At 40.6% G+C, this 144,179-nt stretch overlaps 4 protein-coding genes and 1 pseudogene across 6 annotated transcripts; 1 reads left to right on the top strand and 4 right to left on the bottom strand.

Annotated features, from left to right (window-relative positions):
- Nucleotides 1–6,003: 6,003 nt before the first annotated feature.
- Nucleotides 6,004–7,983, bottom strand: KDM4F (lysine demethylase 4F). The gene is made up of 2 exons (XM_064375302.1): nt 6,669–7,983; nt 6,004–6,578 (listed from the first exon to the last, which is right to left on the bottom strand). Exons 1-2 carry the CDS (start codon nt 7,981–7,983, stop codon nt 6,004–6,006), a joined length of 1,890 nt encoding a protein of 629 aa, XP_064231372.1.
- Nucleotides 7,984–23,947: 15,964 nt separating this feature from the next.
- KDM4E (lysine demethylase 4E) lies at nt 23,948–25,420 on the bottom strand. Its single transcript, XM_012455442.1, has one exon. It carries the CDS (start codon nt 25,418–25,420, stop codon nt 23,948–23,950), a length of 1,473 nt encoding a protein of 490 aa, XP_012310865.1.
- A 9,522-nt stretch (nt 25,421–34,942) lies between these two features.
- Nucleotides 34,943–35,274, bottom strand: LOC105719483 (PHD finger-like domain-containing protein 5A; annotated as a pseudogene).
- Nucleotides 35,275–46,166: 10,892 nt separating this feature from the next.
- Nucleotides 46,167–71,234, bottom strand: KDM4D (lysine demethylase 4D). 3 transcript variants are annotated; one of them, XM_012454654.2, is made up of 5 exons: nt 70,803–71,141; nt 69,173–69,221; nt 66,885–66,934; nt 65,110–65,157; nt 46,167–48,598 (listed from the first exon to the last, which is right to left on the bottom strand). In XM_012454654.2, the coding sequence occupies exon 5, from the start codon at nt 48,242–48,244 to the stop codon at nt 46,691–46,693; it is 1,554 nt and encodes a 517-aa protein (XP_012310077.1). In that variant the 5' UTR covers nt 48,245–48,598; nt 65,110–65,157; nt 66,885–66,934; nt 69,173–69,221; nt 70,803–71,141; the 3' UTR covers nt 46,167–46,690. The 3 variants fall into 3 exon arrangements, 2 of the variants coding, with proteins under 2 accessions (XP_012310077.1, XP_012310072.1); XM_012454649.2 differs by lacking the exons at nt 65,110–65,157; nt 66,885–66,934 and adding an exon at nt 71,190–71,234 and having other exon boundaries at nt 69,127–69,221; nt 70,803–71,048; XR_010342347.1 differs by lacking the exons at nt 46,167–48,598; nt 66,885–66,934 and having other exon boundaries at nt 64,720–65,157; nt 69,127–69,221.
- A 49-nt stretch (nt 71,235–71,283) lies between these two features.
- On the top strand, nt 71,284–81,531 carry CWC15 (CWC15 spliceosome associated protein homolog). Its single transcript, XM_012454639.3, has 7 exons — nt 71,284–71,410; nt 72,696–72,834; nt 73,401–73,513; nt 73,823–73,911; nt 74,798–74,905; nt 78,824–78,942; nt 81,356–81,531. Exons 2-7 carry the CDS (start codon nt 72,704–72,706, stop codon nt 81,483–81,485), a joined length of 690 nt encoding a protein of 229 aa, XP_012310062.1. The 5' UTR covers nt 71,284–71,410; nt 72,696–72,703; the 3' UTR covers nt 81,486–81,531.
- Nucleotides 81,532–144,179: the final 62,648 nt, after the last annotated feature.

Genomic DNA, 144,179 nt, shown 5'->3' with positions numbered 1-144,179 from the left:
GACCTTTAATATATTTGTGAACAAATACTGGTGACATCACACTTTAAATATCTCAACGAATTAGAAATACGACGCTTTTTTTTTCTGACACTATTGACCTAATTGCTCATAAAAGGCTAGTTCTGCAAGAAGGGGAGAGCTGGGGGAGGGAGAGATAAGGGAAGAAGATTGAAGGGAACCCACACTCCAAATTCTTCAGAAGTGCAGCAGCCTCCATAATTGGTCCAAAGTTTGGGACACCGGGATACACGACCTCCCGGCAAACCCAAAAAGACCTTGTTCTCAGACATACTCATGTCCGGTGGATGAACTCTCAGCTGGTGACACAGAATTAGAAGCGTTCAAAGGTATTACAAGATCTAAGAGGATGAAGAATGTACGGTGAATTTGGTAACCACCACGGACTGGGCAGTGCCCAGGGCCCTTACCACAGGTGCTAACAGGGAGGCACCAGGAGGCACTGTAATTGTAGTGGCCTGAAAATTTGCCCAAAATTCTGAGTTGTAAATGTGACCAATCTCAAGAAGCCCCCACAGAGCAGAGAAGTGGAGTATAAAGGCTGACCACGGTCACAGGGTTGGGGGCCCAGTAGCACCCAGAATCCTTAGCAGGATGCTGGATCCTGGACTGTTCGTCAAAGCTGCATCTGTGGGTAGGGGATTAGGCTCAGGGCCTGGAGGTGTGCTGTCTGTGACCACCAAGGGGCACCTCCTGGGTAGATGGAGCCTGGAGGATTGGCTTCTGAGCCCTCAGTTATAAAGGCTAAGGACCACAACCACATCTGCCAGTTGAAAGGTTCGGACCAAGGTTGACAAAGCCAGGGAGGGCAGTGGGTCCAAGCTAAGTTCCTGGGCTGGGAAGGTACCTGTTGCTTCACATTCGTGTGCCTGGTGTTCCCGTGGCCAATCACAGCAGGCTGAGCGGGTCATGGCCCTGGTGACATGGGTGGTGCCTCAGTCCAGAGAGCCTTCTCAGGCACTTGGGTCTTCCACCAGGTGGGCATCTCCAGGCTGGCCTGTGCCCTGGACTCCATGGGGTCTGCAAGTAATCCCGCTTGCCTGGGTTTCCACAGCTCACGGTACCTGGGTTATAGGATGCCCATGACCGCGTCCAGGGAAAAGGTCACAATGTCTTCTTCAATAATGCACTGAGAGGCCACTTTGCATATCTCATGGTGGCAAAATTCACAGCCTCCTTGAAATTGAAACCATGGTTGAAGTCCGCATGATAGCCATAGGGAAACCATTTAGATATTTCGCCCCCTCCTTGAGTTTTTTCTGCATTCAGCCTTATCAAGTCCAGCAAAATAAATTTCACCTCTTCCCTTCCATCAATTATAGCTCTAAAAGTCATTGCAGTGGTTACCAGCACTAATTCCATAAATTATTGACTGAAATGCCTCAAATACCTCACATTAAGGAAAATGCTGACTTGGGTCTAAAATAGCTAGCTAGTAGAGATTTTTTGAATTTTATTTTAAGGAAGAAATCATTGCTTCCTTACAAGTGTGTGTAAAACAAGACTGTGGAATTATACCAAATGCCTATCAACATCTATACACATGATCACATAACTTTTCTTCTGGTTGCATTTACAGGATAAGTTATATTCCTAGATTTCCTGATTTAAACCATCATTGTCTTCCTGCAATAATCCCTACGGAGTTATTGTATGTCCTGCTTTTAATGTACTTGCATTATCTTAGCTAATATTTAAGTTAAATTTTTTACGTTGATGTTCATAAATGATTTTTGTCCGTCATTTTCTCTCATTCTGCAGCTCACCAGGATTTTTTGTCAATGATGTGCTTATTTTAAAACTTGAAATTTTTTCTCATTTTAAAGGCCTATGAATACTTGAAATAAAAATTTCACACAATTTCTCTGTGAAATTCTCTCATCTTTATCATTTTTGAAGAGGCAGGTCTTCTGCCATTCTTCTGTATTTCATACACAAAAATTTATGCCTTAAATATTCTATTGAGTAAGTTAATTTTTCTAAAGTAGTCCATACCATTGGAACTTTGTGTTGATTTATTGTATTATTTTACAGTTATTCTGACTCATTTTCTGCATATGTGCATATCAATTCCTTCTTGCTACTTTCATATAATTGATCTTTTTCTAACTTGTAAATCAGAAGCTTAATTCAGTTAATTTTATTCTTTGAATGTGATGAAGAAAATAATTAAGGCTACAGCTTTTCTTCAGCATTACTCTAAATGAATCGCATCTATTCCTTTTTTTATGTTATTAAGTTTTATATTTAAAAACACTCCAGTAATTCTTATTGTATTCCAAGCATTGGTATTAACACATTACATATATTAACTCATAGAACTGCCAGCTAAACACAGGAGGTAGGTGCTGTCTCCATTTTACACTGAGGAAACTGAGTCGTAAAGTTATGTGATTTTCAAGGTCACACGAGCTGGTAAGAAAAGCTGGAATTCAGAATCAGGTTATCTTGTTCCATAGTTCATATTCTCAATAGATATTTATTGTTTTGTGGAAATTTTGCTTTAATGGTTTGTACTTCCCTTGAATCTGAGATCCATTCAATAAAACAATTTTAACCTGCCAGGAAAACGACCTGGATGTTTTCTGACTTTCAAAAATATTTCAAATTTTATTGCACGATAATTCAGAATATTTGAATTTTCTTCATTTTGTTTAAAGAAAATATGGATATTTTCTATTCACCCTGATATATTGTCATATTTTGTGATTGATTCTTTGGCAGGATAGGTTGTCAAGGACGTGACCATATTCTTGGGATGCAGCGACCTTGGTGACCCTACAGCCAATGCGATAAGCTTAGCATTCATATTGTAACTGAACTCACTAGAGCTAAGATATCTTTAGTAGGGACTTTCCCTTTTAGAGAGCATGCTCATTTTGATTTTGCCTGTTATCTAACTGATCTTTTGCTCATTACAATAGTAAAAAACATACTCCTGGGTGGAGATTTAAGATGTTAATGAGGCATGGGATGTATGAATAAGCATGTACAGCTACTGTACGTGTTCACCCAGAAGACCACCAGTACATGCTTACTAGTAACACCTGTTACCACCTCCTTATGAATAACTATGTAAAACTCCCATAGTGGGGGTTGCTCCAGCAATAATCAATGCTGTCTTTCTGTAACAAGTGGCCTGCCCTGAATTCTTTCCCTCTCAGTGTGTATGACATATTCTGCACCTAACTTTCCAAATATCCTTTTTCTTTCACAATAAATTACTCTATGTTGTACTTCTTTTGCTGTATGTCTCTTATTTAAATAATTTTATACTAAGAAGACAAAGACCAGAGGTATCACAACAGCTGTCAACAGCACCCGAAGAAAGGAATTTATTTTCTATCATCTGGTTTGTCAATTCTACCTTATTGTTAATGTTGTCTAAGGTTTTCACATCCTTAGGGTTCTCCATTTTTTCTGGCTTAGATGAATAAGGTGACTATTAGTTCATTCTCACTTTGCTACAAAGAATATCCCTGGGTAATTTATAAAGAAAAGAGGTTTATTGGCTCACAGGTCTACAGGTTTCACAGGAAGCATAGCAGTGTCTGGTTTTGGGGAGGCCTCGGGAAACCTACAATCATGATGGAAGGCAAAGGAGAAGTAGGCACATCTTTCATGGTGGGAGCAGGAGGAAGAGAGAGGGTGTAGGCACTACACACTTTTAAACAATCAGATTTGTGAGAACTCTATCACAAGAACAACACTAGAGGGGTGGTGCTAAACCATTCCTGAGAAATCAGCACCGTGAGCCAATCAGCTGCCACCAGACCCTACCTCTAAAACTGAGGACTTCTATTCCATATGAGATTTGAGTGGGGACACATATCCAAACCATATCAATCCTCCCCTGGCCGCGTCCTAAATCTCATGCCCTTGTCACATTGCAACATAGAATCTGTCCTCCTAGACCTCCAGACCTGTGATGGGAAGCATTGCCAGGAAGGTCTCCGATATGCCTTTGGGGTGTTTTTCCTACTATTTTTGCTATTTGTACTTGCCTTCCTTGTAGTGATGTAAATTTCTGCAGCCAGCTTGAATTCCTCCCCTGAAAACATGCTTTTCTTTTCTGCCACATGGCCTGGCTGCAAATTTCTTAAACTTTTATACTCTGCTTCCCTTTTCTACTTGCTTCACTGGAACTAGATGTAAGTTTCAGTTTCAGGTCATTTCTTTGTTCATGAATATGAGTATAGGCTGTTAGAAGAAGAGAGGCTAGATCTTAAACTCTTTGCTGCTTAAAAATTTCTTCTGCCAGATATTCTAAATCATTGCTCTCAAGTTCAAAGTTCCACAGATCCCGAGAGCAGGGGCACAGTGCAGCCAAACTCTTGACTAACACCTAACAGATGTAAACTTTGCTCCAGTTCCCAATAAATTCTTCTTCTCAATCTGAGACCTACTCATGCTGGAATTCCTTTTCCATATGACTATCAGCATTTGGATCACAATATAACAAGTGTTTAGGAAGTTCCAAATTTTCCCTCAACCTCCTGTAGTATTCTGGGCCCTCCACACTCTTCCAGCCTCCGCTGATTACCCAATTCTAAAGGTACTTTTACGTTTTCAGAAATCTTTGTAGCAATGATTTTGCTGGTACCAATTTGCTGTATTAGTTCATTCTCATTGCTATAAAAAAATACCTGAGACTAGGTAATTTATAAAGAACGGAGGTTTTATTAGGATCATGGTTCTGAAGGCTGTACAGGAAGCATAGAAACTTCTGCTTCTGGAGAAGCCTCAGGAAATTTACAATCTTGGCAGAAGGTGAAGAAGCAGGCACATCTTGTATGGCTGGAGCAGAAACAAGAGATGGTGGGGAGGTGCTACACACTTTTAAACGATTAGATCTTGTGAGAATTCTAATGGGAGAGCAACCCCAGTGTGATGGTGCATAACAGTTCACCAGAAACTGCCCCTGTGAGCCAGTCACCTCCCACCAGGCCCTAAACCCAGCATTGGGGATTTACAGCTCCACATGGGATTTAGGCAGGAACACAGATTCAAATGATATCAGTGACTTCAATGTATCTGTGTTTACTGAGTCTCTTTCTGTTTTATATAGTAAAGTCATACTTTATCAAACTTATTTCAATATTCAGGAGTGCTGCAGTTTCATTGTGAAATTTAGCCTTTTACATCGAAGAGAAGACTTCTATGTACCTTTGGGCTTCATTCCACTTAGACTGATATTAAAATTTGTAACTCTAATGTTTGTTCTTTGCTAGATATAATTTTGCCCATTACTTTATCTCAATCAAGTTTCTACATCACTTTTTTTGATACATCACTTTATGTAATTCTAATTTGAAAAACATGTATGAAAGATATTCTTTACATTGCAGATATACACTAGAGATTGCAAATTTAATAAACATCAATAACATTACAAAATATCTCTGGGGCCATGAATTCATGAGCAGACTCAGTTGGTCTAAAGGTCTAGTTTGTGCATGAGCAGTGGATGGCAGCCTGGGTTAAAGGGCATGCTGCAGCTGAAGGATTGTGAGAGGGGCTGTAGCAATGCCCAGTGGAATCCAGGGTCAGAGAAACAGACGACCAGATGAGGTAAAAATGAAAGGCTCAGTCAGATTCTCAGCACCATCCAATGTGAGTCCAAATTACTGTGGGATCTGGACCACAGTAATGGAGGTATCCTGAGGGGACTTCAGCAATGAGTGCTGTCCATGGCATCTGGGCCATGATGAAGGTCACAGGCACAGTGATTAGTAGACAGAGAGTCCCTGAAAGATACTACAGCCACCTGTGGCAACCTTTGGGGAGGGGACTTCAGTGGCTGCTTTGAGCCCTGGTTGTCACAGTAGGAGACAGCATCTGGGGACCTTGGAAATGTGTCAGTAATTGGAGGTAAAGAATCTTCACTGGGGAGAAGCTCAGGCCAGAATTGTGCTGAATGGAGTCTTCTCTGGTTCCTGGGGTTGGCATAAGCAGGAGTTATCACTTGACTTTTGGCACTGTATTTCATGGCCATAGGTCCAGAGGACTGATCATGCTTTGGAGGAAAATGTCCCCAAATTCAGTGGCATATCTCTGTCTGGCTTTAGCCCCAGCAGATGAGTCAGGGGCCCAGGAAATTCTGGAAAACGTCATTGGGAACAGAACCCTAGAGGCATAAGAGTGGTCCATTGCTACAACATTGGCCAGGTTCAGCACAGTTTTCTGGTCCCCACCTGTGTCCCTGGGCAACTTAATCAAAGGCACAGTGACATTGGGAGGAGTGATGAGGACATCAGGAAGATTACTAACAATGCTGTCAAGGGACAGCAGGCACGGGCCAGGGTGCATCGGTTCATCAGGATCCAGTGGGGGCCCCAAGGGTTGAAGATCGGAGGCACAGCAGCAGCCAGAAGGCTTGACAAGATGTAGAAGGCCCCTGCTCAAAGATGTGGGTTTGTCCATCAAAGTTTCATCAGCATACTGGAAGTGAGGTTTGCAGCCTTGAACTCTGTTCCATGTCCCCACTGAGAGGTGCCTCTTGGCTGCAGACTGAACAGTTGTCTCCTCAGTCCCCAGTTCTCGAGGACGACGACCATGACCTTGACTGTGACCATGACCTTGACCATGACCAAGACCACAACCGCGACCTCGACCACGACCAAGACGAAGACCACGACCTCGACCTCGACCACGACCCCGACCGCGACTGCGACCACGGCCACGACAAGGACCCTGCCTTCCAGTGGAAGCGTGAAAAACCCAGGCTGACGTCCCTAGGGTTTGGATTTCAGATTCTGGCACGGCATCGGTGCCGAGGCCCTTTGGGTTGTAACTGAGCCCCGCGGGCACAGTCTGTGTGGGACAGCTGGCCATGTGGTTCGGGAGATGCCTCAGGCCCAGAGCAGCTCTCCTAAGTGCTTTGTCCTCCCTCCAGGTGCTCTCCTCCTGGCTTTCTGCAACCTTGGGCTCCAGGAGATCCACAAGGGCTGAACCTTGTCTGTGTTTCCAGAGCCCATAGCTCTCGGGTTGCAGGATGCGCATGAAGGCGTCCATGGAAAAGGTCACCCTCGCCTCCCCACAGCTACACTGAGAGGCCACTTTGCCATAATCAATCCATCGTGGAGTGGCAAAGTTGATGGCCTCTGCACAGTTGAAGCCATGGTTGAAGCCCGCATGGTAGCCATAGGGAAAGGTCACCATGAACTCCCCAGCCTCCTGAGTCACGCGGTTGAAGGGAATCCCGTTCTCTTTGAGAACAGTAGGGGAGATGAGGGCCACTTTGTGGCGCAGGAAGGCCTCACAGCCCCGGGAACTGCCCGGGAAGAGCTCGCTGGCCAGGCGCTCCAGGCGCTGGCCATGTTCTGGGGGCACTGCGTACCACGTTTTGGGCTCCCCGAAGTGCAGGTAGTTGATGCTGTAAAGGTCCATGTCCTCCGTGTGCCAAGCGAACGTGGTCTTCCACATGCCAAAGTACAGGTAGGGGGTGTTGACGCCCTCGATGACCACCCCACATTCCTGCTCCAGCAGGTCCAGAATTGTTCCCAGGTGTCCTAGGTTCCATTGTGTAGTGTTTCCATCAAACAAGGAGCCACTGATGTCAGCACCATAAATTGGTGAATCGCCGGGGTGGCTCTTCCAGTATTGTTGCTCCAAATCTTCAAAATTCCGGTGTGGGGGAGTCTGATATTTCTTACTGTTTGCCAAATGGCGATACTCCCCGACCGTCATGGCTTTCTTCTTTTTATGGTATTGAGTAAACACACCTCCCTGCCCAGAGGTCACCTGCTTGAGGGGAGTGGTGACTAAGATGTCTTCGATATCATCGTAAGTCTCTCTGGCTTTCCATTCCTTGGGTGGAATTACCTTGGCGAGGCCAGCTTGGTGTGCGCCTTGGGACTCCATGTGAGCAACATATTTGTTGAAATCTGTAAATTCTTCCATGGTTGGGTAAAAAGTCATGATGGTACAACTCGTGTTCTGGGGAAGAGAGTGCACAGACTTCATGGCTGCACACAACAAACAGCTGACTCAAGTTCTTAGGTGCCCTCTGAGTGTTGGGGAATAACGTCTTTCTCTCCCTTTCTTTTTCAAAATGTTGTGGTTTATTTGTGAGGCTCCGCCTGGAGCCTGTGAGTTTCCTCAGTTGGAGATATCACTGTGATGTTTCTCCTGAGTTTCAGGCTTGGGTGTCTAAGAAGCTGCTAACTCCACCATATCTGGGTGTCTCTCCCAGGAAGTCAAAACAATAAACCTGAACAACTGCACAAAATACAGAAGATTTGAAAATACATTTATAATCAGACAAAAGAAATACTCAGCTAGTATTAAGCTAAACTCAAGGTTATACTGTGTTAACATCAGGATATAAGGTCAAATAATAAAACAGAAAAAGAGCAGCATCTAATCAAACTAAGAGGGAAAATGATCATGTTTGCAAAGGAGTGAATTAAAGACTCCACTCAAGAAACTGGATACGTTAACATCCAAGGAAACAGTGACAGTAGAGACACAAGCAGCAGCCATCGCAGAAGGAAACAGAAGCCCCAATAGGAATGATGACAACAACTAAAACGTGACTTTTCTAAAAGATGGTGAGAGGTAAAAACTCATAGGCATGAAGAAAAAAGAAAATGCAGATGAAATGCATTGAGATAACTTAGGGGGCATAGCTAAAAATCTGGTGGAGATGTTTTAAAATTTTTAACTGAATCTTACGAACAACTTGTGGGATAATAATTTTCTCAGTAAGATAAATACCAAAAAGTGTTCCAACAGAGAAATAAAACGACCTACCTTCCACCAAAATCTCACAATTTCTGATGAAAATACTCCAGGACCCAGAGAGAAGGTTTCCTCTTGGTAGCTGCACTCCAAATGAAGCCCCGGGTTGCAAAGACCCTGGCTTTATACCTGCATGGCATCCTAACCCAATCAGTCAGTCCCCAGCCAATGTAATCACGGGGCTGGGTCCAGATTAGGCATCCCACCTATCCATGCCCCTCCCTTTTATTTTACCTTTAAATCAACCCTAGAACAATGCTAAGTAATTAAAAGTCAAGCTGGCTGGGCGCGGTGGCTCACGCCTGTAATCCCAGCACTTTGGGAGGCCAAGGTGGGTGGATCATGATGTCAGGAGATTGAGACCATCCTGGCCAACATGGGAAAACCCCTTTTCTACTAAAAATACAAAAATTAGCTGGCGGTGGCACGTGCCTGTAATCCCAGCTACTCGGGAGTCTGAGGCAGGAGAATCACTTGAACCTGGGAGGGGAAGGAGGAGGTTTCAGTGAGCCAAGAACACACCACTGCACTCCAGCCTGGTGACAGAGGGAGACTCTGTCTCAACTAGTGTATTTTATCATTCATTACCATAAAATATACACAGCTCTGTTGTGAAAACTTAATCAGCACTTACACACACAGAGACCATACATGGTGCCATGTGTGCTGAGATAAATATAAACAGGCTGGGCTCAGTGGCTCATGCCTGTAATCCCAGCACTTTGGGAGGCCGAGGCGGATGGGTCACCTGAGGTTGGGAGGTCAAGACTAGCATGACCAACATGGAGAGACCCCGTCTCTACTAAAACAAAAAGTAGCCAGGCGTGAAGGCTCATGCTTGTAATCACAGCTACTCGGGAGGCTGAGGCAGGAGAATCCCTTGAACCTGGGAGGCAGAGGTTGCGGTGAGCCGAGATCACTCCATTGCACTACAGTCTGGGTGACAGAGCCAGACTCTGTCATATACATATATATATATATCTCAGCTGCACATGGCACCATGTATGGTCTCTGTGTGTGTAAGTGCTGATTAAGTTTTCACAACAGAGCTGTGTATATTTTATGGTAATAAATAATACAATACACTAGTATCTACATATTTTTTTACATCGATGATGTAACCTCATTTTTCTTTCTTATATACGTATATATATGACAGAGCCAGACTGTCTTAAAAATATATACATAAATAAATGTGAATATTCAGTATTAATTCATAACTAAAAAGTTAATGATAATACATACTGCACTATCGTAAGAATTTTGTAGCTCTCTCATGTTGCTATTGCGGTGACCTCAACTGTGCCCCATGTCCACTTAAAACCCTGGGGGACACTACTCCACGTAAGCAAGATTTCTCTTCAGTAAATTGTGAATTGCAGCAAATAGTAATCTTTTCAGGTTCTCGAGTATTTTTCATCGTGTCTAGTGCAATATCATAAAGCTTAAATAACACCATAGAACCCGTAAGGAAGTGTCTCTACTGGTGTTAGAAGTATTCCCAAGAAGCAGAGAAACTGTCATGACAGTACAAAACAGCTGAGTTGCTTGATGCGTGTTGTAGATCGGCAGCGGCTTGCCTGCCATTCCAGACAGACTACTCTAGAGAATGCAGGAAGTAAACTTAAGGTATCCATAAACACAGCACTGTACTGCAAGTGTATTTTCTCTTATTTATGATTGTCTTAAAAACATTTTGTTCTCTCTGGCTTACTCTATTGTAAGAATACGATTATAGAATGTATGTAACAAAAGAAACCCCTGTTAATCAACTGATTATGTTATTGGTAAGGCTTCCAGTCAACAGTAGGCTGTTAGTAGTTAAGTTTTGGGTGGAGTCAAAAGTTACATGAGCAGTTTCAACTGCAGAAGTGTTCAGTGTCCCAATCCCCTTTTTGTTCAAGGGTCAACTGTACGTGTGTCTGTGTCTGGCCTCTGTATTCTGTACATAGATGTATTGTTCATATCATCTCAAGCATCACATTGACAAGGGAGAAGCAATTTGTCTTTTTTTTTTAAAGGAATCATTTTGGAGATTCTTATTTGAGTACCTGACTAACATTTGTTAGCTGTCACTGTGGTCATGTTATTTAATGTGTTCATGACTCAGTTTTGTCATCTGGTAGAGTGAAGATTTCTCCTATTGGTTATTGTGAAGATTATGTGAGTTGTTCTAAACTGAGCAAATTGAGTATTTTTCATTTATAGTCACCATGTACATTAGCTATCTCGAATAATATTCTTACTGTTAGAGATAAAGAGGGATTTCTGTTTATCAAAAGATATGGAGAAAGAAAAATCAGGGATTGTGGGCAGAAATTGTATCACTCATCTGCAACAAAGAGCTAACATCCAGTATACACAAAGGGCTAGCACGGAGACAGCAAACACGGTGGAGAAAAGGCTGAAAGACATAATAACACTTCTGGAATGAGACGATTTGAATGGCCAGTAAATGAATGAAAAAATTGTTCACTCTGATTTGTAATCAGGGAAATAAAAATCCTTTTTGTTTCTTAAGTTTTAAGTGACAAGGTCTCACTGTGTCATCCAGCTGTTGTGCGGGAACGTAATCATGGAAAATGTAAATCTTAATAGGACACCGCCAGGCCCTCACCTAACTGGCTAAAACTAGAAAGTCTGATATTCACCAAATGTTTGCAGACATAAAGAGCAGTGAGCACTCTCATATACAGCTATCCCGTGTGTAAATTGGTAATAACTGTTGAAAAACAATTAGGCATGATAAAGTCTGAATTCACATACAGTTGTCCCTTAATATCCTTGGGTTGAAGGGGGTTTGATTCTTAGGACGCCCCTGAGTATTCTGGAGATTTTCAAGTCCCACAGACAAAGTGGCTTGGTATGTGCAGGTAACATGCACATCCTCCCAGACACTTTAAATCATCTGTACATTATACACGATACAACGTAAATGCTACGTAAATAGTTGATTGTTGTATTGTTATTTTTATTGTTTCTTTCTGAATATTTTTGACCCACAGTTGGTTGAATTCACTGATGCTGAACCCGGAAGTTACAGTGGGCTGCCTGTATTCTGTGACGAGGGATCCATTCCTAGATAAGAGGACACATGAGCTCCAGCACACGTGTCCCAGCGGGTGCAGCCGCACAGAAAAACGCAGACAAGGGAAATGAAAGCAACGAAGCCATTAAATCGTAGAAAGCACAATTCCATGTACAGAAGCCTACACGACATTTTCAAAATGAGCAACGTTTGAGTAGATTTATTTAGAACTCTTCTGCAGAGGGGTTTTGTCTCTTCTCTCCATTTGTTAAATTTACTCATTTAGTCATAACAGCACGAACCCGCAGGTATTTATTTTGTGCTTTGGATTATAACTCAGCAGTACTTCAGTTACTGTGTTGCTCAACTTGATTTGGCCATTGGGAGCTCTTTTCATTGGCTTTTATGCTCCTCTAGTATAACCCCATAAATGCTTCTTAATGCTCCTTCCTTCCTTTCGGGAGTCACTCTGTGGCCCAGGCTGGAGTCCAGTGGTGCAATCTCAGCTCACTGCAACCTCCATCCCCAGGGTTCAAGTGATTCTCCTGCCTCAGCCTCCTGAGTAGCTGGGATTACAGGCGCCCGCAACCACGTCTGGCTAATTTTTTGTATTTTTAGTAAAGACGGGGTTTCACCATGTTGACCAGGATGGTCTCGATCTCTTGACCTCGTGATCCACCCGCCTCGGCCTCCCAAAGTGCTGGGATTACAGGCGTGAGCCACCGCACCCGGCCCATTTGTCCACCTTTTTAACACTTCGAAGCTTGCATCAGTGGCAAAATTCATTTTATTTTCCATTTTGCTATTATTCACATTTTCTTGTAATTTAGTGAGGTGATGACTTTAGATTGGATTTTGGATATCTGAGGGGAAATTTTGTATTTGTTGGTTTTTTATTTTTGAGATGGAGTCTAACTCTGCTGCCCATGCTGGAGTGCAGTGGCTATCTACAACCTCCACCTCCTGGGTTCAAGCGATTCTCAGGCCTCAGACTCTCCAGTAGCTGGTATTACAGGTGCCAGCCACCGTGCTGGGCTAATTTTTGTATTTTTCCTAAAGACGGATTTTGCCATGTTGGCCAACCTTGCCTTGAACTCCTGGGCTCAAGTGATCTGCTCACCTCCACCTCCTAAAGTGCTGCAATCACAGGCATGAGCCCATTTGCCCAGTCTATATTTGATTCTATAGTGCTGACATTATTTATTTGAAATGAACAGATTGACAACCTAATTTACGCCCTCCTGACTCTTAAGGAAATGTGTGCAGCCCAATGCTGTCACCACATTACGTCAACATTGCCTTCATTCCTTCAAGTTAAAAGCCTACAAAAGGTGCTATAAATGTATATGTGTAATGTTATCACCTTTAATTCTAACTCATAGTATGACCCAGACTTGCATAAACATTTCTCATGTGAAAGGACTGGGCTTTTAGCAAACACAATTCTAATCTCTTCTGTGCTTTTGTGCACCAGGCCTGCCTGCATAGCGCTTGAGCGATGCTGGTTACCTGTTAAGGTGGCCTGTTGCAGTGCAGAGTGCTGAGCTGCTTCCTGTTTTCTTCCGATTGCTCCTGAAGATAGAAGCCCTGTCCTGAAGAACAAGGCTGTCCAGTTTATTAAAATGCCTGTCAACTGCTCTTCCAGTCACACAGGCCTTCGAAATAAATAATGGTGCATGGAGTGAGTACATCTAGCTGATGAGAATCACACATTTTCCTCCTCTCTATTCTGATAAATGGCAAATTTGATTATATCAACATATATGAACTTAAAATATGGAGAATGTTACAGAAGAAATGGCTTGGGACTTTGTAAGTAATTATAACACAGTGTATGTTTTTGATCATGAATATTTCTTACTATAGCCATGTTTCTATCATTGAACTAAATATTTCCTTGGTGTTACCTTTTCTCAAAATAAAACTAGAAATACTTTGTAGGAAACGGATTGCTTTATTCTGCTAATAGGCTACTTTCTGCCATTTGTACATTTGGGAAAATTCTTATACCAAGTTTCTCATCAAGATTCAGTTGTAATTTTTAAAAAAAATACCGACACAGTTTAGCTATGTGATTTATTGTTTGATCAGAATAAAGTTTATTTGCACTTTCTTTTCTCCATCTGTGATTTTTAACTTTTAAAGATCTTTTCAAAAAATCAGGTTTTAATTTTTGTTATTACCCCTACTGGGTGTAATTTTTTTTGTAACTGTTTCCACTTATACCTTTCTTTTCTTTTTTTTTTTTTTTAATTTTAATTCATCCAGTTTATTGAACTGAGTGCTAAATTCACTCATTCTTGAACTTGCTGATTTTTTCTTTCAGTTCAATGAGATACTCCTCTTTACGCTATGATCTGACCTTAAATCCTGATACTAACACACCATACCAATATTCCATAATCGATCCATCCTGGGCAGTGGAACTGATGGTCTTTGCACAGTTGAAGCCTGTGTGGCATCAGTAAGCTACTAAGGTAGCTTAAAGCTCAGTATTTTGCTTGTCACACATTTGTTTTGGACTTAACCACACCAGAAATTTAAAGATTTATAATGAAAATACTGGAAAAACGTCAGAGCCCTGTTTGATGAAGACAGTAAACAATGGAATCCTGCAGACGTGGGAACAATTTAGGACTTTCTGGAGCAGGAATGTGAGGTTGTCATAGAAGGGGGTGTCAACACACCCCACCTGTACTTTGGCACGGGGAAGACCACCTTCCCTTGGCACACAGAGGACACGGACCTTGACAACATCAATACCGTCACTTCGGGGAGCCCCTGTCTTGGTATGCAGTGTCCCCAAACCACAGTCAGCACCTGGAACGCCTGGCCAGGGAGCTTTTCCCGGACAGTTCCCAGGGTTATGAGGCCTTCCTGGGGCACAAGATAGCCCTGATCTTGCCCACAGTGCTCATGCAGAATGGAATTCCTTTCAAGCACATGACTCAGGAGGCTGGAGAGTTCATGGTGACATTTCCTCATGGCTACCACACAGGCTTCGACTCCACAGACACCATCAATTTCACCACCCAGGATGGGTAGATGACGGCACTATGGCCTCTCAGTGTAGCTGTCGGGAGGGCAGGGTGGCCTTTTCCATGGGCGCCTTCATGCACATCATGAAACCTGATCATTATGAGCTATCAAAGCTAGCAAGATGGGGCCACTGTGGCTCACAGGGAGCCCAGGGTGCTGGTCACCCAGGACCTGAGTGGCCTCTTTCTCATCCTGGACCTGACCACTTCTAGGCCTGTGGTCCTGGATGTTGGGACCCACCACTGAGCCCATATGTACCAGTTGCAGTTTCCCTGGTGCCCTTTGGCAGCCCAGAAAACTGATGCCCATCCCATGGTGACTGCCCCCAGAGGCTCCCAAGAACACCGCATGACCCATCATCTATCACGGGTCTGTTTACTCTGGTTCCCTGCCTGTCACCTGGCAGATGTGGTCGTGGTCGTCTTCTTTAGGAACGAGGAGCTCAGGAGGGGATCCTCCAGTCTCCCACCAAGTGGCACAGCACACAGAGCTCTCAATATCCAGGCTTAGCCTCTACTTGGGATGGAGCTTTGATAGAAAGTCTTGTATCTCTCAGGCTGTTATGAACACTGGGATAAAAGTATCTTTGTGAGTCCCTGGTAATGCCATTTTAATCACCTTGTAGAAATTCCATATTCTTCCTTGAACATCAGTCATATTCCTTTGCATCTACCTTGAATAGAGATTTGATATACATCTGTAGGAAATTAGTTTTTAATATCATCCTAATTTTACAAATTGTAACTAGATTGAATTTAAATTAAATTAAAATGTTAGATTAAAAATTAATTGTGTCACTTCTCATGAATTTGGGGAAACCATGGACAGGAACATACCGTGTACTCCTCTTCCAAATATGTGAACACTAACATTTATTACCACTTGGGAGAATTCATGGATCTCTCAGTTCTATCCTGGGTCCTAGGTTTAGGAGTCTACAGTTTCTTTCAATATTCCCTCATCATGGATGCCTCCTTGGCTTTGAAACGGCATTTTTATTCTTCAAATAGACAGTAGAGCTTGGGAAAACTTGTGTTCCATATCTTTTTACTCGTGCTGGCGGTAGCTCACTATAGGTACACCGTGGCTCTGTGGGAAGCTGGGCGTGGTGACCAGGTGGCTGTGTGGAGCCAGGAAGCTCTTGCCAGGCTCACAGCCAGGACTGTATGTGCATCGAAGCTCACAGGATCCCTTTACCTGGCACAGAACCGGCAGTGCAAAGCTTGTGGCTTCTCTAAGAGCGAGCGTGGCTGGGTAGTGGGAGCTGCTTCGAGTGGGTGTCCATCTTCCTGGCCGTCTACTTTCAGAGGTTGCCAAAGTCCTGACTGCATCCTTGTAGGGTGAGCGCTTGCCCAGAGAATCCAGAGGCGGGTGTCCCAGGCCCCCGTGCTGAGCTCGGGCAGTGCTTGCGAGAGGGTTACCCAGGGAGTTTTTGTGCCGACCTTGTGTTTCTAGGAGGAAATCGGGAGGGGCAGGCATGGGCTACAGGGTCCAGAGAGGATTTTACCACAGAGTTAGAGAAGAATGTTCTGGTAAAGTCCATTTCTTTTCCTCCTCAGGACAAGCTCCATGAGGACATGGGGCAGGCTTAGGGCCAGGAGCTTGAGATCTAGCCTAGAAGCCATGTGAATTTGGTTAAGGAAAAATTATAGTTTGTACGAAACAAGTTAGAGTAATGTTTGAAAAACTGGAGAGTTTAAGTCACTTTATTGCGTTGAAGACAGAAAAAATCGGACACATGTCAGGATGTAGAAAACTAACAAGCTTAATAATAAGGTACACTATATGCACTGGTGATAGAGAAGACTCATTTTTTTCCAAGGACTAATGAATGATTCACAAAATTTGGCAATCTTTTACAGTGAAAACAAAACATCAGTAACTTATCAAAAGAAAAATACAATAAAATTAGAAATTGATTTTAAAAATAGAAAAGGTAGAGACGCTTTTTCCTGGAAGGTGAACATTCCTTATTGGGCAAACTTTAAGAGGAAAACACGAGCCAAAACAGCCAAGTTCCGCTGGCTTTTCAAAGCTTGGTTTATTTGACTTTGTTAATTCATTGGCTCAGTTCCATAAACAAGTCCCAGTAAGTGAGCAAGACAGTTTTTATTGGCAATGCGTGCTGTGCAGAAACTAAAGCAGAAGGCCAGGAGGAGGCCCACTAGAAGCAGCCCCCACAACACAGCCACGCTCACTCTTAAAGAAGCCACAAGCTTTGCACTGCCCGTCCTGTGCCAGGTAAAGGGATCCTGTGAGCATCAGTGCACAGACAGTGCTGGCTGAGCGCTTGCCAAGAGCTTCCTGGCTCCACACAGCCACCTGGTCACCACGCCCAGCTTCCCACAGAGCCACATGATACCCACAGTGAGTTACCACCAGCAGGAATAAAACGATGTGGAACTTTTCATTGAACTTTGAAACATTATGAAAATGCTGTTTCAAAGCCAAGGAGACATCCATGATGAGAGAATATTGAAAGGAACTCTAGACTCCTAAATCTGGAACCCGGATTAGAACTAACTGGTCCATGAATTCTCCCAAGTGGTAATAAATGTTAGTGTTCAAATATTTGGTAGAAGAGTACACGGTATGTTCCTGTCCATGGTTTCCCCGAATTCATGAGAAGTGACACAATTAATTTTTAATCTAACATTTTAATTTAATTTAAATTCAATCTAGTTACAATTTGTAAAATTAGAATGATATTAAAAACTAATTTACTACAGATATATATCAGATCTCCAGTCAAGGCAGACACAAAGGCATATGACTGATGTTCAAGGAAGAATATGGAACTTCTAAAAGGTGATGAAAATGGTTTTACCAGGGACTCCTACAGATACTTTCACACCAGAGTTCATAACAGCACCATGCACACAGCCAAAAGGAGGAAGCAACCCGGTGTCCATCCGTGGATGTTTGGATTAAACAAAATGTGGTGTAGACATATGATGGAATATTATTCAGCCTTGAAAAGGAAGGAAATTCTGACACATGCTGCAATGTAGATGAACCCTGAGGAAGTCATACTAAGTGAAATAACTAAAAGTAAAAGGACAAATATCCTATCATTGCACTTAGATGAGGTGTCTAAAATAGTGAAATTACTAGAGAAATAAAACAAGGGCATATGAGCAGCTGGGCAGACCATAATGAGTTGTTACTATTTAATGGGTGGAGTCCTAGTCTGTGATGATAAAAAAGCTCTGGATATTGAGAGTGCCACAGTGGTGTCCTTAAAGAAACTAAACTATACACTTAAAAAGATGAAAATGGTAATATGTGTATACTCTATCCCAACAAAGATAAGTAGAAGAGTACAAATGAAAGAAAAAGTTACATTGCTATTTATAAGAACTATTTTCTTTTTTTAAAATTTGTGTTTTTTAATTAAACTTTAAGCTCTGGGGTACATGTGCAGAACGTGCAGGTTTGTTACATAGGTATACACGTGCCATCCCCCCATCATCTACATTAGGTATTTCTCCTAACGCTATCCCTCCCCAATCCCCCACCCCCTGCTATTCCATCCCTAATCCCGCACCCCTAACAGGCCCCAGTGTGTGATGTTCCCCTCCCTGTGTACATGCGTTCTCATGGTTCAACACTCACTTATGAGTGAAATATATGGAGTTTAGTTTTCTGTTCTTGTGTCAGTTTGCTCATCATGATGATTTCCAGCTTCCTCCATGTCCCTGCAAAGGACATGAACTCATCCTTTTGTAAGGCTGCATAGTATTCCATGGTGTGTATGTGCCACATTTTCTTTATCCAGTCTGTCACTGATGGGCTCCACACAGCCCGTCAATGATAGATGGGTTGCTTCCAAGTGTCTGATATTGTGAGCAGTGCCACAATAAGCATACCTGTGCATGTGCCTTTATCACAGAGCGATTTGTAATCCTTTTGGTATATACTTGGTAATGGGATTGGTGGGTCGAATGGTATTTCTATTTCTAACTCCTTGAGGAATCACCGCACTGTCTTCCGCAATGGTGGAACTAACTTACACTCCCACCGACAGTGTGAAACCGTTCCTAGTCCTTTTCTTCCAATGTGAAATTTGGCCTTTTGCTTGATCGTTTTTCCATGTTCCTTTGGTCTGCATTGCTTTGTTCGATGTTAAGATCTCCCACTCCTCTTTGCTTTTGCTACATTTTCCTTGAGTTTTGCCCATTCTTTTGTTTTTCAGTCATTCTGAATCACTTAGTTTTAGGTTTACCCCTTAATAATAGTGAATTTAAAATATGTTTTCAGGATATTCATGTCTTTACTTGGCAGATACATATTAGGAGCAATAAATTTAATAAACAGGAGACCACCTCTGGTCACTTTGCCTATGTATCTGTTCTTCAAGGTTAAAGAGACTGAGACAGGCACAGGCTTGAATTGTGCTTGGCTGCGGCCTTCTTTGGATCCGAGGGTTAGGAGGTTATGGTTAGAGAGACAGCCACATTTGGCAATATATTCAGTAGCCATGGGTTCAAAGGATTAAGATCATGTATCAGAAGGCCTATAGCTCCAAATTCAGAGATGCAGCACTGTCTGGCTTTGGCTCCAGGAGATGAGTCGGAGCCCAGCATATTCTGACAACCACTGTTGGGGCCAAGACCCTGGAGGTATGAGTGATCCATTGCTACAACCTCAGGCAGGTTAAAGGGGCCATGCACTCTCAACAGCATCACCGAAGAATCTTCTCAGCCTCATAATGATGTTGGGAGGAATCAGTGGAACACAGTCAAGGTGATTCAGTGTCCTGCTGCCTGGAGATGTCAGATACGGGGCAGCACACATCAAAGCATCAGATCCAAGGTCTCCAAAGGTTGAAGATGGGACATGGGACACTGCAGCTCCTGGAAGACTTGAGGGATCCTGGGATGCAGGCCTGAGAGATACATACATTCTTGTCTATCAAAGCTCCATTCCAACTAGAGGCTAAGCCTGGGGATCGAGAGCTCTGTGTGCTGTGCCACTTGGTGGGAGACTGGAGGATCCCCTGCTGAGCTCCTCGTTCCTAAAGAAGACAACCACGACCACATCTGCCAGGTGACAGGCGGAGAGCCAAAGTAAACAGACCTGTGATAGATGGTGGACCATGATGTGTTCTTGGGAGCCTCTGGGGGCAGTCACCATGGGATGGGCATCAGTTTCCTGGGCTGCCAAAGGGCACCAGGGAAACTGCAACTGGTACATATGGGCTCAGTGGTGGGTCCCAACATCCAGGACCACAGGCCTAGAAGTGGTCAGGTCCAGGATGAGAAAGAGGCCACTCAGGTCCTGGGTGACCAGCACCCTGGGCTCCCTGTGAGCCACAGTGGCCCCATCTTGCTAGCTTTGATAGCTCATAATGATCAGGTTTCATGATGTGCATGAAGGCGCCCATGGAAAAGGCCACCCTGCCCTCCCGACAGCTACACTGAGAGGCCATAGTGCCGTCATCTACCCATCCTGGGTGGTGAAATTGATGGTGTCTGTGGAGTCGAAGCCTGTGTGGTAGCCATGAGGAAATGTCACCATGAACTCTCCAGCCTCCTGAGTCATGTGCTTGAAAGGAATTCCATTCTGCATGAGCACTGTGGGCAAGATCAGGGCTATCTTGTGCCCCAGGAAGGCCTCATAACCCTGGGAACTGTCCGGGAAAAGCTCCCTGGCCAGGCGTTCCAGGTGCTGACTGTGGTTTGGGGACACTGCATACCAAGACAGGGGCTCCCCGAAGTGACGGTATTGATGTTGTCAAGGTCCGTGTCCTCTGTGTGCCAAGGGAAGGTGGTCTTCCCCGTGCCAAAGTACAGGTGGGGTGTGTTGACACCCCCTTCTATGACAACCTCACATTCCTGCTCCAGAAAGTCCTAAATTGTTCCCACGTCTGCAGGATTCCATTGTTTACTGTCTTCATCAAACAGGGCTCTGACGTTTTTCCAGTATTTTCATTATGTGTCTTCAAATTTCTGGTGTGGTCAAGCCCTATATATTTCAGAATATTTGAAAACAAATGTGTGACAAGCAAAATACTGAGCTTTAAGCTACCTTAGTAGCTTAGAGACGCCATGCAGTCTTCACCCACATCTTCAACTGTACAGAGACAGTGAGTTCCACTACCCGGGATGGAGTGATTCTCGCAGATTGGTATGGCGTGTTAATATCAGGATTTAAGGTCAAATCATAACATAAAGAGGAGTATCTCATTGAACTGAAAGGATTTTCTATCAATGATGTACTTATTTTAAAACATGATTTTTTTTCTCATTTTAAAGGCCCAGGTATACTATGAATGAAGATGTCATACAATTCCTCTGTGAATTTGTCTAATCCGTGTCGTTTTTGAATGGGCAGATCTTCTGCCATCTTTCCGTATTTCATACACAGAAATTTATGTCTTAAATTTTCTTTTTAGTAAGTTAACTTTTCTAACAAAAAATCCGTATCATTGGTGCTTCGTGTTGATTTAGTATATTATTTTGCAGTTATTCTACTTCATCAGTTCCTGTGTATATGCACATCAATTCCTTCCAACTGCTTTCAGTTTATCTTTTCCTAACTTGTACATTAGAAATTAAATCCAGCTAATTCATTCTTTGTATATGATGGAGAAAATACTTGAGGCTGCAGATTTTCCTCACCACTATCATAAATGAAACTTATATATTCCTTTACATACTTTATTAAGTTTTAAATCCAGATACACTTCAATAATGCTTGTGTCCCAAGCATTGATATTAATAAATTGCATGTATTAATTCATAGAACTGCCAATTGAACACATGAGCTAGGTGCTATCTTCATTTTATGTTGAGGAACCTGAGTCGTAAGGTTAAGTAAATTTCAAGGTCACAAATCAGGCTTTCTTGCTGCAGAGTTTATGCATGTGATAGATATTTATTGTTTTGTGAAAATTTAGCTTTTTTGGCACTTGAAGAGAGAAATATTTTTTATCATCTGGTATGTAAATACTACCTTATTGTTAATATAGTTTAAATTTTCCATATCCTTAGATTTCTCCATTTTTTCTGCTTTGGGTGGGTGACTGTTTAATTTGCACATTGCTGTAAAGAAATACCTGAAGCCCGGGTGCAGTGCCTCATTTCTATAAACCCAGCACTTTGGGATGTCAAGGCAGGTGGATTACCTGAGGTCAGGAGTTTGAGACCAGCCTGGCCAGCATGATGAAACCCTCATCTCCACCAAAAATACAAAAACTAGATGAGTGTGGTGGCAGGTGCCAGTAATCCCAAGTAATCCCAGCTACTCAGGAGGCTGAGGCAGGTGAATCGGTTGAACCCAGAAGGCAAAAGTTACAGTGAGCTAAGATTCAACCATTGCACTCCAGCCTGGGCGAGAGGGAAACTCCCTCAAGAAAAGAAAACCCCTGAGATTGGGTGAATTATAAAGATAAGGGTTTTAATTAGCTCATGGTTCTGCAGGCTGTACAGGAAGCATAAGAGCTTCTGCTTCTGGGGAAGCCTCAGGAAACTTACAGTCATGGTGCAAGGGAAGCAGGCACATCAGATATAGCTGAGACTGGAAGAACAGAGAAGGGGAAGGTGGTACACACTTTTAAACAACCAGATCCTCCTAGAACTCTATCACAAGAGCAGCACTATGGGGATAGTGCTAAATCATTCATGACAAACCACCCCGTGATGCAGTTATCTCTCTCCAGGCCCCACCTCCAATATTAGAGGTTAAAATTCTGCATGAGATTTGGGCAGGAACACATATCCAAACCGTATGGTGACTTAAATGTTCCTACTTTTAATCCCTTTCTTTACCCTTGTCTTTTATCTACTATAATTTTTACTTTGTCAAATTTACTTGAATATTCATGACCGCTGTAATTTCATTGTGAAGTTTAGTGTTTTGCATTGTAAAGATCCACGCTGTGTACCTGGTCTCACACAGGACTGCCGTCTATTAAGATCTACTTTTATGTTCGTTCTTTGCTTGGTATAGTTGCCCTATTCTTTTATCTCAGTCACTTTTCTAAATCACTTTCTTTTTTAAAAATCTATTTTATTTATTCTAATTTTAGGAATATGTACTAAGAATTTTATTTTCTTTGCTGGTATACATTAGAGACAGCAAATTTAATAAACACCAATACAGTTACAAAATATCTCTGAAGCCATAAGTAGCTAAGTGACTCAGTTGGTCTAAAGGTGCCATTTGTGCATGAGCAGCAGATGGTGGCCTGGGGTAAAGGGCATGCTGCTGTTGAAGAGAAGCCCTGAACCTCACTGGGGCTGTAGCAATGTCCAGTGGAATCCACAGTCAGAGACATAGAGAACCAGATGAGGTAAAAGTGAGAGGCTCAGTCAGATTCTCAGCATCATCCAATTGTGGGCCCAAATTACCATGGGATCTGGACCTCTAGCACAGTAAGGGAGGTATCCTGAGGGGACTTCAGCAACGAGTGCTGTCCATGGCATCTGGGCCATGGTGAAGGCCACAGGCACAGTGATTAGGAGTAGACCGAGAGTCCCTGAGAGGTACTACAACCACCTGTGGCAACCTTTGGTGAGGGGACTTCAGTGGCCCCTGGGAGCCCTGGTTTTCACAGTAGGAGACAGTATCTGGGGGTCTTGGAAATGTGTCAGTAATTGGAGGTAAAGAATCTTCACTGGGGAGATGCCCAGGCTACAATTGTGCTGATGGGAGTCTTCTCTGGTTCCTGGGGTTGGGATAAGAGAGACACTGACATTTGGCACCGTATCGAATAGGCATGGGTCCAGAAGACTGATCATGCATTGGAGAAAAGTATCCCCAAATTCCGTCTGGCTTTAGCCCCAGCAGATGAGTCAGGGGCCCAGGAAATTCTGGAAAACTTAGTTGGGGCCAGAACCCTAGAGGCATAAGAGTGGTCCATTGCTGCAACCCTGGCCACGTTCACCAGAGATTTCCAGTCCCCACTAGTGGCCCTGGACAACTTAATCAAAGGCACAATGACATTGGGAGGAGTCATGCAGATGGCATCAGGGAAATTACTAGAAGTGCTGTTGAGGGACAGCAGGCACAGGCCAGGGTGCACGGGCTCATTAGGATGTAGTGGGGGCCCTAGGCGTTGAAGATCAGGGACACAGCAACAGCTGGAAGCCTTGACAAGATGCTGAAGGCCCCCGCTCAAAGAGGCACGTCTGACATCAAATCTTCATCAGCAAGCTGGAGCCGAGGCTTGCGGCCCCGAGCTCTGCTCCCTGTACCCACTGAAAGGCACCTCTTGGCTGCAGACTGGACAGTTGTCTCCTCAGCCTCCATTTCTCGAGGACGATGACCACGACCACAAGAACCCTGTCTTCCAGTGGAAGGGAGAAGAACCCGGGCTGATGCCCCCAGGGTAAGTGACTGGGTCTGGGTATGATATGCAGAGCTTTGGAATGTGGATCCAGGCACAGCATTAGTGCCATGGCCTTTTGGGTTGTAACGGTGCCCTGGGGACACAGGCTGTGTGGGACACCTGGCCTTGAGGTTTGGGAGAAGCCTCAGGCCCAGAGCAGCTCTCCTAAGTACTACATCATCTCTCCAGTTGCTCAGCTCTTGGCTTTCTGCAACGCTGGGCTCTGTGTTATCCGCAATGGCCAAGTCTTGCCTGTGTTTCCAGAGCTCGTAGCTCTCTGGTTGCAGGATGCGCACGAAGGCGTCCATGGAAAAGGTCACCCTCGCCTCCCCACAGCTACACTGAGAGGCCACTTTGCCATAATCAATCCATCGTGGAGTGGCAAAGTTGATGGCCTCTGCACAGTTGAAGCCATGGTTGAAGCCCGCATGGTAGCCATAGGGAAAGGTCACCATGAACTCCCCAGCCTCCTGAGTCACGCGGTTGAAGGGAATCCCGTTCTCTTTGAGAACAGTAGGGGAGATGAGGGCCACTTTGTGGCGCAGGAAGGCCTCACAGCCCCGGGAACTGCCCGGGAAGAGCTCGCTGGCCAGGCGCTCCAGGCGCTGGCCATGTTCTGGGGGCACTGCGTACCACGTTTTGGGCTCCCCGAAGTGCAGGTAGTTGATGCTGTAAAGGTCCATGTCCTCCGTGTGCCAAGCGAACGTGGTCTTCCACATGCCAAAGTACAGGTAGGGGGTGTTGACGCCCTCGATGACCACCCCACATTCCTGCTCCAGCAGGTCCAGAATTGTTCCCAGGTGTCCTAGGTTCCATTGTGTAGTGTTTCCATCAAACAAGGAGCCACTGATGTCAGCACCATAAATTGGTGAATCGCCGGGGTGGCTCTTCCAGTATTGTTGCTCCAAATCTTCAAAATTCCGGTGTGGGGGAGTCTGATATTTCTTACTGTTTGCCAAATGGCGATACTCCCCGACCGTCATGGCTTTCTTCTTTTTATGGTATTGAGTAAACACACCTCCCTGCCCAGAGGTCACCTGCTTGAGGGGAGTGGTGACTAAGATGTCTTCGATATCATCGTAAGTCTCTCTGGCTTTCCATTCCTTGGGTGGAATTACCTTGGCGAGGCCAGCTTGGTGTGCGCCTTGGGACTCCATGTGAGCAACATATTTGTTGAAATCTGTAAATTCTTCCATGGTTGGGTAAAAAGTCATGATGGTACAACTCGTGTTCTGGGGAAGAGAGTGCACAGACTTCATGGCTGCACACAACAAACAGCTGACTCCCAACTTCTTAGGCGTCTTCTAGATACCTGACCATGCTGGGGAATGCTTTCTTTTCTCCCCTCTGTTTTTCAAAATGCTTTGGTTTATCTGTGAGGCAGTAATTCAGAATTAAACTTTTGAACAAGTGAGACTTTTAACTGCTTTCTGATTCACCAGGGGGACTCCACTCTAGTCAGTCTATCTTTGTCCAAAGAAGTAGAGTCTGTCCCAGCTTCACCTGCAGCCCTGTGAGCTTCCTCAGTGAGGGTGTCTCTGTGAGACTTCTCCTGATTCTCAGGCTTGGGTGCAGGAGTAGCGGCTAACTCCACCGTACCTGGGCCTCTCCTCTAGGAAGTCAAAACAATACACCTAAACAACAACAAAAATACAGCATATTCATATTTTTTAAGTATGCGTATGACCAGACAAAAGAAATACTCAGCTAACATTAAGCTAAACTAAAGCATATGCTATGTTAACATCACGATATAAGGTCAAATCATTAAACAGAAAAAGAGCAGCAGCTAATCAAACTAAGATGAAAAAATGATCAAGTTTAAAAACGAATAAAGTGAGCATTCCACTCAAGAAATTAGATGTCTTAACATCAAAAGAAACAATGAAAATAAATTCAAAAGCAGAAACCATCGCAAAAGTAAACAGAACATCCAATAGGAATGATGACAAAAATTGAAAACTGAGTTTTCAAAAAACGTGATGAGAAGTAAAAAGCCATACACCTGAAAAGAAAATAAAGTAGAAACAAAGCATATTGTGGTAAGAAACAAGCAGAATAGCTAAAAATCTGGTGGAGATGATTAAAAAATTTTAACAAAATCTTACAAACAACTTGGTGATATTAATATTCTCAGTAGGACAAATATCCAACAGTGCTCCGACAGAGAAATAAAACCACCCACCTTCCGCCGAAAACTCACAATTCCATACGAAAACACTCCAGGACCCAGAGAGCTTTCCTGCTAGTAGCTAAACTCTAAATAAAGCCCCACATTCCAAAGAGCCTGGCTTTATACCTGGGCCACATCCTAACCCAATCAGTGCCCAGCTAATGTAATCACTGGGCGGGGTCCAGATTCGGGTTCCCACCCTTTTATTTTAGCCCCTCCCTTTTATTTTACATATTAAAGCAATCTCGCAATGAAGCTAAGTGGTTAAAAACCAAGGAATGGAAAAAGGAAACTCCAACAAACATTAAAGCAAAGAAGCTAAAGCAGCAATATTAGTATCAATTCAGTTATAGGATTAAAAAGGCACATTTTACAGGTATGGAGGAGAAAAGTTCACGGGCATAGTACAGCGATGAACTCTGTGACCCTAGCCACATGGCACTGACACGTGGAAAGCCAAGACTGAGAGTTGTTGTCAGGTCAGACAGTAAAATACACAGTTTTGATGGGAGTTTTTAACGTTTTCCTTACCAGCGTTCTTCCAGAAACCAATAGAGCAGAGTAGAAAATTAGTAATGTTATTATAATATGTACAAGCTTAAGAACTTTGAGGAGCGAAATTGCAACAATTAAAAAGCAAATGGAAAATGCTTTTCAGTACACAAGAAACATTTTTAATCGATAAATTTACCAATGCAGGATTACAAAGTAAATATCAAATTAAAATTCCATAGAATGCATATACCGAGCACGATCTTGACCAAAGTGAAATGAAATTGAAAGTGAATAATACAAAAGCTGAATCCAACCATATTTATTTGAAAATTCATATTCACATTTCTAAAATTTCATTGATCATCAGGTTGAACTCAACCAGTGAGTAAAAACAAAATAAAACAAAGTATGCAAAACAAAATGAAATGTAAAAATAATATCGGATAAAAAAGCAAAAGGGAATATGTATACTGAAATAAAGATAATTAATAAAACTAAAATCTGATACTTCTAAAGAAAAAAGACATTCTTCGTCCAGAGTCGCTTGGACGGAACCCGGTGGGGTCCCCACCCCGGCCGGCCGCCCACAGACAGCCCTCGGTCCCCTCCATGCCCTCGGTCGCCTCCACGCCCCGCCCTCGGTCCCCTCCACTTCCCAGGGGGACTCTGCTTTAGTCAGTATTTCTTTTGTCCAAAGAAAATAGAAAATGTCATAGTGAGGCAGGTGCCCCAGCTGGAGTCCCAGCTCCAATTCAGCTGCGTGAGTTTCCTCTGTGAGGCTTCTCTTGATTCTCAGGCTTGGGTCTGCAAGTAGCTGGTAACTGCACTGTACCTGGTCATCTCTTCTAGGAAGTCTAAACAATACACCTAAACAACAACAACAAATAGAGAATATTTGAAAATTCATGTATGACCAGACAAAAAAAATACTCAGCTAGTATTAAGCTAAACTAAAGGATAAGCTGTGTTAATATAAAGTTTTAAGGTCAAATCATAAAACAGAAAAACTGGGTTTTTTTTTTTTTTTTTTTTTTTTTTTTTTAGTAGAGACAGGGTTTCTACTAAAAAAAAAAAAAAAAAAAAGAAATATGAAAATTAGCCGAGTGTGGTAGAGCACCTGTAATCCCAGCTACTCGGGATTTGCAAAGGGATAAACTGAGCACTCCACACAGGAAACATCAAAAGAAACAATGAAAATAAAGACACAAGCAGAAGCCATTGCAAAAGGAAACATAGCACCCAATAGGAATGATGACAAAAAACTAAAACTTGGCTTTTCAAAAAGTTGGTGAGAAGTAAAAAGCCATAGGCATAAAGAGAAAAGAAGGTACAAATGAAATGCATTGAGGTAATTTTGGTGGAGATGTTTCAAAAATTTTAACTGACTCTTATGAAAAACTTGTTTGATAATAATTTTCTCAGTAGGACAAATATCCAAAAGCACTTCAATGAAGAAATAAAATGATCTGCCTTCCACCAAAAACTCACGATTCCAGATGAACGTACTCCAGGACCAAAAGAGAAAGTTCCTGTTGGTAGCTGAACTCTAAATTAAGCCCAGGTCCCAAAGATTCTTGCTTTTTTATATCTGGGCAACACCCTAATCCAATCAGTGCCCAGCGAATGTAATCACTGGGCTGGGTCCAGAATAGGTGCCCCATCCACCCATGCCCATACCCCTCCTTTTTATTTTACATTTTAAATCAATCCTAAGAAAAAGTTAGGTGATTAAAAGTCAATTTATGGGAAAGGGCAATCTAGACAAATATCAAAAGAAACCTAGGGTAACAATATTAATATGCAACGTATCTGACCAAGCACGGTGGCTCACACATGTAATCCCAGCACTTTGGGAGGCTGAGGCAGGAGGACCACCTGAGATCAGGAGTTTGAGACCAGCCTGCCCAACATGGTGAAATCCCATCTGTACCTGTAATCCCAGCTACTGGGAAGGCTGAGACACAAGAATCACTTGAACCTGGGAGTCAGAGGTTGCAGTGAGCCGAGATTGTACCAGTGCACTTCAGCCTGGGCAACAGAGTTAAACTTTGCGTCAAAAAAAAAAAAAAAAAATCCCATGTATTTATAGGATCAGAGAGGCACATTTTATAGTTTGAGATCCTGTCTCAAAAAGAAAAGGAAGGAAGGAAGGAAGGAAGGGAGGGAGGGAGGGAGGGAAAGAAAGAGAGAAAGAAAGATTTTTCATTTCCCTAATACAAATGAGAGGCAATTTTTTCACATGTTTATTGGCCATTGGGCTATTCTAACTCATGAAGTGACTATTATGTATTTTGTCCATTTCTCTACTGGGCTTGCTGTCTCTGTGCTAGCTCTTTATATATACTGGATATTAGCTGCTTATTAGATATGAGTAATACAGTATCTGTTCACGCCCCTTGTCTTTTTTTCTCTATATCTTTTGATGAACAGAAATCTCTCTTAATTTCTAATAATAAAACTCTTATTTGAAATAGCTAACATGCATGATGAATATAAAATACCAAACACTTTTCAATTTAGTCTGCATAGAATAACTCATTTAATCTTCATAATAACCTGTAAGAAAAATGTTATCTCTGTTTTACAGATGACAAAACTCAGTCATGGAGACATTAAGAAATTTGTTCAAGGTGATAGAGCTAGCAGGTGTTAGAGACAGAGATTTAAACAAAAATCTCCAAAATGATACCTTTAAGAAAAATACAGATTGTAATCCCAGCACTTTGGGAGGCCGAGGCGGGTGGTTCACGAGGTCAAGAGATCGAGACCATCCTGGTCAACATGGTGAAACCCCGTCTCTACTAAAAATACAAAAAATTAGCTGGGCGTGGTGGTGCGTGCCTGTAATCCCAGCTACTCAGGAGGCTGAGGCAGGAGAATTGCCTGAACCCAGGAGGCAGAGGTTGCGGTGAGCCGAGATCGCGCCATTGCACTCCAGCCTGGGTAACAAGAGCGAAACTCCGTCTCAAAAAAAAAAAAAAAAAAAAGGAAAAATACAGATGACTTCTCCTTTATCTAACTGTGATATTTGAGCTGAAATAAACAATACATTTACATACAGGACACAGGGGCCAGACAAATGTGCATGTAGAGCTGACCCTTGAACAAGGAGACAATGAGGGACATTGACCCTCTGTGTAGTTGAAACTTCTCGAGTAACTTTTGACTTCCCTAAAAACTTAACTACTAACAGCCTACTGTTGACTGTAAGCCTTACCGATAACATAAACAGTTGATTAACGCATATTTTGTTTGTTACATGTATTATATACGGTATTCTTACAATAAAGTAAAGTAGAGAAAAGAAAATGCACTTACAGTACTATACTGTATTTATGGATACCTTCTATTTACTTCATCTGTTTAGAAGATGAACGGTCTGTCAAATGGCTGGCAATCTCACTGCGGATCTCAGTCTATACTATGCATCAAGCAATTCAGCTTTTTTGTAATGTCATGACTTTTCTCTGTTTCTTGGGAACCCTTCCAGCATCACTAGTGGCACTTCGTATGGGTTCCATGGCGTTATTCAAACTTTATGATATTGTACTGAACATGATTAAAAATACTCAAGAAACTGCAGTTTACTGAAGGTATTTGCTCATGTGTGGATGATTAGCATCCCACGGCATTTTAAGAGGATGTTTACAATACCTGAGCTCTCCATAATAGCAACAAGATGTGGCTACAAAATACTTTTACAGTAGTACGGGGGGTACTACAGTTAATTTTGTACAGTTATGATTTAATGCGACATCTTTACGCTTGTTTACATTCATCTCACCTGAAATTGGCACCATGTATGATCTGTAAGTTCTGATAAATTTTAACTTATAAGCCGGGCACAGTGGCTCACGCCTGTAATCCCAGCACTTTGGGAGGCCGAGGCGGGTGGATCATGAGGTCAAGAGATCGAGACCAGCCTGATCAACTTGGTGAAACTCCGTCTCTACTAAAAACACAAAAATTAGCTCAGCGTGGTGGTGCACGCCTGTAATCCCAGCTACTCAGGAGGCTGAGGCAGGAGAATTGCCTGAACCTGGGAGGTGGAGGTTGCAGTGAGCCAAGATCGTGACACTGCACTCCAGCCTGGGTGACAGAGTGAGACTTCATCTCAGAAAAAAAATTTTTAACTTTTAACAACAGATTTGCGTATGTTTTAGGGTAATACATAACATACACTGTTATATACATGTATTTAATGCATTCATGACATATGTATTTTTTATTTTTTCAATATTTCTAAGCCACAAGATTTTTATCACAGATTTTAAAAATTGTTCTGAAAGTCCAAGATATTTACCAATATAGTTATTGAAAAAAATCCACATATGAGTGGACTTATGCAGTTCAAACCTATGTTGTTTAAGGCTCAACTGTACATGTGGGAATCTGTATATAATGAAAGTGGCTTACCAATCCTGTGAAGAGGAATTAATTATTCAATAGGTGATACAATAGTGGCCTTTTTGGGGGAAATGACAGAGCTCTACCTCATACTACTTAGATAAGTAAATTACTGATAGATTAAACACTGGCTGTGCAAAGGAAAACTTTAAGACTATTTGAGAATATATTGAAAAATGTGTTTATCCATTCAAGGTAAGATTAAATGTCCTAAAGAAGACCCAGAAGCACAAACAATGATGGAAACGACTGATACATTTAACTGATTCCAATGTAATAATGACATAAAAAATTAAGAGACAAGACACAGGATAGAATAAAATAAACAATAAATGAGTATCCCAAAAACTTCTAGAGATCAATAAACAAAATAAGAGTCAACCCAAAAGAAGCGGGCGAAGGCTTAGAACAGGCAACCTGAACAAAGAAAATCCAAATGACCAATACATATGAGGAGACGTACAGGATTACTTGTAATTGAGAAAATGCAGTGATACTTAAAAAAAATCAGTTTAGGTAAGGAAAAGGTGAAAAGGTTTGACAATATAAAAATGGGCCAACATATGAGAAAACCACAACAATCAGACTGCTAATGGAGATAGAAATTGTAGACCAATAAATATAGCTGTTCCTAGAAAACAGTTGAAAATGAGTAGAAATATAAACAAGGAACTCTAGTCCTATGTACACAGTTGTTCAATAGTGTTGTTTAAGATAAGAAAGATGTGGAAATGATCTAATCTATCAGCAGGGTAATGAAGAAAATGAGAATTTACACAAATCTATTGACTTTGCTGGAGTCACTAGGATCTATATAATAGCAATGTGTTCACAACTTGTAACATTAAGTTTTTAAATAGGTGGTGAGAGGAGGAGAAGTTGGTAAAGCCACACCTGACATATTATCTTGTCTGTGTAAAATTATAAGTATAAAAGTGAAGAATGTGTAAGGAACACATGATGACTCTTTCTCAGAAATGAAGAGAAGCCTAGAAATAGAGGTCATGAGAGAGGACAAAGATGGCTCTAAACTTGCCTCTAGATAATTCTCATTATCAATATTTCTTGATTTTCTAAAATAGAACACAGCATGGCAAAAGGTTATTATTGAACATGGGCAAACAGCAGAATACGGGCACCGTCTATTAATAAGAGTCGTCCCAATTGAGTGTGTGAAAATAAAGTAACATAGAATTCTAAGTACAATTGCTTGAAGAAGCCCTCCACAACCACATGCAACTCCCTGAGTTTTCTAAAGGCTAATTTAGAAACTGCTTTAGCTGTATTATTGCTTGCTCTTGTTTGGAAAGAGAATGTAAAATACTGATGAAGGTGACTGAGTAGAAACAGGAGTGCAGTAGGAGCAAAGTTTTCTAAAAATTCTTCATGTCCTTATGTTTCTTGTCTTCCCAACCCAGGTTTTCTGTTTCTGTTTTTTTTTTTTTTTTCTTTTTATTCTTAATTTTAAATGTCCCAGGGCATGCATCTATTTGGAAAGAGATTGAGATGTTGCTGAAGCAGATGTTCAATTCTAACCTTCCCAATTAGAATGTGAGCCAAGCTATCAATCATCTGATATTTTCAGAACTTCCTTATTTCTCTGCATTTCCTTATCCATAATCCAGCATTACTACCTAATTTTAATTGCCAATTAATCGCCTCCAGTATAAAAGTGAGAAAGTCTCACCATCCACCAGGGTGGGTGGAAGCAGGCATCCAGATGCAAACTTGAGGGGGCTGACCCAAGGAACTAACACTTCTCCAACAGACTTTCAACATAACCTCTGTTTAGCCTCACTTTTATTCCCAACTCCAGGAGTACCTGGTGCCCAAAATCTTGATTCCTTTTGGTTCTACGCTGGGGATGGTGTTGGTCTCTAGGCTTTTTCCCTGCCAACCTAGAAGTTAACTTTCCAGAGTTTCTTTTTTTCTTTTTTCTTTGAGACGGAGTTTCGCTCTTGTTACCCAGGCTGGAGTGCAATGGTGCGATCTCGGCTCACCGCAACCTCCGCCTCCTGGGTTCAGGCAATTCTCCTGCCTCAGCCTCCTGAGTAGCTGGGATTACAGGCACGCGCCACCGTGCCCAGCTATTTTTTTGTATTTTTAGTAGAGACGGGGTTTCACCATGTTGACCAGGATGGTGTCGATCTCCTGGCCTCGTGATCCACCCACCTCGGTCTCCCAAAGTGCTGGGATTACAGGCGTGAGCCACCGCGCCCGGCCAATTAATATTCTTCTTCTTTTTTTTTTTTTTGAGACAGATTCTCACTCTGTTGCCCAGTCTGAAGTGCAATGGTGCCATCTCAGCTCACTGCAACCTCTGCCTACTGAGTTCAAGTGATGCTCCCTGCCTCAGCCTCCCAAGTAGCTGGGATTACAGGCCCGCGCCACCATGCCCACCTAATTTTTTGTATTAGTAGAGACGGGTTTCACCATGTTGACTAGGATGGTCTTGATCTCTTGACCTCGTGATCCACCCGCCTCGGCCTCCCAAAGTGCTGGGATTACAGGCGTGAGCCACCGCGCCCGGCCCTATCTTTCCAGAGTTTCTTAAGACGGTTCTCACTTTTCCACCTGCCCCTGTGTTGTCTCCTATTCAGTTTTCTCCAGCTTAAAACACATGCAATAAAACATATAGATCTTAGGTCTCCACATCAGTGAATTTTAACAATTATATATGCCCATGTAATAATCACCCAAAACAAGATGTAGGACATTCCACAGTCCCATAAATTTCTCTCATGCCTGTAACTTTCCAGTCAATCCTGACCATAAGTAATCATGTTCTAAATTCTATGACCACAGGTTAGTTGGGCTTATTTTGGGAATGAATACAAATGCCATCACACAATATGTTTTCCCTTGGATCTGGCTTTTTTTCCCCCAAATCGGATTTTTGTAAGATCCTGTTGCATGTACCAGCAGTTTGTTACTTTTTATTGATGAATAATATTTCAATATGCTACAGTTTTTCTATGTATCTGTTCAAAGACATATGTATTTTTCATAGTTCTTGATTTTTATGAATTGGGTAGATAATTAGGGGAAGAACTCCTAGGCGTAGATGACTGCTTAAGTTTATAGAAGACTGACAAACAGTTTTCTTTTTTTCTTGACTACCAGAAAATAAATACCAACTTTATTAATGTAACAGCAACAGAAAGGGTTTCCAGTTTCTCAGGAGGAAAATAACATGATGCCCGCACAAGTGTTTAAAGAGTGAAAGCTTACACAAGTGTTAAACGAGTATATGACTACATTTCTTGTTCTGATAGCTTCCCACTGCACACCAAAGTTTCCTCAAGGACCGAGATGCTGCAAGAACATGTTTTTCACTGGGCATAGCTTCACAGTCAACTTCTCAAGCAGAAGACTAAAATATTATTTCTTTGTAGAAGATCTTGGTTGAGGGAGAACATATCAATATGGAGAACAGATCTTTGTTTCCCAAATTCAAGAAACACCATTAACTAATCTATCAAATTTTCTCCGATAAGGTGTGCCAGAGTGCTCTCTGAAGAATCCTTTTCCATCCCTACCATACGTCTGGGTGAAGGGAGAGGAGGGGCTGGCAGGCGGCCAGTACACTAGCAGGCACTCCCGGTGATGCTCTGGATTCTGCTCTCTTTCTGCTGGTGGTAGTAGGCATCTTTTCTGGCAGTTGCAATGGCTTTAAGGTGGCGGGGAGGAAGGGGCCACCTACCAATCACCTCTTCTTGAAGCCATATTTTTTGCGTTCATAGAAGAGGTCTGTCTTAAAGCTGCACAAATTGACAATCTTTGGGCAGCCATCTCTATCCTTCTCCTGGATGGTGCACTCTTTACAAAAATAGGCATCAGAGACCCCAGGGCCTCCACAGATCACACAGCACCCCTAGTAAGATTCATAGTTACACTCATTACATATGTGCACCAGAGTGCAGGGACACATATAGGAGTCACAAATCACACACTTGCCATCACGTTTTTCACACAGTCTTCCAAAGGCAACACCAGCCTGCTATGGCAAAAGATCAAATCGGGATGATGTTTAGCCATAGTTCCCAAAGAAAACAACACACAGTTTTCAAAGGGGCTGTATGATGTCACGATCTCAGTCAAAATGCATTGGAGAGCCCATTGCTCCAGACGTAGGACTCCTCTCAGAGCCAGAGTGCATGGTTCCAGTAAATCTGGGTAAAAAACTGGGAGTGATCCATCATACCAAAGGCAGAATGTTTCCTGTTTGTCCTTGTGACTTCTAGTGTTCAAAGGGACATGTTTTCACTGTGGGTAGTGGGAGGTCACAGCAATAATTTTGTAAATTGGAAGCTGAGATTCTTATGTGGTCATTTCTCTCTTCGCATCACTGAACGGCCATGCAAAGAAGAAGTATGATTTCAGCGGGGGGCATTGATACTTATTCTCTCATGAAAATCATGCTCTTCGAAACACAAATCTACACTATAGGTGCAGTTCAGGTTCACTACAGAGCACACTCTAAGACTTCAGCACAAAGATCTTTCTTTCCATATCTGAGAAAGAAAGAGGCAGAAAGCAGTTTGAGCATAGGGAAAAGTTGATCTGTGGCTCAGGGCCAAATATAGTCTCAGCAGATCCTGCACACAGCTCTGGAGCTCAAATGGCCCTTCAGGGATGTCCTGAGTTCAGCAGAGAGATGGCCAAGCTTAATGCTCCAGCACTGAGCAGTCACCAGATGTGTGCCGGGAAGAGGCATGGCCTTGGGTGAGGCAGCTCTCTGCAGCTGAAGGCTGTCCGCCTACTGCAGTCCAGGGCCGATGAGGCTTTTACTTATCACATAAACGTTTATTCCTTGGTCGTGCAGGACGCACTGTGGGCCCAGCAGCTCTCTAGGGGTACGCCCTTCCCACGAATGCAGTGTGCTTTCATCTCGTGTTTCCACCGTCTCAGTATTAGCTGAGCATTATGACCCTTTTCAGCCAGGCAGCTCGTTCCCATCCTCATTTGTACCTGGAGTCAGGCTCTCAGCTTCAATTTTTCTAAGAATAAACTTTCATCTCTTGTTATACTAGGAATGACAAAGCCACCTAACCGAATGGGAGAGGCAGGAAGATGTGGGTTTTTCTGTTCTTTATTCAAAACTTTAGACAAGCACCAGTTTTTTTTTTTATTACTTTGGCCTTTAAATTTACAGGTGCTTCAAAATTGAGAGCCTTACTAAAATTCTGTGGGGGCAATCAAGGAAGGCTAGTACTAAGGGGAGGGTGGCTAGCTATTTACAAGACACATGTGAGTTTGTCCACTCCTGTGTATTTTTTTTTCCTTTTTTTGAGATGGAGTCTTGCTCTGTCACCTAGGCTGGAGCGCAGTGGTGTGATCTTGGCTCACTGCAACCTCTGCCTCCTAGGTTCAAGCAATTATTCTGCCTCAGCCTCCCAAGCTGGAACTACAGGCACTGCCATGGCTAATTTTTGTATTTTTAGTGGAGACGGGGTTTCACCATGTTGACCAGGCTGGTCTCGAGCTCTTGACCTCAAGTGATCCACCCACCCTGGCCTCCCAAAGTGCTAGGATTACAGGCCTGAGCAACCACACCTAGCCACTTCTGTACATTCTCAATGCTAACATAAATCTAAGCAATTGCCACTCTCACTTGTATTATTTAGATGCTCTGCTTCTTCTGTCCACACATTCTCCACAGAGTAACTAAGATGATTATTTAAATGTATAAATCACATTTTGTCAACTGCCATTTAAAACTTCCAGTGCCTGTTTGCAATAGCAGAGACTTGGAACCAACCCAAATGCCCATCAATGATAGACTGGATAAAGAAAATGTGGCACATATACACCATGGAATACTATGCAGCCATAAAAATGGATGAGTTCATGTCCTTTGCAGGGACATAGATGAAACTGGAAACTATCATTCTCAGCAAACTAACAAAAGAACAGAAAACCAAACACCATGTGTTCTCACTCATAAGTGGGAGTTGAACAATGAGAACACATGGACACAGGGAGAGGAACATCACACACTGGGGCCTGTCGGCAGGGTGGGGGGCTAGGGGAGGGAGAGCATTAGGAGAAATACCTAATATAGATAACAGGTTGATGGGTGCAGCAAACCACCGTGGCACATGTATACCTATGTAACAATTCTGCACATGTACCCCCGAACTTAAAGTATAATACAATTAAATATAAAAAATAAAAATAAAACTTCCAGTGCCTTCTCATTTCAAGTTAGACACACACCAAATAATGTACTTCACATGAGACCCAGGGCCCTACATGTTTTGCCCCCTGCCTCTCTCCCTCTCTTCCTCTTTCTGTCTATGCCCCAGGCACAAATGAGCTTTGTATTCCTGGAAAAACAAAATCACTAAGCTCCACGGTAGGTCTATTGCACTTGCTGTTCCCTGCAGGTGGGAAACTCTACTCTGGACATCCCAATTTTGTCAGTTGGGTCCCAAAAAGGTCTCTTGTTCTGTGAAGGCTTCCAGGACCTGCAATTCCATCAGCCCCCTGCCCACTCTGCTTTGTCATCCGATCCTGCTTTAGCTTCTGCACAGCACAAACTCCTGATTGAAACTGTCTTGCTCACTTACTGGGGACTTGTTTATTGGGATGAGTCGAATCATTAACAATGTCAAATAGACCTACAGCCTTGAAAAGCCAGCGGAGTTTGGCTGTTTTGGCTCCTGTTTCCCTCTTACCTAAATTTACTTATCAGAGAATTTTAAACTTTCAAGGAAAATGCATCTCTATGTTTTCAGATTTTTAAAATCAATTTCTAGTTTTATTTCATGGTAATTACACTGCATGTTCTCACTTGTAAGTGGGAGCTAAATGATGAGAACTCATAGACACAGAGAAGGGAACTGCAGACACTGGGTTCTACTTAAGGATGGAGGTGGGAAGAGGGAGAGGCGCAAAAAAGAAAAAATATATATACATATATGGTACTAAGCTTAGTAACTAGGTGATTAAATAATCTGTAAAACAAACCCCCATAACACGAGTTTACCTATATAAAAAAGCTGCATATATACCCTCGAACCTAAAATGAAAGTTTTTTTTTTTTTTTTTAAAAGAATGCTTGGCCAGGTGCAGTGGCTCATGCTTATAATTCCAGCACTTTGGGAGTCCAAGGCAGGTGGATCACCTGAGGTCAGGAATTGAGACCAGGCTGGGCAACATGGCAAAACCCCATCTCTGCTAAAAATACAAAAATTAGCTGGTCATGGTGGCACACACCTGTAGTCCCAGCACTTTGGGAGGGTGAGCTGGGTGGATCACCTAGGTTCAGGAGTTTGAGACCAACCTGGCCAATATGGTGAAACCTTGTCTCTACTAAAACTACAAAAAATTAGCTGGGCTTGGTGGCATGAGCCTGTAATCCCAGCACTTTGTGAGGCTAAGGTGGGTAAATTAACTGAGGTCAGGACTTCGAGACCAGCCTGGACAGCATGGTGAACCCTGTCTCTACTGAAACTACAGAAAAATTAGCTGGCCATGGTGGCACACACCTGTAATCCCAGCTACTCACTCGGGAGGCTGAGGCAGGAGAATTGCTTGAACCCGGGAGGTAGAGGTTGCAGTAAGCTGAGATTGCACCACTGCACTCCAGCCTGGGTGACAGAACAAGACTCTGTCCCCCCCAAAAAATTCTTTATCCATTCATCAGTCAACAGACACTTAGATTGTTTCTATATCTTGGCTACTATGAATAGTGCTGCAATGAACATAGAAATGTAGATATCTCTATGAGGTGATGATTTCATTTATGCCCAAGAGAGGGATTCATGGGTCATATAATAGGTTTATTTTTCATTTCTTTCTGAAACCTTCATACTGTTTTCCATAATGTCTTGACTAATCTATATTCCCACTAACAGTGTACAAGAGTTCCCTTTTCTCCATACCCTTGTCAACATTTCTGTCTTTTTTGACTTTAATAGGATAATAGCCATCCTCAGGGGTGTGAAGTGGTGTCTCAAAGTGGTTTGATTTGCATTCCCTGATTATTAATGATATTGAGCACCTTAATGTTTTCCTTGGACAACTATTCAGGTCTTGATTTTTTTTCATTTCTGTTTTTGTCTTTTTGCTATATTGCCTCTTGCTCTGTTGCCCAGGCTAATGGAGTGGTATGATCTCAGCTTACTGCAGCCTCGACCTCCGGGGCTGGAGCAATCCTTGAATAGATGCGACTACAAGCATGTGCCACTATGTCTAGCTTTTTTTTTTTTTTTTTAGTAGAGATGAGGTCTCACTATATTTCCCAGGTTGGTTTTGAACTCCTGAGCTTAAACGATCCACCCGTGTCAACCTCCCAAAGTGCTGGGATTATAGGTGTGAGCCCCCACACCCAGCCCTTTTGCCCATTTTTAGTTGGGTTTTTAGTTTGTTTTCACTATTAGGTTATATGAGTTCTTTATACATTTCTGATTTTTTTTTTTTTTTAGAAAGGGTCTCACTCTGTTGCCCAGGCTGGAGTATAGTAGCACAATCGTACTTAACTATAACCTCAAACTCTTGGACTCAAGCAATACTTCCACCTCAGCCTGCCGAGTAACTAGGACTACAGATGTGCACCACCCCGGCAAGCACACCAAAATAATTTTTAAATTATTTTGTGGAAATGGGGGGGTCTCACTATGTTGCCCAGACTGGTCTCCAACACCTCTCACCTCAGTTTCCCAAAGCACTGGGATTACAGGTGTGAGACATTGCAACGCTTGGCCTAAATTTTGGATATTAATTCCTTTTCACACACATAGTTGGTAAATATTTTTTCCCAATCTATAAGCTGCTATTTCATATTGTTGATTGCTTCCTTTGCTGTGCAGAAGCATTTTCCTTTGTCATCCACTTGCTTTTGTGACCTGACTTTTCAGTGTGATATCCAAAAACTTATTGCCAAGGCCAATGTCCAGGAGCTTTTCCCTTAGGTTCTCTTCTAGAAGTTTTATAGTTTCTGGTCTTAAATTTATGTCTTTTATCTATTTTGAGTTGACTTTTATATATGGCATAAAAAAAGAATGATTTCATTCTTTTGCATGTGAAAGGTAGTTCTATTTTTAGCATTTTGAGAAATAGCCATACTGTTTTCCATAATGCCTGCATTAATTTACATTCTCCCCAACAGTGTACAAATGTTCCCTTTTCTCTGCATCCTCCTAAGATTTATTTTTGTCTTTTAAGATAATAGGATTCTAACAGACATGAGGAGATATTTCACTGTGGTTTTAATTAGTACTTGGTTAGTGATGTTGAACACTTTTTGATATACTTTTGACCCTTTGTATGTTTTCTTTTGAGAAATGTCTATTCATATTCTTTGGTGCATTTTCATTGGATTGTTTTCTTACTACTGAGCTGTCTGAGTTCCTTATATGTTTTAGATACTAACCTGTTATTACATGCATTGCTTCCAAACGCTTTCTCCCATTCCACATGCTGTCTCTTCATCTGTTCATTGTGTCATTGCTTCCTTTGCTGTGCAGAAGCTTTTAGTTTGATGTAATCCCATTTGTCTACTTTTGCTTTTGTTGCTGTGCTTTTGAGGTCATATTCTAAAAATCTTTACCCAAACCATGTCAAGAAGGAACCTTCATAACCATGCAAATACACACAAATTAAATAACCTGCTCCTGAATGATCATTGGGTCAAAAATGAAATCAAGATGGAAATTTAAAAACTCTTCAAACTGAACAACAATAGTGACACAACCTATCAAAACCTCTAGGGTACAGCAAAGGTGGTGCTAAGAGGAAAGTTCATAGCCCTAAATGACTACATCAAAAAGTCTGAAAGAGAACAAACAGACAATCTAAGGTCACACCTCAAGGAACTAAAGAAACAAGAACAAACCAAATGCTAACTCACCGGAAGAAAGGAAATAACCAAGATCAGGGCAGAACTAAATGAAACTGAAACAACAACAACAAAAAAATACAAAAGATAAAATGAAACAAAAATCTATTTCTTTGAAAAGATAAATAAAATTGATAGAACATTAGCAAAATTAACTGAGAAAAGAAGAGAGAAAATCCAAATGAGCTCAATTAGAAACGAAATAAGAGATATTACAACTGACACTACAAAAATACCAAAGATGATTCAAGACTACTATGAACGCATTTACACACATAAACTAGAAAACCCAGAAGAGATGGATAAATTATTGGAAAGATACAACCCTCCTAACTTAAATCAGGAAGAATTAGGTACCCTGAACAGACCAATAACAAGCAGTGAGATTGAAATGGTAATAAAAAAAATACCAACAACAAAAAAAGTCCAGGACCAGACGGATTCATAGCAGAATTCTACCGGACAATAAAGGGAATTGGTACCAATCCTACTGGCATTATTCCACAAGATAGAGAGAGAGAGAACCCTCCCTAAATCATTCTATGAAGCCAGTACCAATGTTATACCAGGAAAGTACATGACCAAAAAAGAAAACTACAGACCTATATCTCTGATGAACATAGATGCAAAAATCCTTAATGAAATACTAGCTAACCAAATCCAACAACATATAAAAAAAAAATCCACCATGATCAAGTGGGTTTCATACCATAGATGCAGGGGTGATTTAACATATACAAGTCAATAAACGTGACACACCATGTAAACAGTATCAGAAACAACAAAAAAGACCCCACATGATCATCTCAACAGATGGAGAAAAAACATTTGACCAAATCCACATCCCTTTATGATTAAAACTCTCGGCAAAATCGGCACAGAAGGGACACACCTCAATGTAATAATAGCTATCCATGACAGATGCACAGCCAACATAGTAATGAATGGGGAAAAGTTGAAAACATTCCCTCTGAGAACTGGAACAAGACAAGGGTGCCCACTCTTACCACTCCTCTTCAACACAGTACTGGGAGTCCTGGCCAGAGCAATCAGACAAGAGAATGAAATAAAGGGCATCCAAGTTGGTAAAGAGGAAGTCAGTACTGTTTGCTGATGATATGATTGTTTACCTAGAAAACCCTAAATATTCCTCCAGAAAGCTCCTAGAAATAAAAAAATAATTCAGCAAAGTTTCTGGATACAAAATTAATGTACACCAATCAGTAGCTCTTCCATACACCAACAGCAAACAAGCTGAAAATCAAGACCCTTTTACAATAGCCGCAAATAAAATAAAATACTTAGGAATATACCTAAACAAGGAGGTAAAAGATCTCTACAAAAAATGCTTCAAGACCCTACTTAAAGAAATCACAGATGACACAAACAAATGGAAACATCCCATGCTCATGAATGGGTAGAATCAATATTGTAAAAATAACCATACTGCTAAAAGCAATCTATGAATTCAATGCAATTCCCATCAAAATACTACCATTATTCTTCACAGAATCAGAAAAAAAAATCCTAAAATTCATATGGAACCAAAAAAAGAGCCCACATAGCCAAAGCAAGACTAAGCAAAAAGAACAAATCTGGAGGCATCACATTACCTGATTTCAAACCATACTACAAGGCCATAGTCACCAAAACAGCATGGTACTGGTACAAAAACAGGCACTTAGACCAATGGAACAGAATAGAGAACCCAGAAATAAACCCAAATGCCAACTGATCTTCAACAAAGCAAACAAAAACATAAATGAGGGAAGGACACCCTACTCAACAAATGGTGCTGGAATAATTGGCAAGCCACATGTAGGAGAATGAAACTGCATCCTCATCTCTCACCTTTACAAAAAAGCCAAGAGGGATCAAGGACTTTAAGACCTGAAACTATAAAAATTCTAGAAGATACATTGAAAAAAACTCTTCTAGACAGTGGCTTAGACAAGGACTTCATGACCAAGAACCCCAAAACAAATGCAATAAAAACAAAGATAAACACCTGATTAAACTAAAGAGCTTTTGCATGGCAAAAGGAACTGTCAGCAGAATAAACAGACAACCCATAGAGTGGGAGAAAATCTTCACACTCTATACATCTGACAAAGGACGAATTTCCAGAATCTACAACAAACTCAAACAAATTAGCAAGAAAAAAAAAATTGATCAAAAAGTGGGCTAAGAACATGAATAGACAATTCTCTCTCTCTCTTTTTTTTTTTTTGAGACAGAGTCTCACTTTGTCACCAGGCACCAGGCTGGAGTGCAGTGGCACAATCTCGGTTCACTGCAACCTCCGCCTCCTGGGTTCAAGCGATTTTCCTGTCTCAGCCTCCCGAGTAGCTGGGACTACAGGCGCACGCCACCACACCCAGCTAATTTTTGTATTTTTAGTAGAGATGGGGTTTCACTGTGCTGGCCAGGATGGTCTCGATCTCTTGACCTCGTGATCCGCCCGCCTCAACCTCCCAAAGTGCTGGGATTACAGGCGTGAGCCACCGTGCCTGGCCATGAATAGACAATTCTCAAAAGAAGATATACAAATGGCCAACAAACATTTGAAAAAATGCTCAACATCACTAATGATTAGGGAAATGCAAATCAAAACCACAATGCAGTACCAACTTACTCTCAGAAGAATGGCCATAATAAAAAAATCAAAAAATAATAGATGTTGGCCTGGGTGTGGTGAAGAGGGAACCCTTCTACACTGCTGGTGGGAATGTACAACCAATATGGAAAACAGTACGGCGATTCCTTTAAGAACTAAAAGAAGAATTACCATTTGATCCAGCAATCCCACTACTAAGTATCTACCCAGAGAAAAAGAAGTCATTATATGAAAAAGATTCTTGCACATGCACATTTATAGCAGCACAAATTGCAATTGCAAAAATGTGGAACCAACCCAAATGCCCATCAATCAACAAATGGATAAAGAAACTGTGGCATCTAGGCAAAACCATTCAGGACATAGGCGTAGGCAAGGACTTCATGACCAAAACACCAAAAGCACTGGCAACAAAAGCCAAAATAGACTAATGGGACCTAATCAAACTCCACAGCTTCTGCATGGCAAAAGAAACAATCATTAGAGTGAATCGGCAACCAACAGAATGGGAAAAAAATTTTTGCAGTTTACCCATCTGACAAAGGGCTGATATCCAGAATTTACAAAGAACTAAAACAGATTTACAAGAAAAAAACAAGCCCATTCAAAAGTGGGCAAAGGATATGAACAGACACTTTACAAAAGAAGACATACATGAGGCCAAGAAACATATGAAAAAATGCTCATCATCACTGGTCATTAGAGAAATGCAAATCAAAACTACATTGAGATACCATCTCACGCCAGTTAGAATGGTGATCATTAAAAAATCTGAGACAACAGATGCTGGAGAGGATGTGGAGAAATAGGAACACTTTTACACTGTTGGTGGGAGTGTGAATTAGTCAACCATTGTGGAAGACAGTGTGGCGATTCCTCAAGGACCTAGAAATAGAAATTCCATTTGACCCAGCAATCCCATTACTGGGTATATATCCAAAGGATTATAAATCGTTCTACTATAAGGACACATGCACACAAATGTTCATTGCAGCACAGTTTACAAGAGCAAAGACCTGGAACCAACCCAAATGCCCATCAATGATAGATTGGACAGGGAAAATGTGGCACATATACACCATGGAATATTATGCAGCCATCAAAAACGATGAGTTCGTGTCCTTTGTAGGGACACGGATGAACCTGGAAACCGTCATTCTCAGCAAACTGACACAAGAACAGAAAATCAAACACCGCATGTTCTCACTCATAGGCGGGTGTCGAACAATGAGAACACATGGACACAGGGAGGGGAGTGCTACACACTGGGGTCTGTTGGGAGGAAATAGGAGAGGGACAGCAGGGGGTGGGGAGTTGGGAAGAGATAGCATGGGGAGAAATGCCAGATATAGGTGAAGGGGAGGAAGGCAGCAAATCACATTGCCACGTATGCACCTATGCAACAATCTTGCATGTTCTTCACATGTACCCCAAAACCTAAAATGCAATAAAAAAAAAAGAAACTGTGGCACATATATATGATGGAATATTACTCACCCATAAAAAGGAATGAGCTAATGGCATTCACAACAACCTGGATGGGATTAGAGACTATTATTCTAAGTGAAGTAACTCAGGAATGGAAAACCAAACATACGATGTTCTCACTAAGTGGGAGCTAAGCTATGAGGATGTAAAGGCATAAGAATGACACAACGAATGTTGGAGACTCAAGGGGAAATGGTGGGAAGGGGGTGAGGGATAAAAGACTACAAATTGGGTGCAGTGTATACTGCTTGAGTGATGGATGTACCAAAATCTCACAAATCACCACTAAAGAACTTACTCATGTAACCAAACACCACCGGTTCCCCAATTACTTATGGAAATGAAAAATTAAAATAAAAAAAAAAAATTTGCACTGCACCAAAAAAGGAAGTTTTTCCTGTTTTCTTCTAGTTTTACAGTTTCTGGTAGGTTTTAACTCTTTTAACTATTTAGAGTTGATTTTGCATATGGTATTACATGAGGGTTTAATTTCATTCTTCTGCATGTGGATTATCCAGTTTCCCTAGCACCATTTACTGAAGAGGTTGTCTTTTCCTCATTGTGTGTTCTTGGCACCTTTAACAAAGATCAAGTGACCATAAATGCATGGGCTTAGTTCTGGGCTCATTATGCTGTTCCATTGGTCTATGTGCTTCCCGTACAGTCTGTGAAACTGTGAGCCAATTAAACTTCTTTTATTTATAAATTACCCAGTTTCAGGTATTTCTTTGTAGCAATATGAGAATGGACTGCAACCCAGCCCCCCTACCTAGCCAGACAGCCATAATGCTCCAACCATCCCCTGAGCTCATTCACCACCACACAATGCCATAAACTTTTTCAAACAATTATGAAGAAAAATACATAATAATCTACACCCACACACATAGGCACACAGGTTGAAAACACAATATTTGAAATAAAATCAGATTTCAACATTTTGGTTACTTTTAATATTTTTGGGAACAAATACTGCTGACAAACATTTTAAGTACATAAAAAACTCAGAAAAGTTATTTCTTTTCAGTCTTTTCAGTCTGGAACTCTACTGACCTTATCTGTAAAAAGGGCCTAGTTTTATGAGAAAAAGAGGGTGGGGAGGGGAAGAAACAAATGGGGAGACTGAAGAGGAATCAGAGCTCAGGATTCTTCATAAATGTAGCAGCTTCCACAGTTGGTCCAGAGGATGGTAGTTGTGTATACCAGGTTACACTAACCTCAGCAAAATCTAGTTCCCAGACACAAACGTGTCCAGTGGATAAAACCTCAGCCGCAGACAGATTTTAGCAATATCCAAAGACATTCCAGGGGCCGGTAGGAAGAACAAAATGTGGCAGAACTGAAAATGACCATGGACTTGGCAGCATCCAAGGGCGTCACCAGAGGGGCTCTTTCATGCATGACCACAGCCCTGCAAACTCAACCAAAGTTCTGGGATGTAAATGTAACCAATTTCATCAAATTTCCACACAGCAGAGCAGTAGATAAAAAGGCAGCCCATGGGCTTAGGGCACAGAAGCCCAGCTGCACCCAGAAGCCTTAACAGGATGCTGGAGCCCTGGGCTCAGTGGTACAGGCTTGCCCATCAAAGCCCCATCCTCAGGCAGGGGCTCAGGTTCTGGGCCCGAGGCTGTGCAAGTCGTACCCAGCAAGAGGGGCCTTTTGGCTGGAATCTGGAGGGTCAGCTCCTGAGCTCTCCGTTTCTGAGGAGGGCGACCACGACCACGTCTGCCATTTGACGGGTGGATAGCCTGTGCAGATGGACCAGGGGTGGATGACAGCGTTGATCTGGGCTTCCTAGAGCTGTGGACAGCAGCAGCGCCACTGACTACAGGTCGGCGTGGGAGTGAAGAGCACACAAGGGTGTGGGAGCGAGTCCCGCTGCGGGCAGCCACGGGCAAAGGGGCACGCCGGGCCCAGTGGGGCGGGAGTTGTCTCAGGCCCAACGCTGCTCTCCTAGGCAACTTGACTTCCTTCTGGGCATTCAGCTCCTGGCTGGCCGGTACCCTGGGCTCCACGTGGTCCACAACTGCCCGGTCTTGCCCACGTTTCCATAGCTCATAGCGCTCTGGCTGCAGGATGCGCACGAAGGCGTCCATGGAAAAGGTCACCCTCGCCTCCCCACAGCTACACTGAGAGGCCACTTTGCCATAATCAATCCATCGTGGAGTGGCAAAGTTGATGGCCTCTGCACAGTTGAAGCCATGGTTGAAGCCCGCATGGTAGCCATAGGGAAAGGTCACCATGAACTCCCCAGCCTCCTGAGTCACGCGGTTGAAGGGAATCCCGTTCTCTTTGAGAACAGTAGGGGAGATGAGGGCCACTTTGTGGCGCAGGAAGGCCTCACAGCCCCGGGAACTGCCCGGGAAGAGCTCGCTGGCCAGGCGCTCCAGGCGCTGGCCATGTTCTGGGGGCACTGCGTACCACGTTTTGGGCTCCCCGAAGTGCAGGTAGTTGATGCTGTAAAGGTCCATGTCCTCCGTGTGCCAAGCGAACGTGGTCTTCCACATGCCAAAGTACAGGTAGGGGGTGTTGACGCCCTCGATGACCACCCCACATTCCTGCTCCAGCAGGTCCTGAATTGTTCCCAGGTGTCCTAGGTTCCATTGTTTAGTGTTTCCATCAAACAAGGAGCCACTGATGTCAGCACCATAAATTGGTGAATTATAGATGCGGTTCTTCCAGTATTTTCGCTCCAAATCTTCGAAATTCAGGTGTGGTGGAGTCCGATATTTTTCACTGTTTGCCAAATGGCGATATTCCCCCACGGTCATGGCTTTCTTCTTTTTATGGTATTGAGTAAACACCCCTGCTTGCCCAGAGACCATCTGCTGGAGGGGAGTGGCTATTAAGATTTCACTGATATTATCATAGGTCTCTCTGGCTTTCCATTCTTTGGGTGGAATTATCTTAGCCAAGCCAGCTCTGTGTGCACCTTGGGATTCCATGTAAGCAATATATTTATCAAAATCATTAAACTCTTCTTTGGTTGGATAAAATATCATTATGTTACAGTTTGGATTCTGGGCACAGTTGGCCTTAGACTTCATACTTTCCATTTAATTAGCAGTAAATGCCCAGTGTTTAGGTATGTTCTGTATAGTTGATGATGTAGGAAAATGCTACTTTTAAAAAAATTGGGTTGGTGTATCTATGAGGTAGCAGGATCTACCAGCCTAAGCCTACTGTTTTTGCAAATGAGATGATAATCTTTCTCAGGCTTGTTTATTCTCCAGGGAGATTCCGCTCCGGGCAGCCACCTTGCCCAGGCGTTGACGTTAGCTGACCCTGCAACTCTTATGTTTCAGTTGCTGCTGGGCTCTGTCTTCTTAAAGTCTACTGAATTACTCAGACCTGGGCAGGGGGGGTGACTCAAATGTAGCAGAGTATGTCCTCAGTGTTTAGAACAAAATCTAAAAGAAAGAATACACAGAGGTTGAAAATTAATATTTGGAAAAAATTATTAGGCATCTATAAATTAAATGCCAGAATGGAATATTAATATTACAAAGAGAAGTTAAAATTTTATAAGATTGATAATTCAAGGGTGGTGTGGAAATGGAAGAGTGAGAATTTTCATACCCTACTAGAGAATGTGAAGCACCATAATCACTTTGGAGAACTATTTTGATGGTATCTTGTAAAAGTGAACATACTCATGTGCTGTGATCCAACTGTTCCACATGCCTAGGAAATGTGTATGGCTGAAAGTCACATCCAATAATGTTCGTAACAACATTGTGTCTGGTAGCCAAACACTGTAAACAACTCAAATGTCCATCAGCAATAAAACGAATAAGTACACTGCAGTATATTCACACAACAGAATACCATATAGCAATGAATATAAACAAAAGCCACATGAAAATGCAGTTTTATAAAGATCAATATTGAGTAAAATTATCAAGACTTAGAAGAATATCTATTACATAATTCCATTTATATAAAGATGAAGAGGAGGCAAAGCAATCTATGTTTGAATCGCTTCTAGGCCTTTTGGCTAGAGTGTAGTAATCTATGTTTGAAGTCAGAGTAGTGGCTACCTTGGGGAAAGATGAGTTGTTGTGGAGGTGGGCTTAATGGAATCTCTTGAGTGAAGTTAATCTTTTCAGAACCTGGGTGCTGGTCTCATACCCATCAGAATAGCTCATTGTGATAACTCATCAAGTATGATGATTTTCACAAATTTCTGTATGTTCATTTACAAATACGGTTTAGGGTGAAAAGCATTAACTACAGCTAAGAAGCATATTTCATTGCATTAAAAGGAAAAGAAAGAATGACTGAAAATAAACTATAATTCAAATGATAAAGGCAGCAAATTAGAGTTAGAGAAAAAAGAATGAATAGTACAGAAATAAAAAATAAAGATGATGTGTTTCCTTAACTCATACTATGGGACTTTGCAGTATTTGTCCCTATCCCTTGCACGACTAGTAGCAGCCCTCTACGGACCAAGCTAGCATGACAGGAATTTTCCCCATAGAGAAGGGCCATTCAAAAGATATGAAGAAAGCAGATAGGAAAGTTCCAGGCAAGGATACCTCAGTGAGAAAGGGATAAGGTTGTTGATGGGACATTAAATCTGTCCTGGATAAAAAAGGAAATGGGAACTTGAGGGAGGTTTGTGAGCTAGATTTCTCTATTTGGTCAAATAATTATGTTAGGACACTAGGAAAGGGAAGCTCAAAAAAGACTGGGATGCTTGAAACAGATTTTTTAAACTAGGGGCAGTTTTTAACTAAGCGTCTCTTTTACTGATATATTGAAATCTTCCTGAGTTTTAACTTTATGCTATTATTCAACTTCAAACTGTTTCTCTCCTCCTACATTCTCCCTCTCAAACTTTCCCTTCTTTCTCAGTTCTTAAGTTCCACTCCTTCCCCAGTATATGAACTCGACCCTTCATCTTCCTTTACTGTCCTGACAAAACTGCGTATCTTTCATATCCTGTAGTTCTGTTGGCAGTCATCACTTCTACCTTATATAATGTGAACAGTGTCACTTATTTAGCACTTCATTTAGCCAGGCCCCTTATTAAGCATTTTATAATATCCCATTCAAAACTCACAACTAATCTCTAAAGTTGGCACTATCATTATCCCCATTTTATGAAGGAAGAAACCAAGGTATAGAGAAATTTACAATTAATAGCTTGTGTTTTCAGTGTCTAGAATTATGTCTTTGCTTGACTTATCTTCCATATAAAAGTATTTCGAGAACATGATCTGTGTGTTGTTAAGCATTGTATTTTCCAAGGATATTGGTATCTTATATATTGCAGGCACTCAAAACATTTTTATTACATAATTAAATGAGTTGGCACACACTTCCCTCTGTCTCCGCTTGATTATACCCATCTTTCTTACTGTTCTCCCTCCTCTCAGGGGAAGAGAAAACACTGCTTTCCAGGGCTAATTTCTCCATTTGAACTCCTTAAATCAACATATCTCACTTGCTCCAGGACTATGCTCAATTAAATAATCAGTTATCTTTCTCTTTATTAAAACATCAGTTATCAACGTCTTTCCTAGTTTCAGCTACTGTACTCACTCCCGCTCTCCCTCCTCTCAGCCTCCTCTCTCTCTGCCTGCCCCAACCCTATCACCCACAAACCCCAGGTTCTTGCCCACACCTTTCTACTGACATTGTTCTTTGTAAACCATCAAACTGCCTCCCAAATTCTGCTCCAGGAGTTACACTTCACCTCTCCACACCACTGGTTCACAGAAAACCTCCTCCTTCATCTTAAAACTTCTCCAACCTCTAGGGCACTGATACTTCTTTTAACTCTCTGGTTCTTTTCTTTCTCCTGGGTTCCACCTCCTCTTCTTCCCCAAACATGCAGACATCTCAAAGTTAAATTTTCCTCTCTCTTAACTTTCTTTCTCTCTTTAAATTTCCTATTTATATTCAGGGCTTCTGTTAGTACCACACTGTTTCCCTTTAAACCTGTTACTTATTGTCATAGCTTTCTCCAATAACTTACTCTCTCCTAAGTTTCTGCTTCCCTTCTCCATCTTGGATGGCCCACTGAGCCCCTGACAGTCAACTGGTTTAATACAAATTGATGATCTTTCTCCTGAAACTAAGTTTCTCCTTTAGATGTCTTTATTTCTACCAAGGGCAATATTGTGTTATCATAGTCACCACTGACTATTACATCTCCCTTTTCCCAGATATATAGTCAATGCCTGTCAGAGGATCCAACAACAGTATACTGTGAGGCCCCAAGGACATCTAGACACCCCAGCGTGTGCTCACTTTATCTTCCTTATAGAAGAAACCAAGGATCTAGCTTGCCTTCCTCTCCTACTTAAAGTTGTCACTACTCAAGTGAGACATTGTGGATGTACAAGTGACAAGATTACCTGTATCATATGATAGTCTCCCAATTTCATGCTAATTTTTTAATCTTAAAAATTATTCTACAATGATTTTATCATAAATTCTTTATATTTTGAAATATAAAATAAAATGTTTCTTTTTTTCTATTAGAAAGCTTACTGTAAAGAAATGAAAAGAGAAAAGTGAGACAATTTAGAAGGTTAATTAAATATCAGAAACTTAAATACCACGCTGAGGGTCTTTCTCTCAAGAAATAACAAAATGCTAACTATGAAAATCACACAAATCTCCATTTTCTTTTGGATATACAAGTAAAATAAGCTTTGGGTTGAGCACTTTGTATTTGTTTTATAACTACATTATTTCTTTGCTACATTTCTAAGGATTCTAGGAAGAATGGCAATGTCTCCTTATACATATAGTCTTCAGATGTTGCACATCAAAAGGAAATACCACAATTTGTAAGTGTGACTGTGTCCAAACAAAACTGCTTAGAATTTGCCAGGTACAATGACAGAGTGATCCTTCAGTGTTCTAACCAAAAGTGTCACTTCTCTATGAGTCTTCAATGGTTGCTTTTGTTGTAAGACTACTTCTTGCTTCTTTCACCTGGAGAGAATATTCTCTACAGCTACCAATAGAAAATAATTACACTGTCACTTGATACTCTTGCATTTTATCCTTATCCACAGTAATCACAATAAGGCAGAATTCTTCATCTAAGAAAAGTTGACAGTTCCGACAATAACAGAGAAGTATTTTCTTCTTACCAGAATAATTTAAAAAATAATACCTGATCCCCTGAAATTAATGGATTTCTGGAAATTAGAAAGTCTTTCTTTGGGTCTTTTAGAAATAATGCGTCCTAAGCTTCTTGCTGTGTATGTGTTGTGGGGTGTTAAACTAAGGAAATTAAGAAATGAAGCTGAGTAAGTTTAACAGTCCCTTTCACTGCAGCCCTTGCCCAAATTGTAGGACAACAGGACAGCCTGTTTGTCTTTCCTGTTGCATGTGTATTTCAAATCTATTACTTAAAATGGGGGATTGTTGACAAAGTGCCTCAGACATTAGCCATTGTTTTCTTCTGACAGTCAATATCTAAACGCTATGTTTAATCAAATTTTTTTCTCAGAAAATATACTACTTATTTAAAATAATTTATAACAATAATATAGTTGATAACTGAAAAAATTCTACTCTATGTAGACAAGTGATTAAACTTTCCCCCATTAGTGGACAGCTGTTTTGTTTTCACTTTTCCATAATTATTACTAATCACTTTTACTTAAATATGTAGTCTGTATTTCAGTATCTAAAAGAGTACATCCTGTAAAATATTGGTTGAATGAAATTTTTTAGATTAGATACTTATAAATGAAACTACATTATAGAATTGAAATATTTTAAGATCTTTAATACACGTTGCCAAAACTTTCCAGAAAAAAACATATTTTACATCCTCAACACTAACCAACTTTACTTTGAAAAAATATAAATTTACTAATTCGTTAAGTTAAAAAGTTAGATCAAGTTTTAATTTACATTTCTTTGATTTACCACTAAGGTTGATTTTGATTTTTTTCATAAATATTAATCATTTGGATTTCATCTTATGTATTGGTACATATCCTTTGCCTGTTTTTTTTTCTAATAGGGTCCTAGGGTGTTTTTTAATCTACTTATATAAATGTTTTATGTATATTAATTACATGAATATTTTACATGTTAAACTATTTTGTTAGATATGTTAATAGTTTTTTTGCCAGTTCGCTATTTAACTTATATTTCTTTAACAAAAATGTTTTTGATATACAATGTTTTATTTTGTTGAATTTATATTTTCTTTTGCAAGGTTTCTCATGCTTTTCATGTTTAGAAAGTTATAATACTTCCCCATCTAGATGAAGATAAATATTATCCTACAGTTTTTTCCTTTGTATATGTTAATTGTACCTTTAATTCTGATTTTAATTATACCTTTAATTTGGAGAGAGGGGTTAACTTTTGAAATTATTGCATGGGTATTGGTGTGAGCATGAGGATATAAATATGATTCTTAGTTCTTTAGAGATGACCTGTTCATTGTGTGTGTTTATTTGAGGTTGTTTCTCTGTCAATGTTAATAGAAGCTTTTCTTTAAACCATATTCTTAAATTTTATCAATCTAAAAAATGAAGTTCTTTAATTCTAGTTATTTTTTTTTTAGTTATTTCTTTGATTTCCTCTACTCCTTTCATCCGAATATTAACTCCTCTTACTTGGATATCGGACCTCTCATGGATTAGACCTCTAATTTTTACCTCTTTGTTTTCCTCTCCCAATTTTCTATTCCTTAACACTACATTTTATCTTCTGAAAAATGTCTTCATCTTTATCTCTAAACTTCCTTCTCTTTGTCTTTTTCATTTCTCCAATCCAATTTTTAATTTCCAGTAATCATTTCTGTTACCTGAGAGTGCCTGCATGTATGTACATTCCTTTTCTTTCTTTCTTATTGTCTTATTCTTGCTTCATGGGAGCATTTCTTTTATCTCTCTAGGAATACAAAAATTTCATTCTCAGCAATCAGACACAAGAAGAGAAAATCAAACACTGCATGTTCTCACTCAAAGGCGGGTGTTGAACAATGAGAACATATGGACACAGGGAGGGGAGCATCACACACTGGGGTCTGCTGTGGGGGACTAGGGGAGGTTGGAGAGGGATAACATGGGAAGAAATGCCAGATATAGGTGATGGGGGGATGGAGGCAGCAAACCACATTGCCATGTATGTACCTATGCAACAATCCTGCATGATCTGCACAGAACCTAAAGTACAATTTAAAAAAAATAGTAAAATCTCAATGGTTTTTGAAATTCTCCTTTGTTTTTCTCCCTGCATGCTGTTTCTTTGAAATTGCCTTTTGTTCATTTTATCTTTCTTTTTTTGCTTTGCTCTCTTTGATATTTAAGGCTTTCCTCAAATGTCTGATGGCCTTTAGTAATTGCTTTATATATAAAAGTAAAGCACAAAAAAGGCACATTAGAAGTTCAGGATACCTGAATGGTTTTAGTGATTATGCTTCCTGCATGATGTTCTAACTGGGCTGTTTCCTGGATGAACTCCTAACACTGGTATTTCTAGAGTTGGTCATATTCAATCTAAAACACACTTCAGTCTTTCTCTTGGAGGGTACTGGTCTGACTTTCCTACCAAATGGCAAAAGAGACTACCATTCCTAAAAGTACCCTACTTGTAAAGGTCACTTTATCCACTCGTTTTCCCTATGACAATCACACTCTCAAAACTATCTGGAAATTCCCGTCCAAAGACCACCTTTTTTCCTACTCTAGAAAATAAAGCTCAATCTTCTGCCAGGGTGGATGAGAGGCCGTTTATCCAGCTGCTTACAGTTGAATGGGAACCTAGGGTTCTGTTTGTTAGACAGACTTTCAACAAATTCTCCTTATCCTCATTTTAGCTGTCACTCCCAGAGGTACCAAATGCCATGACATCCTAAGCCTTTTGGGTTCTGTAGAGACAACTGTGTTGCTTCTTGGCTTTCCTCACTGCCAATTTAGGATTCAACTTTCTAGTATTTGATAAATCAATTTCCAAAACTGGCCACCACCTGTTTGCCTTTACCATTTTCTGCCTTTGTAAGTTCATTTCTTAAAACAAAAATCCTGTTACTGTCACTTTAGTGGGGTTTGGAAAGGGAGCAAAGTAAATGATTGTGTTTAAACCACATCTTTATTGCTTTCTTGTTTCCCAAATTTATCTCTCAATTGTTCTTATACAAACTTAGTTTCAGTCAAGTACACCTAATCATTGTCCTTGAGTCTATCTATGCTTTTCTTCCCTTGCTTCACTTATCTCTTCCTTCTCTTTTCTAAGTCATAAACTGTGCCTTTTTGACCAATCTGAGATTCTCCTATATCTGGGATCCTTCTATACCAACCTCAGACCTTGGTGAGAATTCTATCTTCTATACTCCATGAGTGCTATTAGCCTGGGCCATTTATTTGGTGCTTATTACATTCTGTTGAGGGGGCAGCTCTCCAGAATGTGTCTTACTTGACAAGCAGCCTTCATCTCTAGTGGGCACTTGTCTTAAGGTAATACATCTCTTCCATGAGATGTTTTTGCTTTTCTCTCCAAAATATCTGCATGTCTCTGACTCGAAAGCTTTGATAGACCTTTCTTGATAAGCTGCATGAAAAAAAGGAAGGTAAGGATGGGTGTGGTGGCTCATGCCTGTAATCCTGGCACTTTGAGAGGCTGAGACGGTAGGGACACCTGAGGTGAGGAGTTCAAGACCAGTCTGGCCAACATAGTAAAACCCTGTCTCTACTAAAAATACAAAAATTAGTCAGGTGTGGTGGTGGCCTATAATCCCAGTTACGTGGGAGGCTGAGGCAGGAGAATCACTTGAACCCAGGAGGTGGAGGTTGCAGTGAGCCAAGATCGCACCACTGCACTCCAGCCTGGGCAAGAGAGTAAAACTCCATATCAAAAAAAAAAAAAAAAGAAAAAAGAAAAAAAAAAGGAAGGTAAAAGGGTAACTTTTCCTGTACCCTTTGTGCCTACAAATGCCAATATTTGGTGTGAACTTCTTTTTATGAATAAACAGAGGAATGTTGATATAAAGGAGAAAGACACATGGCTGCAACTATCAGGCATGAACAGCATAGATTAAACTGTGACATAAAACCCAATGTTTGGGGTGTCGCCTTTAAATCCAGCATCTTAAGTATAGCACTATTATTTCATTGCGACATATAATAAATTGAACATGGGATTATTAGCCTCATTCAAATCATCTTTATTCTCATCTGTTGCATGGATACTGTGGCAGTAACAGTGGTATCTGGCAGCAGAGAGAGGCAGGAGCCAGAAGTCTTCCTGAATCCATCTAGAAGGACACACCACTTCACTGAGTTTTAAGGATCACCTAATAGATGCTTCTTTGGATTGTCAATAAATTTTAAATACATGTCTTGAGTAGCATGTAAGTTGGACTTACATAGACTCTCCCAGAGAGTCTGTAAACTACTCAATAACTTTTTTACCTTTAAAAAAACTCCCCTTTGGCCTAAAGTGAATTCTACAGTATGCAGCTAAGGAACCCTGATTCACGCATTTCCCCTCCCTCATTCCCACTCTCAAAAGCAATCACTCACACATTTTAGCTGTTTCATCTATTTTGTTTTTCCTGTATTTCTAGACTTTTCAGTTTTAAATACTGTAGACACTTGTACTATAAAAGATGTAGTTAGTCCTCTTATGCCCCACATTGACACACAGACTTTTCCTAGCTTTCTCTTATACAGCCATATCAAATTTTTAATAAAATCAAAGCCTGAATTTTTGTCAGGCAAAATTAGTCACAGATGAGTGACATAGCATACTATAATTGCACTTCCATTAGTGTATAAATTTTTATTTATCCTGTAGTTAATAACTATCTCATTCTTACATTTGCTTGGCTTTATACTTTATATTAATTCATTCCCAGATTCATTTCCAGAAAGGTAAATATCTTCTAGATGCATAAAACACATCTGGTACTGAATCAGATTTCTTTTCTCAGAAATGTTCTTACTGGAGTCCTCCTTGCTGTGAAATTGTCTTACATCATTCCTTTGACATATTCCTTTCTACATTTTCGGTTTTCTTCTCCTTCTCTGGAAATACAATTAGTTAGACAGCAAACCTCCTGATTGATCCTCTAATTTTCTTTACTCTCCATTTCCTAATGCTTGTTCTTTTGTTATTTTCCAAACCTTCTGTCCACTATATTTTTAATTTCCAGGAATTTTTTTGTTCTCTGAATAGTCATTATACATTTCTGAAATTTTCCATGGCTGCAGATTTTCTCTTCTCTCTCTAGAAGTATTATAATAATCTTTAAGTTTTATTTGCTCTCTATATCGTGTCTGTTTCCTCTAAATTCGCCCTTCCAGAATGTCTTGGTTTCTGTTTTTCATGTTAAACGTTTTCCTCGTATGTCTAGTTGCTCTTGGCTTCTTTTTGAGTCAGGCACTAAAGAGTTCATTTGCTATGTATGACTGGTAGACATCACTGACACTGCTCCGACAGGGACCTATTCATTTCCTTTGAAGATGGGGGCCCTATCTGTAGTTGAAAGTAAGAATATAATGAAAACACTCTAAATTTATATGTTTATCTCCTTTGAAACTGGGGCCCAGGAATCTGTGGTATCTGAGTTTTTGTTTTTGAGAAACAAAAACCTGCACTCCATCCAGCCAGAACTGAAACCTTAGTATTTTATCAAATTTGCTTCAAGTAGTTTTTAAAGAATTTTATTGAGATATAATTTACACAACACAAAATTCATCCATTTTAAGTGTACACTTCAATGATTTTTAGCATATTTACAGCACTGTGTGACCATCACCAAAATCTAATTTTAGAATATTTCTATCACTTCAAAAAGAAACCTGGTTCCCATTTGCAGTCACAGTCCATTTCCACCCCCAACTCCAGACAACCTATAGATTTCCCTACTCTGGATATTTAATATAAATGGAATAATATAATATGTAATATTTTGTGTGTGGTTTCTTTCACTCAACATGTTTTTGGAGGTTCATTCATGTTGTAGTATATATCAGTATTATGTTTCTTATGGCCAAATCATATTCTGTGGTATGGACATACTGCATTTTACTTATCCATTCATCATCTGATGAACAATTGGGTTGTTTTCATTTTGGGAGTATTTTGAATAATACTGTTATGAACATTAATGTACAAGTTTATGTGTGAATGTGTCTGTATTTCTCTTGGGTAGATACCTAGGAGTATAATTGCTGAGCTATGTGATAACTCCATGTTTAACATTTAAAAAAATTGCTACACAGTTTTTCAAAGTAAATGCAATATTTATAACTAGCAATATATGAGGATTCCAGTTTTTCAACATCCACATAAATACTTGTTATTGCCTTTTTCATTATAGCAATTCTAGTAGGTAAAAAGTCGTAATTTTTGTGGTTTTTAATTTAAAAAAAATACAGGGGTCTCACTCTGTTGCCCAGGTTGGAGTGCAGTGGCACAATCACAGCTCATGCAGCCTCGACCTCCCAGGCTCAGGTGATCCTCCTGCCTCAGCCTCCCAAGTAGCTGGAACTAACAGGAGCACACCACCATGCCTGGCTAACTTTTTTTTATTTTTTGTGGAGACAAGGTCTCACTATGTTGCCCTGGCTGGTCTTGAACTCCTGGGCTCAAGCAATCCTCCCACGTGGGCCTCCCAAAGTGTTGGGATTACAGGTGCAAGCCACCATGCCTGGCCTCATTGTGTTTTCATTTGCCTTTCCTTAATGACTCATGATATTGAGCATCTTTTCATAGGCTTATTGGCCATTCATATATCTATTTGGAAAAATTTCTATTCAAGTCCCTTGCTTATTTTTTGTTTCCTTATTACTGGGTTGCAAGAGTTCATTATGTGTTCTGGTTACAAGTGTGTTCTGGTTACATTATGTGTTCTGGTTACAAGACCACATTTGAAAATGTGGTCTCCAGGTCTGTAGGTTTTCTGTTCACTTTCTTGACTGTCTTTCAAAGTGCACAAATACTGCATTTTGATGAAGTCCATCTTATCAATTTTTGTTGTTTCTTGTGTTTTTGGCTTTGTGTCTAGGGAATTATTGCCCAGCTCAAGGTCACAAAGATTTTTTTCTATGTTTTCTTCTAAGTGTTTTATAGTTTTAGTTCACATTTAGGCGAACGATCTTAATTTTTGTGTATGCTGCGAGGTAGAAATACAAGTTCATTCTTTTGTATGTGGATATCGAGTTGTTCCAGCAACAATTGTTATTATTTCTCCATTGAATTCTCTTGAAACTTTTGTTGAAAATCAATTAACCACAAACCTAAGGGTTTATCTTAGACTTTCAATTCTATTCCATTGAACCATGAGCCCTCCAAATTTTTTTTTTCAAGATTATTTTGACTCTACTGGTTCCTTTATATTTCTATATGAACTTTAAGATCAATTTTTAATTCATGGAGGAAAAAAGCCAGCAGGAATTATGGTAGGAGTGCATCTATGTGGAGATAAATTTGTAGAGCATTACCATCTTAATAATATTAAGTTTTCTGATCCATGGATATGAACTCTTTCCATTTAGCTTATTTAATTTAACAATATTTTGTAGTTCCCAGTATATGTCTTGCATTTCTTTTGTTAGATTTATTCCTAAGCATTTTATTCTTTTTGACACTATTGTGAATGGATGTTTTCTAAATTTTGTTTTCATATTGCTCACTATTAATGTATATAAATCAATTAATTTATATATATTGATCTTGTATCCTGCAACCTTGATGGGCTTCTTTTTTAGTTTTAGTGGTTTTTACCATGCTACCTAAGATTATTCTATACATTAGATCATGCAATCTGTCGATAAAGATAGTTTTAATTCTTCCTTTTGAGTCTGGATATCTTTTATTTTTCTTGCCTAATTACCCTGGCAGGCAGGGTAATGTTGAATAAAGTCATAAGAACAGATATCCCTTAAAAATCTTGCTCCTGCTTCAAGAATTTTTAAGTAGGATAAATAAATATTTCAGATGAAATGGGATTCCCTTTCTGATCCGAATCTTAAATCCTGTTCTCTTTCCCCCTGCCTATAACCAACTACAGTCATGAATTGGCTACTCTTTCCATCTTTGGGTATCTTCTTATGTGTGTATGTGTTGTGTATCCATCAATAATACTGCTTTGTGTATCTGCTATTTTTATTTTATATAAAAAATTTTATGCTTAATATGCTCATTTCCACAATTTTTATTTTTATTCATTTATTCTGAGAAAGGAAGTGGCTCTGTTGCTCAGGCTGGAGTGCAGTGGTGCAATCTCAGCTCACTGCAACCTCCCTCTCCAAGGCTCAAACCATCCTCTCACCTCAGCCTCTTGAGTAGCTTGGACTACAGGCATATGCTACTATGCCCAGTTAATTTTTCTTTTTTTTCTTTCTTTCTTTCTTTTTTTTTTGTAGAGACAGGGATTTGCCACGTTTCTCTGGCTGGTCTCAAACTCCTGCGCTCAAGCAATCTACCATCCTCAGACTCCCAGAGTGCTGGGATTACAGGCATAAGCCACCATGCCTGGCCTTATTTTCTACAATTTTTAAATTCAACATTAACAATTTCAAGATATATTCATATATACATACATGCACATATGCATATATACACATATGTATATATACATACATAAACTATATATGGTCTGTTATAAAAATATATTTTATTAATGTACTTTCCTATTGGTGGGTATTTACATTACTTCCAGTATTTCCTATCACTTTCAGTGTTGGGTGTATTCTCGTTCTTATATGCAACAATTTATCTAGGGTAGATACTTTGAATTATCATTTCTAAATAATAAAGAAACAACACTTTATATTTTACTAGGCAATGCCAAATTGCTCTACCTAGTGGCTATCCTAATTAATCTATGACTAATAGGAGTTTCTCTTTCTCCAGACCTCCAGGTGAATTTGATAATATCAACTTTTTAGTTGTTGGCAATTTGGTAAAATGATTTATCTCTTTTTATTTTATTGTATTTGTTACTATTGTATTTGTTGTTATTATTATTGTGTGACACGTTTACTGGTAAAGTCAAGTACTTTTTCATTGATTTATTGATCTTTTGGGGGTTTCGGTTTTCTGAATTACCAGTTATATCTTTTGCCCATTTTTTTTTCAGTTAGATTGCTTTCTTTTTATAGTGATTTTTTAAAGTTCTTTAAATGTTTTGGATAATTCTATGCATACTGTATTGTTGCAAATAACTTATCTCAGCCCAGCACCTCCATTTACTTTATTGTATTTTAAAATATTTGAAAAAATTAAATATAATCAAAACTTTATTGCTCTTTTCCATTATGGTGTGTGCCTTTATCTCATATTTAAGTAATCCATGCCATTCGTTGAGGTCAAAAAGATCACATTTTCTTATCATTGTTTTATCTGCTTTTCACTTTTACTTGTTTTACCAGTTTAGAATATTGTGTTGTTATCGTGAAAAAGACAACCTTTTTTTGAAGAAATCCAGTTGTTTGCCACAATTTTCCGCATTCAGTTGGAATCCTTTTCTCACATATGCTAAGTTACAGTGTAAGGATGGATGTCTTTCTAAACTCTCGATCTGGTCCATTTATTTATTTGTACATTTCTATGCCAATGTTAGGTTGTTTTAATTACTAAAGCTTTATACTTAGTATTAATAATTGTTAAGGCAAGTCTCCCTGTACTTATTCAAATTTCTTCAGAATTATTTTGGGTATATTTATAGATTAAAACTTCAGTATTCATTTTAGAATAAATCTGTTATTTCTGTCAAATACTGTTAATTTAAATTGGGAATGCAATGAAATTAAAGAAAATTAGAGGTGTATTTTCACAGCTCCTGCATTGATCATTCCCACCTATTAACTGATACATTTATCCATTTATTCAGATCTTGTTCTGTGTATATCAATGAAGCTTCAGATTTGCATCAAAAAGATACTGAATCTGTTTTCTTAGATAAAACTTTAGGAACTTAATAATTTTTTTAGTGTACTATGAATGGATTTTTTTCTATTAAGTTTTCTTATTTATTGATCTTATATCCCTTTTCAAACCTTGTACCTCTGATTTCCTATTAGTTCTATTAGCTTGGCCACTAATTCTAGAATTTTCCATGTAGATATTTTCTACCAAAAAATATAAAACTATATATCTCTTCTTTTTCTAATAGTCATGTCTCTTACACTTTTTTATTTTAGAAATAAGCAGGAATGGAAGTCTTAAGTAACTAGATATGAGCTCTAGCAAAATGTTGAATGTTGACTGAGCTGGTAGAAATTCTATACTCATTTAAGATTTTAAGAAGAGTGATTCTAAACTTTGACATTAAATTATATTCTATCATTTACCATCTAAGCTGAGACACTTTTGAGAATAAAAGGGATCCAAGGATGACAGACATAAACCAGGACCCTACCGATCAAGCAGTTAAAAAGCAATAGACATATAAAACTCAGTAATCCCAAGCTGCAGAATATATTTTTTCCAAGTGCTATAAAAAGTTTACAAAATTGACCATAATTGTGGCCATAAAACAAGCTTTAACAAATGTCAAAGGGTTGAGAACAGTCAGAATATGTTATTTGACCACAAAACAATGAAGTTAGAAATATCCAAAAGATAACTAAAAATTCTCAATTTCATAAAATAAGAAATACATTTCTAAATAAATCTTTAATGAGAATAAAATTTAAAGATGGGAATTAGAAAATACTTTGAACTAAATGAGAAGGAAAATACTACATTTCAAATCTTGTATGATACATGTAAATAGCATTAAAAGGGAAATTTATAAATTTAAATAAATATATAAGAAAAGGAAAAAGGTTAAAAAAACTAAATGAGCTAACCATCCATCTGAGGAAGGCTGAAAAAAACTAATAGGAAAGAAAGAAAAATAAGTGAAATAATAAAAGAACAGAAACTGATTAAATATGAGGAACAAAACCAAAAGTTGGGCATTTTAAGAAAAAGTCTAATAAAATTGAAAAGACTGATGAAAATAGGGAAGAATAAAAATAGAAGGCACAAATAAGCCAATATCAACAAAGATAAAGAAGTTATCACTACAGATGCTGCAGACATAAAAAAGAAAATAAAGAAGTATGAACAACTTTATGACAATATATTTTTAAATTTCAATGAAATAAAGTTTTAGAAAAATGTAACAGCAATACTGACAAAAGAATAAACAGAACAATAAATATATTCATAACCCTCAAGGACACTGAAGCAGTAGGTAAAACTCTTCCCAGAAAACATATTCTAGGTCCAGATGGCTACACCAAGAAATTTTGGTAAACATTCAAGAAGGACATACTTCCAATCTTAGATAAATTTTCTCAGAGAACAGGAAAAGAAAGAATACTTCCCAACTCGTTTATGATACAAATCCCCAACAAGCATACTATGAGAAAAAAAAATAGTAAGTCAGTCTCGCTTATGAACATAGATGAAAAAATTCTAAATAAAATCTGATTAAATTGATTCCAGTAACATATACATCATGACCCAGATGGGTTTATTCCACTGATGAAAGGTTAAAACTTTAAAAAATAATAATGTAATAGCATATATTAGTAAATTAAAGAGAACCTCATTAGATGCAGAGAAAGTATTTGATAAAATTCATCAATTCATCATCCTTTCAGCAAATTAAAAATAGTAGGCAAAATCTTAATATAATAAAGTGTGTCTATCCAAAACCTTCAGCAAAATCGTATTAATAATGAAAAGTTAAAAGTTTTCCCTTGCAGATCAGGAAAAAAACAAGGATGCTTGCTATCAACATTTTTATTTGACATCGTCCTAGAAGTCCTAACCAACATAAGAAGGCAAGGAACAAAGAAAGAAAAGAGATAAAAAAGGAAGAAACAAAGCTGTCATTGGCAGATGACATGACTGTATATGTAACAAAATCCAAAAGATCTCTGAATAGGCCATTTGAATTAATAAAAGAGCTTAGGAAATTCTGTGAATTTAAAATACCTACATATAAAAATCAATGATATTCCTATACACCAGCAATAATTAGACAACCAAAATTTAAGGAAGATGCCATTTATAACAGCAGTAAGCATTAAGTAATAAGACTAATGCTAACAAAAATTTGCAAGATTTCTATGAAGACAATAATATGAATACTTAGAGAAGCATATTAAATATAAAGACATCCTAAATAAATGGAAAGATGTAACCTGTTAATAGATTTGAAGACTTAGTATTGCAAAAATGTCATCACATTTTTAAGAATGTTTTCTTAATCTATAAATTAAATGTCATCACAATTAAAATTCCAAAAGTATTTTTGTGGAATTTAACAATTGGCTCCTGAATTTTATAGTGAAGTCCAAAGGGCCAAGAATAGCAAAGCTGCTCTTATAAAAGAGAAATAAGGTAAGAATATCTGCTCCACCAGATTTCAAGGCCCCTTTTCCATATGCCATGCACAAAAATAAACTTTATGTGGAGCTATGAAACCTTTAGAAGATAATACCTGAGAATATCATTATGACTTCCAAAGTAGGGACATTCATAATCAATAAATAACATGCATTAAGCAAAAGGAAAAGAATGATAAAGTGAACTACTATAAAATTAAAGATTTTTGTTTATTAAGATATACCAAAAAGAGAACTAGAGAGGAGAACTGAATTTGCAGCACTAGTAAGTGACAGAGAACTATGCCTAAAGTATTAAGAAATCATAGAAATCCATAAAGAAAAGACAATTCAATAGAGAGACTTAAACAGATACAAATGGACAATTAACATGTGAATTATTAGTCAGGGAAATGCAAATGAACAATTAACATGTGAATTAATAGGGAAATACAAACTGAGACCTTAATGATATATCACTATACACCCACTAAATGAGCTAAAATTGAAAAGCTGTACAATATCAAGTGTGGTGAGATTACAGAACAAGAACTCGCATCCTGTTGATGAAATGTATATATGAAAAATACACACACATGTACCTCTGCACATTTATAAAAATGTTCATTGTAGCATGATTCACAAAATCCCTACAATGAAAAGATAATTATTAGAATTAACAAGTTATAGTGGGTATTTTTATACAATGAAACTCTAAATAGTATATCAGAGCTATAGATAGCATACAGTAAGTGGAGAAATAAAGCAAAAACACAAAGGAATACATATTCATTTACATAAACATTCTGAAGATTTATATAAAATTCAAAAATTGGCAAGACTGTTATAGAAATGCATACACTGGGCCTGGTGTGGTGGCTCACACCTGTAATCCCAGCACTTTCGGAGGCTGAGGCAGGTGGATCACTTGAGGTCAGAAGTTCGAGACCAGCCTGGCCAACATGGTGAAACCCTGTCTCTACTAAAAATACAAAAATTAGTCTGGCGTGGTGGCATGCACCTGTAATCCCAGCTACCAGGGAGGCTGAGGAAGGAAAATTGATAGAACCTGGGAGACAGAGGTTGCAGTGAGCTGAGATTGTACCACTACCCAGTCTGGGCGAGAGTAAGACTCCATCTCAAAAACAACAACAAAAAATAGATTAAAAAAAAAAATGCATACACTGGCATTTGTTGAAATTTATTTTGGGGCCTTATACCTGATTACTTTTTGTAAATATTCAATGTTTATTGAAAAAAATGTATATTCTGCTTTGATTACAGTGAACTTTTTATGTGCAAATATAAATACAATAAGCATACATATATAATGCACATTGGTATACACACATATAACATATATATTGGATCAGTGTTATTAATTTGTTTGCTTTATCTGCTAGTTTGAGAGAAATTTATCTTAAAAAAAATCCCACCATGATTATGGATTTGTCATTTTTCTTTTTCTATTTTTACTTCATATTTTCTCAAGTTATGTCATTAGCTGCATACATGTCCCTGATTATAATTTTCCTAGTGGATTTTTCTTCATAATGTAATAAAATGCACCTCTTTTTCACTATTAATGTTATTCAACCTCTAGAATACTTTTGCTAACTAATATTGCTACGTCAAGCTTTTTAAATTAGAATTTGCCTGGCATGTCTTTTTCTATCTCTTTATTTTCTGTATTTTAGTTGTTTAGTTTTAACTATTTTTGATATGTTTGTTTTGTTTTTAATTGTCTTCATAGTAGAACACTGGTCAGCTGGTGAGGTATTTATGTGATTAGATTAGATAAGAGGTGGTTAAACTATAATATTAACCAGTAATCTAGCCTGCACCATCAGCAAATGATATTTCATTTTGACGCTGTCTCCAGGAAACAGTCTCTCTAAGCCCTAGAATGTCTTCATTTAAAATCAAGATTTTTGTTGGTAGAAGGCTAGCCACTTTATTTTTATATTCTCACTTGTCAAAACATCAAAGAAAGCACTAGCTTTTTATATTAGAAAATGTGCCATTTTCAGGTTAAAAATTTAAAGATTTCATTATTTATATTACTTTATTTTAAAATTTAATTTCTGACATGTGGGCATTGGTTTTTTTTTTTGTATTCTTACTAAAACTCTCAAAGAAATATTTTTAAGCAAAATGTTCACATTTTGTAGGCTAATAACTTGGTATATGAGAGTTTAGGGGAATTAGAGAGAGTGATTAAATTGGAAGAGATGGAGAGAGTTGGATTAGAGTTGTGACTGGATTAGGACTGATTCAATTAGGATTTTGATGGTAAATATAAAGCCTGATCTCACATGATTTTTTTACTTAGAGATTCTCTCCTGAAAGAAAATCATATTTCTGGGTCTTATCGTACCTTCATTTGAAATCAGGATTTCAGACTAGCACAAAGTAAGTTATCTTCTCCTTTAAAATATAAAATAGATTAAGGCAATAACTTTTTACATCAGAACACAGTTTTTTCCTTTTAAAACTAATTAATTAATTCATTCATCCATTCATTCTTTCTTTTATTCACTCATATGGAAACTGTTTATTGGGTAGTTATTGGTGCCAGGCACTGTTTTAATGCTTGGCCCTATATCACTGAGCAAAACAAAGATCCCTGCCCTTTTAGAAGTTATACGCTACATGGGAGAAACAGAGAAAGAAACAATAAATGTAATATAACCAAATTACATAGGGTCATGGAAGATGATACATGCCATACAATTATGTATAATATAATTTAAAAAAATAAGAAGAAAGCAGGGGAAGGGGCATATGCAGTAAAGAATGTTAAGGGACAGAGAAAGAGAACAGGTACAATTTTAAATAGGGATGCCCAAGGTTGGTTGGCCTCCATTTGAACAAAGACTTGAGTAAGACAGGGAACTGCCTTGCCAGAGAAAACAGCTGGTGTGAGGGCCTTGAGCAGGAGCAGCAATGTGTGTGTCCAAGCAACAACAGGAAAGAGGTGGCCAGGAAAAGCATAAGCAAGTGATGAGGTCAAAGAGGTAGGGGAAAGGATAGACTAGAAAACCTTGAGAAGCACTGTGAACACCTTGGCTTTTACTGTGAGGGTAATGGGGGACCAATGCCCTCACTGTTTGACTGAATCCCCTTTTCTTTCAATCCCATCCAACTATGTTATTAATTTTTTTAACTGTTGCCAATCCGATGCTGTAATGTATAATCCATTTTTAGTTAACTTTCATTTTCCTCATTAGAAGGTTGAATGTCTTTCATGTTTATTGACTATTGTCTATTTGAAATTGCTTTTTCTGAATGGCCTGTTTATATCTTCAGCTGATTTTTTAATTGGGTAATTTGTGATTTTTATATTATGTGTATCATTAGTAGTAGTAGTAATCCTTGTCTGTTATAGGCATTACAAAATTTATTTGCCAATCTAGCATTTATTGACTTGTCTTTGGCATCTTCTGCTATAAAATTAATTTTTGGATAGATAAATTTTTAAAAATTATTTATTTTTAAAGTTCTTAAGGTATTCTGCTTTGATTGAAAAATCTTTCAAATTCTAGGTTCTATAAATAGTTTCTTAAATTTTCTTCTTAGGTTTTTATGGTTTCCATTTTCCCTTTTAGGTATTGATTTTGTTTAAGCTTTAAACTGGAATTCCTATGTTACTCCTACCATAAGAATAATCAGTTTTGCAATCAAGGGCCAAACTACATTGCTTTCACATTTAATTAAATGCTACCTTTGGCATATTAAAATGAAGGAGCATTTTTTAAGGTTAAAATACACTATACCTTGTCGAAAAGCTGATAAAAATGATCTCAAAGGGACGGCCTCACAGATCAGAAGAAACAGAAAATATATAGCAAGATGCCAGTCACTATTAGGATCCAGAGCACAAGGGAGAGTTTGGGTAACCTCATCTCCAGTAATACATGGGAATCTGAGGATACAGGAATAGCTAAAGGCAGCTAGATAGATCTGCTGAAAGAAGAGATGAGAAGTTGATGTTTAAGAGCTTCTGTTTTCTCAGAGAAGAACGGGGAGGGAAAAGGAGGTGACGGAGGCATATAGACTTGAAGAAAGGGGAATGTGGGAAATTATATTATTGCAGAGGGGGAAAATAAACAATTAGGAGAGTATAAGAGCATTGGCAGGCAGAATTAAAAGCCAAACTAGATTTTGTGGTAACAGGTTTAAAATTATTGGGAGGTTACGTGATTTTTGCCAGCCAGGTTAACTGATTGGATGAATTTCAAGATTTTAGTAAACTAAAGTTACTTTTTCTTAATATTCTCAAACCATTTAAGACAAAAGCTTTAGTTTCAATTTCTTATTAGCACTTTCAGACCATTTAAGTCAAAAGCTTTTAATTTTGTAGATTGATTATATTGTATATTGGTGTTAATGAAATTATAGGGTGGTTATTTGATCTCCATTGGCAGCCAAAAGCTTCGGTTAGCGGGCTGGGAGTTAAATCAATGGAGGTGAATCACTCTGGGGTAATAAGGACAGTTGGAACATAAAAACTGTGGGTATTTTCTATAATTGTGTTACCATCTTGCCATTGTTACTTCATTCTTCTACTTTATAGTGCATCATTCATTCATTCATTCATTCATTCAACAAATACTTACTCAGCACCTATTATGTGCCAGGCACTGTTCTATATGCAGAGGATACACCCAGTGAACAAGAGAGACAAGGTTCCTGCTCTCCTGGAACTTATGTTCTAATATAGGAAGATAGACAATAATAAAAATAATATTAATAATAATAATAGCTAATATTTATTTAGCAAGTACTATTTGCTGAGACAGTTCTAAGCACTTTACAAGTATTAATGCACTTAATCCTTAGTGTCGTATTATAAGTTAGGGACTAGAATTATGCCCATTTCACACGTGAGGAAACCAAGGGCACAGAAAGGGGAAATGATTTGCCTAAGGTTACAAAGCTAGGAAAGGGCAGAACTGGCATTTAGAACAAAAATGGGCAGGCTCAAGATCTTTTTCGCTTAATGACTTTCCTATGCTGCCTCTTACACAAGAAACAAGGCGATAAAAAAAGAATAGAATAGATTCTGGTAACGTTCAGTGGTATGAAAAAATGAAACAGAATGATGTGATGGTGTATAAACACAAGTGTTGGAGGGGAAGGAGTGGGAAAACCTCACTGTGATACCTGAGACATGAAAGATGGTGATAGTTATCTTGGGGCACAGGCAACAGAGAAAAGCTAGTGCAGAGGCCCTAAGACAGAAGGAATCTTGCCCTGCTTTGTAAAACAGAAATCTCCACTTGGCTGTGTCTAGAGCTTAATGTGGAAGCAAGTGACTGATTGGAAGTGAAGTCTGGAAGATGGGCAAGAGCCAGACTCCGTGGGGGTCTCAGGTCACATTAAGAAATGTAATTTTTATTCTAAGTGCAGTGGAATTTTATAAGGATAGTGACACCATCTGATTATTTTTAAAAGATCACTCTCTAGGTTATATGCGGCATTGACTGTAGGATAAAAGATGGCCCAGGAAGATATATTAGGAAAAATTACAATCCATATAGGAGACGGTGTTGGCAAGAACAACGGTAGTGGCAGTAGAATAAAATTTCTGGTAAGTTTTTAAAGTAGAATTGTTAAGACCTGTAAATGAACCGTATGTGAAGAGTGAAGGGAAAAAATTTAAATAGGCACTCTGAGATTTTGGTTTGAGTAACCAGTATGATGACCGTGTCCTTTACTGAGATGTGTAAGATTGGAGGAGGGATATCTTTGGTAAGAAAAATCAAGATTTTATCTTGAACTTTATGAGTGAAAGGGCTTTTTCTGCTTTTTTTTTTTTCTTCATTTAAAAGTTGCAAAGAATTTAGGGATAAGAAAGCATTTAAATTTTCAATTTTGTGAGCTCCTTACATTTTAAACTAAGTTGGGGAAGTTGAATTTCCATTTAACAAGTATTTATTGAGCAACTACTATATGTCAAGGTCTATGTGATGATATACCAAGATGAACTAAGCAATCAAGATCTCTGTTCTCAGATTGACTTATTTTCTTATGGAAGGGAGGAGAGACGATTGGTGGGTTTTTTGGTTTTTGGGTTTTCTCCTTTTCGTTGTCTTATTAAAACTTAACACTTGAGTAGCCATCTTAATAACTACACTGTGCTCCTGGCAGTTGGGCCCACCGTTCTAAACGCTGTCGTAAATACTGACATCTCCCCTCCCACAAGAACTAACGTTTTTTAAATAAAAAATTTTAGCAAACATTACGCATACAACCTTTGCTTTGAAGTGTAATATTTTTGCAGGAATGGTACCTTTATAAAGATCGTGGTTGCCCCGTACTTATTTGTTCTTTCTTCATATCCAATTAAATGAAAAGACTAGTTTTTCCGAAGCCCAACTCTCTAGGCTTGTTGGTTCTAGCTCAGGAGAAAGGATGGAAGCAGGAGTCGTTGGATTTAAACAGTTTGGTGTAATCCTTTTCCACGCTCTAACCCGCTAGCCGGGGACGTGGTGTCGGCTACCCGGGGCTTTCCGTCCACGCAGTACCGGAATGGAGTCTGGGAGGGGGTCGGGGAAGGAAAAGACGGAAGAGACATTAAGTAATTGGTTCTTGAAGGTATAAAATGATGTTTAGGGTCTGCTCTAAGGCACTGATTTCAAACGCCCGCCCCCTGGGCCGTTTCGACCCCGCCCCTTACTGCCGTTCCGCCAACTTCCACTTCGGCCTCTGCGGATTGGTTGTTGTCTCCGCCTCTGAAGCGCTTGGGTTTTGCTTCCGGGTCATAGGCGCTAGCCGTGAGCGCAGAGGTTCCTGGGAGCTAAGCGTAATAATGGCGTCTGTATGATCTTCGGAGCCTGCTACATCGGACCTCGGCCAACGTGAGCGGCAGGAGGACAACAGATTATCTTCTTTATCCCGGTAGGACGGGAAAGGGCAGTTGGGGTCGGAGTTGGCGGCGGAGTGCTGAGCGCGGGCGGCGGAGGCCCTGAAGCAGCCCGCTAGGGGCGGAACCGAGTGCCTGTCAGGCGCGTCCGGAGCTCTCGGCCTGCGGTTAAGATCGCAGCGTAAAGGCAGCTCGCCTACCGCTTAAAGCGAGCCTCGGGTCCACCCTTCACTACCCCTCGCGTCCCCGTAGTGCTAGGCACGGGTGAAGAGGCATCGAGTTTCTGGTTATAGCCAAAGACTAGCTCTCCTGAGGCCGGAGTGATAACTCTGTTGGTGTGTGGGAAGGGGCGGTGACCCCAGCGCCAGATAACCCTGTTTCTTCTTTGAATACATACATGCCTCTACCCTTTTTGGAAATTAAGAGAAATAGACCCCCGCCAAAAAAAAAACAAAAAACGAAAAAACAAATCCTCCCAATTCGCCCACCCTCCCACACACTTACTTTTCCTACACTTACAGGGCTTTAGTAACTAAATCTTCTAGACAGGATTCTTGTGACTGCTCCAAGCAGAAAATAACTTAAGGAATGGGTCCCTGGTTTTTGGTATTAGAATCCTCTGGGGTGAGGTTCTTGTTTTTTTGAACAGTCCTTAAATTAAAACCCACAAAAGATCTGATTTATAGTACGATGCCTGTGGTAGAAGAAAACTGGATCAACAAAAGGTTAAGAATTTTTTTTTCTATGTAACTGTCATTGAAGTTTAACACACTTTTCTCTAGGGCACTTAGTAACTTCGTCAGTGATTTTTTAAAAATTGTTTTTGGCTTTTGTTTCTATTAGTCTATTTGCTGTTGTGTGAAATTTAGATAAAATGCAAACCTTAGAGAGTCTGGTGGAGTAAGGCTGAGCTGAGAATTTTTAAAACTCAGTCATGGCAGTACTGTATTTTACAAGGGTTTTGACATGTCAAGTGTCGTAATTCTTACAGTAATCCTAGGAGGAGTATCTCCATTCCGCAGATGACAGAAAGTTAAGCTAGGTGACTTGCTGAAGCCCACATAGTCAGAAGAAGAATAGGGATGCAAACTCAGATCTTCATGACAGAATTTTTTGTACTAAGACATGCCTGGGAAGCCATATTCCTTGTACTGCCTAAGCCTCATAATTTGTTTTCTTGAAAACTTTTGTTTAAGAAGATTAAGCAAGTTTTGGGGAATGAGTTTTAGAACTTACTTCACCAGTATGGATATTGATTAATACTCTGTAAAATGAGAGTTTGTAACGTTGGAAATAACTTGATACTATTTTTCTTCAAAGCATAAAAGATGACAACTGCAGCCAGGCCAACCTTTGAACCTGCAAGGGGTGGAAGAGGAAAAGGAGAAGGCGATTTGAGCCAACTTTCAAAGCAGTATTCAAGCAGAGACCTACCTTCTCATACAAAGATAAAATACAGGTAATAAGACTTTTTTGTTGTCGTTCGCAAAACAAGACCAAATCTGTTAAATGACGTGGTCATGATACAGTAGTATGTTTGAGTTATATTACTTATCTATTTTCATAGGCATAGAATGCAATAGGATGTTTAACACTAAAATTTTGCTCTATGATTTTAAAATGCAAAATTCCTACTAACCAGGAATTTTCATATGTAGATAGAACAATAAATAAATAATAATGCCTCAGAGAGACTATGCACAATCAGCACCAGTCACTATATTAAAAATGTTACTGTTCTGAGTTGATATAATACTAATTAAAGATATTTTAATCAGTGTAAAGCCTTATTATGGGAAAATATGTGATTGAATTTGGATTTCTTGAAATACTGGGAACATCACAAGAGTGGCTGTTAGTAACCCTCAGATTAGCTTATGATCTTGTCTACTTCCCTTTTTTATGCTTGAAGGACAAAGTCTCATTCTTGAGTTGTCTTCCATTACTACAGTCGTGTGTGTGTGTGTGTGTGTGTGTGTGTGTGTGTGTGTGTAAGATTTTTGCCCTGGCTTGTTTTTGCTTTAGACAAACTACTCAGGATGCCCCTGAAGAGGTTCGTAACCGTGACTTCAGGAGAGAGTTGGAAGAAAGAGAGAGAGCTGCTGCAAGAGAGAAAAATAGAGATCGTCCAACCCGAGGTACCAACACAATCCCAGACATTTGTCTCATAAAATTATCTTCTTGATAGTTTTTCTTTCATGTAGCAACTGGAAAATGTTAACCATTTGTTTTCTTTTACAGCTTGATGTGAGCTATAATACTTTCTTAAGTCATTAGAGATGATAATAACAAATATTTACCAAAAGCATATTTGCCAGGCACTGTGGATATGATTTCTGTTGTCATAAATGCTTTTATTGTGGGCTCTTTGTGTCCACAGGTCCCTAAAACATTTTGAGAAATGCAGTATTTGTTTTACTAAGTTAAATGATTTTTGTTCCCCCCAGAACATACAACCTCCTCTTCAGTGTCAAAAAAGCCACGGTTAGACCAGATTCCTGCTGCCAACCTTGATGCAGATGACCCTCTAACAGATGTATGTTTTGTTTCCTCCTTTCATCTCTATCTAATAATTGATTTACCATGTTTTTCTAAAAAAGTTGTTGTGCTTTTGGCTTTAAGAAGTGACCTGTATTTATGTTTACTTATTATTATTCAGATACAGCCGCAACCTCAGTGCTAAACTTTATAGTTGATTTTAAGACAAAAAGTATTCGTTTGTGGTAAGGACCTCAAGAGCAAGTTCGATCTCTAGAGAACCAAAAATGGAAGGAACTTATTAAAGGATATACTTTCCCCCAAAATAATGCCCTGTACTAAACTACTGCACTACTACTGGGTTTCTTATCTCTACAGGGCACTCTTCACACTGGGCTCTCTATGAACAGTGCCCTCTAGAGTTGTACCTGGAGGCCTTTTTACATTAGATATGATGCCCCCTCCATTAAGTGCAAGACACTTAATGGTTCCCTCTGTGCTTAGGGAGGGAAGTAATCTAAGCAGAAGGTTTTTAAGGATTAGCACATCAGTTAACGTTAAAATCCTGTGGGACCTTAGAACCTATAATTAATTTGCAGTTTTCTACATATAGGACAGTGAAAAAACCTGAGTGGCATCCAGTGAGTAATATCTAACTATTTATACACATCAGCAGTTAATTCTAGAGTTAAATGATAGAGTTACTCATAATATTTAAAACAGGAAACCTAATTTCAAGTGAAATTTAATGATTATTCATTTGAAATTATTTTTTTCTGAGAATTTAGCACACTTTTTTGCACTTTTGATTACTTGCTAGCTTAAAGTTGTTTTGAGCTACATAAAATTGTTTTGAGTCTCTTAGGGTGAGAGACTACATATGTACTATGTTTTGGTAATGTATATTTTCTGTCTAATCTTACGGACTCTCACTGTTCTTTTAGGAGGAAGATGAAGATTTTGAAGAAGAAAGTGATGATGATGATACTGCAGCTCTTCTTGCAGAACTGGAAAAAATTAAAAAAGAAAGAGCCGAAGAGCAGGCCAGGAAGGTAAAACCAAAGTTTTAAATATTTACATCTCTCTATGTTCTCATATATACTAAAGTAGCAAAATTTTTAAAATATTAGTAATATCTTCTTATATTGGAAATTTCCCTTGCCATGTCTAAATATTTAGCACTTGTAGAGCTATAAATCTGATTATTTGTATGACGTCCTAGGTATCCTGGTTATGTAAACAATTCTTTCCAAATAGTTCAAATACATATTGAGTAATAATCACCAGCTTGCTAGTTGTTGACTTGTTTATTCATTTGTTCAGCATTTACTTGATGTTTGTTAATTGACAGGAGAATCAAAGATGATCAAGATATAGTCATGGTCTGCAAAGATTATCTCTCTGTTTGTCTCCTGCCTAGGTACTATTAAGGCAATCTGTCAACAGATTTCATAAAACCTATGTCAAGCTATCTAATTTCTCTGAGCCTCCACAGTTTCTCGGTCTCTCCATTTATACAATATGAGGAAAAAATATAAAACTCAAAGATAGTTAAAACTTTGAATGAATTACCCAGAGTGATATTAAGAGGTAAAACTGAAGTGGCAAGAACAAGTCAGAGCATTAGAGGTTGGCAAAATAATGCTGATGGAGTCTCCAATTTTTTCTAAAGGATATGAGGAGCCAGTTGATTTCAGGAGGAGATTGATAAAATTGGCTATGCATTTTATAAAGATTACTCTGGCAAAAATATGAGGATGAATTGGAAAAAACTGAGTTAGGAGGCTGTTCCAGTAATCTTCCCATGCAATTAAGAGACTCTCAGCTTGTATGATAGGAGTTGGAATTGAGATAAGTAGATGCTGATAGAGCTATCAGGGAGGTCAAAGTGGGAAGGGGAGCAGGGAAAGATAAAAAATAAAAGGAGGTTGGCCAGGTGCAGTGGCTCACACCTGTAATCTCAGCACTTTGGGAGGCCAAGGCAGAAGGATCCTGAGGTCAGGAGATCAGGACCATCCTGGCCAACGTGGTGAAACCCCATCTCTACTAAAATACAAAAAGTTAACTGGGCATGGTGGTGCCTGCCTGTAATCTCAGCTATTCAGGAGGCTGAGGCAGGGGAATCGCTTGAACCCTGGAGGCGGAGGTTGCAGTGAGCTGAGATCACACCACTGCACTCCAGCCTGGCAACAGAGCAAGACTCCATCTCAACAAGATAAATAACTAAAAAATAAAGGAGATTGAGTTGATAGATAAAGTAACTGACTGCTTGCGGCAGCAGAGAGGACTCTCAGCTTCTAGGTAGACATTGCTGCCATACATCAATACAGGGAATGCAAAAGAATTGGCATATTTAGGCAGAAAGAAGAGATAGTTGATGAGTTCTGTTTGAACATGTTGAATTTGACACATTGTGAGACACTCAGGTAGGGATGTCTGCTCCTGTTTTCAGCCAGAGCAGCATAGCTTTTTTATAGACTTGTGTGTAAGATTTTATTTGAGGCAAGAATTGTTCTGTTTTTAAAAAAAGGAAGTAAGAAAAGATACTACATGGTCAATACCAGGGATTTAGGAAAGTAGAGTTCGTGTGAATCAGAAGGGCCAGGGCAGAATTCAAAAAAGAGATAGAATTTGGGATAGACTTGGAAGACCTAGAATTCAGATTGGAAAAAGAAAAGTATTTTAAAATACAATTTTCATTAAAGTTTTGTGGAAGACAGCATAATTTCTATAATAGCTTGTAGTTTTTACGTCTAGTTTTTAAAAGTCAAAGAATTATAAAAAACATTCCCAATCCCATTTGCACACCACTAGAGGGCAGTTGTTCCAAATTCTTTTAGCTTGCCTAATAGTTCTGGATACATAAAGAGATGAACAATTTAAATGCTTTTGGTTGACCTTGAGGAGGGATAAATGTTTTTAGATAGAAGGCCTTGCAGTTTTGTGAGTTTCATCTAATTTTTGTATTAAAATGTGTTGGTGTTTCTTGGGGTTGAATGATAGTTTCGTTTCTTTTATCCCTGTTTCCCTTTCTATTGGCTGTGTTTTCCATGCCCCAAATTAAGATTTTCAAACCATTTAGCCTTTGTCAGGGATCCGCACACTTTCTGTAAAGGGCCAGATAGTAAATATGTTAGGCTGGCTGGTCATGGAGCCTCTGTCACACCTACTCACCTCCACTGTTAGAGCATAAAAGCAGCCAGAGTACATAAATGAGCAGGTGTGGCAATGTTCCAATAAAATATTTACAACAGGGTAGTTAGGATTTGACATACATGCCATCTGATGACTAGCCTATATTTAGGAAATATAGTATGCCTGCTGTTCGAATATAGAATATATGCCTTTTCCCAGTGCTATGTGTGGCAATCATTCAGTAACTCCAAAGGAAATGATATTCCAAACATAAAATGTTTGTGACCTTTATGTGTCATACACATTATAAGTTTGGCTATATTGTATACTTAGCTCCTATTTTTCTAGTATTTCAGAGAAACATCTTTTCCCTTTAAGCATCAGTATAATTTCTTACAAATAAATATATAGCTTTTAGAAAACTGTCTGTTCTTAATCTATGACGGATAGTCTCTGATTTTAAGTTCTGAGCAATGGCCTAAAGGAATTTTCTTGTTTATTTCCTTAAAAGTTAGATCTTCTCACCTCCCATTTTCATTTTTATTTTTCGTCATAAAGAAAAAAGTCATGGTGTGGACCATGACTTCCATACCATCTCTTTTTCCCTTGATCTATTAAGTCATCAATTTCTGTCATCCCCAAAACACAGCAAAATGGGATTTATATTTGGCTTAAGATAACATGTTAGCAGGTAGATCTAGAAGTGATAGCTAAGGGTTTTAGACATTTTATATTCCAAATTCTGAGAAGGAAACTCAGGGTAATTTGTCTTTGAAGAAGTTGATGCTAAAATGAAAGTAAAGAAAGACAGTATTGTAACAGATAAAGGATGGGAGGTATAAAAATAGAAACTCAGGCTGGGCACCTGGCTCATGCCTGTAATTGCAGCACTTTGAGAGGCTGAGGCGAGTGGATCATGAGGTCCGGAGTTTAAGACCAGCCTGGCCAACATGGTGAAACCCTCTCTCTCCTAAAAATATAAAAATTAGCCAGGCATGGTGGCATGTGCCTGTAATCCCAGCTACTCGGAAGGCTGAGGCAGGAGAATTGCTTGAACCCTGGAGTCAGAAGTTGCAGTGAGCCGAGATCATGCCACTGCACTCCAGCCTGAGCAACAGAGCAAGACTCCGTCTCAAAAAAAAAACAAAAAAAATAATAAGTCAATAAGAACAAAATATGTCAACCTCGGGTAAATTAGTAGAAATTCATATTAGCTGGATATAATTTTGTACATGGTAGTATGTCCTATTTTAGGAGTTACTTTCTCATTAGTAACTTGTCACCAAACCTAGAGTTGCACTTTTACATTATTAATGTAATTCAAAATCAGATTATTTACATTATTAATGTAATTCAAAATCAGATTATTTACGTTATTAATGTAATTCAAAATAAGATTAAATTAAATTTAATTACAGTTATGTATGACCCTTTAAAATTGTGGTAATAGTTTTGCTAAATGTGTCTTTTGATATGTAATATGTTCTTAAATTATTAGAATGTGCTAATTGATAAACGCTTAAAATTTAAAGCAATTAATTTTACATGTACTTCAAGAAAGAAAATAGATTTAAATATGGATTTCTAGCATTTCGCAGTTGGAAGAGACTAATTACTGTATGATGTCAAGCATGAAATATTTATAATAAAAATGTCAAATTATTTTATTTTGATGAGGGAGACTTTTCTAGTATGTCTTAAAAACAAAAACAAAACCTGCCTTGATGCTTTTCTTGCTGTAAAATCCTAATGATTTTTTTTTTTAGTGAGCTAATATAAAAAAATTGAACCCAGAGTTAAAATAAGGGAATATTAATCTTCCTTTATCATGATAGGAACAAGAACAAAAAGCTGAAGAAGAGAGGATTCGTATGGAAAACATTCTGAGCGGAAACCCTCTCCTTAATCTCACTGGCCCATCCCAGCCTCAGGCCAACTTCAAAGTTAAAAGAAGGTACTATACAGTAATGGAGTAACGGAGAGAGAGAGAGAGTGTGTGTGTGTGTGTGTGTGTGTGTGTGTGTGTGTGTGTCAGCGTGTGTGTATCTGTACACACAGTCATGCAGTTTAAAAGTTGGATAAGAAGTTACTATACAGGAATAGTGTATGTGTGTATCTGTGTATCAGAGTGTGTATATGTGTGTGTATCTATACACACAGACATGCAGATTATAAGTTGGATGGCTAGGTGCATTATATAAAGCTTATAAAAGTCCACCATCCACTAATACTCTTTTCTGTTCTATTCGGAATAATAAATAGAACAGAGTGCTAGAATTAAAGGCGTGAGTCACTGCGCCCAGCCTGGTGGTTATTTTATATACATTTGTTAAGGAAACATTGCTTAACTTTTAAGCCATATTTGTTATTTTTCACTACCTCTACTGCTATTATCTGCCATCTGGAGTGATGCAGTACCACTACCTGCTCTTTCCCTCTGGAGTGAGTTACTACCACTGACCACTCTCCCCTCTGGCATGATGCAGTACCACTGACTGTTCTCCCTTCTGGCGTGATCCAGTCCTGTTCATTCCTGCTCTCCCCTCTGGAGTGATGCAGTATCACTACCTGCTCTCCTGTCTGGCATGATGCCATGCCACTGATACAGTTCCAATTACTCCAAGCTGGAGATGGTAGATGTGGAAGTTGTCGGCTCAGATAAATTTTTTAAAGCCATGAGACAGGATGAAATCACTTAGGGAAGGGTATAGCTAGAGAGAAGTCAAAACTGAGCCTGGTATAATGTTTAGAGGTTAGGTAGATTATTAGTTACCAATACCTGTTCTAATCATCTACCCGACCTGTAACCATTATACAGGTGCCTAATAAATGTTGATTGAATGAATTTTGAATGAAAAAGTCTAGGCTGACAAGGAGCAGCCATTTGGGAAGGGAGGAGAACTAAAAGAAGTGAAGCAGAGTGTTTCAGGAGGAGATGAGTGATCATCGAGGACAAATACTAATGTCAGGAAAGAGCATTTTGGTGTTGAGAAGGAGGGACAAAAATCCTGTTTGAAGTGAGTTGAGGAGAGACTGGATACAGAAAAAACTACTGGTTATATATAAAAATTAAGCTGTGTAGTTCTGCCTTTTTTGAATGCAAATTGGAGATAGAAACCTGTCTTATATCCCAGTCATATTGATCTGCTCAGCTTCTTCTTATGCTTCCGTGTACTGAATCGGTCATGACCTTACTGCACTATTTTCCAAAGGTGCCCACTTTCATTGCTCATTTCCCATGTGCAGTTTCTCCTGGCATGTAACCACATGCATGCACAAATATACATGTTACATGGGCTTGTGTTTTATATATATCTGTGAGGGTATCTGTATTATGTATATGGGCTTGTGTTTTATATGCTAGATGATACTCTGAAATCATGCTTTTCCTTTTCTTTTTTGAGACAGAGTCTTGCTCTGTCACCCAGGCTGGAGTACAGTGTCAACGATCTCGGCTCACTGCAACCTCCGCCTCCTAGGTTCAAGCAGTTCTCCTGCCTCAGCCTCCCAAGTAGCTGGGACTACAGGCCTGTGCCACCACACCCGGCTAATTTTTTGTATTTTTAGTAGAGAGGGGGTTTCACGGTTAGCTAGGATAGTCTCGATCTCCTGACCTCATGATTCACCCCGCTCAGCTCCCAAAGTGCTGGGATTGCAGGCATGAGCATGAGCTACCATGCCCAGCCCCGCTTTTTATTTTCTGTAACACATGTATTTTGTCACTTACAGGTGTTTCGTTTTGTTTCTGTTTTTGTTTTCATGCTTATATGTTACAGAATCCAACCAGAGTTCTGCCCTGAGTTCTTCAGCTGGTACTTCTCCGTGGTTAACGTACATGTGGGCCATATCTCAGCCTTAATTATTATACCTCAATGGTTCCTTCTCTTGTTGGCTTATGATGTGAATACTATGGTAGATGATTACTAAACTAACTGATAAAAGAGGACTGTCTGCAGTCCTCAAAACCGCATAATCTAAACTACATTAAATTGATGGGCTACTATCATCTACAGATGCCTGTACCAATACTAGAGTAGTCCTAGGTGCTGCCTCTTTATATTAGAACTAAAAACAGTAAATATTTATGCAGTTAAAATCTATTTATTTCTATTTTTTTAACTCAAAAGTTTCTTTTACTGGAGAAATAAGAATGTTTTACATGTTCTAAGTAGGAATTGCCATTCTTGCTGTAATAAAGCCAGATGATATATTAAGGATTACTTTATTATAATTTTGAGTGTAATTGCTGCATCAAATGATACACATGTTGCGGGTCTTTCTGTGTAATGACTAAGCCTTGCAGTGCACATATTCTTGTCTCTTGATGCAAACATTTTAAGACGTTCTGTTTTCCTTTTCTTCCTCAGGTGGGATGATGATGTTGTCTTCAAGAACTGTGCAAAAGGTGTAGATGACCAGAAGAAAGACAAAAGATTTGTAAATGACACACTGCGATCTGAATTTCACAAAAAGTTTATGGAAAAATATATTAAGTAGTACAGTTTTATGTGCTTAATTAAAGACTGTAAAATGTAAAGGATCATTCTGACCTTTTTGGGTGAGTTTTTTCTTTTCCCTGTGTAAATTGTGTGTAGGCTTCCTGGTTCTAAACTCCTGTCCTTTTCTTTAGTGATGCCTTACTTGGTAATGGACCTGGGAGTAGGTCTAACCCAATTTGCATTTTCTCAGTGTTTCCAGTGCTACTTTTTCTTGGGAAAAGCAAATCTGCCTGTAATAAATATTTTTAATCTAAATAACCAAATCTGTGTGTCCAACTTTTTGTTGGAATTTATGCTGCTAATAATACATTGCATCATTTCTTTTGAAAAGAAAAATTACCTTTGTGTATTGTGCTTATGCATTAACTTGCCCCTTTCCCCCTTGTTTCTCTCTCATTGATTTCAGATCAGTTAATTCATAATATTTTCTCTGCATTTCTTAGAAGAGTATAATGAAAGATGAGACAGAGTCCATTTTGGACCACAAAGTAGTGTGGAGGAGTGTTACCAACAGTAAATACCTCAAGCGTGTGTCTGGGAGAATACTGGGCATGCTCACTTCTGCAGGCACTTGGTTTTCTTCTTTCTCTTGGCCCAAGAGGAGAGCTCTGTAAGCATTCTTTTAAAGTATATGGTACTTGCGTTCTCCTGGATACTCAACTGCTATGTTTCTTTTGAAGGAGATTGAATATGCACACTGACATGCAGTCACTGCACAGCCTGAGAAAGCTTCAAATCAAACTATATGTAAAATATAACCTTGGGAAATAATGTTTTGTTATCTTGAAGAATATATCTGTGGGAAGTGAGAGGAAGAGTTAAGCTATACTAAAAGCAATATTTCTGGAAATAAAGTTTTTGTGAACCTAGGCTGTGATTTGAGAGGGCCACTTTTGATAGAAAATTTGAGACCAGAAATTGAACCTTCTACAGATAGAGACCCATTCATAGGCTTCCTCAGCCATAAATGGCACTGAGGTTCCTAAGGTTAAAAATAGAAGTTTTAAAGCAAAATAATGTATTACTATTTATTTAAAACCTTATTTCCTTATGAAGTGAAAGTTCCATGTTCCCAATGGAAGTTCGGACATTGGTTTTATCTCTCCTGAGTTGGGAGTAGAGCTGGAAATGGAACCCAGGTCTGGATTCCACATTTATGTTCTACATTTTTTTCTGAGCTCTTAAACAAAATTTTTGATACTTCAGCTAGTGTTTTCAAGAGTTTTTAATATTAAAAACCTTTATATCTAACTTTACAACTTAGAAAATGAATTTACACGTGGTGAAACCCTGTCTCTACTAAAAATACGAAATTAGCTGGGCATGGTGGTGCATGTCTGTAATCCCAGCTACTCAGGAGGCTGAGGCCGGAGAATTGCTTGAACACAGGAGGCAGAGGTTGCAGTGGGCCGAGATTGCACCATTGCACTCCAGCCTGGGCTGCAGGAGTGAAAACTCCATCTCAAAAAATAATAAAATTTTTAAAAAATGAATTTACATTTGTTTTTGGTTATCTTCATAGCAACTTTAGGTAGGAAGTGCTGTGTTATTCAAAGTTGAAGAAAATGAAGTTCAAGCCAAGTAACTTGTTTAGAATTAATATATGATGGGTCATGTATGAGCACTTTCCAATTACATAAAAAAATGCTTATAGATATAATGGGCATTGCCAGACTTCTAAAACTGTAGTTCTTGGAATTGCTCTTTTCTTTTTAACATCTCAAGAGCCAGGGGTCTGACAGATGCACTGTTGATCCAGGGTCCACTTATTTCAGATGCCCTATTTGAGCCTGAAAAGTTTCAGGAAGAATCAGTAAAGCTGATTTCATTGATTTCTTTCTTCCTTTCCCTGTGGTTTGTCAATGTGAAACATCGTATAATCTGAGTCAGACCCAGGAGATACATAAATGTGTCGCGAGCTTTCAGATTTCCAGTGCAAGTAACAGCATATTTAGCTAAAATGCCTTGCACACTCCTTCTAAAATACCTCTTGGAGTGGTTGTGGAATCTGTCTCATCCCTTCAAAAGCTGATGCTGATTGTAAAGAGAGGTCTTTGAAACCCGGAGGACCTTGTGTGAAGCCCAGCTGTGCAACGTCAAGCTTTATTAGAACTAATATTTATTGGCCAGGCGTGGTGGCTCACGTCTGTAATCCTGGCACTTTGGGAAACCAAGGTGGACAGATCACTTGAGGTCAGGAGTTTGAGACCAGCCTGGCCAACATAGTGAAACCCTGTCTCTACTAAAAATACAAAAAAAGTAGCCAGGCGTGGTGATGGGCACCTGTAATTCCAGCTACTGAGACCGAGGCAGGAGAATCACTTGAACCCAGGAGGGCAGAGGTTGCAGTGAGCCGAGATGGTGCCCCTGCACTCCAGCCTGGGCAACAGAGTGAGACTCCATCTCAAAAAAAAAAAACAAAAACAAAAAAAAACCTGATGTTTATTGAATGCTCACCAACTGCATTTGTACTTTATTCATCTAATTGACACCAATCCCTGTAAGGTAGGCGGCATTATTTTCCCCATTTTATAGATAAGGAAACTGACATTTGTAAGAAGTTTAAAAACGAGCAAAGTCAAAAACCCATAAGGGAGGTGGGCCAAGACTGAAACCTAGAACTCTATTCTAAGCCCATCCTCTTTATTGCTTTGCTTGACTGCTTTCTTTGTGTTAATGAGCACTTCTGTTTGCTCTCCTGTGGAACAATAGTAACAGGACAATCAGGGATTTTTATGAGGATTAAATAATAACAAGGTTTAAATATCTGGCAGGCACATATAGTAAACTTCATGCATGTCTATTCAGCTGCCTCTAGTAGCATTTAGCAGAGGCTATGTAAAAGTCTAAAAGCCTATTGTTTTGTTCTATCATAAAGTTTGATTCTGAATTAAGAGGCTCCCTGACCTCAGAACTTGGTTTGGGCCGTAGGTATGGCCCAGACAGGCATTGCCTGGTCACTAGGATTAGAAACTCAGTCACAGCAACTCAAGTAAAATTGAGGCTTTTATTTAGAATACTTGAAAGGCATTTACTCTGTTCAGCTCTTTCTTGGCTTCCCTCTGTTTGTCTGCCCTACTTTTTCTGCAAGATTTGGTTTCTGTATCACAAAACTGGAGGTCACTCATTTATGCTCCTGGCTTCCTTGGAAGAAGGACTTCATGTCTTTGTAGCTCTATTGGCCAATAGAGCCTCTGTATCCTGAGACAGCTGGTCCTGTGAGCAGTGAGCAGGAACCGGGTTACCTAGAACAAATGCGGGCACAGACAGGAAGCTGTTGACAGTACAACATCTAGTACAGACATGGCACGACACACTCAGCTGTACACATGGTAGACAAAGCCTGGAAACCAAAGATACTGCAGCTGTAAATCCAGACTCCTCAGGGGCAGTGCCTGCATCCTCCCCACCATGCCGGGCACAAAGCAAGGCCTGTCTAAATACTAGGTGGCTTCAGTGTTGGCCAATTTGGAGGAAACATTATAGAGTAGAAAAAGCACAAGAACCTGAAGAAACTAGATTGAATTTTAGTTCTGCCACTTAATAGCTTTATGGCCTTAACAAATTATTTAAATCTCTGACCCTGTTTCCTCCTTTGTATGGTGATAACGACACTTCTCCTAAAAAGCTGAAGATCAGCGGTGATACAAGTACCTAGTTCATAGAATTTTTGGAGGCTCTTGGAGAGTAGTGGTAATTATTCCCTTATCCTTCTCACCAAAGTTTTCAATCATCTAAAAAATAGAGGAAAAGTCTTAACTGAGGATCCAAGTTAGTTAGCATCCTGCCTCCAGTGCAGTTGCTCAGGCCCCACACTCAGGAGAGCTCCACCCTCATGATGCTCAGCCATTGCTGTCTTAAAATTGTTCATAATTTTATCTTTGAATGTGTCTTTTGTAAATAAAATCTTATGGGAGAGTGGAGCATGTGTCAGGGATTGGGGACTTGGGTCCCATGAGGTTCTGCCTCCTAGACGTCCCCAGGACGGGTTCTCTGCTGCCCACCTGTGATGCGGGCCTGGCCACAGGCTTGGGGAGGGACAGGTGCCAACACAGGCCGAGTGGAAAAGCTGGAACCTAAAGAGCAGAGACCTAGAGCGTCCTGCCAGAAGCAGGCCCTGCTGGGTCAGTTTCCCGCTGGATGGATACCCGAAGCACAGGCACCAGGGAGGAGGGGAGGGCTTGTCCCATCTTTAGGGTACCTTCTTAGAAATAGGACTAATTAAATTGAGCCCCTCCTGTTGGGAGAGGAGACAGCTGGAGCTTCAGAAGGGTGGGATATTGGCCAAGGTCAAGCATGGAAAAAATGGGATCTGCATTGGAGTCATCTTTTAGTAAATGCTTCGTGTCATTTTACTTGTGGTGCTGTTTTTATCTGTGGCGATGTTGGAGATGTGTCACTAGCATCTTTCCTAAATTACACTCGCACAGAGCCTCCACATACATCTATTCTCCTGAAATCTTTATACAGGGCTCTTTTAGGAGTTTGTTATTTTTTGAAATGTCCTGTTCACTCTCACCTGACCTAGCTCTCAGAGGCACTTTAGGAGGTGAGAAGAGGAGAAGGAAGAAACGTGTTGTGTTCACACTCCTGAGAGAAGCATCTACCAGGTTTCCTCTCCAGGGTGAGAGTTTATTTTACCATAATCTGAAACAGCCTCCCTTTTCAGAAAAAGGCAGAGAAATGGTTCCTAAAAGTCCTAGACTAATTGGAAGCAGCTTCCTGGGAGCTCAATCATCTCTGTATGTGCTGGAGCCTGAAAGCGGGAGAGAGGGCTGGGGGCTTAAATAATGTTTTGACTTTTTCAGAGAAATGGGTTCTAAAGTCATCTTGAGATTTCCTCAGCACTCACACCTTCAAATTCTAACTTTGGTCTCAGAGACCTATTTCTGGAGAGTATTTTCAGTAAGAACTGGGAGTTGAGTCACTCTCTTGAAGAATTTACTTCAAAGAAGCACAAGGGAGACAAAGGCTGCTAAAAAGAAGAAAACTGGGGTAGCAGAAGTGGCAAAGCTTGCCCAGCATACAAGCATGTCCCTTCTGGCAGCAGGCCCCACAGATGCCCCAGTTCCTGAGCTGGCCTCATGTCTCCTGCTAGGCCACCCTGACCCCACCATCCCTGGTGGAACTTCAACCATGCCATTCCCTGTTTAAGGCCTTCAATAAACAATCACCATTTAGTAAATATAATGAATACATGATCCCATTCATGATAGCTACAGATGATGTAAAATGCATAGTCATAAACTGAAGAAATGTACAGGACCTCTTTGAAGGAGACACCAATACTCTTTTGTGGGGCATTAAATAACGTGGAGGAATACCTATGTCTGAGTGAGAAGACTTAGTGGTATAAAGATATCAGTTGTCTATCAAAAAGGAATTATGAAATTACAGTGGGTTGGGATTTTTTTTAACCCATATAATTGGTGTTTTGACCAAATTCTTTTAAAATTTTTCATTAGAATAAATTTGTAAGAATATACAGAAAAAAATATTGCAAGCAAGAATAATGAGAGTTTCCCCTATCAATTTTTAAAAGCATCATAAACATAGAAAAATTAGTGTGGCTCTGTCCCCAGAATAGAGATGAAGGAAAAATGGACCATGATAAAAGATCAGAAACTAGCAGAGACAAAATAATTTAGTACACAGGAAAAAAAATTCTAAAAGAAGAAGAAACAAGAAAAACAATGGAAAAAAGAATGAACTTAGTAAATGGTGTCAGGAAAATTTACCAACAATTTGGTTGAAAATAGGTCGCTACTGTCAAGCATAAGGCCCAGCAAGCTGATAGACTCAGTCAATAAAGAAACAACAAACCTCTTTTAGCTTTAGATCATTCAGTACTGTCAGACTCTGAAGAAAGTAGCCAAAGGTGCTAGTCCCTTTGACCTTGGAGTAGGGCAACACAGAAATAAAAGGGACCAAATGACAGTGACTCTAATGATTTGACACCCTGGTGTGACACTGCAGCTAACGTTTTATAGCTTCCAGGTGTGCCCTAAGGGTGGTGAGAAAGAACACTTCTTACCTTGCCAGAACCAGGAGATGAGAAGCAAGTAAGAAATGCACTTGCAGCAGCTCCTTTTAAGCCTCCTATGTTCTTAGAGTCCAGGAGAGATACAAGGCATTCTGCCAAGACTCAGGCCAGCTGTAGGTTATGTCTTGCCTGTGTGGCCTATGGAGATGGCTATGAAGTCATGGGTGCCAGAACAGAGCTGTTCCCCTACTGCTACCTCACAAGTTCTCTAGCATACATTGCGTGTGGTCTAAAGAATTTGAAGGAAAAAAAAGTGTACTGGAGAAAAAAATAGGTAAATATGTGTTTAACATTGGGCTGGGATGGCCTTTCTAAGCATGATGCTAAAAGCAAAAATCATAAGAGAAAAACAGGTAAATTTATTACACAGAAAGATTTTATAGAACAAAGAATTTGGCCGGGCGCGGTGGCTCATGCCTGTAATCCCAGCACTTTGGGAGGCCGAGGCGGGCGGATCACAAGGTCAAGAGATCGAGACCATGGTGAAACCCTGTCTCTACTAAAAATACAAAAAAATTAGCCAGGCGTGGTGGCACACGCCTGTGGTCCCAGCTACTTGGGAAGCTGAGGCAGAAGAATCGCTTGAACCCAGAAGGCGGAGGTTGCAGTGAGCCAAGATTGCGCCACTGCACTCAAGCCTGGTAACAGAGCAAGACTCCTTCTTAAAAAAAAAAAAAAAAAAATGCCAGTATTATGATTAAATTTCTTTTTTCAGCATTTTTTTTTCATTTAAGTCTGTGAAATGCTATGCAAATGCTGAAGAGTGATTTACTTCCAATTATGTGGTCACTTTCAAAATAGGTGTAATGTAATACTGATAAAAATGTATGTTCTATGGACCTGGGATAAAGAATTCTATAAATATTCACTGAGTTTACTTGTTCCAAGTCTGAGTTCAAATCATAGATATCCCTGTTAATTTTCTATGTCATTGATCCGTCGAATATTAACAATGTGGTGTCAAAGTCTCCCGCTATTATTGGGCGGGAGTCCAAGTCTCTTTATAAGTCATTAAGAACTTGTCTTATGTATCTGGATGCTCCTATATTGGGTGCATATATATATTTATGATCATTGACTCCTATTGTTGCATTGATCCTTTTACCATTATGTAATGTCCTTCTTTGTTTCTTTTAGTCTTTGTTACTGTTGAAGTCTATTTTGTCAGGAACGAAAGTTACAACTCCTGGTTTTTTTTTTGTTTGTTTGTTTTGCTTTCATTTGATTGGTAAGTCTTCCACCAACCCTTTGTTTTGAGTCTTTGTGTGTCCCTGCTTATGAGATGGATTTGGATACAGTGTACCAATGGATTTTGACTTTTTATTCATTTTGCCTGTGTCTTTGATTGGGGCATTTAATCCATTTAAATTTAGGATTAATCTTGATATTTGTGAGTTTAATATTGTCATTTAATGCTAGCTGGGTATTTTGCCCATGAGTTGATGTAGATTCTTCATTATGGAGATACTCTTTACCTTTTGGCAAGTTTTTGGGATGACTTGGTTTTTCCTTTCTGTGTATACTGCTTCTTTCAGAAGCTCTTGTAAAGCAGGCCTGGTGGTGATGAAATCTCTGGGTGCTTGCTTGTTCATGAAAAATTTTATTTTTCCTTCATTTATGAAGCTTAGTTTGGCTGGATATGAGATTCTGGGTTGAAAATTCTTTTCTTTGAGGATATTGAAGATTAACTCCCACTGTCTTCTAGTTTGTAGGGTTTCTGCTGAGAGATCTGCTGTGAATCTGATAGGCTTCCCTTTATGGGTAACGTGACCTTTCTCTCTAGCTGCCCTTAGAATTTTCTTCTTTATTTCAACCCTGGTGAATCTAACGATTATGTGTCTTGGGGTTGCTCTACTTGAGGAATATCTTTGTGGTGTTCTCTGTATTACCTGGAGTTGAGTATTGTCCTGTCTTACTAGGTTAGGAAAGTTTTCCTGAATAATATCCTGAAGAGTATTTTCCAGCTTGGATTCATTCTGTTCATGACATTCAGGTACACCTATCAAACGTAAATTAGGTATTTTCACATAGTCCCATATTTCTTGGAGACTTTGCTCATTCCTTTTTACTCTTTCTTCTCTAATTTTGTCTTCTCATTTCATCTCATTAAGTTGGTCTTTGACCTCTGATATCCTTTCTTCTGCTTGATCAATTCAACTGTTAAAACCTGTGCATACTTCACAGAGTTCTTGTATTGTATTCTTCAGATCCATTAATTCACTTTTATTCCTCTCTAAACTGTCTATTTTCATTAGGATTTCATCAAACTTTTTTCAAGTTTCTTAGTTTCTTTACGTTGGGCTAGGACATGTTCTTTTAACTCACAGAAGTTTCTTATTATCCACTTTCTGAAGCCTATTTCTGTTATTGGAATGCACTCATTCTTCATCAGGCCTTGATCCCTTGTTGAGGAGGAACTGTGATCCCCTGTAGAGGAAGAGGCATTCTGATTTTGAGTATTCTCAGTCTTTTTACACTGGTTTCTTCCCATCATTGTGAATTTATCCACCTGATGTCTTTGTAATTATCGACTTTCAAATTAGGTCTCTGAGTGGACGTCCAACTTGTTGATTCCCAGTGCCAGAATCTGAGCAACCCACTGCACTGGCTAAAACAGTGGCATTAAGATTGATGGTGCTTTTCTGCCTGGGAATCTCTGGTCTGGCTTCCTTCTTGAGTCCCTTTTTCAATCAGCTGAACAGGCAATTCTGCCTTCCTGGAGCTCCAAACATTGACCAAAAGGGGACCCAGTCCCATTTACTCTGCACCAAGAAATGCTGCACCAGGGCGCCGGCAAAATTGCCATGCCAGCAACAAAAGTCGGGCTGGTGACCGGTGGGGCTCCTCTGCTGGGAATCTCCTGGCCTGTGAGCAACAAATATTCATCTGAAAGTGTGGCATCCTCTAGTTCTCTGTGCTTTCACTGGGAGCTAAAATCCTCAGCTGCTAGTAATCAGCCATCTTGGATCTCTCTGATTCTATTCATTTTCAAAGAGACTTAAGTCAGCACCAATTTCCCTACACCTTGAGTTTTTTCCCATATTTGTGTCTTAGTCCACCTTGTGCTTCCATAACAGAATAACTGAGGCAGGGTAATTTGTAAGTAAAAAAGGTTCATTTGGCTCACAATACTGGTGGCTGGAATGTCCAAGATTGGGCAGTTGCATCTGGTGGGGCCTCAGTCTTTTTCACCTCATGGTGGAAATTGGAAGGGGATCAAGGGGCACTCCAGAGATCACAGCAAGAGGGAAAGCAAGAAGGAAGCCAAGGAAGCCAGACTCTTTGACTACCTACTCTTGCAGGAATTAATCCATTCCTGTGAGAGCAGACAGAACTCACCCCCATGGAAGGGCATTAATCTATTCATGAGGGATTGATCTCCATAATCCAAACACCTTCCACTAGGCCCCACCTCCACACACTGCCACCTTGGGGGTCAAAGTTCAACATGAGTTTTTGCAGGGACAAACCACATCCAAACCATAGTAATTTGTAGCATAGTTAAATTATTTTTCACACTATGTATTCTGTGCTGGGATACTCCATATCCTGAATAATATCATTTAATTAGAATAGAGTTTGATTTATCCATTTAGCTGTAAAATTCTGCATGTTTTGACAAATGCATAGTGGCAGATATCCACTATTAAAGTATCATATGGAATGCTTCAAACCCCCACCCCATGCAGCCAAAGGCTTCCCATCTGTGTAGTTTTCCTTCTCTAGAATCTCATTAAATGAGGTCACACTATGCGGATTCTCCTGAGACTGTCTTCTTCCACTTAGCAATGTGCATGAAAGATTCATTCATGTCTTTGTGTGAGTTAATAGCTTGTTCCTTTCTATGGCTAAATAGTATTTCATTGCATAAATGTATCACAACTTGATTATGCATTCTGTGGAGCAAAACCTTCCTGTTTTAACTTTTTTCCAGGGTTGGAGGCCTTCAAATTAAGTGACAATAGATTCATTAGTAGGGGAGACAATACTTGGCTTCTTGTTCCACAAGTGTCATTGTGGGACAAAATTCATCAGAAGGCAGGATCCAGTTTTCAAAGAGGTAAAAATAGCCCAAAGACAAGAGACAAGACTAGAATCTGATAGCCCTCGAGGGCTATAGTTTTCTTATTTAAAAACTTTTTTGAGACAGGGTCTGGCTCTATCGCTGAGGCTGGAGTGTTACGGTACAAGCTCAGCTCTCTTCACCCACTATCTCCTGGGTACAAGCAAGCCTCCCTTCTCAGTTTCCTGATTAACTGGGACTACAGGCACATACCATCATGTGCAGCTGATTTTTGTATTTTTAGTAAAGATGGGGTTTCACCATGTTGCTCAGGCTGGTCTTGAACTCCTGGCCTCCCAAAGTGCTGGAATTATAGGCATGTGCCACCACGTCTGGCCAAGTCATAGTTTTCCATTGAAACATAAAATTTCTCTCTGTAGTAACCATCATTTTTGATCATAGATAATCAAAGTCAGATTATTCTTGTTTTAAAAATAAGTCTAGTTTTGTTAGATTTGCCTGATTATGTAAGTGCAGCAAGAACAAACACTGACCACATAGGTGCTTTCAAGCTTCTTTACTGGAAGCTTTCATACAGAATCTCAGACTGGACTTTTAAAGGCCTTACTGAGGCTAAAAGCCAAGCCCAGAACATACTGTCAAATTTCAACTGCAGTCCTTATAGCTTTGGGTGAATTCCTCTCTTCTTGAGGCCCCCAAACTATCCCCAAAACCTGGGCCTACAAGAAAATGACCTTCCTTACTAATCTGTAAGTCTGTGAACCCTGTAATCTAGGTATCAGGCTGGCTTTTCTCAGAGTGCTTTGTAAGGATGGGCTCCATAAAAGTCAATCTTTGTTCCTTAAAATTACTGGTGATAACTGATCTTAGGTACACTATTCCTAAATATGATATTCCAGTAAAAGCCTTGATACTATAACCAAAGTTTCCAATTATGTCCTGTTCTAAGGTGAACAGATTCTTATTGGACTTCTGCTAACAACTATATTGTCATGAAAATAAGAGTATTCAGTAAGAATTTCAAAGTTCTGGAGAAATCAGTGGGGCAAAAATGATAAATGCTTCATTTCTATTTACAAAAGTGTAATCTAGTAAATTGTGAGTTATAGTTAGCTTAAGAGATTTCTTAAATCCAGAAACTATAACATTAAAGAACCAGCAATGCTCAAAAGAAGCTATAAAATTATAATCAAGTTTCATCAGTTCATTCAGTGCCATGTAATCAATTCCAGTCTTGCTGAATCTTGGGTTAGCAGTGTCATCAGTCCATCAGTTTCTCAACAAGACTTCTGGAGCGCTTCACTGAGTCAAGTGTATGGTCTTAAAGTTATTTAAGCAATATCATCAGAAGCCGGTAACCAGAGTACCTGTCATAGTGTTTTCTGTGAGTCTCAGAGGGAGTCCTGTGTTGGAGACAAATATTCTGACCTGTAGCTTACTGCAGGAGCTTTCAGGAAAGCATCAGGGCTAAAAAATATCTAAATGACAAAGAGCATGAAATGGCTGTGAGGAAAGATCTGATGAGACTTTTTTATACCACAACTGGCAAGGATATTCAGTTTTGTCTGTGGCATACAACATTTAAAATAATAATTGAAATTATTACTCATAACATTATACTGGCACATAGCATGGATAAGGAGGACATTGTGAAATTTCCAGGATTTTACATAATTTCTGACAACATAACTTTTTACCCACATAAATGTAACCAAGGGAAGGTTAGGTATCTCTTTTTATTTGCATATTTTTATAGTTTTTCTAATAAAAAATACAACCTGCTTTACTTGCAAAACTTACCCTACTTTTCTTTCATACTTTGCAGAGTTGTTTCTAGCTATTCTATTAGTTCTAGTAATTTTATTTATACATATTGATTCTCTTTTTAGTACTTAGTAATCTTTATTTTCCAGAGTAAACTAGGAAGTAGACAATTATTAACATTCTATAGTAGATTAGACAATGTATGAGTATACAATCTCCCAACATCTCAAGGGATGTGTTTCCTCATAGTACAATTTCTCAGTGTGGTAGAAAAAAGTAGTGTTTATTAACAGGCCAAAATACCTTTAGTCTCTCCATAAAAATAGGGGGCAAAAGAATATAAAGTTGAATTAGTTATGTTCAGTAATTAATGTTTTAGTATTATGTCTTATTTATAAATTATCTAGATGTTTAATGCAAATCTTTTAGTTAGTTTAACTTTAAGGTTAAAAATTACCAAAAGTATTTTGGAAACTATTATTAGGCAGATTTACTGTAAAAAGTTATTATTGAAATAATTTTTTAAATAAGAATAACAATTATAATCAAATCTATAAGCTTTAAGGTTTTAAGTATGTAGTAAACATATTAGCTTATTTGACTAGAACTCAAGCAGAATAGAAATTTATGTTTGTTTTATATTCAATAGTGATAGCTCTGAAGACATAGTTGTTTTATTACACCAAAAATATTAAATCAATCTTATTTAATTATGTTTTATCTAAATTGTGTTAACTTGAAAACCATTTGTATCAGTTCCTACATTTCTAGGAGTTTGGGGAATATTTATTTATAAATGCTTATTTTTTTCCAAGCTAAGTTAGAATAGAGCATCTTTAGAGGATTTTATCAATGAATTTTGCATTGCTATCTGGAGTTAAGAAAATATCACGTATACATAACATACATTAATAGGCATAAAACACAAATAGAGATCTATAGCTTTCATCCTGAAATTTTAGCCATAAATCAGGCATACAAATTCTCATGATTAATTTTAGACATCTGCTTGATTGGATTAAGAGATACATAGCTGGCAAAGCACAATTTCAACATTTCTACTCATTTTATTACAAGTTCTCAGGCATCTAAAATAATTAAACAAAATGACAATTTCTAGGACTTCTGTGGGAGAGGATGGAAGGTCTTTTGAACTTTGTAACACTGTCAACTGAAGAATGACATGGTTCATAAATTTAGCAAGGAGATATTTCTTTATTTTTATTTATTTATTTTTTTATTTTGAGAAGGTGTTTCACTCTTGTTGCCCAGGCTGGAGTACAATGGTGTGATCTTGGCTCACTGCAACCTCCACCTCCTGGGTTCAAGCAATTCTCCTGCCTCAGCCTCTCAATTAGCTAGGATTACAGATGTCCACCACCATACCTGGCTAATTTTTTGTATTTTTAGTAGGGACAGGGTTTCACCATGTTGGCCAGGCTGGTCTCAAACTCCTAAACTCAGGTGATCCAGCCACCTTGGCTTCCCAAATTGCTGGGATTACAGACATGAGCCTCTGCACCCAGTGAGAGATTTATTTCCTATAAAGGACTGCAGCCTACAGGGTAGTCCTTCTAATAGGCTGTGAAGCATAGACTCCAGCCAGAAGCCAGAAGCAGACACTTCAAGGGAGAGGTAAAGGAAACAGTAATTTATGCTGAGTGGCATGGCCAAATATACATATTTAATAAGCTCTAGGAGGAGTCATGGATATTTATGAAAGGAGAAATATGTGCAATCGCAGTTGAGTTTCTTACTCCTTCATGGGTCCCGTGTTCAAATCATGGCAGTGTTAGCATGATCCCAGCGTGAAGTTTTCAGCCCTCTGACATTAAAAGGTGAAGCAGAGGACATGAAAACTTGCTCTGTGCATCCTCTGCATACTGGCCAGAACCTCTCTGTCATGGGTGGTCTCTTATCAGGCAAGAAAGGAGAGGCAGCTTCAGGCAGTTGGTTGATATCAGTGGTGCAGTCTTTTGAAAGGGCTGGTTTCTCTTAAAGCCTTTGGTGAGGTGTCTGTTCAGATTTGTGTGCACCTTTAATTGGACTGTTTTACTTAGTTTTAATATTTTTTTGTATATTGAATGTAAATTCTTTCTCAGGTCTGCATTTTGCAAATAGTTTCTTTCAATATGTGGCTTGTCTTTTCATTCTCTTAACAAGGTCTTTTCCAGAGTATACACTTTTAATATTTAAAAAATCCACTTAATTCTTTGTTCTGTGTATATAGACACTTTGTGTTGTTTGTTAAAATCCATTACTGAACCCAAGGGCACATAGTTTTTATTCTATGTTTTCTTCTTGAAATTGTACAGTTTTGCATTTTTAGTGTAAAGATGATTTTGAGTGATTATTTGTGTAAATTGTAAAGTTTTCATCTACATTCATTTCATTCCCTATAGTTTCCAATGAATCATTCCTTCCCTACTTTTGGGAAAGACACAGGATAGTGGGCTCTGTTAGAGTAGGTAGATAGCTAGACACGAACATGATGGGAAGCCTCACCTGGAGGGACCATCAAAAATTTATGTATTAGTAACATCTCTAATGCTGGAGTGGATGGGCACTTGTCAGTTGTGGGTAGGAGGAATCAGGGTACCTATGCAGAAAGAAACACCCTAGAATTCCTCTTAGGATGCCCCAATCATTCACTCTACAGTTAAAATGTCAGAAAATTGCTAGCTACATGCTGATAAGAAGGACAAAGGGGACATTCTTAAGAGAAATCTGGCAACATAAGTACAGATTAGGGCAGAGAAGGACATTCAAAAGAGATGGCAGGCACAGGAGGTACAGACATGACCACTGTCGGGCCTCCTGGCAGGCGGGAAGAAGCCAGTCCCAACAGTGGATTTGGATTGATTTCCACACATGTGCCTTAACCAACAGTGAGGAGGTCTCACAAGCCAAAGAGGGGCAAGTCGGGGACCTAAGGTAGGAGCAGAAAAACCAAAGAAAAGAGGTGGAGACTTGAGACAGAGGCAGGAATGTGAAGTCCAAAATAAAATTCCCTGCACAGGACTCTTGGGCTGTTTTCCTGCATGATCAGCCTGCTCCTCCCTTGGGGCCTACCTATTTTTTCTACAATAAGCTCTTTACACTGTATTTATTTTCAATGAAGTTTTCTGCCATCTTTGTACTGCCTCTTGGTGAAAATCTTTCTTCCAAGTTACATAAGAACTGGGACATCAACTCTTTCCAGTAATAGCTCCATTTCAGTTCATATTTCCAGAACTGTGGATGCTGAGTAACTGGCACTCTGACTTTAAGTGCTGCAGAAGGAGACCAGTAGGGGGCGCCAGCCATCACACTGGGAGCAAGAAGGCCCTGCACTGCTCACGCCCATCTTTTCAGATGGCATCACGGTGCTGGCGTGCATTGCATCACGGCGGTCTTCCGAGTTGCATTCTCCTCAGTACAGACCTGGGGGCACTGTGAGGGTGGAGCTGCGTTCTCCACAGCGTAGACCTAGTGGGCACAGCCTCACTTTGGGACAACTCCAGGCCGCGTCCACGGTGAGCAAAATCCTTCCTGTTTGCAGCCGGAGGGTCAGAGACTAGTTAGAAGATCTCAGTGTGGAAACCTGGACACCAAAAGCCCCTCTGGATCCTGCACGCCGAGGCTCTCCTGACCCAAGGCCACGTGGCCACAGTGCGAGGTGCACACCGCAGCCTCAGAACACAAACAGAGCGTTCCTAAGGCAGATATTACATCTGAAATGCGAATACGACACCCGCAGTGCTCATGTAGAAAACACCTGTGACGCTAATGCACGGTCCCAGTCCACAGCGTTACTGTCAAATCCGTGCTGCTCGTGCGGCCGGGCCGATACAGCAGTTTGAATCATCAACACTGACATATCAGTGCAAACGGAGAAACTTACATATGGTTAGAGATTAGGGTGAGGATTAGGGGTTAGGGTTAGACTTGGGGGTTACCGGTTAGGCGTTAGGATTTAGGAGTTAGAAGAATTTTAGGCCAAAGAAATTTAAACAGTTTATTTGAGCAAAGGAATGATTCATGAATCACGTCTGAAGCACCAGAACAGAAAACAGGGCTCGGGGCTTCGAGCTCTTAGTGGTGGCAGCTGAGGTTTCTCCTTGGCTCCAGCTAGGTGACCGGCTGTTGTGGGGATGGTTCCCTCAGCATCCCTAATCATACAGCCAACTGGCGGTTGGGCTTTTTGTCATTGACTGGTTGGTTTGTTAATGTTTTTAAGTCAGTTTAAATGCCTCCAATTCGGTTTCTGTTTGCTTAGGCAAGACCTCAGGGTAACGGCTTCCTCCTGTTTTGCTTTAACATGTCAAAACCATAATTCATTTTCAATTTCCTTTACTGGCATTAATAGAAGTAAATTCACATTTTTGTTGTTATTCAGAAAGTCAGTTTAATTGGCAACCTATTTGTGATGGTGCATAAAATAATGTCTGTTAATCATTAGCATCTTAGATTAGATGAAATATGTTAACTCTATCTTGTTATTAAACCATAATAGGAGTTGTTTTTTTTAATCCTAGGCTTTAACCATTTACAATACACTCAAGAATCTCCTAACGATATGAATTCTTTCTGAGAAATTTGTCCTTAGTGATTTCATCTTTGTGTGAACACCATAGAGTGTCCTTATAAAACCTAGATGGTGTAGCCCACTCCACACATAAGTTATACGGGATAGCCTATTGCTCCCAGGCTACTAACCTGTATAGCACATCTCTGTACTGAATGCTGTAGTCAGCTGTCACACCATGGTGACTGTGGATTGTGATCCCAAAACATCTGAGTCAGATCTCAGTCAATTTAGAAAGCTTATTTTGCCAAGGTTAAGGACATGCCCATGACACAGCCTCAGGAGGTCCTGACAACATGGGCCCAAGGTGCTCAGGGTAGAGCTTGCTTTTATACATTTTAGAGAGACAGGAGACACCAATCCACATGTGTAAGATGTACAGTTGTTTGATTCAGTAAAGCGGAACAACTAGAAGAAGGAAGTGGGCGTGCTTCTAGGTCAGAAGTAGATAAAACAAAAGCTTGCATTCTTTACAATCCTTGATCAGCCTTCCACTGAATACAATTTAGTCTGGTTCAGTGAGTCTGCATTTTTACATATACAGTAGGGTAGAGGAATGGTGAGATCTTGGCCCACCACAACATCCCCCTCCCGGGTTCAAGCGATTGTCTTGCCTCAGCCTCCCAAGTAGCTGGGATTACAGGCATGTGCCACCACGCCTGGGTAATTTTTGTATTTTTAGTAGAGATGGGCATCCACCATACCCAGCCTCCTGTCAGTATATTTGCTGTGGTTGAGTATCTGTTCAGATATTTACCCAGTTTTAAAATCACGTATGTATTTTGTAAATATCTTCTCATCTGTCTTGTCTTTTTGTTCTTTGAATAGTTTTTCACAGTAAAATACTTAGTTTTATAAAGTCTGTTGTCAATATTTTCATGAATTAGCATTTGATATTGTGTGTTAAAACTCAACACCAAACCCAATATCATATAGATTTTCTTTTAGTTTTTTTTAATAGTTTTGCATTTCAAATTACAGTCTCTGGACTATTTTGAGTAGGTTTTTGTTTTTCTTATTTTGTGTATATATTCATTTCATTCTGCATGGCTTCCAAAGTCTTCCATCACCAATTTTGGGAAGGATATGGCTACAATGGGCTTCATTTTGGTTTGAATTTCCAAAATTATTACATTGAATAAACTGAATATTGAATTTTATAGATATTTCAGGACAGCCAGGCAGGGGTGCATGTCCGCTGAGAAACAGCGAGAGTGTCTGTGCTGAGCTCTGGCGCCACCAGAGGGCGCGCAAACCCACCCCTGACCAGCTTCCCTCTGAGGTGCCAGAAGCAGCGAGGAGGGTTGATTTCCTCAGGGCAGCTTAAGGGTATCTTCAACTAAGTGTTGTTCATTGGTGAGTAAAAAGCTTCCTTTCCATGGCCTGAGTGCAGAGAGGAGAGTCTTTAGAGTACTCAGCGAAGGAAGAAATTCATCTAGAAAAATGAAATCCCCAAACCCTATCCTTACGACTTCACCCTGATGTTATTGTCAACGTCCCAGACACAGTGGCTGCTAAGATGTGTTCTCACAGTGGCCTCTAATATAATAATCACACCGTGCCCTAACATTACTATGATATCCATACCGTGCCCTAACACCAATATAATATCCACACCATACTCGATCGCTAGTCTGATATCCACACCTTTGCTTCTAATACCAGTGTAATACTATCCACACAGTGCCCTAATGCTAATGTAATATCAGCACTGTTCTCCAACACCAGTATAATATGTACACCGTGCCCTAACACTAGTATCCACACCGTGCTGTAACACTAATGTATCCACACAGTAGCCTCTAATACTAATATAATAATATCTACTAAGTGGAGTCTGTTGACTTTGAGGCTTTTATAACGGTTCACAGCTTTGAATGAAGCATAGCCTCTATAGTGGATTTTGATGATGTCTCTGCTTTCCTGGCATAATATTGATATGGTTGTTTTAAAAAGTAATTTACTTTTTAATAATGTCATTCTTCTAGGAAACTTCCAGTTGCATTGCAAAATATAACCTGTTTCTTTTCTTAGAGTCCCCAGCAGTTATTGCTGTACCAGATTTGCAGCGTCCCACAAAATACTCTGGTATATTTTACCCAAAGCATGGACACTCTCCCAGGTTACCACCACATCACCCCTAGATCAGGAAATCAGCACGGTTCCTGCGTGTTAATTCAGTTCACAAGCTCATTTTGCTTTTACCTCCTGCCCCGCCTGGGAATGTAATGTGTTTTTTCATTCTGATCCAGTTTTCCTGACACTGTTCCCAAGACTTTCCTGCATATTTATGATCTTGACACATTTAAAGAGCATACCAGTTTTTGTTTGAACACCTGTTTTCACGTCTTTAGGGGATATACCTAGGAATGGAATCACTGAGTCACATGGTAAATCTATTTGTAACTGTTTGAAAAACCAAATTATTTGACACCTATGCTGCACCATTTCATATCGTCACAGCAGTGTTTAATAGTTCCAGTTTCTGCACATCTTTGTCTACACTTGTTTCTTTTAGTATAACTATTCTAGTGTGAGTTAAGGGGTATCTCTTTCTGGTTTTAATTATGACTAATGATGTTAAACATCTCTCAAGTGCTTGCTGATGAAGTGTGTATTAAAGTGCTTTGTTAGTTTTTGGATTGGGTTGTTTTGTTGTGGAGTTGTAAAAGTTATTTATACATTCTGGATAACAGACAGTTATGAAGTATCTACTGTGCAGATTTTTTCTTCCATTCTGTGGGTTACTGGAACATAAGAGTTTCTGTGTGGTCTCTGCTCCAGTGTCCTGAGGCAGAGAGCTAAGCCTTTGGAATGTAGGAAGTGATGTGACTTTGTATGCTAATGAGATGACTGATGGCTGGGGGCACCTGGACAGCCTCAGTGGGGCTGGTTGCCAAAGAAACCAACCTTGCCATTAGAGGATTTGAATTTCAGCCTCCCTCCCATCTCTGTGAAAGTTAGAGGTGCTGATGGCTGAGCTGAATACTTAAAGGCGCTGTTGGGAACATGCTAACACAGTGGTTTGCAAGCTTTTTGGCACCAGGGACTGATTTTCTGGAAGACAGTTTTTCTATGGTCCAGGGTGGGGTGCATGGATTTGGGATGATTCAAACACATTACATTTATTGTACATTTATTATTACACTAGTATGTAACAAAATAATGATTTCAGATTGTCTTCCTGCAATTGGACTCTCCCATCTGGGGGTGATGGGAGACAGTGACAGATCATCAGACATTAGATTCTCATAAGGAGCATGCAGCCCAGATCCCTCGCACATGCAGTTCACAATAGGGTTCCTGTTTCTATGGGAATCTAATGCCGCTGCTAATCTGACAGGAGGTGGAGTTCAAGCAGTGATGCATGTGATGGGTGTAAGGCCGGTGCCTCCTTGGGAGCCGAATGGACATGCCCTTCTCCCTCCGTGCCTAAAAACTACATCATCATACTGAGCACATTGCTCAGCATTTGCCCTCTACACGCAGGCTCCCCTTTCCGATTTCCGCATTCCAATCTCAGCCTGCACCTGCCATAAATTTTGAAAAGGCCTGCCAAGAGCCTGCCCTATGGTAGCTCCCCCGTACATCCTCGGCCAGCCCCTCGTCCGTGCTCACTCCCTTCATACCCAATGGAAATGCCCCCGCTTTGTTCACCTCGCCCGTCCCCAGTCTTTTAATACCCAATAGAACTACCTTGTCTTTGTTTCCCCCGTAGTCAATCAGCTACCTCTATTCCCTATAAAACCCCACGCCGCAAGAAGAGAAGCGCGACTTCTCTGGCCCCTTCTCGGACCATAGAACCTCGCCCGGGAGCCGAATAAATTGGCTTTTAATTTCCTCACTCCGGTCTCTGTTTCCTCATTAAACTCGGAGAGAAATCTAACAATGGGGAGTGGCTATAAACACAGGTGACACAATGCTTGCCTGTCCTCCTCTCACCTCCTGCTGTATGGTTCAGTTCCTGAGAGGCTGCAGACTGGTACCAGTCTGTGAGCTGGGGGCTGGGGACTCCTGCTCTAGCTGACCAGGCCTTTGTCCACATGCAGAAAGCCAAGACGATAAGCATGGCAACATTTTGGTCAAGCTAGAAAAAAGCATCATTGCAAGCCAGGCATGGTGATTCATGCCTGTAATCCCAGCACTTTGGGAGGCCGAGGTGAGTGAATCATGAGGTCAGGAGTTCGAGACCAGGCTGGTCAACATGGTGAAACCCTGTCTCTACTAAAATACAAGTATTAGCCAGGTGTGATAGCGTGCACTATAATCCCAGCTACTCAGGATGCTGAGGCAGGAGAATCACTTGAACCTGGGAGGCAGAGGTTGCACTAAGCCAAGATATGCCACTGCACTTCAGCCTGTGCTACAGAGTGAGATTCCATGTCAGAACAGAAAGAAAGAAAGAAAGGAAAAAAGAAAATAGCATCATTGCAAGCATTATTGTGCGATGAGACTCTCCAAACTCATTACCTGGGCTTGCCCCTCCACCCCATCGTCTTGTCACCCCACGGACCAAGACACCCTCTCCCTCGTTGTACTGAAGAACCTGGGCAAACTGTGTACCTGAAAAACACTCACCTAGTGGTAAAAAGCCTAGCCGATGGCGTTGGACTGCCCAGGTGCAAATCCCAGCCCCAGCACTGACTAGCTGGTTGATTCTGATGAGTAGATCATCTCTCTCAGCCTCCGTGTTTCCATCTGCAAAATGGGCATATCAATCATCACAGCAGCTGATTGTGAGAATGGATTTAATGGATCTGGGCTGAGCCATGAGAGCTTTGATTTTTAGAAAATCTTTCAGGAGATTCTAACTATGTGTTAAGGATCAAGAACCACTAATCTAATTACACTTGTCACAGTGAAATATTTATTATTGATTATAATGGTTATAATAATTATTATAGTTATATAATTAAAAGTAAATGTATAATATATATTCTAATAAGTAGTTACTATTATTTGAGATGGAATCTCACTCTGTCTTCCAGGCTGGAGTGCAGTGAATGGTGCAATCTTGGCTCACTGCAACCTCCCAGGTTCAAGCAATTCTCCTGCCTTAGCTTCTCAAATAGCTGTGATTACAGGTGCCTGCCACCACACCTGGCTAATTTTCATACTTTTTGGTAGAGACGGGGTTTTGCCATGTTGGCCAGGCTGGTCTGAAACACCTGACCTCAAGTGATCCACCCAACTTGGCTTCCCAAAGTGCTGGGATTACAGGCATGAGACACTGCCCCCTGCCACAGTGAAATTAATGATACCCCCTTCACTCTCCAGGAAGACTGGGATTAGGTGATAATTTTTATCAGAAGTTCATTAACTTTTTCACAAATGACCAGATTGTGCATATTATAGGAATGGGCCAGTTTCTGTCACAACTGCTCAAAACATGAAATATAGAAAAGAATGGATTTGGCTGTGTTCCAATAAAACTTTATTGATAAGAGTAGGCAGTAGGCAGGATTTGGTCTCAGGGCCGTGGTTTGCCTTCCCCTGGATTATTAGCCATGGGACATGGAAAGAACAAGACCCCTGCAGGGTCACACACAAGCCAGCGAGTAGCAGGATGGTTTGTTCAGTGGGAGAGATTTCCTGCTGCAGCTTCTGCCGCCGGCCTCTCCGATGCAGAGGCTGGCCAGGTCAGGGGACTCCAGAAACTTGCCTCTTGTGCCCCACAGCTGCTGGGAAGGATTGCATCATGATACATGGTGCCACCTTCGCCTGGCTCCAGGAAAGCCCTCCCTGCCTCCACAGGTACAGAATGACACCCATGGAAGCTAGCCTCATGTTTTTATGGAAAAGCTGCATGGGGCTCCTGCCACCTTCCACCTGAGGGGTGGTGTGGGTTTCCAGCCTGGGATGGGAGGGTGTGTTAGGTTGGGTAAGGGCTTTGCCAGGGCAGTTCCCAGGATGCTCCTGTACCTCCTGCAGGTGGGGACCAGGGCATCTGAGTGTCCCGCATCAGGGAGAGACACCTTTCTGCTCCCAGGCTGGCCAAGACATTGCTAAGGTGGGGCTGACTGAGGAGCTCCACGGTTCAGCCTCGTCAGCTTTGCTCACTTGTGTGCCACATATATCAGTCCCAGATCATTATCATCTATAGCCCCCAACTCCATGGCTTGGTTTTTGTGGCCAAAAATCTCAGCCAGCCCTGAAACTCCATAAAAAGGGAGAGGATATGTCCTGGGCAGTATTTGTATTGGTCGTCATTCACTCACGTCATTCACGGAGCACTTGCTATGGGCCATGCTCTGTTCTAGGTACTGGGGACTGGGTGAAAGAAACATACAAGGGCCTGGCTCTCCTGGGGTGATGTGCTGATAGAGGTGAGGCTGAAACAGGAAGCCAGGGCAGGGGAACAGAGCATAATGGCATGCCTAGTGAGGGAAGACTTGGCATTCAAGCTGAGATAATAAGGAAAGGCAGTGAGCCATGCAGGTGTCTGGGAGAAGAGCTTTTTTTTTTTTGGAAACATAGTCTTGCTCTGTCACCCAGGCTGGTGTTCAATGGCATGATCTCTGCTCACTGCAACTTCCACCTCCTGGGTTCAAGCAATTCTTCTGCCTCAGCCTCCCGAGTAGCTAGGATTACAGGCTCACACCACCACACCCAGCTCATTTTTGTATTTTTAGTAGAGATGGGGTTTCACTATATTGGCCATGCTGATCTCCAACTCCCAACCTCAAGTGACCCAGCTGCCTCATCTCCTAAAGTGCTGGGATTACAGGCATGAGCCACCATGTCTGGTGTGGGAGAAGAGCCTTCTAGGCAGTGGGAATGGCATATGCAAAATCCTGGGTCAGGACTATGCCTGGACTTGGGTTTTCCAACCTCAGCATGGTTGATATTTTGGGCTGAAACTTCATTGTTGGGTTCTGTCCTATGCACTGTGGGATGTTTAGTGGACCCCCAGTCTCTACCCACTAGATTCCAGCAGCACCCCCTACCCATTGTGACATCCAAAAATATCTCTAGATCTTGCCAGATGACTCTTGGGGGATGCAGTCATCCCCAGTTGAGAACCACTGACCTATTGTGTTCAAGAAACAGCAAGGAGGTCAGCGTGGCCGAGAGAGCAGCTGAGGCATGGAGGTCATTGTGGCCAAGAGAGCAACTGAGGCGACGGAGTGGACAGATCCAGGATGTCGGTCACGATCATCAGGACTTAGGCTTTGACCCTGAGTGAAATAGGAGTGCTGACGGGTTTAGCTGGGAAGTGTTAAGAGCTGACTTGGGTTTTTTGTTTGTTTGTTTGTTTTTTGAGATGGAGTCTCACTCTGTTGCCAGGCTGGAGTGAAGTGGTGTGATCTCAGCTCACTGCAACCTCCACTTCTGGGTTCAAGCAATTCTCCTGACTCAGCCTCCCAGGTAGCTAGGACTACAGGCACCCACCACCACACCCAACTAATTTTTGTATTTTTAGATGAGACAAAGTTTCTCCATATTGGTCAGGCTGGTTTTGGACTCCCAACCTCAAGTGATCCACCCACCACAGCCTCCCAAAGTACTGGGATTACAGGCGTGAGCCACTGCTGACTTGGGTTTTAACAAATCCCTCTGGTCATAGAGTGGAAGATGGGCTGTGGGACAGGGACAGGAGTGGGGTGGGACCAAGAGCAAGGTCAGGAGGGGAGGACAGAGCTTATTTATTGCAAGAGCCAAGGCAGGAGGCCAGACTGGTGAAACCCTCAGGCTGCTGCCAACTCTGTGTGTGCACGTGGGTGGGTGTGCATTCATGTGTGTGCATGGTGTGCATGTGTGCACACATGTATGCATGTGAGCATGGATCGCTTTGGTATGTGCATGCACTTGTTGTGTGTGGATGCGTGCCCACATTGTGTGTGTTGCTGTGCACACCAGCATGCTTGTATGAGTGTGGAAATGTGCATGCATGTGTGTATGCTTTGTGTGTGTGTGCTTGTGCATATGCACAGATGTGCAGAGGATGGTTGCTCAAATAGCCAGACAAGGACTGGGAAAAGAACAGCCCCACAGGTGCTTAGACTCCTGGAGAAGGAAAGCTTGGCTCCATCTGGGGCTCACCCTTCCCAAAAATGCTGGCTGGGCCCTAACCAAGGTCATGTCTCCTTTCTTGCATTGAAAGAATAAACCTCACCATGCCCCAGGACTGTTTCCTGGCTGTAGTCTGTCCAATGGGTACAGGAAAGACCTCCCTGCTGTCCATCCTCTTTGGGGAGCTGTCAAAGGTGGAGAGGTTCATGAGCATCAAAGTGAGGCCACCCCCCACCTGTCTGCCAGGATTTCCCATCATCCTGAAAGTCTCCCTTCCTTGCTGCCTTTCCACCCCTCCCCATCCCAGCCAAGCTCCCTTTCATTCATTCTCTCCACCACCCACCCACCGAGAGCCCAGCTCCCACTGCTCCTCTAAACCTGTCATACCTCTGTCCCCATCATCCTTCTGTGACAAAAGTGTACTGTATTTTACTGTTCAGTGGCCTACATGCTCCGGGAGGCCTGGGTGCAGAACACCTCTGTGGTGGAGAAAGTGTGCCTCGGGCAGGAGCTGGATCCAGCCTGACTGGAGAGAGTCCTAGAGGCCTGTGCCCTGCGGCTACATGTGGACAGCTTCCATGCAGGAGTCCACACTTCAACTGGGGAGCAGGTGAGAGTCTCGGGGTCTTCTGGGTCAGGGAGGCATTGCAGTTGGGGGTCATTTGGGTCCCTGACTCATCATGGACAGTATGATGGAGAAATGCAGGGAGTAGTCAGGGAAGTGGGGTAGAAGATGGGCTCAGCTCAGGGTCAAGCACATATGAGGTGCTCAATAAATAATCATTAATCAATAAATAGAAATGGACACAAAGAGAGCGACAAGGAGTTGTGGTAGGAATTGGCTGTGAGGGTCAGTCTGACAACTGAGAGTGAGATGACTAGGCTCCTGTCTTACTCTGCCCTGCCTTGCTGGGTGATGTTGATCTAATTGCTTCCCCTCTCATCTGGACCGAGATGTCCAAGACACAGGGTATATATATGCATCTGGAGCTATGGCTTGGGCAGGAGCTCGCAAACTGTGACCCCCAGGCCAAATCCAGCCCTCCGTGCATGTGTGTGTGTGTGTGTGTGTGTGTGTGTGTTTGAGATGGAGTCTCACTCTGTTGCACAGGCTGGAGTGCAGTGATGTAACCTTGGCTCACTGCAACTTCCCCCTCCCACATTCAAGAAATTCTCCCTCCTCAGCTTCCTGAGTAGCTGGGATTCTAGGCACATGCCACCACACATGGCTGATTTTTATATTTTTATTAGAGACAGTGTTTCACCATGTTGGCCAGGCTCATCTTGAACTCCTGACCTCAGAGTCAAAGCCCAAGTTGTGACGATCCCTGGAAAGGTCCCAGTCACCTTGCTATGGTATCCATCATTCCCATCTTCCATCATCATCTCCTGGCTTCACTCCAACCTCTAGAGTCTCTGTGATGTTCCCTCATCCCCGCAGCACACTCTGTCCCCAGGGCCTTTGCATCTGCTGTTCCCACTGTTGGAAATCTCTCCCCAGGAGTCCCCAGGGCTCATCCCTCACTTCTATCACTTTCACAGAGAAGCCTTCCCTGATTACCTTATCCACCACGACCACCACAACCCTGCTCATGCTAGTGCACCTTACACCCACACCTGCTTTTCCTTTCCTTTCCTTTCCTTCCCTTTCCACTCCTCTCCTCTACCCTCCCCTCCCCTCCCCTCCTCTCTTCTCCCCTCCCTTCCCCTCCTCTTCCCTCCCCTCCTCTTCCCTTCCTTCCTCTCTCCTCCCCTCCTCTCCTCTCCCCTCCCCTCCTCTCATCTCTCCTCCCCTCCTCTCCCCTCCCCTCCTCTCATCTCCCCTCCCCTCCTCTCCCTTCCCCTCCTCTCATCTCCCCTGCCCTCCCCTCCTCTCACCTCCTCTCTCCTCCTCTCCCCTCCCCTCCTCTCCTCTCCCATCCTCTAATCCCCTTTCCTTTCCTTTCTCCTTCCCTTTCCTTTTTCCTTTCCTTTTTTTTTTTCTTTTTCTTTCTTTTTTTTTTTTTTTTGAGACGGAGTTTCGCTCTTGTTACCCAGGCTGGAGTGCAATGGCGCTATCTCGGCTCACCGCAACCTCCGCCTCCTGGGTTCAGGCAATTCTCCTGCCTCAGCCTCCTGAGTAGCTGGGATTACAGGCACGCGCCACCATGCCCAGCTAATTTTTTTTTTGTATTAGTAGAGACGGGGTTTCACCATGTTGACCAGGATGGTCTCGATCTCTTGACCTCGTGATCCACCTGCCTCGGCCTCCCAAAGTGCTGGGATTACAGGCTTGAGCCACCGCACCCGGCCCCTTTTTTTTTTTTTTTTTTTTTTTTTTTCTTGATTCAGAGTCTTGCTGTGTTCCCCAGGCTGAAGTGCAGTTGCACAATCTTGGCTCACTGCAACATCTACCTCCCAAGTTCAAGCAATCCTCCCACCTCAGCCTCCTGAGTAGCTAGGATTACAGGCAGGTGCCACCATTTTTATACTTTTAGTAATAATGGAGTTTCGCCTTTTTGACCAGGCTGATCTCGAACTCCTAACCTCAAGTGATCCACTCACCTTGGCCTACCAAGGTGTTGAGATTGCAGGTGTGAGCCACCGCACGTGGCTACACCTGCTATAATATTTATTCTACATAGCGCTTTCCATCTGATGTGCTGTCTGTGTTACTGGTTTGTTTATCCATTCAGATAGCAGAAACTTTGTTTCATTCATTGCTGTTTCCCCAAAGGCTAGAACTCTGACGGGGATATGGTAACCAGGGTAGTAGTTATTAATGGAATGAATTAATGTAAGAATGAATGAACGTGTCATCTGAGTCTAGATTACAGAGAAAAAAAAAAGAATGAATGAATGGCCGGGTGCGGTGGCTCATGCCTGTAGTCCCAGCACTTTGAGAGGCTGAGGCAGGTGGATTGCTTGAAGTCAGGAGTTTGAGACCAGCCTGGCCAACATGGTGAAACTCCATCTCTGCTAAAAATACAAAAATTAGCCAGCTACATGGGAGACTGAGGCAGGAGAATCGATTGAACCTAGGAGGTGGAGGTTGGAGTGAGTCGAGATCATGCCACTGCACTCCAGCATGGATGAAAGAGCAAGACTCAATCTCAAAAATAAATAAAAGTAATTTTAAAAAAGAATGCATGAAAGACAAGAAGGCCTAGATAGAAGGAATAAGTGATACTAATCAATAGTACACAAGGGAAATCATAGCGAATGAGAATTTATTTGTAAATTTCAAGATAGCTAGAAGACAAGGATTGTCGTGTTCTCAATACAAAAGATAAATATTTGAGGTGATGACTATCTATCTCAGTTACCCTGATATGATCATTACATACTGTCTACATCAGGGGTCCCCACACCCCCAGCCATGCATCAGTAACAGTCTGAGGCCTGTTAGGACCTGGACAGGCAGCACAGCAGGTGAGAAGCGGGCAGGTGTGTGAGGCTTCATCTGTGTTTACAACCACTCCTTATTGTTCACATCACCACTTAAGCTCCACCTCCAGATCAGTGGCAGTGTTAGATTCTCAGAGGAGTGCAAACCCTACTGTAAACAGCATGTGTGAGGGATCTCGGCTGCATGCTTCTTCTTCTTGTTCTTTCTTTATTCTTCTTCTTCTTTTGAGATGCAGTCTCACTCTTTAAGCCATTCTCCTGCCTCAGTCTCCTGAGTAGCTGGGATTACAGACACATACCACCATGCATGGCTAAGTTTTGTAATTTTTTAGTAGAGACGGGGTTTCACCATGTTGGCCAGGCTGGTACCAAACTCCTGATCTCTTGATCCACATGCTTTGGCCTCCCAAAGTGGTGGAATTACAGACATGAGCTACCATGCCCCTGAAGCTGCATGCTTCTTATGAAAATCTAATGCCTGATGATCTATTGCAGTCTCCCATTACCCCCAGAGGGACTATCTAGTTTCAGCAAAACTAGCTGAGGCTCTCACTGATTCTACATTATGGTGAGTTGTGTAAGCATTTCATGATATTTTACAATGTAATAATAATAGAAGCAGGCCAGGCACAATGGCTCATGCCTATCATCCCAGCACTTTGGGAGGGTGAGGTGGGCAGGTAACCTGAGGTCAGGAGATAGAGACCAGCCTGGCCAACATGGTGAAGTGCCATCTCTACTAAAAATATGAAAAATCAGCCAGGTGTGGTGGCAGACACCTGTAATCCCAGCTACTTGGGAGGCTGAGGCAGGAGAATTGCTTGAACCCAGCAGGCAGAGGTTTCAGTGAGCCAAGATCATGCCATTCCACTCTAGCCTGGGTGACAAGAGCAAAACTCCATCTCAATAAATAATAATAATAGAAGTAAAGTACACAATAAATGTAATGTGCTCAAATCATCCTGAAACCAACCTCCTGCCCCAGCTCCATGGAGAAGTTGTCTTCTACAAAACGGATCCCTGGTGCCAAAATGGTTGGGGACCACTGTGTCCCTCAAATAGGTACAACTCTTATGTATCAAAAAAAACTAAAATAAATCAATTAAAATTTAAAATTAAAAAAGTAGGACTGAAAAGTTACCACTGAATCAAGCAATAGGGAAATGAATGTTGTCCTCATTAAAGGTCTCAGTGGAGAAAGGGAACAAAAGTTGGACTCAAATTGGTACAGAGAGGGAGTAGGAGACAGAGTAGCTTGGGAAGCACAGGTAACTCCTCCAGGAAGCATGCTGGGAAGGGGAGAAGTGAGGCTGGTAAGGATACAGGGGATGCTGGCTTGGGAATGAGTGACTTTGAAGCTGAGCATGTCCCCAGGGGACAGACATGGGGAGCTACACCTCACCCTGATGTGCAGATGTGCCCCAACCTGCTCCTGCCTGGGCTCCCCAGTCTCACCCTGTAGATGCAGACTCAGGACACTGTTCCTTTTGTGGTCACAGGGCATGAATCTCTCAGGGGCCAGAAGCAGCAGCTGAGCCTCGCCTGGGCTGTGTACAGAAAAGCGGCTGTGTACCTGCTGGGTGACCCCATGGTGGCTTTGGATGCCCACATCAGCCAGCATGTCTTCAACCAGGTCATTGGGCCTGGTGGGCTACTCCAGGGAACAGTAAGTTTGGGAACATGTGTCAGAGGGCACAGGGCAAAGGCAGAGGATGCCCTTAGCATCCAGTCCTAACCCAAGTTTCTCTCACTGCTCCCTTCCACTTGAGTCCAGTTTTTCTCTTTGTATTGGTCAGCTTTTGCTGTGATGATGCTACATAACAAACACCCCCTCAGATTCCATCAGCTTACAACAGCAGCTGTTTCTTGCTTATGCATCTGTGGTTTAACTACTACAGCTCTGCCTTGGATGATTGGCCTGGGTCAGTTGGACTCCTTGTGTTCCTGAGATAGGCTGAAGGAGTCCCCTCTGTTTCTCTATTTGGAAATACTATTTTCAAGAAAGATGGCAGGAGCACAAGAAGGGGAGGTCTCCCCACTCTGAGTCCAGGGACAATACTCCCACCCCTACACCCTGTTCCAGGAGGCTGGCCAAGCACATGTGTATAAATTTTCTTTTCTTACTTTCTTTCCCCTTCCCTTCATTCCTCTTTCCCTTCCCTCCCTCTCTCCATCCCTCCATCCCTCCCTCCCTCCCTCCCTTCCTTGCTTTCTTTTTGATGGCATCTTGCTCCATCATCTAGAATGGAATGCAGTGGTGCAATTTCAGCTCACTGTAACCTCCACCTCCCAGTTTCAAGTGATTCTCATGCCACAGTTTCCCAAGTAGGTGTGACTACAGGTGTGTGCCACCATACCGAGTTCATTTTAGTATTTTTAGTAGAGACAGGGCTTAGCCATGGTGACCTGGCTGGTCTTGAACTCCTGGCCTCAAGTGATCCATCTGCCTTGGTCTCCCAAAGTGCTGGGATTACAGGCATGAGCCATGTTATGTGGCCACATGTGAGTTAACATCTAACCCTTCCCTGCCCAGACACAGATTCTCATGACCCACTCACTCCACATCCTGTCCCAGGCTGATTGGATCATGGTACTGGCATATGGGGCCATTGTAGAGATGGGTTTTAACCAGGAGCTTCTGCACAAGAAGGGGGCCCTCATGAGTCTTCTGGATCAAGCCAGACAGCTAGGAGATAGAGGAGAAGGAGGTACTAGGTGGGCTTTGCTGATTCTCCATGCCTGGCTCTTGTCATACTTGGGGAAAAAGGCTCAAAGGGTCCTACTGGCAAGAGTGGATTGCTCTGGTCACACCCTCCCTGCAGGCTTATGCCCAGAAGCAGACGGCTCTCCAATAGGTCACCTCTCTCCAAGAAGAGCCAATAACACTGCCTATGAGCCAGAGGCTGTGCTAAGTGCTTCTGTAAAAAATACACTATTTCATTTGATTCTCACTGTACCCTCACAGGCATGTGAAGTTACTGCTGTCATTTTACAGATGAGCAAAGAGAGTTAAATCAGTTGCCCAAGGTCACCAGATTGGAACTTGAGTGTGTCCAACTCCAGAGTCTATGCTTGCAGTTGCTATGGAGACAGCACAAGAAGGTTTTGGTGTCTAGAAAGCTACAACATGCCAGCAAGAGTTTCTAATAATCCAAGGAACACAAAGTGTGCTGGATACATGACAAGGTTCTGGAAGTAAAGTTGCCAAGCCAAGCTCACCCACAATGACTGAAAAGTAGCAACTCATAGCGCATTACATATATTAGCTCACTGAATCGACTTAATGCCCCTGTGAGGCTGGTACTAGAATAATTTCCATTTCACAGATGAGGAAACTGAGGCCCATAATTTAAAGAACTAGTCCCAGGTTACATTGCTTATAAGTGGCAGCACTGGGATTTGCACCGAAGCAACTTGATTCCAGAGAATGTGTTTTTTAATCACTAGGCTATTTACTATCCCTGCATGACAAAGCAAGGACTCACACCCAGGTCTCCCTCAATCTCAGACTTTGTCTCTTCTGAGAACATCTGCTTAGCATTGGCCCACCCTGGCTAAAAACACTAAGTGTTGATTCACAATGTTCCAGTCCTGAAGCTTTAAGCTAGAACGTGCCTGTTTGTATTGGTCAGTTTTGCTGCAATGATGCTGTGTAACAAATAGCCCCCCAACTCTCAGCAGCTTACACTGGCAGTGATTTCTTGCTTACAGGCCTGTGATTAAACTTCTATAGCTCTGCCTTCAGTTATTGGCCAAATCTGGGGGACAGTAGTGGGGAGGTGTCCTTCCTGGGCGGGATGGTACCTGAGGGTTGGTGGAAGTTAGCCAGAAAAGAGCACGCCAGACACAAGGAGCTGCTTGAGCAAGGCTGTCAGGAGAAACAGAGATAACATTATACAGTGGTCACTGCTGTTTTTCCAACCTCAAATTCACAGTGTGTGCTCAATTATATTCACTGATTGAAAAAATGGACGAGTGAGTAAATGCCTGAATGATGTTCCTGGAAGAACTCAATGTGGGGTGTTGAGGTTGCTGGAGAAGTGGCAGGAGCCAGAACAGGGAAAATGGATGGTCAGAGCAGTTAAGACCACATGGTCAGTGGGTGTCAAAGTGAGTATCTGGACCATGTTGTGTGATAGGACTCTCTTGACAAGATAAAAATTTAAAGTGATATACAGAAAGAAATCAGTAGAAGGCAATTTAGTTGGGCAGTCCTAAGTCTTAGATTTTTCAATATGGACTGATTAAAAAAAAATGCAACTACCCTTTGGCCCCAAATTCCTCAAACATATTGTTGAGAGTAATTAATTTTCACTCATTTCCCTTTAATATGGCTCCTAGTCCTTGTACTTTACTATAAATGTCTTCCCTGAGCTTATCAGTGACTTCTTTCTTGCCAAATTTAGAGGCCTTTTTTTTTCAGTCTGCCTATTGCCTAATCATTCCATTATATTTTAGAAGGGTTATCTTATATTTCTCTCATTTTACTTTTAGTGTTATAAATATTCCAAAGGTAATATGTGTTATTTGTAGTGAAATAGGACATACAGATTTGATGATTTGTGATAATCCAGGCTAACATATTAGTACAATTTTTCCTGGTTTTTAAGTACATTTTTATAATGTATATGTATTCTGAATAAAGTCAATTGAAGACACAGACAGGAATCATTATTACATTAATACTCAGATGTCAGTGGCTTTTGCTGCATGTGCTTGCAGGGGACAGTAGCCACTTCTGCAATGTTCCTCAAGTATTTCTGGGAATCCCTGGAGGTGTATCTTGTTTACTTATAAACAAGTCTTATCTTAAAGGTACTGTTACTGCTCTGTCAAATGTCTACCTCCACCGGACATCACAGACACTGCTGAACACCAGCACTAGCTCTCTAGTGCCCCTTAATTGTAAAGGCAAGGTTGATCTCTCAAAGTAAAAAGGTGGAGAAAAGATATACCAGCAAAGTCAAAAGAATGTCATGTTAGTTATGTTTATATCAGGTAACACCGACAACCAAAAAGCATTACTGAAGATAAAGAGCTTATTACATAATAATTAAAAAGTTCATTTCACCAGATTTAAACCTTGTTTCCTTCTATCACATTTCCATTCTAAGATGGACTTTTTTTCACATTTTAATATATCTGAAGTCAGAAGGCATCTTATAGTCAGGTAAGCAGCAAAAGTAATATGATCATCATTGCTTGAACATTTATATCAAAACTTGTGGAATGGGTGTGAGAGGCATGGAAGAAAATTCTGGAGAAAATCGTGGTGCACTCTTAATAAAGGCTGAACAACAGTTGATACAGGAAACAGTACTGCATGAAGAAGGGTGGACATGGATGACTCAGTCAAAAAATGACTCAGGTAAGTCAAACTGAATTCAAGGAAGGTTGACAAATAATTTAGCCAATTTGCTTTTCCCTAGTTTGATTGATGAATAATTTACATTCAATAAAATTTACCTATTTTAAGTGTAACATTTAGTAAGCTTGGGAATTTACATACAGTCATGTATCCGTGACCATGATCAAGATATAGAACATTGCCAGAAGTTCCTCATGGCCCTGTGCAGTGAGTGCCTTCCTCCAGTTCCCAATTCTAGGCAACCATGTATCTAGTTTCAGTCACTATGGTTTTACCTTTTCCAGAATTTAGTATTAGTGAAATAATACAAGTCTTTTGTGTTTGTCACAATCTTCCATTTGTTTGGTAATTACCTAGATTGTTGTATTGTAAGTATGTGTCTAACTTTATGAGACAATGTCAAATTATTTTCTATATGGTGTGATATATGGATCAAGATTAGTTTTTTAAAAATATGGATTTACAATTATCCCAGCAGTATTTGTAAAAAACTATCCTTTCTCCATTTGATTATATTAAAATTTTTGGGTCTACATCTGGACTGTCTCTGATTTACGTGTTTGCATTTTTTTTTTTATCAGCAGTACACCATCTTAATTACTGTAGTATTGAAATTGGGTATTGTGAATTCTTCAACGTTGCTATTATAATTCTTTCTCAAAATTCTTTTTTTTTTTCTTTTTTTTGAGACAGAGTCTTGCTCTGTCGCCAGGTGCCAGGCTGGAGTACAGTGGCACAATCTCAGCTCACTGCAACCTCCACCTCCTGGGTTCAAGCAATTCTCCTGCCTCAGCCTCCCTAGTAGCTAGGACTACAGGTGCACGCTACCACACCCAGCTAATTTTTGTATTTTCAGAGGAAATGGGGTTTCACCATGTTGGCCAGGATGATTTCGATCTCTTGACCTGGTGATCCGCCTGCCTCGGCCTCCCAAAGTGCTGGGATTACAGGCTTGAGCCACCATGCCCGGCCTTCTCAAAATTCTTTTGGCTAGTCGTAGTCTATTGACTTTCCATCTAATTTTGGAATCAGTTGATAAATTTCTACAAAAATCTGTATTTTTTATAACAGAGTACAAATAGAGTTTGTATATTTTTTATAAAAGAGTACAAATAGAGTTTGTATATTTTTCATAACAGAGTATTTTGAGAGTTTGTATATTTTTTCTTACAGGGTATTTTGAGAGTTTGTATAATTTTTATAACAGAGTACAAATAGAGTTTGTAATATTTTATAACAGTACAGATAATATTTGTGTATTTTTTATAACAGTACAAATAGAGTTTGTATATTTCTTAGAGTATTTTGAGAGTGTGGTTTTTTTTTTATAAAAGAGTATTTTGAGAGTTTGTATGTTTTTTATAACAGAGTACAAATAGAGTTTGTATATTTTTATAACAGTATTTTGAGAGTTTGTATATTTTTTATAACAGAATGGAAATAGAGTTTGTGTATTTTTTTATAACAGAGTACAAATAGAGTGTATATTTTTAATAACAGAGTACAAATATATATAGTTTGTATTTTTTATCAGAGTATTTTGAGATTTTGTATATTTTTTATAACAGAGTACAAATGAAATCCTACAGACCAAAATCCACTTGTCAGCAGGAGCAGCAGCCCAGCACCAGCATCTTCCAGCTCCTCTGAGGGCTGCCCGCTTGGGCGAGGGGAGCCATGCCAAGGGTCCAGGCTACTTTAGGCCATCTGGGCCCCACTCATCAGGGGACAGATGGTTTTTCTTTATTGTAAAATTGTGGACTTTTAAAATCTGTTGACTAAACAGTAATTAATTTATATTTGTGAAAAATGCCACTGTCCTAGTGATTTCTGATGTAAATAATGTTTATATAGTATGCATTAAATTTTTCTTCATTGTAAAACTGCTGTACTTTTGATTCTTGTATATTGAAAAGTGTTACCGAGGATTTTTAGAATTGGGCTAACACGTTGCATTGCAGTGCATTGTGGTGTGAGCTGTGTGCCTGGAGATACCGCCTCGTCTCCCTTCCTCGGTTGCTGGGTCACATCTAGATATCCTGACAGCTTGTGAAGAAACCCGCATTCCCCTCCACCCAGTACAGTGGCATTGTTGCATTCAAGCCTTAACACCACAGGTTTCTAAAGCCAGTCCTGAGCACGCCACCGCTGAGGTTAACAGTTCCCTGACTGAGCAGCTCCAGGTCCTGGCCCACAGCTCTGCACATGAGGGAGGACTGCATAGTTAATTCCCCTGGGTTAGTGCTGCCTGGGAGCATCCTGGGGGACCCAGGGTGGGGGGCACCCCCTCTGTCCTGAAGGAAATAAAAACACCGTGTCTGCCAGCCTGTAGCTTTGAGGGGAATTTAACAGAGGGGTTATGGGGGGGTGGCATTTTATAATGGAAGCACTGACACAAATGTTAGCTCTAGCGTTCTGGCTCAGGGCAGGCCCAGCTCTGGTGCAACCCAGACAGAGGAAGGGTGGCACAGCCTGCGGGTGGAGAGCTCTGTCTGAATAGGGCTTGACGTTTCCCAGATCCACAGTCTTCACTCATGTTTTGGTGACTCTGAGACCAAATTAAATCCCTGTGAAGCTCTTAAGTCTTGATACCAAATAAGCCCATGTGTCTACTCAGAGCCGAGGGTCACCTCCTGTGACTCTGCTGTCAGCCCAGGGGACTTGGATGCGGTGGTCCAATGTGGTCCTTGCCAGTCCTGGCCTGCGCTGGAGCAGGAGGCTGGGGTTTCTAGTTCACGTAGTTACTGAGAAAGATGAAGAAAAGCTGAGGGCTCTTCTTGCCCACAAAGTAACAACTCACAATCATGGTGTAACTCATGACTCAGCTTGTTGGGGAACAATTGGGGGAAACTTTAAGAACAAGTGCTGCAATAATCAGCTTATTATCATTTACAATAGCAACAAGCCTTCGAAACTGCCAGCTGCCAAAATGCCTGCCTTTTACTGGAAGCGGCCGCCCAGATCCTCCCTCCTTTCTCCTCCCTGGTGGGGCCTCGCAGGCCTGACATCATGGCAAGCCCTCCTCAACTAGTGCCAACAGAAAGGTCACTTACTGAAACCCAAGTCCTTGCAGTTTGCCAGACCAGAGTCAGCTCCAGATTCCAACCTGTGGCTTTTAAAGGAGCAGGACGTGCTCTGACGTCAGACTTCGCCTTCACTCAAGCCCCTGCAGCCTACCTCGACTTTGTTCTGATCAGTGAGGGGGTGATAAGGAGGAGGAGGCACAGCTGGACTGAATGAAAGCTCCATGCTGCAGAAACCCGGGCACTAATCGAGGAGCTCCCTCGCTGCTGCTGGTGGGACACTCCCCCAGGCTTGCCATCTTGGGATGTCCTGGTCAGTTCTGCGGCCATATGATGTGGTGGATGACAATGTGGTCAGGCCCCTGGTTTTGCCCTGAGCCTCCTGGTCTCTGGCTTTGTGTGGGAACATGGGCAAGTCCGTGGCCTAAAGTCTTCTTACATTGAGATGGGCAGAACAATATCCACTTACAGAGCATCACACGTGATCTCTTAATTTCCTTAGTGACCTAAGAAGGAATTGTTGCTAAAACCCAGCGCCTGTTAACCTCAGGTACCGTGGTGGCCTCAGGGCCTGGGGGGCTGTAAAGGGGCCTCTGGAGTCACTGCACTGCCCCCATGTGGTCCCTCCCAGTGTTCAGTTGGGTGATCACCTTGCATCTTCACTTGCAAATGAAGGGGGCCGCTTCTTGGGTTCATGTGGTTTTTAAGTAAGAGTGTGCACAGTGGAAAAGGAGGAGGTTTGTAACTGTACGGGCTAGCTGGAAGACACGGCACTCAGTCCTTGGCTGGGGAGTGGGTGGAGAAGGCTGAGTTAGAGGGCAGCTGGATGGGCTGAGGGAGGCCAAGGACAGAGTTGCCCGGCCTGGAGGGCAGGCCTGGCTCAGCAGTGGGCCCAGTACCTCCAGTACTCAGTACCTCAGCATTGGGCTCAGTACTCCAGAGCCTGTGTGACAAGAGAGCTACCTCTTGGAAAGCCACAGCTTGCTCTGTGGGGAAACTAAGCCTCAGCAGGAAGGCCCAGCAGGTACTGGAACCTTCTGGAGGGGCTCACAGTCTCATGGGGGGAGACGTTGCTAGAAGCAGGCAGTTATGGGAGAGGACGTTTTCCTTGACCCAGGTCTCATGACCCTCCTTTGGACTAGCTCTGCTCCAGGAACTGTACCCACACAGTGAACCAGGAGGATAAGACTCCTGTCCCCTTGGAGTTGATACTCTAGCTGGAGTGATGGGGGCAGGCCCTAGAGAAGCAAACAGAAGACAAACATCACACGAGTGCCAGGGAGAAAACAGCAAGATGGAGAGGGATGGGGTAGTGATAATCCTGGATCTGGGCAAACTGCGACCCTTCTTCAAATGGCTGAGCCCTGGTGATGAGGATGGGTGATCAGGATGGCATGTGGGCTAGTGGTAGGGTACCGGGCATGGCTACACAGACTTGGATTTGAACCTAGGCTCCTTCCCTTCCCAGCTGGTGTTCTCAGGCACCTTCTCTCCCTCTCTCCAAGCCTCAACTACAAACAGATACTAACAGCTCCTCGCCAGGCTGCCTGGGGACAAATCAGGTCCCCAAGATGCATGCTGGGTGGGCTGGGCAGCTGTCATGAGGGTGGCACTGGGGCCCACACTGTGTTTTGGGTTCAGCTCCCACTCTCTGAAGCCGAGACCGAGGGCCTCTGAGCAGATGTGGTTCTAGAACCGTCCTGCAGAGGACAGCAGGTTTCCATAAAAATCAGCCTGCCTGGTACCCAACACCTAAACTCAACCCAGGGATGGTTCCGGGCCACTCCCTGGCCCCAGTGGGCCCCTCCCCTTGGAGCCCACAACAGAGCCCTCCGCACCCCAGGAGATGTGAAGTCACACGTGATCTCTGCAGGAAGGGGGGTGGGGAGGAGAGAGGCAGAGGCTGCAGGGAGAGGCAGCCCCACCACACTCCCTGAGCAGGGGACAGGAGGGCAGGGTGCTGCTGGCTCTGGCCCAGCCTCCTTCATCCCTGCCTCCAGCTTTTGTGCAGGGACGCACAGGGTTCTGCTCCTCAGTGCAGCCTGTCCTCCCTCCCACCTGCGAGGGGACCTGTGTAGGGACCGTTCTGAACCACAAGGCCCCCGTCATCACCCGGCTGCTCTCGATGACCTTCACCTTAATGTCCCAGCACCCCAGTTTGGGACTGGGCCCTCCGTGACCTGCCCCTGCAGGCCACTCCAACCTTCTTCAGTCCTCTGACTGCAGCCAGCCCCAGCTGCTCTCTCGGCCTCAGGTGGAGGAGGTCAGCTCTGCCTCCCAGCTGCGGCCCCTTTCTCCCTCCTCCATCGCCTCCACCTTCCTGCAGAACACCTGGTGGTCTTCAAGAATCCATTCTGGCCATCTCTGGCTCTGCCGTTCTGCCTCCATTCCTGCTGGAGTCTTCCCTATGCCCACAGGCACCTTCAGAGCTCTCCCCCCTGGCACATTCTGGGGTCCCCACCTGACCGAGACTACCTGGGGAGGACCGGATCCTGCTCCTCTGTAGCTCGGCCTCCTGCCTCCACAGGTACAGGGCCTGGGAATGTGTTTGAGGGTGAAGACAGTACCGGGTCCTCTAGGCTCATCCCTCATTGTCCCTGGGTCCCTGGTCCCTGGCTGAACATGGCCTGGAGGCAGCTGCTGGCTTGGTGTCCTCTCTTGCGGGGGCCAAAGGGGGTGCCACCCTCCCTGGGGGCTGAGCAGGCTGGGAGTTGAGCCAGACTTCAGGTCCCTACTCCCCAGGCCTCCTAGACCGGGGGTATATTGAAAGCAGACAGGAGCCAGGCCTCAGAGCGGCTTCCTGACTCCCTGCTGGGCCTGATGTGAACCCTTTATCGGCTGGACTGTGGGAAGAGCTGGAGGACCTTCAGGGAGCTAAGCTGGAGCAGTGATGGGGCTTCAGGGCATTTGTTACCATCCTGGTGTGATTTCAGTATTTGAGCATCTAGATGCCTCAGGGGTCATGGCCCCAGCTGCCTCGGATCAGGCCCAGGCTCTCCGTACTGGGGAGAGGGAAGGAGCTGGCAAGGTCTGGGCGGCAGCAGCAGAGTTGGGGCCAAGCAGCATGCGCAGGACGGACTCGAGGCCTGGCGTGGAGACCCAGGGTCCTCTCTGCAGAGAGGCTGAGCATGGGCTCTGGAGGTAGCTCGCCTTCAAATCAGGTAGCATCCCCGGATCCTGTGACCCGGCCTAGGTGGTTCACCTTACAGGGCCTCAGCGTCTGCGCTTGAAACCCCGGGGAACAGCGTCAATTTCCTTATAAGAGAACAGAGCGTGGTGCACGCTAGTACTGAGTAGAGTGAACCCTCATTCCTGTGGCCCTCAAGGCTTTCTGCATCCTCAACGCGGGCCCGGTAATGCCTGGTGCTCTGGCCTTCCCCGGACCAGGACAGGCTGGCAGTGACACCTCTGTGGTCCCCTGGCTTCGTCTGAGGCCACCTCTTTCCATAGTGTGCTAGGCTCCTGCCACCCCGCACTGCAGGGCCTCCTCACCTCCTCCTCTGGAACCCATCCCGCGTCGCTGTGTCCCCCGTCCTGGAGTGCTTGTCACCTCCTTCGCCTTCTCTCTGAGCCCTGCTCTGACGGTGGTTGCAAATACTAATCAGGTAGAAGAATCCGAACTCGACTGTCCTGGTTTAGTGCCTCCCAAATGTGGAACCAGAGACATGGTGGGGAGGAGAGCTCTTAGCGGTCTCTGGAAGAATTTAAAACATTTTCTGTTTTCATTGTATCTAGGTATTGTTATTTTTTGAGACATGTTTTACTCCTGTCTCCCAGGCTGGAGTGCAGTGGCATGATCTTGCCTCATTACAACCTCTGCCTTACAGGTTCAAGTGATTCTCCTGCCTCAGGCTCCCGAGTAACTGGGATTACAGGTGCATTGCACCATTCCCTGCTATTTTTTTCTTTTCTTTTCTTTCTTTTTTTTTTTGAGATGGAGTCTTGCTCTGTTGTCCAGGCTGGAGTGCAGTGGTGCCATCTCAGCTCACTGCAACCTCCACCTCCTGGGTTCAACTGATTCTCCTGCCTCAGCCTTCCAAGTGGCTGGTATTATAGGTGCCCACCACCACACCTGGCTAATTTTTTATATATGTATACATATGTTTTTGTTTGTTTGTTTGAGACAGAGGCTCACTCTGTTGTCCAGGCTGGAGTGCAGTGGCACACGATGCTGGCTCACTGCAACTTCCATCTGCTAGGGTTGAAGCAATTCTCCTCTCTCAGCCTCCTGAGTATCTGGGATTACAGATGCTTGCCACCATGCCCAGCTAATTTTTGTATTTTTAGTAGTGACAGCTTTCACTATCTTGTCCAGGCTGGTCTTGAATTCCTGACCCTGTGATCCACCTGCCTTGGCCTCCCTAAGTGCTGGAATTACAGGTGTGAGCCACCGTGCCAGGCCAAATTTTTGTATTTTTAGTAGAGACAGGGTTTCACTATGTTGGTCAGGCTGGTCTCAAACTCCTGACCTGGTGATCCACCCACCTTGGTCTCCCAAAGTGCTGGGATTACAGGCATAGGCCACTGCAACCGGCCTAATTTTTGTATTCTTAGGCGGATGGGGAAATGTGCTGACAGGCGTCACAGGGCCTGGGTGGTAAGCAGAGGGGAGCCGAGTCACTGCGTGGCACCCGGGACAGGTGCTGAGCTCCAGAGAACCTGGGCCCTGGTGGCTGCTCCTTCCTCACCTTAGACGCCCATTTGGTGTCTGCAAAACATCATCCGCTGCTTTAAATTAATGCTATTCGTAGGAGTTTTATTGGCTTTTGTAGTTTTGTTTAGGCTTAATTAGTAAACGCGTCTTGATTTTATAATTGAAAGGAGCAATAATTACAAAGAGTTTATACATAGCCTGACGAATAATAAAATGAACTCGAATCAGCCCTGGAAGGTCTGGAGGAATATAGGCCCGTGGGCGGTCTGCACATTCTAGGTGTTTGGGAATCCAGCTGTTGATGACCGAAACCTGTGAGGCCAGGAGGCAGCCTATGAGATGGCCTGAGAAAGGAGCCACCATCTATCGAGGCTGTGTGGGCGCCAGGCTCTGGGCCTGATGCTTTGTTGAAGTTCTTTCATTGAGTCTCCCAGTAATCCAATGGAGTGGAATCCATCTCATTTTTCAGATGAGGATCCTGAGGCCCAGACATGTCAGATAACTTGCCTAAGGTCACACAGCTAGGAAGTGGTGGATCTGCTAAAACTTTATTGACCGTGTGTGAAAGACATTAAGACTTTATTTAAGGTGGGGGGCAGCATCTGACCGGGGCCACAGCAACTGGGGACAGAGATTGGGCTCACTCTGAATGCAGCAATGGCAAGTGGGAATTGATGGCCAGAGAGCAGGGTGGGCTCAGTGCATGGGAAACCTCTTCAGAGGAAACATCTGGGGGGATTCTGGCTAAATGAACCTGATGGGATTCTTTTTTGTTCTATTATTATTATTATACTTTAAGTTCTGGGGTACGTGTGCAGAATGTGCAGGTTTGTTACATAGGTATACACGTGATGGTGATTGGCTGCACCCATCACCCCATCATCTACGTTAGGTATTTCTCCTAATGCTATCCCTCCCCTAACCTCCCACCCCCTGCTATTCCTCCCCTAGCTCTCCCCTGCTCCCCACAGGCCCTGGTGTGTGATGTTCCCCTCTCTGTGTCCATGCATTCTCATTGTTTAACACCCACTTATGAGTGAGAACATTTGGTGTTTGATTTTCTGTTCTTGTGTCAGTTTGCTGAGAATGATGGTTTTCAGCTTCATGCATGTCCCTGCAAATGACAAGAACTTGTTGTTTTTTATGGCTGCATAGTATTCCATGGTGTACATGTGCATTTTCTTATCCAGGTTTTCTTTATCCAGTGTATCATTGATGGGCATTTGGGTTGGTTCCAAGTCTTTACTACTGTGAACAGTGCTGCAATAAACATACGTGTGCATGTGCCATTATAACAGAATAATTTATACTCTTTTGGGTATATACCCAGTAATGGGATTTCTGGGTCAAATGGTATTTCTAGTTCTAGATCCTTGAGGAATAGCAACACTGTCTTCCACAGTGGTTGAACTAATTTACACTCCCACCAAGAGTGTAAAAGCATTCTTATTTCTCCACATCCTCTTCAGCATCTGTTGCCTCCTGATTTTTTAATGATCACCATTCTAACTGGTGTGAAATGGTATCTCAGTGTAGTTTTGATTGATATTTCTCTAATGACCAGTGATGATTAGCTTTTTTTCATATGCTTGTTGGCTGCATAAATGTCTCCTTTTGAGAAGTGTCTGTTCATATCCTTCACCCACTTTTTCATGGGCTTGTTTTTTCTCTTGTAAATTTGTTCTTTGTGGATTCTGGATATTAGCCTTTGTCAGATAGGTAGATTGCAAAAATTATTTTCCCATTCTGTTAGTTGCTGGTTCACTCTAATGACAGTTTCTTTTGCTGTGCAGAAGCTCTTTACTTTAATTAGATCCCATTTGTCTATTTTGGTTTTTGTTGCCGTTGCTTTTGGTGTTTTAGTCATGAAGTCCTTGCATATGCCTATGTCCTGAATGGGTTTGCCTGGGTTTTCTTCCAGGGTTTTTATGGTGTTATGTCTTATCTTTAAATTTTTAATCCATCTGGAGTTAATTTTTGTAAAATGTGAAGGGAAGGATCCAGTTTAAGCTTTATGCATATAGCTAGCAAGTTTTGCCAACACCATCTATTAAATAGAGATTCCTTTCCCCATAGCTTGTTTTTGTCAAAGTTTGTCAAAGATCAGATGGTTGTAGATGTGTGGCATTACTTCTGAGGTCTCTGTTCTCTTCCATTGCACTATATCCCTGTTTTGGTACCAATACCATGCTGTTATGATTACTATAGACTTGCAATACAGTTAGAAGTCAGGAATATAGGAGTATATGGAGAGTGTGTATATATTTTATAACAGAGTATTTTGAGAGTGTGTGTATGTTTCATAACAGAGTATTTTAGAGTGTGTATATTATTTATAACAGTATTTTGAGATTGTGTATATTTTGTATAACAGAGTAATTTGAGAGTTTGTATATTTTTAATAGAGTATTTTGGGATGGTGTATATTTTTTATAACAGTATTTTGAGAGTGTGTATATTATTAATAGTATTTCTAGAGTATGTATATTTTGTATAACAGACTATTTTCAGAGTGTGTGCATTTTTCATAATAGAGTATGAAAAGAGTGTGTGCATTTTATATAACTGAATATTATGAGAGAGTGTATTTTTTATAACATAGTATAATTATAGTGTGTATATTTTTTATAACAGTATGTTGAGAGTGTGTATATTTTCTTAATAGAGGATTTTGAGCATATGTGTACTTTTTATATCAGAGTACAAATAGTGTGTGCATATTTTTATAACAGTATTATGAGTGTGTGTATTAATTATGACAGAATATTGAGAGTGTGTATATATTTTATAAGAGTATGAATAGAGTGTGTATATTTGAGTATTTTGAGAGTGTATTTTTTATAACAATACAAATAGAGTGTGTATACCTTTTATAAAAGAGTACAAATTGAGTGTATATTTGTAATACCAGAGTAATTTCAGAGTTTGTATATTTTTTATAACAGAGTACAAATAGAGTGTGTATATTTATTATAACAGAGTACAAATAGAGGGTGTATATATGTTATAATAGAGTATTCTGAGAGTGTGTATATTTTTGATAACAGAGTAAAAGTATAGTGTTTATATTTTTTACAACAGAGTATTTCGAGAGTGTGTATATTTTTCAAAACAGAGTACAAACAGAGGGTGTATATTTTTTAAAACAGTATTTTGAGAGTGAATGTATTTTTTATAACAGAGTACTTTGAGAGTGAGTATATTTTTTATAACAGAGTACTTTGAGAGTGAGTATAATTTTTGTAACAGTAATTTGAGAGTGAGTATATTTTTTATAACAGAGTACAATCAGAGTTTGTTTATTTTTTATCACAAAGTAATTTTAGAGGGAGTGTATATATATATTTTTTTATTTTTATTTTTTATTGCATTTTAGGTTTTGGGATACATGTGAAGAACATGCAGGATTGTTGCATAGGTGCATACGTGGCAGTGTGATTTGCTGCCTTCCTCCCCTTCACCTATATGTGGCATTTCTCCACATGCTATCTTTCCCCAACTCCTCACCCCCTGCTGTCCCCCTCACTCCCCCACAACAGACCCCAGTGTATAGTGCTCCCCTCCCTGTGTCCCTGTGTTCCCATTGTTCAACACCCATCTATGAGTGAGAACATGTGATGCTTGATTTTGTGTTCTTGTGTCAGTTTGCTGAGGATGATGGTTTCCAGGTTCATCCATGTCCCTATAAAGGAGGCGAACTCATCGTTTTTGATGGCTGCAAAATATTACATGGTGTATATGTGCCACATTTTTCCTGTCCATTCTATCCTCGATTGGCATTTGGGTTGGTTCCAGGTCTTTGCTATTGTAAACTGTGCTGCAATGAACATTTATGTGCATGTGTCCTTATAGTAGAACGATTAATAATCCTTTGGATATATACCCAGTAATGGGATTGCTGGGTCAAATGGAATTTCTATTTCTAGGTCCTTGAGGAATCACCATACTGTCTTCCACAATGGTTAAACTAATTTACACTCCCACCAACAGTGTAAAAGTGTTCTTATTTCTCCACATCCTCTCCAGCATCTGTTGTCTCCAGATTTTTTAATGGTCGCCGTTCTAACTGGCGTGAGATGGTATCTCAATGTAGTTTTGATTTGCATTTCTCTAATGACCAGTGATGATGAACATATTTTCATATGTTTGTTGGCCTCATGTATGTCTTCTTTTGTAAAGTTTCTGTTCATATCCTTCGCCCACTTTTGAATGGGCTTTTTTGTTTTTTCTTGTAAACCTGTTTTAGTTTTTTGTAAATTCTGGATATCAGCCCTTTGTCAGATGGGTAAACTGCAAAAATTTTTTCCCATTCTGTTGGTTGCCGATTCACTCTAATGACTGTTTCTTTTGCCGTGCAGAAGCTGTGGAGTTTGATTAGGTCCCATTTGTCTATTTTGGCTTTTGTTGCCAATGCTTTTGGTGTTTTGGTCATGAAGTCCTTGCCTACGCCTATGTCCTGAATGGTTTTGCCTAGATTTTCTTCTAGGGTTTTTATGGTGTTAGGTCTTATGTTTAAGTCTTCAATCCATCTGGAGTCAATTTTAGTGTAAGGTGTCAGGAAGAGGTCCAGTTTCTGCTTTCTGCACATGGCTAGCCAGTTTTCCCAACACCATTTATTAAACAGGGAATCCTTTCCCCGTTGCTTGTTTTTGTCAGGTTTGTCAAAGATCGGATGGTTGTAGATAAGTTGTGTTGCCTCCGAGGCCTGTGTTTTGTTCCATTGGTCTATATCTCTGTTTTTGTACCAGTACCATGCTGTTTTGATTACTGTAGCCTTGTAGTATAGTTTGATATCTGGTAGTGTGATGCCTCCTGCTTTGTTTTTTTGCTTAGAATTGACTTGGCTATGCGAGCTCTCTTTTGGTTCCATATGAAGTTTAAGGTGGTTTTTTCCAGTTCTGTGAAGAAGGTCTTTGGTAGCTTGATGGGGATAGCATTGAATCTGTATATTACTTTGGGCCGTGTGGCCATTTTCATGATATTGATTCTTCCTAACCATGAACATGGAATGTTTCTCCATCTGTTTGTGTCCTCTCTTATTTCCTTGAGCCCTGGTTTGTAGTTCTCCTTGAAGAGGTCCTTTACGTTCCTTGTTAGTTGTATTCCTAGGTATTTTATTCTCTTTGTAGCAATTGTGAATGGCAGTTCGTTCTTGATTTGGCTCTCTTTAAGTCTGTTATTGGTGTATAGGAATGCTTGTGATTTTTGCACATTGATTTTGTATCCTGAGACTTTGCTGAAGTTGCTTATCAGTTTCAGGAGATTTTGGGCTGAGATGATGGGGTCTTCTAGATATACAATCATGTCATCTGCAAATAGAGACAATTTGACTTCCTCCTTTCCTAATTGAATACCCTTTATTTCTTTTTCTTGCCTGATTGCTCTGGCTAGAACTTCCAGTACTATATTGAATAGGAGTGATGAGAGAGGGCATCCTTGTCTAGTGCCAGATTTCAAAGGGAATGCTTCCAGTATGATATTGGCTGTTCGTTTTTCATAAGTAGCTTTTATTATTTTGAGATATGTCCCATTGATACCTAGTTTATTGAGGGTTTTTAGCATAAAGGGATGTTGAATTTTGTTGAAGGCCTTCTCTGCATCAATTGAGATAATCATGTGGTTTTTGTCTTTGGTTCTGTTTATGTGGTGAATTACATTTATAGACATGTATATTGAACCAGCCTTGCATCCCTGGGATGAATCCTACTTGATCATGGTGTATAAGTTTTTTGATATGCTGTTGTAATCGCCTTGCCAATATTTTATTGAAGATTTTTGCGTCTATGTTCATCATGGATATTGACCTGTAGTTTTCTTTTCTTGTTGAGCCTCTGCCGGGTTTTGGTATCGGGATGATGTTGGTTTCATAAAATGATTTGGGAAGAATTCCCTCTTTTTGGATTATTTGGAATAGTTTCAGAAGGAATGGTACCAGTTCCTCTTTGTATGTCTGGTAGAATTCAGCTGTGAACCCATCTGGACCTGGGCTTTTTTTGGGTGGTAGGCTCTTAATTGCTGCCTTGACTTCAGACCTTGTTATTGGTCTATTCAGGGTTTTGACTTCTTCCTGGTTTAGGCTTGGGAGGAGGCAACTGTCCAGGAATTTATCCATTTCTTCCAGGTTTTCTTGTTTATGTGCATACAGTATTTTGTAATAATCTCTGATGATGGATTGAATTTCTGTGGAATCTGTGGTGATATCCCCTTTATCATTTTTTATTGCATCTATCTGGTTATTCTCTCTTTTCTATTAATCTGGCTAGTGGTCTGTCTATTTTGTTGATCTTTTCAAAAAACCCACTCCTGGATTTATTGATTTTTTGAAGGGTTTTTCGTGTCTCTATCTCCTTCAATTCTGCATTGATCTTAGTTATTTCTTGTCTTCTGCTAGGTTTTGAGTTTTTTTGATCTTACTCCTCTAGCTCTTTCAATTTTGATGATAGGGTGTCAATTTTAGACCTCTCCTTGCTTCTCATGTGGACACTTATTGCTATATATTTTCCTCTAGAGACTGCTTTTTTTTTTTTTGAGATGGAGTTTTGCTCTTATTACCCAGGCTGGAGTGCAATGGTGTGATCTCGGCTCACCGCAACCTCCGCCTCCTGGGTTCAGGCAATTCTCCTGACTCAGCCTCCTGAGTAGCTGAGATTACAGGCACATGCCACCATGCCCAGCTAATTTTTTGTATTTTTAGTAGAGACGGGGTTTCACCATGTTGACTGGGATGGTCTCGATCTCTTGACCTTGTTAGAGACTGCTTTAAATGTGTCCCAGAGATTCTGGTATGTGGTGTCTTTGTTCTCATTGGTTTTGAAGAACATCTTTATTTCTGCCTTCATTTCATTATTTATCCAGTCAACATTCAAGAGAAAGTTGTTCAGTTTCCATGGAGCTGTGCAGTTCTGGGTTGGTTTCTGAATTGCACCATGGTCTGAGAGACTGTTTGTTATGGTTTCCATTCTTTTGCATTTGCTGAGGAGTGATTTACTTCCAATTATGTGGTCAATTTTAGAGTAGGTGTGATGTGGTGCTGAGAAGAATGTATATTCTGTGGATTTGGGGTGGCAAGTTCTGTAAATGTCTATTAGGTTTGTTGGTCCAGGTCTGAGTTCAAGTCCTGGATATCCTTGTTAATTTTCTGTCTCGTTGATCTGTCTAATATTGACAATGGTGTGTTGAAATCTCCCACTATTATTGTGTGGGAGTCTAAGTCTCTTTGTAAGTCATTAAGAACTTGCCTTATGTATCTGGGTGCTCCTGTATTAGGTGCATATATATTTAGGATCATTAGCTCTTCTTGTTGCATTGATCCTTTTACCATTATGTAATGTCCTTCTTTGTCTTGTTTGATCTTTTTTGCTTTAAAGTCTATTTTATCAGAGATGAGAATTGCAGCTCCTGCTTTTTTTTGCACTCCATTTGCTTGGTAAATCTTTCTCCATCCCTTTATTTTGAGCCTTTGTGTATCCTTGCATGTGAGATGGGTTTCCTGGATCCAGCACACTGATGGGTTTTGGCTTTTTATCCAATTTGCCAGTCTGTGTCTTTTGATTGGGGCATTTAGTCCGTATACATTTAGGGTTAATATTGTTATGTGTGAATTTGATCCTGTCATTTTGATGCTAGCTGGCTGTTTTTCCCATTGGTTGATGCAGATTCTTCATTGTGTTGATGCTCTTTACTATTTGGTGTGTTTTTGGAGTGGCTGGTACTGGTTGTTCTTTTCTATGTGTAGTGCCTCTTTCAGGAGCTCTTGTAAAGCAGGTCTGATGGCGATGAAATCTCTGAGTACTTGCTTGTTCTCAAAGGATTTTAGTTTTCCTTCACTTATGAAGCTTAGTTTGGCTGGATATGAAATTCTGGGTTGAAAGTTCTTTTCTTTAAGGATGTTGAATATCGGCCCCCTCTCTCTTCTGGCTTGTAGGGTTTCTGCTGAGAGATCTGCTGTGAGTCTGATAGGCTACCCTTTGTGGGTAACCCGACCTTTCTCTCTGGCTGCCCTTAGTATTTTCTCCTTCATTTCAACCCTGGTGAATCTGATGATTATGTGCCTTGGGGTTGCTCTTCTTGAGGAATATCTTTGTGGTGTTCTCTTTATTTCCTGGACTTGAATATTGGCCTGCCTTGCTAGGTTGGGGAAGTTTTCCTGGATAATATCCTGAGAAGTATTTTCTTTTTTTTTTTTTAATTTAATTTAATATTTATTTATTTTTGAGACAGAGTTTCACTCTGTTGCCTAGGCTGAAGGGCAGTAGAGCGATCTCAGCTCACTGCAACGTCTGCCTCCTGATTTCAAGCAATTCCCCTACCTCGGCCTTCCAAGTAGCTGTGATTACGGGTGTGCACCATCACACTCAGGTAATTTTTGTATTTTTTTTTTTTATTGCATTTTAGGTTTTGGGGTACATGTGAAAAACATGCAAAGTTGTTGCATAGGTGCATTCATGGCAGTGTGATTTGCTGCCTCCCTCCCCATCACCCATATCTGGCATTTCTCCCCATGCTATCCCTCCCCAACTCCCCCCCTGCTGTCCCCCCCACTCTCCCGCAACAGACCCCCGTGTATAGTGCTCCCCTCCCTGTGTCCATGTGTTCTCCTTGTTCAACACCCTCCTATGAGTGAGAACATGTGGTGTTTGGTTTTGTGTTCTTGTGTCAGTTTGCTGAGAATGATGGTTTCCAGGTTCATCCATGTCCCTACAAAGGACGCAAACTCCTCCTTTTTAATGGCTGCATAATATTCCATGGTGTATATGTGCCACATTTTTCCTGTCCAGTCTATCATCGATGGGCATTTGGGTTGGTTCCAGGTCTTTGCTATTGTAAACTGTGCTGCAATGAACATTCATGTGCATGTGTCCTTATAGTAGAACGATTTATAATCCTTTGGATATATGCCCAGTAATGGGATTGCTGCGTCAAATGGAATTTCTATTTCTAGGTCCTTGAGGAATCGCCACACTGTTTTCCACAGTGGTTGAACTAATTTACACTCCCACCAACAGTGTAAAAGTGTTACTATTTCTCCACATCCTCTCCAGCATCTATTTTCTCCAGATTTTTTAATGATCGCCATTCTAACTGGCGTGAGATGGTATCTCAATGTAGTTTTGATTTGCATTTCTCTAATGACCAGTGATGATGAGCATTTTTTCATATGTTTGTTGGCCTCTTGTATGTCTTCTTTTGTAAAGTATCTGTTCATATCCTTCGCCCATTTTTGAATGGGCTTGTTTGTTTTTTTCTTGTAAATCTTTTTTAGCTCTTTGTAAATTCTGGATATTAGCCCTTTGTCAGATGGGTAGGCTGCAAAAATTTTTTCCCATTCTGTTGGCTGCTGATTCACTCTATTGACTGTTTCTTTTGCCGTGCAGAAGCTGTGGAGTTTGATTAGGTCCCATTTGTCTATTTTGGCTTTTGTTGCCAATGCTTTTGGTGTTTTGGTCATAAAGTCCTTGCCTACACCTATGTCCTGAATGGTTTTGCCTAGGTTTCCTTCTAGTGTTTTTATGGTGTTAGGCCTTATGTTTAAGTCTTTAATCCATCTGGAGTCAATTTTAGTGTAAGGTGTCAGGAAGGGGTCGAGTTTCTGCTTTCTGCATATGGTTAGCCAGTTTTCCCAATACCACTTATTGAACAGGGAATCCTTTCCCCATTGCTTGTTTTTATCAGGTTTGTCAAAGATCGGGTGGTTGTAGATATGTTGTGTTGCCTCCGACGCCTCTGTTCTGTTCCATTGGTCTATATCTCTGTTTTGTTACCAGTACCATGCTGTTTTGATTACCGTAGCCTTGTAGTAGAGTTTGAAGTCCGGTAGTGTGATGCCTCCTGCTTTGTTCTTTTTGCTTAGAATTGACTTGGCTATGCGAGCTCTCTTTTGGTTCCATATGAAGTTTAAGGTGGTTTTTTCCAGTTCTGTGAAGAAGGTCATTGGTAGCTTGATGGGGATAGCGTTGAATCTGTAAATTACTTTGGGCAGTATGACCATTTTCACGATATTAATTCTTCCGAACCATGAACATGGAATGTTTCTCCATCTGTTTGTGTCCTCTCTTATTTCGTTGAGCAGTGATTTGTAGTTCTCCTTGAAGAGGTCCTTTACGTTCCTTGTTAGTTGTATTCCTAGGTATTTTATTCTCTTTGTAGCAATTGTGAATGGCAGTTCGTTCTTGATTTGGCTCTCTTTAAGTCTATTATTGGTGTATAGGAATGCTTGTGATTTTTGCACATTGATTTTGTATCCTGAGACTTTGCTGAAGTTGCTTATCAGTTTCAGGAGATTTTGGGCTGAGATGATAGGGTCTTCTAGATATACAATCATCTCGTCTGCAAATAGTGACAATTTGACTTCCTCCTTTCCTAATTGAATACCCTTTATTTCTTTTTCTTGCCTGATTGCTCTGGCTAGAACTTCCAGTACTATATTGAGCAGGAGTGGTGAGAGAGGGCATCCTTGTCTAGTGCCAGATTTCAAAGGGAATGCTTCCAGTTTTTGCCCATTCAGTATGATATTGGCTGTTGGTTTGTCATAAATAGCTTTTATTATTTTGAGGTACGTTCCGTCGATACCTAGTTTATCGAGAGTTTTTAGCATAAAGGGATGTTGAATTTTGTCGAAGGCCTTCTCTGCATCAATTGAGATAATCATGTGGTTTTTGTCTTTGGTTCTGTTTATGTGGTGAATTACATTTATAGACTTGTGTATATTGAACTAGCCTTGCATCCCCGGGATGAATCCTACTTGATCATGGTGGATAAGCTTTTTGATGTGCTGTTGCAATCGGCTTGGCAGTATTTTATTGAAGATTTTTGCATCTATGTTCATCATGGATATTGGCCTGTAATTTTCTTTTCTTGTTGAGCCTCTGCCGGGTTTTGGTATTAGGATGATGTTGGTCTCATAAAATGATTTGGGAAGGATTCCTTCTTTTTGGATTATTTGAAATAGTTTCAGTAGGAATGGTACCAGTTCCTCTTTGTATGTCTGGTAGAATTCGGCTGTGAACCCATCTGGACCTGGGCTTTTTTTTGGGTGGTAGGCTCTTAATTGCTGCCTCGACTTCAGACCTTGTTATTGGTCTATTCAGGGTTTCTACTTCTTCCTGGTTTAGGCTTGGGAGGAGGCAGCTGTCCAGGAATTTATCCATTTCTTCCAGGTTTTCTAGTTTATGTGCATAGAGTTGTTTGTAATAATCTCTGATGATGGTTTGAATTTCTCTGGCATTTGTGATGATATCCCCTTTATCATTTTTTACTGCACCTATTTGGTTATTCTCTCTTTTCTTTTTTATTAGTCTGGCTAGTGGTCTGTCTATTTTGTTGATCTTTTCAAAAAACCAGCTCCTGGATTTATTGATTTTTTGAAGGGTTTTTCGTGTCTCTATCTCCTTCAGTTCTGCTTTGATCTTAGTTATTTCTTGTCTTCTGCTAGGTTTTGAGTTTTTTTGATCTTGCTCCTCTAGCTCTTTCAATTTTGACGATAGAGTGTCAACTTTAGATCTCTCCTTTCTTCTCATGTGGGCACCTATTGCTATATATTTTCCTCTAGAGACTGCTTTAAATGTGTCCCAGAGATTCTGGTATGTGGTGTCTTTGTTCTCATTGGTCTCAAAGAACATCTTTATTTCTGCCTTCATTTCAGTGTTTATCCAGTCAACATTCAGGAGAAAGTTGTTCAATTTCCATGAGGCTGTGCGGTTCTGGGTTGGCTTCTGAATTCTGAGTTCTAACTTGATTGCACTGTGGTCTGAGAGACTGTTTGTTATGGTTTCCATTCTTTTGCATTTGCTGAGGAGTGATTTACTTCCAATTATGTGGTCAATTTTAGAGTAGGTGTGATGTGGTGCTGAGAAGAATGTATATTCTGTGGATTTGGGGTAGAGAGTTCTGCAAATGTCTATTAGGTTTGCTTGGTTCAGGTCTGAGTTCAAGTTCTGGATATCCTTGTTAATTTTCTGTCTCGTTGATCTGTCTAATATTGACAATGGGGTGTTGAAGTCTCCCACTATTATTGTGTGGGAGTCTAGGTCTCTTTGTAAGTCTTTAAGAACTTGCCTTATGTATCTAGGTGCTCCTGTATTAGGTGCATATATATTTAGGATCGTTAGCTCTTCTTGTTGCATTGATCCTTTTACCAGTATGTAATGTCCATCTTTGTCTCTTTTGATCTTTGTTGCTTTAAAGTCTATTTTATCAGAGATGAGAATTGCAACTCCTGCTTTTTTTTGTTCTCCATTTGCTTGGTAAATCTTCCTCCATCCCTTTATTTTGAGCCTTTGTGTATCCTTGCTTGTGAGGTGGGTTTCCTGGATACAGCACACTGATGGGTTTTGGCTTTTTATCCAATTTGCCAATCTGTGTCTTTTGATTGGGGCATTTAGTCCATTTACATTTAGGGTTAATATTGTTATGTGTGAATTTGATCCTGTCATTTTGATGCTAGCTGGCTGTTTTTCCCATTGGTTGATGCAGATTCTTCATTGTGTTGATGCTCTTTACCATTTAGTGAATTTTTGGAGTGGCTGGTACTGGTTGTTTTTTTCTATGTGTAGTGCCTCCTTCAGGAGCTCTTGTAAAGCTGGTCTGGTGGTGATGAAATCTCTGAGTGCTTGCTTGTTCTCAAAGGATTTTATTTTTCCTTCACTTATGAAGCTTAGTTTGGCTGGATATGAAACTCTGGGTTGAAAGTTCTTTTCTTTAAGGATGTTGAATATTGGCCCCCACTCCCTTCTGGCCTGTAGGGTTTCTGCTGAGAGATCTGCTGTAAGTCTGATGGGCTTCCCTTTGTGGGTAACCCGACCTTTCTCTCTGGCTGCCCTTAGTATTTTCTCCTTCATTTCAACCCTGGCGAATCTGATGATTATGTGCCTTGGGGTTGCTCTTCTAGAGGGATATCTTTGTGGTGTTCTCTGTATTTCCTGGACTTGAATATTGGCCTGCCTTTCTAGGTTGGGGAAGTTTTCCTGGATAATATCCTGAAGAGTATTTTCCAGCTTGGATGCATTCTCTTCGTCACATTCAGGTACACCTATCAAACGTAGATTAGGTCTTTTCACATAGTCCCATATTTCTTGTTGACTCTGTTCATTCCTTTTTACCCTGTTTTCTCTAATCTTGCCTTCTCGTTTTATTTCACTGAGTTGATCTTCGACCTCTGATATCCTTTCTTCTGCTTGGTAAATTCGGCTGTTGAAACTTGTGCATGCTTCGCGAAGTTCTCGTGTTGTGTTTTTCAGCTCCATCAATTCGCTCATATTCCTCTCTAAGTTGTCCATTCTCGTTAACATTTCGTCAAGTCTTTTTTCAAGGTTCTTAGTTTCTTTGCATTGGGTTAGAACATGTTCTTTTAGCTCACGGAAGTTTCTTATTATCCACTTTCTGAAAGCTGATTCTGTCATTTCATCACGCTCATTCTCCATCCAGTCTTGTTCCCTTGCTGGTGAGGAGTTGTTCTCCCTTGTAGGAGGAGAGGTGTTCTGGTTTTGGGTGTTTTCATCCTTTTTGCACTGGTTTCTTCCCATCTTTGTGGATTTATCCACCTATCGACTTTGTAGTTGCTGTCTTTCTGATTTTGGTAATTTTAAGTCTGTAGTAGCTGAACTCATAAACCCCCTTTTCTTCCCCCTAGGTGGTCTGTCCCAGGGAATTAGGGCGTTATGATTTTCCGCTGTTGCAATGATTTTCCCTGCCCACAAGGTGGCAGCCTAGTCACACTCAGCCTGCAGAGGCTTCGTTGAGCTGCTGTGGGCAAATTTTCCTGGGAATTGCAGGGTGTTTCCCGGTGGGTGACGCCCCTCCTCCACAGAGCTGGACCGTCCCGTGTTCAGCCGTGTTTCTGGAGGCGTCCTCTTTGCCCAGGAAATTCTTGGGTTGAGTCCCTGCCTCAGCTTCCCTTGCTGGCCCAGAGGGGATCCAGTCTCGCTCACTCTGCACAAGGGGCCGCTGCTCCCTCCCTCGGGTGCAGGCAGAGCAGCCGCGCCAGTCCAACCAGCAGCGCTGGCAACCCGTGGAGCTTCTTCACCTGTGAATCTCCTGGTCTGTGGGCAGTAAAAATCCACTGCCCTGTGAGCCGCTGCATCAGACAAAGCAGCGGCTCTGAGATTCGTGGCGCGCCCTTGCCCGGGAGTGTCCTGGCTTGAATCCCTGCTTCAGCTCCCCTTGCTGGCTCAGAGGTGATTCAGTCTCTCTTGCTCTGTACGTGGATCCGCCGCCCCCCACCTCAGGGCGTAGGCCGAGCGGCGCGCCGTTCCGCTCAAACCAGCGGCGCTGGTGACCCGTGCGGCTCCTCCTCCTGTTAATCCCCTGGTCTGTGGTCAGTAAAAATCAGTCTGGAAATGTGGCGTCCACTCACCCTCTGCGCCTTCTTTTGGAGCTGTGATCCCGACGTCCTCCTAATCGGCCATCTTGAAAACCTCCCCCCTGAAAAGTATTTTCTAGCTTGGATTCATTCTCTTCATCACATTCAGGTACACCTATCAAACGTAGATTAGTTCTTTTCACATAGTCCCATATTTCTTGTTGACTTTGTTCATTCCTTTTTACCCTGTCTTCTTTAATCTTGCCTTCTCGTTTTGTTTCATTGAGTTGATCTTCGACCTCTGATATCCTTTCTTCTGCTTGGTCAACTCGGCCATTGAAACTTGTGCATGCTTCATGAAGTTCTCGTGTTGTGTTTTTTAGCTCCATCAATTCACTTATATTCCTCTCTAAGTTGTCCATTCTCGTTAGCATTTCATCAAATCTTTTTTCAAGGTTCTTAGTTTCTTTGCATTGGGTTAGAACATGTGCTTTTAGCTCACAGAAGTTTCTTATTACCCACTTTCTGAAGGCTGATTGTGTCATTTGATCACACTCATTCTCTGTCCAGTGTTGTTCTCTTGCTGGTGAGGAGTTGTGATCCCTTGTAGGAGGAGAGGTGTTCTGGTTTTGGGTGTTTTGATCCTTTTTGCACTGTTTTTTTCCCATCTTTGTGGATTTATCCACCTGTCAGCTTTGTAGTTGTTGACTTTCTGATTGGGTCTCTGAGTGGATGTCCTGTTTGTTGTTGAATTTATTTCTGTTTCTTAGTTTTCCTTTTAACTGTCTGGCCTCTCTGCTGTAGGACTGCTGAGGTGCACTCCAGGCCCTGCTTGCCTGGGGATAACTTGCAGCAGCTGCTGAACAGTAAAGGTTGCTACCAGTTTCTTCTTCTGCTTTGTCACAGATGGATACCTGCCAAATGTCAGTCTGAGCTCTCCTTTATGAGATGACTCTTTGGATATACAGGGGTCAGGGAGTTGCTTGTGGAAACCGTCTGTCCTTTATATTATCTCAGGTGCTGAGCTGTGAGCCCCATTGTTCATTCAGAGCTGCTGGGCTGGTAAATTTAAGTCTGCAGCAGCAGGACTCATAAACCCCCTTTTTTTTTTTCCCAGGTGTTCTGTCCCAGGGAGTTAGGGCTTTATGCATTTCCACTGTGCTGCTGCCTTTGTTTTTCCTTCAGGGCTGCCCTGCCCACAAGGAGGCAGCCTAGTCACTCTCAGCCTGCAGAGGCTTTGCTGAGCTGCTGTGGGCTCCACCCAGCTGCTGTGTGAACTTCCCTGCAGTCCTGTTTATATGGGTGTAGTTAGAACTGCTTCCACTATGTTGGCCCCCCTCTGTAATGACAGACTCTCTCTGTAATGGCAGGTTGCCTCAGCAATGGTGGGTTGCCTCAGCAATGGCTGGCTGCCTGAGTAATGGCAGGCGCCCCTCCCCCACAGAGCTGGACTGTCCCAGGTTCAGCTGTGCTTGCTGTGAAACTCTCAACTCTGATCCTTTCCAATTGCTGTTTTTTTGTTTTTGTTTTCATTTTTGTGGGGGTAGGATCAGCTGACCCTGATCACCTGCTCCCTGTCACAGAGCCTTTTGTATTTTAGTTGAATGGTTGGCTCTCTCCCAGGTGTCCTGATCAAGTGTTGAATAGGCACTGGGATCTGTGTGATTTCCTGTGCGGTGACTCACTGAACCAGCTGAAACCACGGCTCTGAGATTCATGGTGCTTTTTTTGCCTGGGAATCTCCTGGCCTGGCTCCCTGTTTCAGCTCCCCTTGCTGGCTAAGTGGGCACACAGTCCTGTTTACTCTATAATGGGACTTGCTGCACCAGGGCACAGGCAATACAGCCACGCTGGCCAAAACTGCTGCCCTGGCAACCCATGGGGCTTCTCCACCTGTGAACCTCCTGGGCTGTGGGCAATAAAAATCCATCTGGAAATGCGTCATTCACTCACCCTCTGAACTTTCACTCAGAGCTGTAAACCTGAGCTGCATCTAACCAGCCATGTTGCGAATCCTCCCAGAGTCAGTATATTTATATAAAAGAGTACACTGAGGGTGAGTATATTCTAAATAAAAGAGTATATTGAGAGTGAGTAGATTTTTCAAAAAAGACTATTTTGAGAGTGAGTATATTTCTTATAAAAGAGTACATTGAGAGTGAGTATATTCTAAAAAAAAGAGTACTTTGAGCGGGAGTATATTTTTCATAAAAGAGTACTTTGAGAGTGAGTATATTTTTTATAAAAGAGTATTTTGAGAGTGAGTATATTTTAAATAAAAGAGGCTTCTGAGGTTGAGTATATTTTTTATGAAACAGTATACTGAAAGTGAGTATATTTTTTATAAAAGAAAACATTCAGAGTACATTATAAATAAAGGAGTACTTAGAGAGTGAGTATATTTTCCATAAAAGAGTAGTTTGAGAGTGAGGCTATTCTAAATAAAAGGGTATTTTGAGAGTGCCTATATATTTTATACAAGAGCATATTGAGAGTGAGTACTTTTTTTTATAAAAGAGTACTTTGAGAGTCAGTATATTCTAAATAAAAGAGTCATTTGAGAGTGAGTTTATGATTTACAAAAGAGTAAAATGAGAGTGAGTTTATTTTTTATAAAAGAGTACTTTGAGTGTGAATATATTCTAAATAAAGGAGTACTTTGAGAGTGAGGATTTTCTAAGTAAAAGAATACTTTGAGAGGGAGTATATTTTTTATAAAAGAGTCTTTTGGGTGTGAGTATATTCTAAATAAAAGAGTACATTGGGAGGGAATATATTTTTTATAAAAGAGTACCTTGATTGTGAGCATACTCAAAATAAAAGGGGGCATTTATAGGGAGTATATATTTTATAAAAGGGTACTTGGAGTGTGAGTATATTATAAATGAAAGAATACTATGAGGGTGAGTATATTTTTTTAAAAGAGTACTTTGAATGTGAGTATATTTTTTATAAAACAGTACTTTGAGAGTGAGTATATACTAAATAAAAGTACTTGAGAGGGAGTACATTATTTATAAAAGAGTACATTTATATTGAGTATATTTTTTATAAAAGAGTACTTTGAGTGTAAGGATATTCTAAAAAAAAGAGTAATTTAAGAGGGAGTAAATTTTTTTATAAAAGAGTAATTTGAGAGTGAGTACATTCTAAATAAAAGAGTATTTTGAGACTGAGTATATTCTAAATAAAAGAGTACTTTGAGAGCGAGTATATTCTAAACAAAAGAGTAATTTGAGAGTGAGTATATTCTAAATAAAAGAGTAGCTTGATAGTGAGTATATTCTAAATAAAAGAGTATGTTGAGACTGGGTATATTCTAAATAAAAGAATACTTTGAGAGGGAGTATATTTTTATAAAAGAGTATATTGAGAGGGAGTATGTTTTTTATAAAAGAGTATTTTGAGTGTGAGTATATTCTTAATAAAAGAGTACATTGAGAGAGAGTATACCCTTAAGAAAAGAGTAGTTTGAGAGAGAGTATATTCTAAATAAAAGAGTATATTGAGAGGGAGTATATTTTTTATATAAGACTACTTGAGGGTGAGTATATTCTAAATAAAAGAGTATTTTGAGAGGAAGTATATTTTTTATAAAAGACTAATTTGAATGGGAGTATATGCTAAATAAAAGATTATTTAGAGTGAGTATTTTATAAATAAAAGATTATTTTGAGAGTGAGTATATTTTAAATAAATGAGTATGCTGAGTATGACTATATGCTAAATTAAAGAGTACTTTGAGAGGGAGTATATTTTCTATAAAAGAGTAAATTGAGTGTGTGTATATTGTAAATAAAAGAGGACATTGAGAGGGAGTATATTTTTTATAAAAGAGTAATTTAGGTGTGAGGATATTTTAAATAAAAGAGGACATTGAGAGGGAGTATATTCTTTATAAAAGAGTACTTCGAGTGTGAGTATATTCTAAATAAAAGAATATCTGAGGGTAAATATTTTTTATAAAAGAGTACATTCAATGTGAGTGTATTTTTTTATAAAAGAGTATTTTGAGAGTGAGTATATTCTAAATAAAAGAGTACTTTGAGAGGAGATATATTTTTTATAAAAGAGTACATTGAGAGGGCGTATATTTTGAATGAAATAGTACTTTGAGTTTGAGTATATTCTAAATAAAAGAGTAGTTTGAGAGCAAGTATATCCTAAATAAAAGAGTAAATTGAGAGTGAGCATATTCTAAATAAAAGAGTACTTTCAGTGTGAGTACATTCTAAATAAAAGAGTATTTTGAGTGTGAGTATATTGTAAAAAAGGAGTAATTTTAGAGGGATTGTATTTTTTATAAAAGAGTAATTTTAGTGTGAGTATATTCTATATAAAATAGTACGTTATGATGGTGTATTTTTTTTTTATAAAAGAGTACTTTGAATGTGAGTATATTCTAAATAAACGAGTAATTTGAGAGGGAGTATATATTTCATAAAAGAGTACTTTGTGAGGTAGTATATTTTTTATAAAAGAGTAATTTGAGTGGGAGTATATTCTAAAGAAAATAGTACTTTGAGAGGGAGTATATTTTTTATAAAAGAATAGTTTGAGTGAGTATATTTTTGATAAAATAGTACTTTGAGAGGGAGTATATTTTTTATAAAAGAGTAATTTGAGAGGCAGTATATTTTTTATAAAACAGTACTTAGAGTGAAAGTATATTTTTTATAAAAGACTACTTTTAGTGTGAGTATATTCTAAATAAATGAGTACATTCAGAGGGAGTATATTTCTTATACAAGAGTAATTTGGGTGTGAGTATATTCTAAATAAAAGAGTACTTTGAGAGGGGGTATATTTTTTATAAAAGAGTATGTTGAGTGTGAGTATATTCTAAATAAAAGAGTACTTTGAGAGGGAGTATATTTGCTATAAAAGAGTATGTTTAGGGTGAGTATATTCTAAATATAAGGGTACTTATTGAGGGAGTATATTTTTATAAAAGTGAATTTTGAGTGTGAGTATATTTTAAATAAAAGAGTACTTTGAGAGACAGTATATTTTTTATAAAAGAGTACTTTGAGTGTGTGTATATTCTAAATAAAAGTACTTTGAGAGGGAGTTATTTTTTATGAAAGAGTAATTAGAGAGGGAGTAAATTTTTTGGAAGAGTACTTTTAGTGTGAGTATATTCTAAGTAAAAGAGTATTTTGACAGTGAGTATATTTTTTATAAAACAGTAATTTCTGTGTGAGTATATTGTTAATAAAAGAGTACATTGAGATGGCATATATTTTTTATAAAAGAATACTTTGGGTGAGAGTATATTTTAAGTAAAAGAGTACATTGTGAGGGAGTCTATATTTTATAAAATAGTACATTGAATGTGAGTATATTCTAAATGAAAGAGTATTTTGACAGGGAGTATGTTTTGTATAATAGAGTATTTTGAGTGTGAGTATATGGGAAATGAAAGAGTATTTTGAAAGAAAGTACATTTTTTATAAAAGAGTATTTTGAGTGTGAGTATGTTCTAAATAAAAGAGTACTTTGAGAGGGAGTACAATTTTTATAAATGAGTACTTTGTGTGTGAGTATATTCTTAATAAAAGAGTACTTATTGAGGGAGTATAAGTTTTATATAAGAGTATGTTGAGTGTGAGTATATTCTAAATAACAGAGTATTAGAGAGGGGTATATTTTTTATAAAAGAGTACTTCGAGAGGGAGTATATTTTTTGTAAAAGAGTACTTTGAGAGTGAGTATATTCTAAATAAAAGAGTACATTGATAGGGAGTATATATTTTTAATAAAAGAGTACATTGAGTATGAGTAAATTCTAAATAAAAGAGTACTTTGAGAGGGAGTATATAGTTTATAAAAGAGTATTTTGAGTGGGAGTATATTTTTTATAAAAGAGTACATTGAGTGTGATTATATTCTAAATAAAAGAGTACTTTGATAGGGAGTATATTTTTCATAAAAAAGTACTTTGGGAGTATATTTTTTATAAAAGAGTAATTTGAGTGTGAATATATTCTAAATAAAAGAGTACATTGAGAGTGAGTACATTTTCTACAAAAGAGTAGTTTGAGTGTGAGTATATTCTAAATAAAAGAGTACTTCCAGAGGGAGGAATTTTTCATAAAAGAGTAATTTGAGTGTGAGTATATTCTAAATAAAAGAGTACATTGAGAGTGAGTATATTTTCTATAAAAGAGTAGTTTGAGTGTGAGTATATTCTAAATAAAAGAGTACTTCCAGAGGGAGGATTTTTTTTATTAAAGAGTACATTGAGGGTGAGTATATTCTAAATAAAAGAGTACTTTGATATGGAGTGTATGTTCTATAAAAGAGTACTTTGAGTGTGAGTATATTCTAAATAAAAGAGTATTTTGAGAGGGAGTATATATTTTATAACAGAGTAGTTTGAGAGGGAGTATATTTTTCATAAATAAGTACTTTGAGTGTGAGTATATTCTAAATAAATGAGTACTTTGAGAGGGAGTACATATTTTTAAAAAAGGTAACATGAGTTGGAGTATATTTTTCATAAAAGAGTACTTTGAGTGTGAGTATATTCTAAATAAAAGAATTTCGAGAGGGAGTATAGTTTTTATAAAAGAGCACTTTGAGTGTGAGCATATTCTAAATAAAACAGTACTTTGTGACGGAGTATATCTTTTAGAAAAGAGTACTTTGAGTGTGAGTATATTCTAAAGAAAAGAGTGCTTTGAGAGAGAGTATATTTTTTATAAAAGAGTAATTTGAGTTTGAGTATATTCTAAATAAAGGAGTATTTTGAGATGGAGTATATTTTTTATAAAACAGTACTTTGAGTGTGAGTATATTCTAAATAAAAGAGTAGTTAGTGAGGGAGTATAATTTTTATAAAAGAGTACTTTGAGAGGGAATATATTTTTTTAAAAGAGTACACTGAGTGTGAGAATATTCTAAATAAAAGTGTAATTGGAGAGGGAGTATATATTTTATAAAAAAGTATATTGAGTGGGAGTATATTTTTGATAAAAGAGTACTTGGAGTGTGAGTATAATCTAAAAAAAAAGAGTACTTTGAGAGGGAGTATATTTTTATAAAAGAATACTTTGTGTGCCAGTATATTCTAAATAAAAGGGTACCGTAAGAGGGAATATGTTTTATATAAAAGAGTACTTGGAGTGCCAGTATATTGTAAATAAAAGAGTACTTAGAGAGGGAGTATATTTTGTATAAAAGAGTACATTGAGTGTGAGTGTATTATAAATAATAGAGGATTTGAAAGGGAGTATACTTCTTATAAAAGAGTACAGTGAGTGTGGGTATATTCTAAATAAAAGAGTACTTTGAGAGGAAGAATATTTTGAATAAAAGAGTAATTTGAAAGGGAGCATATTTTATATAAAAGGGTACTTTGAGTGTGAGTATATTATACGCAAAAGAGTATTTTGAGAGGGAGTATATTTTTTATAAAAGGTCATTTCTGTGTGAGTATATTTTAAATAAAAGAGGACTTTGAGATGGTGTATATTTTTTATAAAAGAGTACTTTGAGTCTGAGGATATTCATAATAAAAGAGTACTTTGAGAGGGAGTATATTTTATAAA

Source organism: Aotus nancymaae, unplaced genomic scaffold (assembly GCF_030222135.1).
Source record: "Aotus nancymaae isolate 86718 unplaced genomic scaffold, 86718_ANA_hifiasm-v0.15.2.pri h1tg000012l, whole genome shotgun sequence".
NCBI classification, from domain to species: domain Eukaryota; kingdom Metazoa; phylum Chordata; class Mammalia; order Primates; family Aotidae; genus Aotus; species Aotus nancymaae.
Note: the sequence above shows the minus strand (reverse complement) of the source record. Positions and strands in the feature narration are given on the sequence as shown.

Excerpts from the sequence above, each read along its gene's own strand:
- KDM4F (XM_064375302.1), bottom strand. The coding sequence starts at position 7,983 with ATGAAGTCTGTGCACTCTCTTCCCCAGAACACGAGTTGTACCATCATG. Across the intron at positions 6,579-6,668 it reads CAGTCGCGGTCGGGGTCGTG|GTCATGGTCGTCGTCCTCGA; the intron begins GTCGAGGTCGAG and ends GTCACAGTCAAG.
- KDM4E (XM_012455442.1), bottom strand. The coding sequence starts at position 25,420 with ATGAAGTCTGTGCACTCTCTTCCCCAGAACACGAGTTGTACCATCATG.
- KDM4D (XM_012454649.2), bottom strand. The coding sequence starts at position 48,244 with ATGGAAAGTATGAAGTCTAAGGCCAACTGTGCCCAGAATCCAAACTGT.
- CWC15 (XM_012454639.3), top strand. The coding sequence starts at position 72,704 with ATGACAACTGCAGCCAGGCCAACCTTTGAACCTGCAAGGGGTGGAAGA. Across the intron at positions 72,835-73,400 it reads CATACAAAGATAAAATACAG|ACAAACTACTCAGGATGCCC; the intron begins GTAATAAGACTT and ends TTTTTGCTTTAG. Across the intron at positions 73,514-73,822 it reads TAGAGATCGTCCAACCCGAG|AACATACAACCTCCTCTTCA; the intron begins GTACCAACACAA and ends TGTTCCCCCCAG.